The sequence below is a fragment of the Beta vulgaris genome, chromosome 9, assembly GCF_026745355.1.
Source record: "Beta vulgaris subsp. vulgaris cultivar EL10 chromosome 9, EL10.2, whole genome shotgun sequence".
In the NCBI taxonomy this organism is placed as follows: Eukaryota; Viridiplantae; Streptophyta; class Magnoliopsida; order Caryophyllales; family Amaranthaceae; genus Beta; species Beta vulgaris.
In genome coordinates, this window is record NC_079210.1 from 35,549,769 (window position 1) to 35,693,947 (window position 144,179).

Sequence of the window (144,179 nt, forward strand, 5' to 3'; positions counted from 1 at the left end):
GCGGTGTTGGCGGTGGGTGACTTCTTCGTCGTGGCTTGTACTCGTCGTGGCGGTGGGTACAACGACAGAAGTACAAACAGAACGGAGGGTTGTGATGACGGTCGTGGCTCCTTGAGAATTCGCTTGGACGCCATTGTTGAAGAAAGAAACCCTAATTTAGCTAAAAAATGCAAAAAATGAAAGTTTGGAAGAAGAAGAGTTGAATGAGGGTTGAAAAGTATAGGATTTGGTATTTGTTGTTGTGGAGAAGAGAGAGAATATAATGAGGGAGAAGGAAGGGCGTGAGAGAGGAGGGAGAATAGAGGAGAGAGATTATGTTGTTAAATTTGTAAAACGATATACCAAGAGCGCAGCCATATGAGTACATTTCAATTTTTTTTTAAAAAAAAACCATATAGGGTTGCGTTTTTTTTTACAAGCGCAGCCCTTCACTCAGAAGGGCTGCGCTTGTCAAAAACACGCAACCCTTCTTACAGTCAGAAGGGCTGCATTTTTTATACAAGCACAACCCTTCACTCAGTAGGGCTGCGCTTGTAAAAAAAACGCAACCCTTCTGATTTTAAGAAGGGCTACGTTTTTTAGAGAAGCGCAGCTCTTTTTCAAAAGGGCTGCACGTTTCTTCAAAAACGCAGCCCTTCTGTTATATAGGGCTGCGCTTTTTGAAAAAACACAGCCCTACAATAAAGAAGGGCTGCGTTTTGAAGAAAGCGCAACCCTTCTTTTTTTTTCCCCTAGTGGCTACTTTTATTACAAAAGAAAAATACTAATCAATTTACTTTTATGAAGAATTGGATCAACTTAAATGGACATTTCTCACAACACACTCAATGTTTTTGGTAAGATTCAAGTTGGATATGAAAATTTGGCTCAATAGCTTCTCAACGGTTGGTCTGAAGATAATTTCAATGAAAAATAAGTGAGATATGAACCTTTGAAAATGAGCTGCCAGAGTTGAAGTGCGTGCAGCCACATCATGTGGTTGAGCACGTATAATAATTTGTGTATTGTTATTATTATTATTATTATTATTATTATTATTATTATTATTATTGTTTATTATTATATTATTATTATATATTATTATTATTATTATTATTATTATTATTATTATTATTATATTATTATTATTATTATTATTATTATTATTATTATTATTATTATTATTATTATTATTATTATTATTATTATTATTATTAGGGAAATTCTATATGGTGACCTTGTATTATTTTAAATTCTATTTGGTAGCCAAAAATAAACTTCTTTACATATCGTGACCCTGAACTAGTTTGCCTTTTTAACTCGTGACATTACTAAGCCTAAAACGTTATGTTAACGTTAAGTTTTCATAGTTTTCATTGTATAATGCGTTAAGTTAGCTGAGTAACTTATTTCCCTCCAAAAAAATTTGTTAGTTTTCCTCCAAAATGTATTAGCCCCTTCCCCATATAAACAGGTCCTCATAGAATCTAAAGCACCATTTTTTTCTTCCTTTAATTATGTTTCTCTTCAATGGCTTCGTCTTCAAATGCATCTTCTTTCTCAAGCTTGGGTGCTACTAATGAGGGTCCTTTTATGTGGGTTAAATTGAGACGTTGTCTTTGCCGATCTAATGCATATTTTGAGATTAAGATTTCTGGATCTACTGCGAATCCTAATAAGCTATACTATAAGTGTATAGCGCGTGTGGAAAATTTGGCTGGGTTGCAGATGTAGATATGAAGAACGAAGTTGCTGCTGTGGGTGATGCGGTTAGGGAGATGGCAGATGGGATATCTGATGTCAAAGATAAATTAGGTTCATTTGTCAAATTCATGGAGATGGTTGTTAAAATGACATGGTTTATGTATATAGTTATGGTTCTTGTAATGTTGAAATAGTTAATAGGCTGAAGTGATGTATTGTAAGCAGGAGTAATATGTATTTCCAGTTGTACTTTTGCAAATCAAGAAATGAAGTTTAATTTGTTTAAAATAACTCATCTCATTATATCTCTGCCATGGGATGAAGTCAATTTCCACAAATCACATAATGTGCAAAAAAAAGGTTTAAATTCCTAACAACCTTCTGTGAAAACAAAAACATGGTGACTAATTAGAATTAACCCCCCCTAAAACAAGTTTATAAACTAAACAGGTTGTGACATGGTCAGTCTTGCACTTCTTCTCGGTTGGACCTGAAGCATTGGTTGTGAAGATGTGGTTGCTCTCTTGTCTTCTTGCTTCTTTTATTTGGTTGTTGCACCCCCTTACAAGTTAGAGAGTTATTCCCAAACTCTTTACAGTTGCCACACCTAATGGTCTTGGACCTCTTCCCCTTTTGCTGCTCATCCTCCTCCCTTCTCCTATTTCTGCATGGTCTTCCTGCCCCTCTTTTCATCACTAGGGGTGCAATCTCAAGTAGCACAGTCTCAGGCTCTGGCCAGTGTTTAGGGTCAGGTATTGACTTTATATTGGATGAGTAGGCTCTCTTCTACACCTCCACACTATACCAACTGCGTACATACTTGTGAGGATCCTCTTTGGCATGTAAAATGGCCCTTATACCATGTTTACATGGTATTCTTCTTATTTGCCACAAATTACAAGCACAAGTTATGTTAATCAAGCTCACTGGCAGAACTGACCTCCCATCATGTACTTCAAACTCTCCTTGACCAGTGAAATAAGCTTTGCAAGTCCTTGAATCTTGGCATAGGTTTTGTACTCTCTTGACAATATTGGGACTCGGCGGCGCCGCGCCCCACCCCATCCCCGACCCGCCGGCGCCGCGCCCCACCCCATCCCCAACCCGCCGGCGCCGCGCCCCACCCCATCCCGACCCCACACCCCACCCCTCTTGATGCTTCGCCGGGCGCAGCCACCCTCCTGAACCGTCGGCGACGCGACCCAGCCACGACCCCTCCCACAAAGCCACCTTTCCCCCTTTTTCCATTCAGATATTCTTCAAACCCTAACCCTTCTCATTGAATTGGGGTTTCTTCTTGAAGGTGCTTTGAAATTTCAATTGGGACTCTTGGACACATATTTGGAATTCCTCAATCAAGTCTCCTACATCAATCAATCGTGTACTTCACGTGGTACTCGTGTTGAAGTTCTCCTTGCCATCGACACTACTCCTGCAGCCATCCTCGATGGACGAAGCTCCCGTTGCGTGAGCTTTCTTTTTTCCCTTCCCTTACTTTTTGCACAGTGAGACACTGTGCTATATTTAGCTTGGGGGAGGGATATTCTATCCTTTATTGCTTTCTAGTGTAGTTTTTATTGCTTTGTAGTTGTTACACGCTTTTGCCTGTTCATTAGGAATAGGATTTTACGTGTAACCAAAAAAATGTACTGCTTTCTTAGTTGCATCATAGTTGCATTTTGGAGCTCATTTCATTCTAGTTTTCATCTATGGGACTATTGTTGGCACACCTTCGAGAACTTTTGTGGATATCTCTACTACAGCTCTTCAGCTTTGTTGTACAGTGGTTTCATGATTCTTCATAGCATAATTGTGATACGATTGATTGGCCGTGGTAAGACTGTTTGATCTCTCTGGCTGGCTTTAACTTTACTGTGCAGACAAAATTGACCCATGTGAGCTTCTGTGCCTAATAAACTGACGAATCTGTGTCAGTTATGTTCTTTCATGAGTGATTAGTTCCTCAGTTGATGTATTGATCTTGATTTTGACCTGGTACTCCTTGATACTTGATTGTGTACACTATTTGATATGATTGAGGCGTTCATTTCATGATTTTAGCTCCAGAGTTCTACTTGTTTACATATTTCCCGTCTCTAGCCCCGCTGAGCTTTCTTGACCTTGCTTGCTACTTTCACCCATATTACAACCCTTAACCTCATTTGATTATTGTCCCAAGCCTAGCTTGGGGGAGCAAGTGTTAGTTTTGGTCATACTGTATTACATGGATGTAGTTAATGCTGTGTTTGTTGAAGGAAAGTGTTATTAATGAGCTTTATCATCGAATTCGAATGTGGTTCAAAGAGATTTTGGCAATATGAAAAAGAATGAAGAAAAAGAAATGAAAGAACAAAGAAAGTGAACATATTTTGAAAGAAAAGTGAAAAGGTTATATAGGGTTACTATGCATGAAAGATATTGTGGTGATATTTGGTAATGATGGTGTTATATGAAGTTGTGAATGCCTTGTTAGGCCGTTTTACATTGATATTTGCTCCCCTTCTTGGCTTTTCCACCACATTTCCCAAAATATGATCCATACCCTTAACCCTAGCCTCATTACAACCCTTGAAAGTCCTCTTGATCTTTGTGTGTGCATTTTTCGTGTTGAAAGTGAGTCAAAAGGTCAAAGTTAAAGAGTACTGCTTCTTCTGAGTTGATATATATAGGTTGAGATCGTTGAGTGTCATTGATTTTCGCCCTAAACACAAGAGAGTATTAGTTCACATATCTATAGTGAGGTCTGTCAAGTTTTGTTAAGTCCAGCTTGGGGGAAAGGGGTGTGGTAAGATTGTTGAGTTGATTGGTCACATGACGTGCTATGCGGCTTTGATTCGTAGATACTCGATGCTTGGTTCGTATAGTATTGATATCTCTCGTGTTTTGGATTGTGTGCTTGACCCTGTTTTAGTCCCATATTGTAGGTTATCATTTTCTTCCCGTGTCTATTGTTTGATTGCTTGAGGACAAGCAACAGTTTAGCTTGGGGGAGTTTGATGAGTCATATTAATATAGGTTTTCATGATGCATTTAGGTTGCATTTTAGGATCATTTAGTTGCATTCTTAGTCCATAATTGCATATAGTTACTTAAGTTGAGAAGATATCACTCTTGTGTGTGTTTTCGATAGTTTTCAGGTATCGAGAACACAATTGGAGTATTATTGGACAAGATTAAGCATGAGAAGCATCTAGGAAGGAGCTAAGTCAAATGAGAAGTCCAAAGGGCATCTTCGAGTCGATTGCAACTCAAACATAGCGGAAACATATTAAAAGAAGTATGGAAATTGAGTCATGTGCACTCTTTTGATCATAACTCATTATCCAGAGATCGGAATTATAGTGATTCCAGTGGGGTTGGAAACTAGACTTGAAGAGCTTTCCAACGGTATATTACACGCCCGATACGACTTCTAGTTTGCGAGATATGGTCTTTCAAGTTGACGTGTTTTCAGCCCGAAAACCCGCGGCCGCGGGTTATTCCGGTTTCCTAGTCGAATAAGGCTTTATCTTTTGACGAATTAGACTCTATTTTTCTAGTTGTTTTAGGAAATAGAAAGGTATAAAGACTCAAGGGAATATTATTATTTCCTATCTTATTTTCTATTTTGTTTTTTCCATCATTAATTCATTGGAGATTAGAACTCTTTTTCTCTTAATTAGTGAAGAACCCTAGTTTTGCTTTTTTCCCAATTACATTGAATTTTCAATAGAAGCTTTGATTTTTGCAAGATTGGTTCTACGATTGGTATTATTTCATTCCTCTTTTTATTCCTATTCAATCCTTTATTATTAATTCATGTTTGCTTATTTAATTATGAATATGTTTCCCAATTATGATTGAGTAGTCTATTTCTAGGGTTTAGGGGGATCCATGATCAATTAGGAAGGGATGTTTATTAAAGTATTGATTTTTATTGATGCATGTTGATTCCTATTGAATGTTTTTATGTCTATTCAATCCAATTTGGCCAGATTTGATTGTTATAGTGTTGCAATATTAGGTTATGCGCCGAGAGGTATAAACTTGATATTAAGGCTAGTTTCAATAGGTAGAATTTGTATAATAAATTGCGAGAGCCTGTTAATACCTTCTATGGTTGATTTAGACTTGAGAGAGCGAATAACTCTATTTAACTGCATTATTAATTGTTGATTTTGTGTTTCATCCCGAAATATTGATCATTGGTGAACCTATGCCCTAGACTTTTTATTTATGATAATTCTTGATATAGTTATAGTCTAGTTTAGTTTAATTATTCACAAACACTCGTTTCTATATTCTAGATTTGACTGACAATTAGGAAAAGAACATTGTTTCTCTGTTGATTCGACCCTACTTCCCTGACTACTATTTGTTAGAGGACTTTAGGATTAATTTTGATAAGGTGATACGACTTTAGCCTGTCAGCATTTCGTCCTCAGTCTGCCAAGTCACTTCCTCGATTTTGTGATTGGACCAAAGAACTTTCAATATCTTTACATCCTTGTTTCTAGTACTACGAACTTTGCTATCTAGGATCTTAACCGGTCTTTCCTCATAGGTTAAGGTCTCATCTAATTCGATAGATTCAGGCTGCAACATATGAGAAGAATCTGCAATATACTTCCTCAATTGTGACACATGAAAGACATTATATACCTTGCTGAACTCATTAGGTAATTCTAAATGATAAGCCACCTTGCCAACCCTGGTCAAAATTTTATAGGGTCCAATGTACTTTGGGCTTAGCTTACTTTTCTTTCCAAACCTTATTACCCCTTTTGTTGCAGAAACTTTGAGTAAGACGCTTTCTCTAACCTCGTACTCCTCATCCCTCCTCTTCAAATCGGCATAGCTTTTCTGTCGATATTGGGCGGCTCTTATCTTTTTCTGAATTAACCTAACTTGCTTTACGATGTCCTTGATAAATTCTGGCCCAAGTACAATGGTTTCACTTATATCATTCCAACATATCAGGCTTCGACATTTTCGACCATATAAAGCTTCAAACGGTGCCATTCCAATACTTGCATGATGACTGTTCTTGTAGGAGAATTCAATCAAATCCAAGTAATCTTCCCATGATCCTTGATACTCTATTACACAAGATCTTAACATGTCTTCCAATGTCTGAATAATTCTCTCTGTTTTCCCATCAGTAGCTGGGTGAAAAGCGATACTCATCAGTAGCTTGGTCCCCATTGCTTTTTGCACACTTTGCCAAATGTTCGATAAGAACCCAAAATCTTGATCAGAGATGATGTCAAGAAACGATGGAGGTAATAACCTTCGTGGGTTCCCTTTACTTGACCAGCCTGTCTTATCCTTGTATGTGTTGTAAAATCTTTCTTAAGTGAGAAACTCTCTCCTCTCTCTAGACCTCCAATGGAATAGTAACCACCATCATTTTTCCTTGTATCTCAGCATGCTAGAGCTATGGCAAAGGGTCCAAAGTAGAATTGTTGTGGTAAGAAGCATGTGAATGTCAATAAAAATGCGACAAAAAGGATTGGTGTCGAAGAAGCCGCAGTCAAGTGATGCGAGGAAGGAGGAGAGTATCAATGAACAACAGGATGTGTCTGCGTTGAGTTGGATTTGGAGGATGATGCATCAGATTCTTCTATTGATCATTTGATGGCGACTCATGATAGAAATGCAATTGAAGCTGCTAATAGTCAATTGGCGAACTGGATTGCTTCCATTAGCACCCCAGCCAGGCCAAGTGTGTCGGTTCCTATGAATCTATCACTTCATCCGATGCAATAATTGGTAAGTAAACCCAGGACCAAATCCTTCTTGGAGACAATCTCTATTTGATAATATAAGATAAGAAGGCCTTAATCTATCTCAAAATGTGAATGATCAATCTGTGAATAATATGGAATCCATAATTCAGATAACAGTAGATGATATCCAACCGGAAATTGAATATTGGAAATCTGCACTAGTCTGTTATATTCTAGGAGTTATACCTCCATTTTGTATTATTGATGGGTTTATTAGGTTAGTTTAATTTGGAGGAAATTTGGTGTTGAGAAGATTGCAATGCTGGATAATAGCGTCTTCATGGTGAGGTTTAGATCGATGGTGGAGAAGGATTAGGTCATGGAAGCTGGTCCAATTTTTTTTGATAAGAAACTTGTAATCATGAAAAATTCGACCCCTGAGTTGAACTTATCTGCTGAGAGTGTTAAAATAGTGCCAACATAGATTAGGTTTGAAGGTTTGCCACTGAAATATTGGGGGCAATCTTCCTTACACAAGTTGGCTGGGTTGATTGGAACACCAATAAGAACAGATAGAGCTACTGCTTAGAAGGAAATGTTGGCTTATGCTAGAATTCTAGTTGAGGTTTCTATTGATCAAATATTTCTAAATGAGATTCAATTTGTAAATGAGAAGGGTTTGTTAACTCATTAATCTGTACACTATGAATGCCAACCGATGAAATGTACAGATTGTGGTGGAATTGGCCATAATATGAAGGAATGTAGGAGGAAGAGAGTTGAGTTTGCTATGAGGAAGATTCAACCATGGAAACAATGGGTAGGTTCCTAAGATAGGGCCAACAACTCAGGTGGATAAAAAGGATGAAGCAGGTCCATCTAGGCTTACAACTATACCTGAAAATATAACTTAGGAGAATCAGGTGGACTCAGTTCAGGAAGTACCAGGTGGAGAAGTTGGAATTGGGCAAGAAAATGTGAAAGATGTAGAAGGAATAGATGGTAAGGTGGATGGTGGGATTGATATCGATTCACCACATCAAGAGAGCATACAAGCATCAGGTGAAGTGCAGGGGGCAGTGAGGTGTCTATCCCTCATGGATAGCTTGGGATTTTGGAATGTAAGGGGTATTAATAGTCTTCAAAAACATGGTGATATTAGATGGTGAATCACCATGTTTATGGACTACTTGGGCTCCTTGAAACCAGGGTTAAATCTGGAAATTTGGGTAAGGTGTTTCCTATGATCTGTAATAATTGGAGTGTTGTCACCAATTACTCTTGTCATTAAAGTGGTAGAATTTGGGTTGTGTGGCTTCCTAATAGATTTATGGTGGATGTGATGAGTGTCATGCTCTGTTGATCCACTGTAAGGTTAATCATCTTGGCTTTGGCAAGGTCTTCTGGTTTATAGTAGTGTATGGACTCAATACAACTGAGGAAAGGAATAGATTATGGGACACTCTTGACTCTTTAGTAGATACATTAAAGGAGTATGGTTGGTTTGTGGAGATTTCAACAATGTCCTTCACCTGAATGAAATAATAGGATCTAACATCACTTTGGAGGAGGTGGAAAGATTCGGGCAATGTGTGAGATATTGTTATCTATAAGAACATTTCTTTATTGTTGTCTCTAAACCTAAACCCTTTAGGTTTTTTAACATGTGGACCTTATCTAATTAGTTTATGGAGGTGGTGCAAAGAGGGTGGCAGTTGCAAGTGGAGGGGTGTACTATGTTCAAGATTGTTACTAAGCTCAAGAAGTTGAAACAGGAGTTGAAAATGTTGAATAAAGAGCAATGCTCAAATATTGAACTTCAGGCTGATCTGGCAAAAAAGAAGCTTCTAGATATTCAGGAGAGAATTCATGTGGACCCTAGCAATGTTGAACTGCATAATAGTGAGCATGTGGCTAAAGAGCAGTACAATTAGATGAATAAGGCTAGACTAAGTTTTCTTCAACAGAAGGTGAAGAGTGATTGGATTAAGGGAGACAACTTTTTTTCATGCATGTCTGAGGAAAAGGAGGGCTCATAATCATATTTTTAGACTCAAAAACATGAAGGGTGAGTGGATAGAGGATCAGTAGCAAGTGGAGGGTGCCTTCCTTCAATACTATGAAAGGTTAGTGGAGGCAAGAGCAGCTTCTTCCTGCCAAGGTGAGCTAGACAGTGATGAAGGAAGGTATGGTGTTAACTAGTGAGCAGAAGTGGCTAATTGTAAAAATTTCACAGAAGACGATGTTAAAAAATCCCTTTTTGACATTGATGAGACCAAGGCCCCTGGCCCTGATGGCTATACCAATGGCTTTTCAAGAAAGCTTGCAATGTATAGGGGATGATATTACCACTGATGTCTTAGAATTTTTCCACTCTAGTAAAATTCTAAGGTAGGTGAATGCAACTACATTATGTTGGATACCTAAATGTGAGTAACCACTTGATGTGACTCAATTAAGGCATATATCCTGCTGCAATGTACTTTACAAAATCATTTCTAAAATGATTTGTAGCAGATTGACTGATGTCTTAGCAAACATTATCAATCAAGTACAAAGTGTGTTTGTTCAAAATAGAGTGTGATTCTATACAACAACTTCCTATGCCAAGATATTATGAAGCAATATAGACGGAGGAGTGGCTCTGCTAGATTCACAGTGAAAGTAGATTTGAGGAAAGCTTATGAATCATTGAACTAGGACTTCATCAAAAATCTACTAACTAGATTGAATTTTCCTCAGAAATTTATTGAATGGGTGATGGTGTGTGTGACTTTTCTCCTTCTTTCACATTAAGTATAAATGAGAGTCTCTGTTGTTTTTTCAAAGGGAAGAAAGGCATTAGGCAAGGGGATCTTATGTCCCCCTAATAAGAGGTTTTTAGTGTGTCGTTAAGGCACCAAAATCACTTTTCAAACAATATTTATAAAACCTAACAAGTAATTATTAAAAAAGTAGTAAAGGCAAGTCAAGGGTCGATCAACAGGGAAAATGGGACTAATTAAAGTTTAACAAGTCTAAATTACTTAATTGAAGGGTTTTGGGGGGTTTAAAATGAATGGGTGACAACTACTAGCTAATATCATAGGACTATCAAATAAAGTTAGTTAAAATATCAAATAGGAAGACACTAGAGTTAAGGTTACTAGTATGAATAAGAAATAGACAATGATCGTTAAAGCGATTGTGAAGCAAAGGAGACAATTATGCAAGGTTTAGTTTTCCTCTACAATACTCGAGTCTTATCTCAAATGGTCCTCAATAATAATCACTTAATCAATCAACTAAATCCTCTCTCGAATGGTCTTTAGTCAATTGATTAGGAGATTTAATAAATTCGAAAAATTCCTAGTAAAGGATCCCCTTAATTTCTACACAATATCTTGGCCTAGAAATTAATTTGATTCTTGGGGATGATAAAAGAGTTCAAAATTCGATTTAAGCACATTTGAATTCAAAATGCCAAAGTATAAATGTGATCAATATCTATCCTAGGGTCTCAAAACACCAAGATCAATGCATAAACTTCTTTAGAACATCATAATCACATTAACAAAACATTTAAACTCTAATTCATACTTTCACCCTAATCCTAGATAAGAAACTACTCACTAATAATGGATTCTAAGCAATTAAACATAAAATCTATGACTAATCTAGGGTTAAACATGATTAAGTGATAATTAATCTAATAGAAGTAACAATTATGAGACTATGAGAATGGAGAACTAATAATATGGAAGAACAAAAACAACCATGAAAAGATGGAATAAAAACTGAAAATTTGAAATTAAATTGAATAAAAAGTACCTTCAATGTTGCAGGAATCACAAACTGTGATCTAAGAATCTCAAATCTTTGACAAAATTAATGCATTTTTTTTCTTTAGTTTGAACCCTAATAATACTCTCTATAGTCTAGAATAATAAAGCATAATTTAAAACTTAAACTCGTTCTTTTAGATGCCTCAAAATTCGATTTATTTTGCGGATACGAAAGGTGTAGGTGCACCAAAAGAAGAAGGTGCGGGCGTACCAATCATCCTGCCTCAAAACTAAATCAGTCGTAAAATGGTACGAGCGCACCATGCCTTATGATATTTGGGATTCAAAATTTCCAGATGGTGCAGGCGCACCTCAGTAAGTGGTGCGGGCGCACCTCATTACTGGTGCGGGCGCTCCAACTTTTCAACTCTGGTCGGACCGTTCAACTTAAAACACGCATAACTCTTTCCTTTTAGATTTAAAACAAGTTTATGACGAGTCATTGGAAAGTTATCGAAACAAGATTTCAACCCAAGCTGGGATTATCTTCATCCGATTTGTGGTTTGAAAGTTATGTCCATTTGAAGTTCTCTTTTCAAGATTCTATTGTGCACTGTGCTCCTTTGTGCGAGCGGACATGGGGAATGGTGCAAGCGCGCCATTTCTCAATGTGTGCTTTGTTTTCCTTGCTACCTTGGACAACTCTACAAATCATAGCCATCTTAGTAACTTCACCTATATTAAGAACGTGGAAAAATAAGGTGTAAGCAAATGTACTAGAAATTCGGTCAAAAATGATTAAAAATCTAGCAAAATGTCACTATGTCAAGCATGATCAAGTGAATGAAATAGAAGGGGAAAGGGAGAAGAAAGAGGGAAGAAAGGGGAGAAAGAGGATCAAAATGAGCTAAAAAGAGTCCATAAAGTGCGTTTGAAACGCACTTATAAACCTTCCCCAAGCTTAGCATTTTACATGTCCTCAAGTAACCAAGAATGAGAAAGAAGAAAAAGAAGAGGAGAAAATGATGAAAAAGAAAAAAAAACATGCAACACACTAACCTAAATGCTCTATATGCAAAGCTACAAATATGACATGCAAGCTAAATGAGTTCATAACAAGATTTAGGAGACCAACCAAACACAAGAGGAAAGATGACTAGGAAGCACAAGAGTAACTCAAGGGATCCAATCCACCGATTAATCAAGTTTCCTTGAAAAATAGGTTTTCTAAGAGTGATTGCTCACTCCTTTCCATTCCCAAGTCCCGAGCTTGACTCTTCCCTAGGGATGCTCAACCATAATAGCTCGCCTCTACCACATTTTGATGACCCTCATCATGACATGCACAAAATCTCGCCCGCCACTATTAAATCGACCAAGTCCAATTTAGAAGTCAAAAGGGACTTTGTTAAGGTTGTAACGAGGCTAGGTTAAAGGTGTGGATGATAATTTAGGAATGTGGTGCAAAAAGGGTAAGCGGGGTACAAACTAGGGGTAAAAACTCCCCCAAGCTAGTCCTAACACCAATCTCAAATCGATCAAAATCTCAGACATAACCTTGATTTTCACTTTTTGAACTTTTTTCATTTTTCTCTCTCTTTCTGTTCTTTCAATAGAATTCCAAATGAAACAATAAGAGCTTTCTTTCTTTATTTTATTTCTTTTGCCTTTCCTTTCTTGCAATTTTCTTCAACTTTTGTAATCATACATGCACATTAACTCACTTTCAACCAAGCACTAGTAGAATAATTGCTAATTGTTGCGGTGGTATTGCTGCGGTTTTACCCATACGCAGCAATATATCGCGTAAAAAAAAAGGTAAAATATAAAATAAAGATATTGCTGCGGTTTCGGCCTAAAACTGCAGCAATATGAAATTTTGAAAAAAAAAGCTGACTATTAGACAACTCATATTGTTGCGGTTTTTATCAAAAACCGCAGCAATATGTTAAAGAAAATAATATTTTAATATATTGTTGCGGTTCTTAATAAGAACCGCAGCAATATTACTAAAAAGTATTTAAAAAAAAATTAGGGTTTTGCATCAACTCAAGACTTATACGCCTCTCACACCCGTAATACTTTCCTTCTCTTTCCTCAAGCGTGCCTCTCTCTCATTCCTTTCCTTCTCTCTCCTCAGCACGCCTCTCTCTCACACCAGTCATTCTCTCTCCTCCTGTCGTCTCTCATCCTCTCTCGCCTCTCTCACACCAGTCATTCTTTCTCCTCCGGTCTCGCCTATCTCATCTCCTCTCTCCTACATCTTCTTGTCTCTGGCCTCTCTCATACCATCAGAATTGACCTTGTCTCTCGTCCGAACCGACGAAGTGTGTCGCAGCAGAACCACAAGCCTCATCGTTCGACCAGACGAATAATTTCTTGTTCGTCGTTTAACAACATGAACCTATTCGCCATCTGCAATGAAAGGTCGAAGAAATCAAACATCGGGGAAAATCTGACGAGCCCAGCCTCTGACGACGGGGAAGAATTGACGCGGAAGTGCTAAATTCTCATATCTGATTAGAGTTTTCTTTGTTTTCTTCTTTTGTAATTATCATGTACACTGATGTTTGGGTGTTGTATTGGTGTTACAATTTTTTTTCTTTCTTTTTTGTCGAATATGTTAGAATTTTATTTGTTGAATTTTTTCATTTTTTTTAGATGAATTCATTTCTGTTTTTTTAATATATGTTGAATTTTGTTTTTTGGTAGAATAAGCTTCTTTTACATTCGTGTTGTATTATTTTCATCCTATATTTTTATTTTTAAAATTTGAAGGCAAAATGCAAAAAAAAAAAAAAAAATTTTTATCTGTATTGTTATGTATTGCTGCGGTTTCTAGTCAAAACCACAGTAATATGCTGTTTAAATCTAAAATAAAATTAATATATTGCTGCGGTTTAGCCTAAAAACCGCAGCAATATTTGTCGATATTGCTGCGGTTTTAAACCGCAGCAATATAATTAATACCTATTGCTGCACTCTTAATTGCTGCGCGCCCAAAACCGTAGCAATAGGGCACTTTTTAACCGCAGCAAATAGCATTTATTATACTAGTGAAGACTTAGTATCAAAACAACTCAACTCAATACAAACTAGACATGCACTCCACTTTGGGGAAAGTTTGGCCATAACTCATTATGAGGGTTAAGCAAAAATAGGATAACAAGGCTCATATGGGTTAAGAAGCGGATAATTATGCCGGTATTAAAGCTTTTTGGCTTTTGAGTTCCTATTTCTAGCAAAAAGAAACGCCCTAAATCATTCTTCTATAGGTTCGGTCTTATGCAATCTTGGGGAGCTAAAATGCAAGTCATAAGTTACACAATTCATGGTGAGGGTTGCAAATGAGTCTTACGAGGTTCTTGGCCCTCCTTCGGGGTTCATCGCACAAGGGGTAAGGCAATCCAATCAACCAACTCGCCTAATTTCAAAAAGTCTCTACCAAAAGTTATCGTTCTCAAGGATCACTTAAAGTCATAACAAGGCTTCCAAAACCATCAAGTCTAATGTAGGGAATGTCTTCCAATCAAGTTATGAACACTTTTAGGAACATATCATGCCTGCAACAAAACTAATCTAAATGCATAAAAAAATATAAGAAAAGAAAGAGAAAATCTTTTTGTTAGATTTTTTATTCAAACCTAACATGTAAAGACACTAATATGAACCTAATTAACATGCAAATATACTAATATTAACCTAATTACAACGAATAGGAAGAAAATTTTAAGATAGAGAGAACACGTGCTAACTCTCTCAAACTTAATAAAAACTCCGTCCTCGGAGTTGACAAGCAAAGAGAAAGTAGGGGAGGAGGTAAGGGGTTTGAACTCTACCTCGGGAGGAGGCTTAGAACTCTTCTCTTTATCAGTGGATGTATTAGTAAACTCAAATGCTTCTTCATGTACCTCCTCAATGGTAGTGCTATCAGGAAGCATGGAGAATTCATTCACCTCTTCTATGTCCAAGCTCGAGGCATCGGTAATAGAAGCATATAACTTGTCCCCGGTGTGGACCACTTTCTCAAAATCTTTCATCTCACCCTCTACTAGATTGACTCGACAATCTTTCCATGGGTTTCTTAAAAGTATTTGAGAACTCGAACACAACCCTCTTATTGGCTACCTCGACCGTGGTTGTATCATTTTTGCAGTTTATCACAGCACCCAATGTCTTAAGGGCCTCCCTCCCAAGAATGAGGGGAGTATCCTGATCTTCCTCCATATCCATTACTACAAAATCGCATGGCACAAACACATGCCCAACTTGTATTGGTACATCCTCTAACTCACCATGTGGCACTCTCACAGCTCGATCCACCAATTGGATAGTCTTCCGTGTAAGATGAAGAGGAAGATTTAGGTGCTTAGCTATGGATATAGGGATCAAATTCACACTTGCTTCTAAATCGGCCAACGCTCCTTTAGGCTCCAAGTCACCTATCTTGACCGGCAAGGTGAAGCTTCCCGGGTCTCTTTGCTTCTGGGCATGACATATTGCACTAGAGCACTTACTTGGTATGGCAAGTTGATGAGCTCATCTTCTAGTTTCCTTTTGTTGGAGAGGATTTCCTTCAAAAACTTAGCATAATCCGACATTTGAGACATTGCTTCAAGGAAAGGAATGTTGATTTGAAGGCCTTCTATTACATTGAGGAACTTAGAGAATTTATCACTCAATTTCCTCTCTAATCTGTAAGGGTATGGAACCGGTGGCACATAAGTCTTAGTTGGTGAAGATGATGGCAATGAAGCTTCATCACCAACTTGGACTTGTGGCTCTTCTTTTTCCACATTCTCTCCTTTCTCACCCTCCTCAACTTCATCTTCTTTCTCAATAATCTCAACTTCTTCCTTTTCTAACTCCCCATTAGGCATCTGAGGACCCTCATAACTTGTACCCGACCTCAAATGAATGGCTTTGGCTTGATGGAGGTTGGGGATAGGGATGGGTTGGCCCGAAAGTTGATTTATGGGAGTAGAGGGATTTTTCTTGGCTACTTGGGCGATTTGGGTTTCAAGCAATTTGTTATGGGCTTGTAGCTCTTGAAATCTTTGCTCATGGTTTTGGAGAATTTGGTTCATGGATTGGAGTTGTTGGAGAATTTGAAGAGAGGTTAGGTCAGGAGATGGAATAGATTCGGGATTTTGTTTGGGAAATGGAGGATTAGAGGGAGGTTTTTGGGTATTGGCACTTTGATGTGGAGCTTGGTAAATGTTAGATCCTTGCGAGGACAAACCACCTTGATTATAATGTTGGTTATACCCTTGCACATACCCTTGGTGTTGAGCTTGGTTGTACCCTTGTTGAGGTTGATTCCATCCTTGTTGAGGTTGGTTGAAGCCTTGGGTGTAGTTTTATTGAGGTTGTTTCCAACCCCCTTTTGTTGATTGCTTCTATACCCTTGGTTCCCTTGATAACCATCTCCTATAGAGTTTATCGCCGCCACATGCTCCGAATGGGTACCTCCACAATAAGAAGTATTATGGTTAGTACCACCACAAATATCACAAGAAAAAGAATTTACCTGTGAAGGATTAGATGATGCGAGATTGATCTTTGAGAGCTTCCTGTCAAGTTGATCCATCTTAGCTTGAATTTGTTCCATGGGATCTAATTCAAACTTCACCTTATTAGGTTGAGCACCTCTTCGTCGTCCACCCCATGAATAGTTGTTAATCACTTCCTCAATAGCGGACTCAAATTGACCTTACGAGATCTTAGAAAGTTGACCTCCCGCTCCAGCATCAAGGTTGGCCACGTGATATAGGATCAAGGCCATCATAGAAAAACCGCATGACGAGGTTTTTGTTGAGCTCATGGTGAGGGCATGAACGAATCATTTCCTTGAACCGCTCCCAAGCTTCCACAAGTGTCTCATCATTATCTTGCTCAAATGAGAAGATCTTCCTCCTTATGTCTGTTGTCTTCCACTCAGGGAAGTATTTCACAAAGGCCATTGTGCGTGACTTCTTCCCATGTAGTGAAGAATTAGCAGGTAAGCTCTTGAGCCATGATTTTGCTTTTCAAGAGAAGACCGAATTAGATGCATCTTGATGAAGTCTCGAGAGATGTCATTTGTGGTTAACATAGCAAAAATCTCCAGAAACCTGTCAAGATGATCCTCATCCGATCCCCCACAAAATTGTTCTGCTTTCACCATCCGAGTATACTGAGGATGAATGCTGAAATTTGTAGTAGTGGTGGGGAGTCGAATACCACCTTAAAAAACATAGGAACCCGGATTTCCGAAATCCCTAAAGAGTTGTGGATTTGCTTTACCCATTTTTATTCAACTTCACTTGTTGTACTTGAGACTGGTAAAGATGGCTCGGAACCCAAAGACAAATCTTCCAAATGTTTCTGAAGCTTTCGCAAGGTACGATCGATTTCAAGATCGATCTAGAGGTAAAGTGGGTGAACCGTGAGCTCTTCTTCTCATGTAACACACAAAGATAAATAGAATATCAGCAAATAACAACCATAATCAAAAAGAAAATAAAAGAAAAATCAACTAAGCAAAGCTAAACTAAAATAAACTTCAATTAATAGCACAAGTTCCCCGATAACGATGCCATTTTGATAAGATGTATTTAGTGTGTCGTTAAGACACCAAAAATCACTTTTCAAACAATATTTATAAAACCTAACAAGCAATTACTAAGAACGTAGTAAAGGTAAGTCAATGATCGATCCACAGGGAAAATGGGATTAATTAAAGTCTAACAAGTCTAAATTACTTAATTGAAGGGTTTTTTGGGGGGTTTAAAATGAATTGGTGACAAGTACTAGCTAATATCAGAGGACTATCAAATAAAGCGAGTTAAAATATCAAATAGGCAGACACTAGAGTTAAGGTTACTAGTATGAATAAGAATGGACAATGATCGTTAAAGCGATTGTGAAGCAAAGGAGATAATTATGCAAGGTATAGTTTTCCTCTAAAACACTCGAATACTCTCTCCAAATGGTCCTCAAGAATAATCACTTATTCAATAAGCTAAATCCTCTCTCGAATGGTCTTTAGTCAATTGATTAAGAGATTCAATAAATTCGAAAAACCCCTAATAAAGTATCCCCTTAATTTCTACCCAATATCTTAGCCAAGAAATTAAGTTGATTCTTGGGGATGATAAAAGAGTTCAAAATTCAATTTAAGAACATTTGAATTCAAAATACTAAAGTATAAATGTGTAATATTTATTCTAAGGTCTCAAAACACCAAGATCAATGCATAAACTTCTTTAGAACATCACAATCAACTCAACAAAATATTTAAACCCTAATTCATATTTTCACTCTAACCCTAGATAAGAAACTACTCACTAATCGAGGATTCTAAGCAATTAGACATAAAATTTATGACTAATCTAGGGCTAACCATGATTAAGTGATAATTAATCTAATAGAAATAACAATTATGAGACTATAAGAATGAAGAACTAATATTATGGAAGAACAAGAACAACCATGAAAAGATGGAATAAAGCTGAAACCTTGAAATTAAATTGAATAAAAAATACCTTCAATCTTGTAGGAACCACAAACTATGATCTAAGAATCTCAAATCTTTGACAAAATTAATGTGTTTTTTCTCTCTAGTTTGAACCCAAATAATACTCTCTATAGTCTAGAATAATAAAGCATAAGTTAAAACTAAAACAAAAACTCGTTCTTTTAGACGCCTCAAAATTTGATTTCTTTTGTGGATACGAAAGGTACGGGCGCACCAAAAGAAGGTGCGGGAGCACCAATCCTCCTGCATCAAAACTGAGTCAGTCAAATGGTGCAGGCGCACCATTGTCAGAGGTGCGGGAGCACCATGCCTTCTGATATTTGGGCTTAAAAACTTCCAGATGGTGCAGACGCACCTCATTACTGGTGCGGGCGCTACAACTTTTCTACTCTGGTCGGACAGTTCAACTTAAAACACGCATAACTCTATCCTTCGAGATCCAAATCAAGCTTATGACCAGTCGTTAGAAAGTTATCGAAACAAGCTTTCACCTCCAACTAGAATTATCTTCATACAATATGTGGTTTCAAAGTTATGTTCATTTGAAGTTCTTTGTTCAAGATTCTATTGTGCAATGTGCTCCTTTGTGCAACGGGCATGGGAAATGGTGCAACCGCACCATGTCTCAATGTGTGCTTTGTTTTCATTTCTACCTTTACCAACTCTACAAATCGTAGCCATCTTAGTAGTTTCACCTATATTAAGAACATGGAAAAACAAGGTGAAAGCAAATGTACTAGAAATTCGGTCAAAAATGATTGAAATTATAGGAAAATGTCACTATGATCCAGCATGATCAAGTGAATGAAATAGAAGGGAAAAGGGAGAAGAAAGAGCGAAGATAGGGGAGAAAGAGAATCAAAATGAGCTAAAAGGAGTCCATAAAGTGCGTTTAAAACGCACTTATCACCCCTCTGCTGTTTTTCTAATTAAGCAATGGAATACATTTTCAGATTGATGAGTATAATGAGCAAAAAATAACATTTTTCATTCCATTATAGATGTTCTTAGCTGAAAATTAATCATTTTATTTTTGTTGATGATCTTATGCTCTTTTGTAAGGGATATATACAGTCTACAATGTTGATGAAAAGAACTTTGCCTTCTCTTGTTGAGGTTTTAGGCCTTCATGCCAGCCAGGAAAGTCTGCAATATACTTTGGGAATGTGAAGCCGGAAATCCATAGTAGAATCTTGCAGCTCACTGGGTTTCAGAAAGGGGAATTCCCCTTCAAATACCTAGGAATTCCCATCACAGCAAGAAGATTATCAAGAGCTGATTGTGATGTGATTGTTGATAGAATGCTAAAGAGACTTTTGTGTTGGATTTTCAGACATTTGTCTTATGCAGCCAGGGTTACATTAGTCAAGGCAGTGCTTCTCAGTCTACACACTTGTTGGGCGCAGATCTTTATGTTGCCTAAACTAGTGATGATAAAGATCACACAACTGTGTAGAGTTTTGTTATGGGAGGGCAAAGACTATCTCAATAGGCCTCCTCCTATTGCCTGGAGTAAGATGTGAATACCTAGAAAACATGGAGTGTTGGGCTTGAGAGACTGCCTTGTATGGAAGTATGATACAGTTGGTAAGTATGTGCGGCAGATGGCTCAGATAAGTTGATCTATTGTGGATTAAATGGGTCCACATAGTTTATATCAAGGAAATGAATTGGTGGAGTTATGTTCCACCACATTCTGCAGTCAAACCTGACTCGAGTAGTAAGGCCCCTCAGAATGATCAACAGAAGTTAGCTTCCTCCAATGCTGTTGTTAAACCAGGGATGGGGAATCAGTCCAAAGGCAAAGTTTTCGTCATGAACCGTCGTGAGGCTCATAATGTTTTTGAGGTAGTAGTTGGAACCTTTTTCATAAATTCCTTGTCTGTCAAAGTGTTATTTGATTCAGGAGCATCTCATTCATTTATTTCTAACACTTTAGTAGAAAAGCTCCAGTTAAGCAGTCACATGCCTATTTCATTAGTAATTGCATTGCCATCAGGGGAGATGTTTAATTGTACTACTTTACATAGTCAAGTACCTTTAGTGATAATTGGGGTGAACTTTCCATCCGACTTAGTTGAGTTTGACTTGTCAGACCTCGATGTAGTTTTGGGATGGATTGGTTGGGAAGATTCAAGGCTCAATTGATTGTGAGGCCCAGAAGGTGTCCTTAGTCGGTCCTAAGAAAGAAAGGGTGACTTATAGGAAGCTTGGGAAGAAGAAGGGAATGAAGATAGTGTCCGCGATGAGAATTCAATCTTATGTGAAAAAGGGGTGACTGTTATTCTTCTGTGGAGTTCACAGGTTTGAAAAGGAAGATGAGAATAGGAGATCCCAGTCGAATCTGAGTTTCCTAATGTGTTTCCTGAAGAGATACCGGGTGTGCCACCGGTTAGGGATCTTGAGTTCACTGTAGACTTGATGCCAGGAACATGACCTATTTCAAAGGCTCTGTATAGAATGGCTCCAGCTAAGATGAAAGAGTCAAAAGTTCAGTTGGAGGAGTTATTGGAAAAAAGGGTATATAAGACCTAGTTCGTCTCCTTGGGTGCACCTGTATTGTTCGTAAAAAGAAGGATGGTAGTTTGAGGTTGTGCATTGATTATCGGGAGTTAAACAATGTGACGATCAAGAATAAGTATCCGCTTCCGAGAATATGATGATTTATTTGGAAAGGAGCGGGATTTTCTCGAAGATATTTGAGGTCTTATCACATTGAGGATTAGCTGAGGGTGATATTCCGTAAGACGTCATTAGGCGCGTTATGGTCATTATGAGTTCACAGTTATGCTGTTTGGTCTGACCAACGCACCTGCAGTGTTCATGGATTTGATGCATAGGATTTTCAGGCCATACTTGGATAAATATTTGGTTGTGTTTATAGATGATATTTTGATATATTCAAGGATAGGAGCAGTCATGAGCTGCATTTGAGGGAAGTTTTGTCCACCCTAAGAGAGCATAAGTTGTACGCCAAGTCTCTAAGTGTGATTTTGGTTGGATGAGGTTGCATTTTTAGGACATGTTATCCCAAAGGAAGGAGTTTTAGTGGATCCTGCTGAGATTCAAGCGGTGCACGAGTGGCCAATACCAAATACGGTGTTTGATATAAGAAGTTTCCTTGGGTTAGCTGGTTACTATCGAAGATTTGTAAAGGATTTCTCGAAGATCTCGAGAGCAATGACTAGCCTGATGAAGAAAGAATGTAAGTTTGTTAGGAATCCAGAGTGTGAGGAAGTTTTTTTTTTGGTGTTGAAGGAAAGGTTGACTATAACACCTGTTTTGGCTCGACCTGATGAAAGCCAGTAGTATGATGTTTATAGTGATGCTTCGAAATTTGGGTTAGGGTGTGTATTGATAGAACGGAAGGTCATTGCTTATGCTTCTAGGAGTTAAAATCATAGAGGTGAATTATCCAACCATGATCTTGAATTAGCTGAATAGTGTTTGCTTTGAAATATGGCGCACTACTTGTATGGGAAACGTGTAATTGTACACGGATCATAAGAGCTTAAAGTATATTTCACTCAAAGGAGTTGAACATGGGCAGAGGAGGTGGTTGGATTGATCAAAGATTATGATCTGGAGATCCAGTATCATGAAGGGAAAGCTAATGTTGTTGTTGATGCATTGAGTCGAAAGTCGATAATTCAGTTAAGTAATGTGTTGCGCAGTCAGTTATGTGTCGAGTTTTAGAAATGTCATTGGAGGTACTAGAAGAAGGAGGTGTTGAAGAATTATTGGGTTCTTTGTCAGTTCAACCCTCAATCTATGATGAGATTAGGGAAGGTCAATCAAAGGATGAAAAGTTAGAAAAGATTCGAGAGAAGATCCAGGATGGTCAGGTACCGAATTTCCATATAGCTGATGATAGAAGTATTCGATTCAAGGGAGTGGTGTATACCAAGTAATAGAGAAGAGTTATAGAAATTAATGGAAGAAGCTCATAGCTCACCTTATTCAGTACACCCATGTGGTGATAAGTTGTATAAGGACATGAAGAAAACGTTTTGGTGGCCAAACATGAAGCGAGAGGTAGCAGAGTTCGTGGCTAAGTGTCTACATGCAAAAGGTCAAGTTTGAGCAAAGAGGCTGCAAGGGAAGGTTCAACCTCTGATATTCCGAGTTGGAAATGGGATTCTATATAATGGATTTTGTGTCTGCATTACCAAGAACAAGGCTGGAAATGATACAATTTGGGTAGTGGTAGATCGTTTAACTAAATCTGCAACTTTCATACCTATGAAGAATACTTGGTCGATGGATCAATTGGCTAAAGCATATGTGAATGGGTGGTGAAATATCATGGTGTGCCTAAGGACATTGTTTCGATCGTGATTCACGATTCTTGTCCAACTTTTGGCAGAGTTTGCAGAAGGCTTTGGGTACTAATTTGTTAATGAGTAAACTTTTCATCGGCTACAGATGGCAAACAAACGAAACAATTCAGACTTTAGAAGATATTTGCGATCTTGTGTTATGGAGTATCAGGGTTCGTGGGAGGATTTCTTGGATTTGATAGAATTTTCCTACAACACAGTCATCATGCAAGTATTGGTATGGCTCGTTTGAGGCTTTTATGGTCGGAAGTGTAGAAGTTCAGTCAACTGGAATGATATTAGTGAAACTGTGGTGCTTGGACCCGAATTACTCAAAGAGGTGAAAGTGATTCAAGAAAAGATCAAGGTTTGAAGAGTTATGCTGATTTGAAGCGAAGGGATGAAGAGTTTCAGGTGGGGAGAAGGTATTGTTGAAAATATCTCCAATGAAAGGGGTGATGCAATTTGTGAAGAAGGAAAGTTAAGCCAAAGTATATCGGGCCATATGAGGTGTTAAAGAAGTTCGAAAAAGTGGCATATAAGTTGCATTTGCCAAATGTTTTAAGTCGAGTCATGATGTTTTTCATATATCTTAGTTAAGGAAGTATTTTCGTGCATGTGCTGCAACCTGAGGCCATTGAATTAGATGATAGTTTGACTTACGAGGAAAGACCTGTAAGAATCCTTGATAGTAAAGTTAGAAGTACTCAGACTAAGGATGTAAGATTAGTCAAAGTATTATGGTTAACCATCATGATTGAGGAAGCAACATGGGAAGTTAAGCGGATATGCGCAAGAAATATCCGGCGTTGTTTTCCGAGGTTAGTTGTCGAGTTACGGGGTCGTAACTCCTTTTAAGGGGGGTAGAATGCGATAGAGTTTCGCGCTTCTACTATAGTTATGCATTTTAGCATATTTTTGAGTCATTATATGCATTTTAGACATGAGCATTTGAGTCAGAAACTACGATTTTGAATTTTAATCCGTTTTGGAAAGTGTTTATGACTTTTTGTCTTAAGTTTCGAGGTCGAAACTTCTTTTAAGGGGGGTAGACTGTAATACCCCATATTTTTAGTATTTATTTGAATAATAAAATATTTATTTTATATTTACTCAGAAAATGAATATTTTAAGCAAAGGGTATTTTAGTATTTTTAATGTTTTTTAATTATTTTGGCGGGAATATGGCGCCAAAATTGGATTTGTTAAGCTTTTGGTATTAAATCCTAGTCAAAAAATTTCAGAAAACCAAAAAAAAAGAATTTTTTTTTAGGGGCCATATATTCCTACGGGATTTATGGTGATTGGAGGGAGTTTTGTTTTCCTATAACTTCCAAATTTATGATGGAGGTTACAAATCTTGGTTTAATCTCCTAATTTATGGTGAAGGTTACAAACTATTTAATTTTTGAAATTAAGTACTACCTATTCTACTCCTATAAATACCCCATACCTTAAACCATCTTTTCACACAAAAACTTTGAAGAATCCATACTCTCTTACTTCAAAGTTCTTCTTTCTCTTCCTATCTATTCTAGTTTTATATTTCTTATTCAAGTTTCAATTTTCTTTGGTTTAAGAAAAATATTTTCATATTTCTTACTCAAAATATTATGCTCATGAAAGGTCATTCATGTTTAAATTCATGATTAAGTTCATGTGGTAAATTGCTTACTGGTTGGTTATGAGAAAGCTCAAGTATAAGAATAAGTGAAGATACTAGTATACTTTTGTGCAAGATCAAGGTACGTAATGTACCTAGATCTTTTGAAATATGAATTTATGTGATAAAGTTATTTATTGATTTAATGGTTGGATTGGTTTAGAAATTTGGTTTGAAATGGTTACAAAATTTTATTATTCACTCTTGGAAGTGAAAAGAAGGAATGATTTTATCAATCATTTTTTATATAGAAATTTTGCTATCCTTTTTGGAAAATTAAATTATTTTTACAAGGAAAGGTTGATTGGTTTTTATGAACTTTGAATGTTCAAAAAGTTATTTATGAGGAAAGGAGGTTTATTTAAATTATTTTTACAAGGAAAGGTTGATTGGTTTTTATAAACTTTGAATGTTCAAAAAGTTATTTATGAGGAAAGGAGGGTTAATTTATTCATGCCTTACAAGTCATATTATTATTATTTCCGTTTGATTAATATCAAGAGATTCAAAGTCCACTTGTTGGCAATTATATTTACCCCTTGATATAGCTCTGTGATGGGATGACTAGCTTGGGGGGTATGCACACTTAGCAAAATAGAAGGGGAGAAAAGAAGAGGAATTGTTTTCAGGATTATTTTTAATCCAAGTTGTTTGGAAAGAGTTTGTTCTTAAAAGGTTATTCTTGAATTATTATTCAAGTATTTGGAAAGAGTTTGTTTTTAAAAGGTTATTCTTGAATTGTTATTCAAATTTGGAAAGAGTTTGTTCTTAAAATGTTATTCTTGAACTATTATTAAGTGGTTGAAAATAGTTTATTCTTAAAGAGTTATTCTTGAATTATTGGTGATACAGTTTTCGAAATAAAAAAATTGTTATGAACTAATAAATGTGTTACTTATCTAGTACATTTCATACTCAGTTTTATATTGACGCGTATTTTCGTTTTCCTATTTGGCTTTGCTCTGTTTATCTTTTTGGTAAGCAGTTTTGCAGGTGAATTTTGGATGTGCATGGGAGCATACTAGGAAGGGGATCATCACCTAGATTAGGGTTTTTATTTATATTGAGTTTTGAGACAATATTTACTTTTATCAATAAAGAAGTATTATTATTTTTGGTCAAAAGTCTTCCGCTGCAAGTTATTTTGTTAGTTAGTAGTTGGTTGCCGAAAGCGTGTTAGTCACATGGCGGTAATACTCCTAAGTTACTCAAATATTATTTACTAAATTATTTATTTAAAAGTGAGTAATTTGGGGGTGTTACAGAGGGTATGATTCTAGGAATAATTGGCTCAATGACAGCAAAGCTTACACTGCAAAAGGGGGTTACAAGTGGCTAAAAGGGCAGTTTGAGAAGGTGCAATGGCATAACTGGATTTAGGCTGCCTATAATATTCCAAAGCATTTCTTTATAGCATGTATGGTGGCTTTGGGAAGACTCAGAGCTAAGAAAAGATTAATGGCAGCTGGCATTTTCTCTGATGAGGAAAATTTATTGTGTGTAAATGGAAAAGATGCATGTCTTCATCTTTTCTTCAAATGTCAGTTCAGTAGGAATATATGTGTTGAGGTTATAAATTAGCTAATTAAGCATTAAAGTGATCCCAGATGAATGCCTTTATACCGCCTACAGGAAATGGGGGAGGAAATACAGAAGCAAGAGGATGCAACAAACATGTTATGTGCTCTTGCTGCTACTATATAGTATATATTATGTTTGGAGAGCTGGGAATCAAGCTATGTGGCAACAAGTTGTTCCTAGACCTGAAACTCTACTTAAAGAAATTAAAAGTGTAGTGTGCAGCAGAGTTCGTGCCAAAATGAGTGAGAAATGGAGCAGCGCTAAAGTGTCTTGGCTGACTGGTTTAATTGCTAATAGAATTAGCTAGTTTAACTTGATTCTAGTTAGTTTTTGTTAGGTGGTTTCCTTTGGGTGCTGGAGTTTTTTGCTTTTTGTTGTGTTTTGTATGTCTTGGTTGATGTTTGGTAGGGTTGTATGTAGGTTGCTTTATACGCTATTTTTGGTAATATAATTCTTACATTTTACCAAAAAAAAAAGCTTTCTTAAATTTTGTTGTATGTATGGGTTTTTTTTGCCTTAATTAAAAGATCAATTATTGCTTGCTCTATTTATTGCATTTCGCCTGAATTTAATAGGTGTTGTAGTTTAATCATTAATTAAATTGCAACAAAGTATGTTAGCCAGGTTTTATCTAACTAAAACCGGTAACCTCTAGGGACTAAGCCTCCCGTGGCATTTGGTATCAAATTATTGGATGTGTATTGACTTGTTTGCAAGGTCAACAAACTGATTTTGCACCAACATATACCTTAATTCTTAAGTGTGACATTCTCCTCACACTCTCAAATAATAATAATTGGAAAAAATTCATCATGACTTTAATGGATACAAAATTTTCATACATTAGCAAACAATCTATATGATTTGGCATCAAGGATGATTTGCCTCACAGCAGCCACAGACCCAATAATGCTAAATATAGAGAAAACAACAGCAATGCTGAGATTCAACCAAAAAGTGAAAGTACGTTTTGAGGGCTTGAAAGTAAGGTTGAATAACACGACAGGTAGAACAAAATCTAAGGGAAGGAAACCAAAAGCTCCAATAAGTCCATTTATATCTCCAAAAAATGGAATCATTGCTGCTATCGTTGTTGCAATGGCAACTGAGAGTGACCGTGATATAACTCTTGGTATCACATTTCGAAGGGAGAATTGTGCACTCTTTGGATCTGCAAATACTCCTTCTAGCACTTCATTTGTGGGTTGCAAGTATATCTACAAGTTTAAGCTTTAAATATTAGAGATAATAGCGATAATCAACTTTTTAGAAGGTAAAATATTTTTACACTTTTCTGAAATAAATGAAAAAAGTTCTAAAAAAACTCCCATATAAAAGTGAAAAAGGTTTCATTTATGTCAAAACATAGAAAGTATGAGACAATCGATATTTTCTAAAGAACATTCTATTAAGATATGCAGATAATGCATATCTCAAGCACATTTTTTTTGTCTTTTATATAAAAAACAATAAAATGTTCCAAAACACTAGCTGCTACTTTTTATGTGGAAATTTTAAAATACCTATAAAATTTTCAAATATTACAAATAATCTCAATGTAATATCAATTTGCATATGAAAGTATATCTTAGTGATAATTTAAGAAGCTCTCCAATTTTTAGTGTAGATAGTCTAACATAGGAATTGGTTTAAGAGCATAAGATGAAGTTTAAAGTATTAGCAAATTATGCAAGAGATGCATGTCTGATTATTTTATTTTTTTATTTATTGAAACATAAATTCTAGCCTTATTGGACATAAAGAGAGATAATAAAAATCTAAATATTAGACTTTTTTTGACTAAATTTTGTAGGCTAAGCCTTTATCACTTGACCCTCTTTTTTACTTATTTTTTCTTTTATGTTTTTCAAATTAAACTTGATGAATGATAAAAGAATGTTAAGTGGATTTATTTAGGATTTTTTATGTTATATTAGCATAGTCTTTTGTATTGAATAAATCATCTCACTTTGTTAATTATTTGAATTTACTTTTTCATGTAATACTTGATTGTGTTTATGAATTGATTGATAAGATATTTGATTGATGTAATATTCCTTTATACTTTTTCCAGCATAAATGTACAAAATCTTATAGTCAATGTTTTTTTTTTTTTTTGTGGTTCAATTATAACTTGATTGTTTTTAATATTTAAGTTAATTTTTAATGCTATATCTGAGTTTGACTTTGTTTTTCCCTAGTTGATTTACTAAAGGGTATTTGTAAATTTATGTGGGGACACCATAACTCCTCATTTCCTTATATAATAAAGATTAGTTGCTACAACTAGTTTTTCAAAGTTAAAACTCATCCATCAAGATCGTAATTTTTTACCTGAATTTTGTTAGATTTGAATATGCATTTATAGTTAATATATCAAGTTTTATAATTTATATTAACACGTAGTAAAAGATATAAATGATCATGGGTTGCATGTGTCTTGAAAACTATAAAAATTCAAATGTAACAACTAATAAAAGTTAAAATTACCACGCCAACTGCTGCGATTTGAAGGATGACAAAGGCATTGGTCATAAAAATAAACCACTTAGGGAGCAAAGGTGATCCATTTACAACAAAGTTGCTTAATATCTGTCCTTCAGCTAGGTTTCCAAATGCCCAATAACCTGAGATTGCCACACTCAAGAATGTCACTGAAACTACTGCGTAACACACACATAGTCCCTTGAACATCTTTCCCTTCACTGGTGGTGCTATTGTTGCCTACCATTATATATTTAAACATAAGAAAACCATAAATTAGTAAGGTTCTCATTTGATGGAGTACTGACTAATTAAAGGTACGTAACAAGATACTTATATGATTTATGTATCAGCTCTCAAAAGATCACCTGAATTTCAGGAATGATTCCGTTTCCGAAAGTTGTTGCAATGATGGCTACTCCATTAAAAATACCGAAAACAAGATCTTGTGAGTCGCCGTTAATTGAGTAATCTTTCTCTGGGCCTTTCGATGTATGCCCTGCATCAAACAAGGCATTTATCATGTCAGTGATACAATATTATTTTTTTAATTATTAATTTTATATGATTTATGTAAAAATTTTGCCATTAATGAGTAGTAACTCAAGTGTTTCACATAATTCAAGATAGAAGTATCACACATTCTAAAAAAATAAGTATTACACATTTTGCTATGACCCAATTGGTAAATCATAATAATGATTGTTTCTGTCTAGAAATTAAGGTTAATGGTCTGTGCTGAGCAAGTCCTTAAGTCTGAGCAGAGCTGGTTGTCAGTTCGACGGAAACCTGCAAAACACAGAAAAACTACCCCGGGGTTTGTTCCGGGATCGCCCCTCCGACGCTCAAGTCAGTTGATGATTGAGGTAGAGAGAGAGTCTAGAGTAAGAAACTCAAGTTAGTTAGGTGAGAATTGAATACCTTTACATTTATTTATAGTAGTGGGAATTCCTAGAAAGAGGTGTGCTGGATGGGACAGCTCACCTAGGGATTGGTGACACCTTTTCAAGAATGATTCTGGTGGGACCCATGGATCCACAAATGCTTGTTAGCCATGCTGTAGTTTGTTGGGACCCACGGAGCTTAGGTGGCAGTGCCACATGGCATAAGACTCTTGGAGGGATTTAATGGGCCCAAACATTTAGCCCCACGCCAGGAAGGGGCAGAAGATTTCTCCCCATGATTTGGTGACTGACCCCCATAGGGGAAGACTGGAAGGAGACCAGGTCGGGCAGGCGCCGACCAGATCCATGACTTCAGCAGGGCCAACATATAGTAGACCGACCTCCATAGGGGAAGATTGAAAGGAGACCAGGTCGGGCAGGCGCCGACCAGGTCCATGACCAGCAAGGCCAACATACAGTAGACTGACCAGGGACCCACGTTGGTACCGGGTCGGCATAGTGGAGTTCCCTTGATACCTGGTCGGGACACCGTGAAGGGGAACCTGGTCGGACATGGGTTGGCCAGGTGTCCTTAATTCCAAGTAGTTCATATGATGGGGAACCCTTCTCGGATGATGGGCTGAGCCCCCAACTGACCGACCAGGGTCCTTGACGAAGAGACCAGCTCGGCTGAGGGGCTAAGGAGCCTTTTGGTTGACCGACCAGGTCCTTAAAGAGGAGTCCGGCTCGGCTGAGGGGTTAAGAGCCCCTTGATTGACCGACCAGGTCCTTGAAGAGGATACTGACTCGGCTACGGGGCCAAGGAGCCCCTAATTTGACCGACCAGGTCCTTATGTAGGAGACCGGCTCGGCTGGGGGCTAAAAAGTCCTCAGATTGACCGACCAGGTTCCGGATGGACGGGCGCAGCTCGGACAAAGGCTAACGAGCTCTGGAGAGGCCGACCAGATGTTCCCTAGCACTTAGTTGATTTGACTAAGTGAAGGGAGCTTACAGAGACCTGGTCGGACAATGGAAAAGGTAGCTCCATGTGACCGACCGGGTTCTAAATTGACGGGTGCAGCTCGGACAGGGGCTAACAAGCCCTGGAGAGGCCGACAAGGTGTTTCCTAGCACTTAGTTGATTTGGCTAAGTGAAGGGAGCTTACAGAGACCTGGTCGGGCAATGGGCAAGGTAGCCCCATGTGACCGACCGGGTTCTGGATTTGACGGGCGCAGCTTGGACAGGGGGCTAATAAGTCCTGGAGAGGCCGACCAGGTGTTCCCTAGCACTTAGTTGATTTGGCCAAGTGAAGGGAGCTTACAGAGACCTGGTCGGACAATGGGCTAGGTAGCCCCATGTGACCGACCGGGTTCTGGATTAACGGGCGCTGCTCGGACAGGGGCCAACAAGCCCTGGAGAGGCCGACCAGGTATTCCCTAGCACTTGGCGAATTTTGGCCAAGTGAAGGAAACTAGCAGAGACCTGGTCGGACAAAGCGTAAGGGAGCCCCAAGTTGACCGACCAGGTTCTGGATTGACGGGTGCTGCTCGGACAGGGGCTAACATGCCCTGGAGAGGCCGACCAGGTATTCCCTAGCACTTGGCGAATTTTGGCCAAGTGAAGGAAACTAGCAGAGACCTGGTCGGACAAAGGGTAAGGGAGCCCCAAGTTGACCAACCGGGTTCTGGATTGACGGGCGCTGCTCGGACAGGGGCTACCATGCCCTGGAGAGGCCGACAACGGGTTCCCTAGCACTTAGCAAATTTTGGCCAAGTGACGGGAATTTGGACTGTCATCTTGTCCGACCGGCATCTTTGAGGAGACTGCCGTTATGGCCGAGCGGGTGACATTGAGCTGGAAATCAGTGATTGGCCACATGGCACTTCTCAGCTGGGAGCTTTCCCCAAAAAATGCGACGTTTCATCTTCCATGGGCTGCCTTTTCGAAGCTGGAACGATGCCATCTGGAAGTGTCTAATAGGCCCATGAAGGGACGTGTCCCGAGGCGCGCCTACATATATGTACGGAGAGGAGAGATAAATCATTTGTGCATCCTTCACAAAATTTCCAAACTTTCTCTCTCTAAAAGCTCTCCCTTCTCTCTAACTTTTCCAGCGGATCTTCTGGTTTCGATCGTCCGACCAGGTACGCTCTTGTTTCTTTAGCTTTTTCGCTTTTCTTTTAATAACCTCGGCCGACTCCCTTGTGTATACAATAATGGGAGAATCGTCCGAGTCGGTGACACCTCCAACCTCACCCCCCTTCAATCTGTCCGAGGAGGTGAGGTGGAGGGGAATAACGCTGGTGTCAACCTCAATAAGGTACCCCGACCCCTCGGCCGTTCCTGATGCGGTTCTTCTCCCGAACCCCTCCTCGTTTATAGAGGAAGAGGCCGAGGGCGCTGTTCCCTTTCCTTGGGAAGTGTCCCTGGTCTTTCCTTCAAAAGCCAGTTACTTAGACAAGTATCTTGATGATGGTGTAGTTAGGATCACCATGTCGGATGGGGAGGAGGCGTCGACTTCCGGCCGACCATAATTTCCAGATCCGGATCCGATGGGAGGCCCTGGATCCAAGTTTCTTTTACCCTCATTAATGAAGGCCCTGCTTGAGGATCTGAGGGGGCAGGCAGCAAGGTTCCAAATAAGGGACACCTACATGCTGGTCCGACCGGAGGCCTTTCATACGGTCTTGAACCCCCCTCCTGGCTGTACTGCAGTTTACTATAAGTCCATGGAGATGGGGCTTTGGTTTCCTTTGACCCCCTTTGTAAAGGAGCTTCTGAACGCATACAACTTGACAATAAGTCAGATTTCTCCGATTTTGGGGGGGGGGGGAATCATAGCTGTTCAGACCCTCTGCGCCATGCTGAGTGTCCGACCAACCCTCACTTTATGGCAGAACATGTTTAAATTGGTCGAGATGATGGCGGGAGACAATGGTCCGGGATGGTGGTATTTTCAAGCCCGACAGGGGTACAAAGTCGTGCTCGACCTGCCTACTTCCCAGAAAGGGTTTAGGAGGGAGTTCGCGTTTGTATATTTTCGGAGGGGATTGGGGGATCCCCACTGTCCGACCGGATGTCGACCCAAATCATGAACTCAATTTTAGGGTCCCGGAGATGTCCGAGGAAGAAGCGGTTGCGGCCATTTACATGCAAACTAAAGCCCAGATTGTCCAGGGGGGGGGGGGAAGTTTATGTGGCTAGTAATTGGCTACCGAGCTGCCGTCTTTTCAAAAACGAACACCTGCTGTCGGCGGTCGGGCTGAGCCGGACATTCCCAAGGGGTAATCAGCCGAGGGGGTTATTTTACTTGCTTTGCTGTTTCTTTTGGCAGCTTCTAACTTGGTTTTTCTTTGCAGCTTGCTCTCTATCATATCTTTTAGAATCCGACCCTGACATGGCGGAGAAACTGAACTACGCTGCGATGAGGGCGGCTCAGCTCAAGGCTGAATTGAAGGCCAAGAAGATTGGCATTCCTAAAAACCCCAAGGTAGGTTTTGCCTTTGACCGAATACCGTTTCTCTTTGCTTCGACCTGACTTTGATTTTTTTTGCAGGATCCTTCGAAGCCTAAGGTATCGAAGAAGAGAAAGGAAAGAGACCCTGATAAGGTGGCCAGGACTGAAAAGGCACTGGCCAAAGCTCAGGTCGAGAAGACCAAAAAGGCCAAATCTGTGGAGGTAAACAGTCCTCGGACGGACGAACGGGTGGACAGGTCCGAGGGGACTCGTATTTCTGTTCATTCCGAGGATTTTCGACCCGTCAAAAGTCCTCAATACACGCCGTCCACTCCTCGCGGTCCTCATGACGATCCCGAGGAGCTTAGCCTTGCCTTGGCCAAGTCTTTTGCCGAGCTGGATGTTCACGGGCTTGATACCCGTTGGACCAATGCAGTGTAGTGCCTCTACGGCGTCGCCGACCGAGAGCACATTGCGGCGACCAGCGGTCCTGAGGAGACGAATGACCTCTTCCGTAGTTGGGTCGAGGTGAGTTCCACTCTTTCTCTTACTTGATTTTGTTTGTTTATTAAGCATGTTGACCACTTTTCGTTTCAGTTCTCCGCTCGGCTGGTCAATGTGAATAGGAACAAGGTTCACCTGGCTGATAAGGTGTCGACCTTGGAGGCCAAAGGCAAAAAGCATTTTGATGAGCTTCATGCCGCCAAGGAGGGTCAGAGAATAGCCGAGGCCAAGCTGGCCAATGCCGAACGCTGCATTGCGCGTGACCAGGAGGATTTCCAGGCCGAGCGGGACCAATGGGCTCTGGACAAGGCATCGTTGATAAAGGCTAAGGAAGAGGCAGAGTTGGCCAAGCTAGCTGCTGATAAGGAATTGGCCGACTCCCTGAACAAGATTGCTGAGCTGAACACCGCCTTGGCCGAGCTGGAGGCGCGTCCTACCTCTGTAGATGATTGGTTCGCATCCTGGAAAGAGTCCAAGGCTTGCGCGGATTTTGTCAATGAGGTTCGCTCGACCGCCCAAAAAATGGGGGTGGACGACGCCCTCAAGCGGATGAAGGCTGCCTTCGCCCGATCACACCCGTCTCTCCCCTGGTCCGAGGTGATGGCAAGCTATGACACCCTTCTGAAGGAAGAGGATCGGGCCCTCCTCTCCGAATTGCACATCGCCCTTTCTGATGATGACGATGATGATGATGATGATGATGCGGCTGAGGAGATTGCGGAGGAGGCCGCCGAGGATCAGGACCAAGGGGTGGCTCGGTCCGAAGAGCACAATGGGAGTACCAATGACCAGACCAACCCCCCTGTTGTTTAGGCCTTAACGCTGTATTTATCTTGTTCAATTGGCCTTGGTAGTACCAGGCTTTTAGGATGTAAGTTTTTGCAGCTTCAATGGAATATGTTTCCTTCTATTTTGCCCCGAGCACCTTATATGTTTGTCGATTGCAATTCGCTTCTGTTCCAAGTGCTGTTTTCCGAACTGGTTAAGTTTTGCATGATAGTGTTGGTCGGAATTAACTTGGTCGGAATTAACTTTGTTAAAAATAATTCGACTTGGTTAAAAATAATTCAACTTAAGATGAAATTCAACATCGAAACCAACTGGTTAAGTCTGATAAACTTGAAACCGACTGGTTAAGTCTATTTATAACTCCAAAAATGAGTGGTTAAGTCTTTTTATAAGTTCAAAACGACTGGTTAAGTCTTTACATGTATGACCTGAACTGGTCCGAGCGATTACATGTCATACTTGGCCAGTTTACATCATCTATGCCCCAATTGAAATTGACAAACATTATACATAGTACTTCTTGAGGTTGTCCACATTCCATGGCCGAGCAAGTGGGATGCCTTCAGGGTTCTCGAGTTGGAATGTGCCAGGTTTGATTACCTTGGTGACTTTGTGAGGACCATCCCAGTTAGCCCCCAACTTGCCTTTAAGGTATGAGAGCCCTGTTGCTTCAACCTTCCTGACCACCCAATCTCCGAGCTGGATTGGCCTGGTTTTAACTCGACGATTGAATTGCCGAGTCACCCTCTGCTTGTAGCGGATCGACCTTAACAATGCATTGCCCATTGTTTCTGGTAGTAGGTCGAGGTTGACAGGCTTCTCTTCTTCATTTTGCTCGAAGTCATAGAAGGTGATTCGGGGTGATGGGATGCCAACTTCTACTGGCAGAACCGCTTCACTGCCATATACCAAACCAAACGGGGAGTGCCCAGTTGCTTCCTTAGTGTTTGTCCGAGCAGACCAAAGAACTCCGGGTAGGTCGTCTACCCAAGCCCCTTTTGCTGCGTCGAGGGACTTTTTGATTCCCTTGAGCATTATCTTGTTGGCTGCTTCAGCTTGACCGTTGGTTTGTGGTCGGGACACAGCTGAGAACCTGGTCTGTATTCCAAAACGAGCACAATACTCCCGAGTTGGTCCGATGTTGAATTGCCGACCATTGTCTGAGACCAGGGCCCGAGGTACTCCAAACCTTGTGATTATGTTTCTCCAGATAAAGGCTTGGACTTGCTTGTCAGTGATGGAGGCGAGGGGCTCGGCCTATGTCCACTTAGTGAAGTAATCTATGGCCACTATTAGAAACTTGCGCTGACCTGATGCTGGGGGAAAGGGGCCGAGTAGATCCATGCCCCATTTGTCAAATGGCAGAACTGCTTGAATGGAAGTGAGGGGGGTGGCTGGGGCTCTGGGAATATCCGAATGGATCTGGCAGGATGGGCATCTCTTCACCAGTTCTTGTGCATCTGCCTTGAGAGTAGGCCAGTAGTATCCAGCCCTTAGAGCTTTTCCAGCTATAGTTCTCCCCCCTTGGTGGCTGCTACACGCCCCTTGGTGTATTTCCCTTAGGATGTAGTTTCCTTCTTCGGGAGTTATACACTTCAGAAGTGGGTGCGTGTATGATTTCTTGTAGAGCTGCTCATCATGCCATAGGAACCAACCTGCTCGGTGCTTGATCCTTTCGGCTTCCTTGACCTCTGCTGGGAGGATTCCATCCCTTAAATATCTGACCACTTCATCCATCCAAGTAGATGTTCGGTCTAGAATCAACTGTTCTTTGGCATTTATGCTTGGCTGGCGAAGTACCTCCCCATAGACGGCGCCAAACTGTTTCTGTGTAGAAATTAAGGTTAATGGTTTATGCTGAGCAAGTCCTTAAGTTTGAGCAGAGCTGGTTGTCAGTTCGCCGGAAACCTGCAAAACACAGAAAAACTACCCTGGGGGTTGTTCCGGGATCGCCCCTCCGACGCTCAAGTCAGTTGATGATTGAGGTAGAGAGAGAGTCTAGAGTGAGAAACTCAAGTTAGTTAGGTGAGGATTGAATACCTTTGCATTGATGTGACAAGAAGTATTTATAGTAGTGGGAATTCCTAGAAAGAGGTGTGCTGGATGGGACAGCTCACCTAGGGATTGGTGACACCTTTTCAAGAATGATTCTGGTGGGACCCATGGATCCCCAAATGTTTGTTAGCCATGCTGTAGTTTGGTGGGACCCACAGAGCTTAGGTGGCGGTGCCACGTGGCATAAGACTCTTGGAGGGATTCAATGGGCCCAAACAATGATTAATTTAGATGTAAATTTGTAGAGAAAGTTTTGTACACTTATTCGTAGTAACGAAACTGCGTCTTCAAATATGTAATTTTTTTTTAGTTTCTCATTGTTTAGTTGTTAACACAAAAATAGCCGAATATGTGGAACACAGATAAAGAGAACGCAATATTTTATTTTCGACAGGTAGATAATGGCTCTGTTTGGCATTATTAGTTGAAAATAAACTGAAACTTATAAGTTAGTTGAATTTGGTAACAAAAAGCTGAAACTGATAAGGTGTTGGAACTGATAAGATAACTGATTAGTTTAACTGTCTGGCAAAATTAGTTGATTAAGTTGATAAATTATTTTGAGAAAATTAATTGTTGTCAAAATTTTGAAAAGATTTTCCAAAATCTCAGTCACCTGATTTTGAAAAGGTAAAATCTTTAATTTTCTATCATTTGAGTCATTTTAGGCACCTAAAGCTTTTTTTAGGGGCTCCCCAAACAATCATTTTAGCTCCTAAAATAGGTTAACACTTTATCATTTAAGATAACTAAAATGCTTCTCTAAACAACACTCAATCAAACCTAATTTATCATATTTTAGCTAGACTAATATTTAAAGATCAGAAAAGAAAAGATTAAAGGCAAGGTTTTACCTATATAAATGGAGCCAGCCGTAGCAGCGGCACTATAGCCCAGGCACAGGAGTAGAGAAATCATATTAATATGGCGAAGAGAGTGAAATGATGGCATCTGAGCTAGGATTAGCATTAACCCTCCGAACATGATGATGAATTCATACAGCTTTATCGGTCCATTTGGATCAAACAGGAGGTAAATAGCCTGACCAATCGCATTATCACTGAGTTAGCACCACAATATAATCTAATGTTACATTTTCAGTTTAATATATTCAACGTGCCTACTGCCTATTAACCACTAATTAAAAGATTAATATTTGAAAAATCATAGAATAGGATAATTTATTGCAATTAGACACTTATATGCAGCCTGTTGATAATTAACAAGTGCTGATTTACATACCGAAATTTTTAACTTGTAATCAACTTTAGAACAATTTTCTAACAAATCATTTGTGATTTGACATAAGGTTTTAGAAGATGCATGTAAAGAATGTTCAGGATCGGATTTTCATCAATAGATGACATAGGCAAAAAGATAAATGACTAAAAAAAATAGAATATGTTGAAATAATATAGAAACTACATGTAATAAATTTAAACTAGTTATTAGGTCTAAGCTATGTCCCAGGTAACAAAAAATTTCATTTATTAATATAATACTTTATGATAATAATACTATATACAACTTAGTCTAGTGGTTAAGACTTTAGTATATGTATTTGAGGTCTCGAGATCAAACCATATATACTATGCAATTTCTTAAAAAAAATATTGTACATGAATTATATGAACTAATACTTCCCAAGGAGAGCGCCACGTGGCACAGTTTATTGTTTATGCACGCATTTCAATATATTTACTAGTTTTTTTTCCCGGGCGATGCCTCAGGTCAATTACAATAAACAAATATGTTATTATTTTTAAATTTCATAATTTATTTTGCTACTTTTCTTATTTTTTTGTCCATTAATAAATTGAAAAATTCACGTCATGACGTGATAATTAAAAAAAATAATTAAAGGTTTGCGTTTGAAAACAATACCTTAAAAGGAATTGTGGTAAGAGAATATGACATCGATATTCTATTGTAAGTTACGTAATAAGAGTGTTAGATATATATATATATATATATATATATATATATATATATATATATATATATATATATATATATATATATATATATATATATATATACTTGTTCAAGTCTTTTTAGTTAATTATAATTATTACAAGACTTCATCATATTTTATTTGAAACATTAGACAACAAAGTCATAGTGTATTGATGGTTAAACTCTTACTTTTCATTCAAAGGTCGTCATGTGTTCGATACCTTGCACTTATAACTTTTTTTTTAAGTGAGGAGTACACATAAACATAAAACATTTGCATTAGAAAATTGAGGGGACTGTCATGTGACGTGGCACATAGGTTATCTTTCACACGACTTTTAATATATTTGTATTGACTAGTATTTGGGCCCGGGCTTTGCCGCGGGTCGGTATTGTGTTTTCGAACTTGATATGCATTTTTTTCCATTCACATCAAAATACATTAAGGAAAACTCAGCATTCAAAAGGTATAAAGATAATAATATGGACACTTAAAGCATGATTAAAAGTTGGTTGAGATGGTAATTGTGTCATGTATGATAGCAAGAAGTCACAGGTTCAAATCCAGCAACCCGGGCTATGCCCCAGGTAAGAAAAAATTTCATTTATTAATATAATACTTTATGATAATAAAACTAAATGCAACTTAGTCTAGTGGTTAAGACATTAGTATATGTACTCGAGATCTCGAGATCAAACCATATACTACACAATTTCTAATTTGTATTAATTGTACATGGATTACATGAATTAAAACTCCCTAAGGAGAGCGTCACGTGGCACAGTGTCTTGTTTATACACGCCTTTTAATATATTTACTAGTATGTGGGTCCAGAGGTTGCCCCGGGTTGGTATTGTGTTCCCAACTTGATATGTATCTTTTTTTTTTCTATTCCCACTAAAATATATTAAGGAAAACTCAATATTTAAAATGGTACAAATATAATAATGTGGACACTTAAAGCATAATTAAAAGTTGGTTGAGATGATAATTGTGTCATGTATAATAGCAAGAGGTCACAGCCCGTCACAGGTTCAAATCTTGTTGCAAGCTAATTTTACTTTTGTTAATTGACATGACTTATGTACACATTGGCCGATTCTAGTGGAGTAACAAAGGAGACACGTGTCGTGTATACATTCTTACACACGCCTTTTAATATATTTGTATAGACTAGTATTTAGGCCCAGGCGATGCCCCGGGGTTTTTTCGTGCTACAATTTAGTAGTAGTTAAATAAGTCATCTCATACTCATTTGAAAAACTCATGTCATTCATTGATTTTTGATTAAATAAGTAATAATAGTATAGTGGAGTGATGGTTAGATCTATTTCTTTCATACTTGAGGTTGTGGGTTCGAATGTTCACATATGCTTCTTTTTTATTTTTACTATATGAAAAAAGACGTGGATAGAATGTTACTCAATGAGGGATGGTGACACGTGGCACGTATACGTTCTTAGGAGCACTTTTCAATATATTAGACGTGGATGCGGCCTAGGCCCATATTTAATACAGACTTATGATCAAATTTCGTTTATAGAATTACTGTAAATATAAGGGTAGTACTGTAGTGGTAAGCACTACTCTTCAAATGGTATCATGCAAACATAATTAATTTTAATGAACATGTGAATTTAGATGCAAGGGACATGTTTAATAACATTAACTGATTACAACATACATCTGTAATTTTGTGAAAACATAGATCATTAAGAGACATTAGATCAGATGGTGATTCTTTGGAAATCCTTACATAAGGTGAAGGGTTCGAGCCTAGGTTTCAACATATTTATTTTTTAAATAATGACCACTTGACTTTATTGGTTAACAAACACGTGACAAAATCACATTGTTAAGCACACCTTTTAATATATTTGTACAGACTACAGATATAAATAATATGAAATGTATATTTATGATAGATGTAGAAATTAATTAGAATCATAAAAAAAAATATGGGAAAGTAACATAAATGGAAAAAAAAAAAAAAAGCCACTCACCTTGATACACTGGCCACCCAAAAGACAAGCGCCAACAACTGCGCCATAGCAGACCGCAAATTGAACTGGCCCTATTACATATTTTCCCCATCTTGGTCCTACCATAATTCACATTTGATTAGAAATTAGCACTATTTGGCGAGTAGCCAAAACTAAAATATTAATAAAGAGTTGGTATTTTATACTATAGAACCTTATGTTTAGAAATGTATATAATTTTTAGAACTGATAATTGAGTTTGGGCGTTGTGAACTATAAAAAATATCACCCATGACATCATGCTATTAATAGCATGACGTCACGAATTCAAATCTTATTGTAAACCAATCTATACTAGTACTTGTTAGTTGACATGACACAGTATACATTGGACAATTCTAATGGAATAAGAGAGATGACACGTGGCTTATACTCGTCGTTGTCAGAGACGCCTATTAATATATTAGTACTAGCAAATTATGTATGTGCATGATTTTTGTAATTTTCTCAAAGATAAATTCTAGTTTTTTGTGCATAAATAGGGTGTAAAATTCTGAACATTAGACATTTTTTCGACTAATTTTTATAGGTTAAGCCTCTATCACTTATGCTATGTTCAGCTCAACTTATTTTACCTTATTTCAGAAAAAAAAAGATAAGATAATATCAAATCAAATCAGATAAGATCTAATAACACAAGTTCAAATAAGAACATATAAGACAATGGTTCAACTTATCTTCACTCATTTCAGAATAAGTGCGATAAGAAAAGAAAAGAAAAGATAAGATAAGATAAGATAAGATATAAGGCAAAATAAGTTGAATCAAACGTACCCTTAACCCTTCTATTATTGATATTTTAACTTATTCTTGCTACTTTTAGGTTTATAAATTATACTAATGAACGATAAAATAATGTTAAGTGAATTTTTTTAGGTTTTTTTTAATATTGTATGAACATAGTCTTTTGTGTTAAATAAATCATTTCACTTTTACTTTGTTAATTGATCGAATTTTCCATTTTGAAATAATACTGGATTGTGTTTGTGAACTGATTAATAAGATATTTGATTGATGTGATGTTCCTTTTTACTTTTCTCAGCATAAATGTACTAAATCTTACAGCCATTGTTTCTTTTTTTGGTGTTTCAATTATAACTTGATTGTGTTCAACATTTAAGTTAATTTTTTCAATACTATATCTGGGTTTTAGCTTTGATTTTTCATTTTTTGTAGTAGTTGATTTATTAAAGGGCAGTTAAGTAAATTTATAGGGGGACATCGTAGCTCCCCCCCTTCTCTTATATAACAGAGATATATGTGAATCAAAAGTGAAAATATTATGTAATAACTAATCAATTAATAACATCTCAAGAGATTCAATTATTAAAATCAATTGACTTGTTATAGATTACTAAACTGATATTTGATTTAATGGTTATTGTTAACCTTAAGGGCTGAAGATATCAAAACCTTTGTTTTTCTCCTAGAAGATTTAATTGAAATCAATCAAATAATCAAGGGCCCGACCCCTTCGATATCATTGTCAGTTTGCAGTTTTTGGTTTAATAAATGTAAAAGTCGTGTAATAAGGGATATAATAAACATAATATTAGTCATACTAATACTAAACATTTTAATTTTAAAAATTGACAAAAGAAAACTGGAAACTACTTTTTCAAATTTTTCATATTTTTGCTTTTGTTAAAATAAAAAAAATAAAAACACATAAAACGATAGAGTTTGTCTTGTAAGTGACCGCCAACTTTTAAATTAATATTGGGCAATGGTAAGCCCAATATTAAAAAGAAAATTAGCTCAATTATGATTAGGTTAATTTCATTCGATGATTAGTTTAATTCATTAAGATACTATGTCTACTTTTATATTAAAATTAGAGGGTATCTTTTAATAATTCTAAAAAAACGATAACAGAGCCCTAACGTATTGTACTTTTTTCTCAATCTCTTTGATGACTAATCCTCATATAATATTCGTATCAATCCAAAGGGCTGAAATTGAGTTGAAAAAGGAATTCAAGTTAATTAGGTCTCCAAAAGAGTAGATAAGTTCACCTTGTAGAATCACGAGGTTTTTTAAAAAAAAAGCTAAATGGGGAATTCTATCTCAATTAAATATAAAATAGCCAAATAGAAATTAGGGTCCGTTTGATTCAATTTTTTCTTTTATCTTATCTTATCTTATTTTATTTTATCTTATCTTATCTTAACTTATCTTATCTTATCTTATATTTTTCTGAAATAAGTGAAGATAAGTTAAACTGGACATGTTATCTTATCTTATGTTATTTCTATCTAAAATTACTTTTGAAAAGTCCCCTTCTCTCTCTGAGTTAGGGCAAAAAACCCCAGCGAGTCTGGCCATTGTTGTCGTCTAGGTGCGGCCGGTTATGGTGGTGGTGATGGCGGATGAGATTGTAGAAAAGTGTGTGCGACTTAATATTATGGATGATGAGAATGAAATTGTCGATCTTGGTACGGTAGGTTCGAATAATCTGAGTGCGAAAACTTCCCTGATGCTCGTGGGGAAGGTGATAACGGAGAGGGCGGTTAACCTTGATGCTCTAAAAAGAACTATGACCCAGATTTGGGCGCTCAATCGTACCCTTGTGTATAGGGCTATTGATGCAAACACCTTTGTTTTCCAATTCTTTCATTGGAAAGACAAGGAAAAAATTCTCGAGGAAAGGCCTTGGAGTTTTGACCAAAAGTTGCTGGTGTTGAAGGAGATTGTGGGTGACGAACAACCATCACATGTGGTCCTGGATTCGTCGCCGTTTTGGGTTCGTATTTATAACCTTCCGTTCAACTGTAGAACGGAAGCGGATGTTAAAGCCATTACGTCATGTATTGGTCCGGTAATGGAGATTGATTTGGATGATTTTGGACTGGACAGGTTTTGCAGGGTTAAAATCATGTTGAACATTTTTAAACCTTTACGGAGGATGCAACAGATTAGACGCAAGGATGGAGTGATGATTACGATTGAATACAAGTATGAAAGGCTCCCGCATTTCTGCTTCCGGTGTGGGGTGTTGGACCATAGTGATAAGGATTGTAGTGTGGAGATGCCGGAGGAATGTGAGAACGAGTTGGGTGGGGGGGGGGGGTTGGTTGAAGGCTTCTCCTCTTAAGGGAAGAAGCAAATTAAAAACAAAGAGGAGGCTATGGCAATTAAAGCTAGGAAGAAGGTTATGTTTGTTGTTAAGGAGGAGGGTGGTTTGAAGGCGCTAAAAATTGGGGAGCAGGTGAAGGCTTTGGTGCAGGAGGCAGTAGAGGGGAATGGGGATAATGTGCTAATGATGGATGGTAGGATGGGACACTTAAGGGAGATGGATGGTGGTAACGTGGGGAATGAGGAGTTGCAGGTCATGACTGGCCCACAGGGGGGAGTTGACCTAGGTGTAGGGGATTTTAATAATGATGGTGGGTATGATAGGGAGAAGAGTGATGGTGTTGGATGTAGGGGGAGCCCACAAAATTTATTGTCCAGTGATGTGGCACATAGGGAACATGGGAGCACCATCATGGCTGTTAATGAGCAGCTTGTCGACACTTTGTCTCTGAATGTTCCCCTTATCAATCCAGGAACTTGTGCTCGCCTCCCAAAAAAATTGAAAAGCAAGAAAAAAGTTGCTACCACAAAAAGGTAACTCTGCTCAGGTTTCTTCTCCTATAGATGTTGTTAATTTTTCTGTTGATAATTGTCACACTGATTTTGATATTCCTGATGCGAATAATAAACGAAAATGTGCTGAGAATTTTTTGGTTGAAAAAATACTGGCTGATGGTGCTGCTAAAAAAAAAATTGAGGTCTGAAATTTGTCGGGGTTAGACGGTGACTCAAGTAGCGGAGGATGGATATGTCCAACCCCGCGAAGAGCAATGAAAATTCTGAGCTGGAACTGTCAGGGTCTGGCCAACCCTTGGACAGTTATTGCCCTTCACTCCCTGTGTTGGCGGGAGCGGCCGAATATTGTTTTCGTCATGGAAACAATGGTAGAAAAAAAAAGTGTTGGAGAAGGTACATAATAGATGTGGGTTTTCGAATGGATTGTGTTTGAGTAGTACTGGTCATTATGGTGGTGTTGGGTTATGGTGGAATGAGTTAGATATCTCTGTGCTTTCTTTTTCTCCCTATCATATTCATGCAGTGGTGCTTGATGGAAATAAAAATCCGAGTTGGCATGCTGTTGGTATTTACGGGTGGCCTGAAACGGCGAATAAACATCAGACTTGGCAGCTTTTGAGACAGGTGCGACAACAATACCCTCTACCTTTGTTGCTGTTTGGGAATTTTAATGAGATTGTGTGTATGGAAGAGAAGGGGGGGGGGCTTCCGCGGAGTGAGAGAGTAATGGATGCTTTTAGAATGGCGGTGGATGATTGTGGGGTGAAGGATATGGGTTACAAGGGTAGTAAATTCACATGGCAGCGGAGCAACTCCCCTAGTACTCTTATTAGGGAGCGGCTCGATCGGATGTTACCTGATGATGATTGGTGTGATTTGTTCCCTTCGTGGGAGGTTATTCATCTTCCGAGGTACAGATCTGACCATGCTCCTTTGCTGTTGAAAACCGGGACAAATGATAATTTCAGACGGGGAAACAAAATGTTTAAATTTGAGGCCAGGTGGCTCGCGAGAGATGATTGTGGTAAAGTGGTCGAGGATGCGTGGGGTGCTTCGGGAGGGGAGAGTATTGTTGCTCGGTTGGAGTTAGTGTCACAGAATTTATCTTCATGGGCGGCGCAGGTGTTTGGAAATTTGAAACGAAAAAAGAAACGTGCTTTGGCTCGTCTTAATGATCTGCAACAAAAGCCGCCAGACGCTAATATTTTGGAGTTGTGTAATGCCGAGGCTGCGGCCCTGGATGAGATTCACCGTCTGGAGGAATCATATTGGCATGCCAGAGGCCGTGCAAATGAAATCCGTGATGGTGATAAGAATACGAAGTATTTCCATCACAAGGCAAGTCAAAGAAAACGTCGTAATTCCATACATGGCATGCTGGATGAGAATGGGGTGTGGAAAAATGGACGAGAGGAAATTGGTAACATTGTACATGATTATTTTGCTGAATTGTTTGCATCGGGAAATCTCGTAGATATGGGGGTGGCGGTGGAAGGGATTTCGACATGTGTTTCAGTGGAGATGAATACTAATCTTGTTGCTCCTCCATCCGGGGAAGAGGTTTGTGACGCTCTCTTTGCCATGCATCCAAATAAAGCTCCAGGGTATTGATGGCCTTCATGCATTATTCTTTCAGAAGTTTTGGCATATTGTTGGGGCGGATATCATTTTGTTTGTGCAGGATTGGTGGAATGGGGGGGGGGGGGTTGGATTTGAGTAGTCTGAACAGAACGTGTATTGTGTTAATCCCCAAGTGTGAAAATCCAAAATCTATGAAAGATTTCCGGCCTATCAGTCTGTGTACGGTCCTGTATAAGATTCTCTCCAGAACTCTGGTGAATAGACTCAAAGTTCTTCTCCATGTTATTATTTCCCCTAATCAGAGTGTTTTTATTCCCTGCCGGTTGATCACTGACAATGCTCTTGTGGCTTTTGAGATTTTTCATGCGATAAAGATGACAAAGGGACAGGGGGAGGGGGTGTGTGCGCTGAAACTTGATATGAGTAAGGCGTATGACAGGATTGAGTGGTGTTTCTTGGAAAAGGTGATGGAGAAGATGGGATTTTGTGTGGAATGGATTTCTAAGGTGATGGCTTGTATCTCTAACGTCTCCTTCACTTTTAAAGTGAATGGGGGTGGTGGATGGCTCGCTTACCCCCTCCCGGGGCCTTCGTCAAGGTGATCATATTTCCCCCTATTTATTTCTGCTGTGTGCTGATTCTTTCTCTACTCTTATCTCCAAAGCAGCATTAGAGAAAAAAATCCATGGTGCTAGAATCTGTCGAGGAGCCCCGCGGGTGTCTCATCTTTTCTTTGCAGATGATAGTATTTTGTTTACAAAAGCTTCCGTGCAAGAATACTCTATGGTGGCTGATATTATCAGTAAATACGAGAGAGCATCGGGACAGAATGTCAATTTAAGCAAAACGGAGGTTGTGTTTAGCAGAGATGTGGATGTAGATTGTCGTAATCCTGTTGTGGGTGTTCTGGGAGTGGAGGAGGTTGATAAACAGGAGAAGTATTTAGGTTTACCCACTGTCATTGGCCGCTCAAAGAAGGTGACTTTTGCTTGTATCAAGGAGAGAATTTGGAAAAAATTGCAAGGGTGGAAAGAGAAACTCTTATCTAGACCAGGTAAAGAGATTCTTATAAAATCTGTTGCCCAGGCTATCCCTACATATATGATGAGTGTATTTTGTCTTCCGAGTGGGTTGATTGATGAAGTTCATTCCCTGTTAGCCCGGTTTTGGTGGGGATCTAATGGGGTAGAGCGAAAGATGCATTGGCATAGTTGAGATGTTCTGTGTCTTCCCAAGTCTATGGGGGGCCTTGGTTTTCGGGATTTGCACTGTTTTAACCAAGCTCTTTTGGCTAAGCAAAACTGGCGGTTATGTCAAGATGAAGCTTCCTTTCTTTATCGGATTCTCAAAGCCCGATATTGTAAGGGTATGGGGGTCCTTGAGGCGAGAAGAGGTTATAATCCAAGTTTTACATAGAGGAGTATTTGGGGGTCGAAGTCTTTGTTGCTTGAGGGGTTAAAGTGCGTGGCGGGTAGGAACGGGTGACAATATTAACGTGTGGGAGGAGGCATGGATTATGGGGGAGGGGTCTCATTTTGTGCTAACACCAAAGGTGGATAGCGATATGACTTTGAGGGTATGTGATTTGCTTGAGCCTGATCGGGGTGGTTGGAATGTTGATTTGGTAAAGCAGGTATTTCATGAAAATGAATGGGATTCGATTCTTAATATTCCCTTATCTCGATTCCGGGTGCCGGATAGGCGGTTTTGGTGGCCTTCCCGTGATGGTATTTTTTCGGTGAAGTCGTGCTACTGGCTTGGGAAACTGGGGCATTTACGAACGTGGAGACTGTAGTATGGGGAGGGGGAGGAGAAGTTGTGGCGGGATGTGTGGAAGGTTCAAGGTCCTCCAAAATTCTTCATTTTTTGTGTAGGGCGTGCAAGGGCAGTCTAGGGGTGAAAAAAAGGTTGTGTTGGCGGCATGTGAGTGAGACTTCCTCTTGCTCGATTTGTGGCGAGCCTAGCAAATCTATTCTACATGCTCTATTTTCATGTAAGTATGCCAAAGCTATTTGGCAGATGAGTTCTTTCAATACTCTTATAGCCAATCTGCCATCCTCCTCATTTAGTGAGGCTTTCTCATGGTTGATGAATACTTGTACAAAGGATGAGATGCGTACTATATGTGCTCTCATGTGGGCGGCATGGTTTTGCCGAAATAAGCACATCTTTGAGAATGAAGCTTTAGACGCCCCAATGGTGGCTACCGGTTTTGTGAGATTAGTTGATGCGTATGGGCTCAATGCGGACCGGGTGTTTCGGTGGTAGGGTGGGTTACCTTCGTCGAGTATGTCATGGTGCAAGCCCCCTGCTGGGGTGTTGAAGGCAAATTTCGACGCATACCTTAGTCCTAATGGCGAGGTGGGTAGTCTAGGTGCGGTCTTTCGGGACTCGTTGGGACAGGTGGCGGCGATGGGGGTGAAGCGTGTGGAAGCGAAATGGGATGCTACCACAGCGGAAGCAATGGCGGCGTTGTATGTCGTGGATCTGGGCCAATGTTTTGGCTATGAGCGGGTGATGTGCGAAGGTGATGCCTTGCTTGTGGTGAATGCTGTCAATAACAAATGTGTGGGTGGGGCTCCTTTATTTCATATTTTTGGTGATATTAATAGATTATGCTTAAACTTTGTGTCGTTTTCTTTTTCTCATGTCAAACGAGGGGGCAATGTTGTAGCCCATCTGTTAGCTCGTTGGGATTGCTCTAGACAATCTGAGGTTGTATGGTTTGGTTCTTTTCCCCAAAGTATTTCTACTTTGGTTGCTCTTGATTTAATATAAGTGCTGTTTTCCCCCAAAAAAAAAATGTTATTTCCATCTGATCTTATCTTATAAGATATTAAATAAGTTAAAATAAATTGAATAGAACAGCTAAGTATATAATCCATATCAAATGAATTTACTAAAATATCTATTAATTCCCCTCAAAAAAAAAAAATCTATTAATTATGCTCGGTCGTAAACATTTTTCCAAATAACATCACCCATTCAGATAGGACCTATAATTGATAGTAGGTAAGATATGGTCATTGGTCAATGCGTGCGTAGGATCCGAATCTGAAAGCATATTGTTATAGTATGACCTTAGAGATCAAGTTACAACTATTTGGGGCTGGACACCTTTTAAATTAAGTTGGTGATAGACTTTTCTTATTGGATGTATGAATACTTCTATATGATAGTGCTACCAGATTAGAGAAGGAACGTGGTCAAGTCATGCCCACACAAAATATAATAATTGTCTCGTTCTAATTAACAATGATAACTTTAGAACTCCATTTAATTGTTGCAATTAATACTCTGATTTTGTATAATTCACATGATAGCTTTGTACCTATATTCTGTTACTGTTTTGTTATATGTGATATACCTTTTGTTTTTAAAATGTGACATGATATTCAATTTGTTTCAATTTTTTTTTTTTGAGGGGATGTTTCAATTTATTTCCTGTATTATTAATCGATGGTTCATTTTGACTTGTACACTGTTAGATGCATGAGTTTGATCATCTTCTTTTTATTTTTTCATTATTACTCCATTCGTTCCAAAATATAGTTTCTATTTTCATTTTGTATGTCCCAAAATATTGTTTTCATTTTCATATTTAGCTCCACATTTTCCGTAATTTGTCTAGAAACATCGTGTCCCATCATTTATTTGCTTCTTGAATTTTGTTTTTCCTTTGTTTATTCGACTAAAATCTTATAATTAATGCTTTTTTACCAATTTTTCTCCATTCTCTCTCCTAAAAGCATCTTTTCCCATACAACATATATTTAAATAAATAATTTTTTTACTATCTCTCTTAGATTCCACTTGCATAAATTACCGTAAAAAAGGGAAATAGGAACTATATTTGGAACCGAAGGAGTACAAAATTATAGAACTTAATATTTTAAAAATATACGTCGAAATAAATTCAATAACATATATATGCGAATATTAGCTTTTATACATAAAACATCTATTTAAAAATAAAGACAAGACACCTTTAAAAATATCATCAATTTCAAATACGTGTTTTATATTTTAAATGTTTTGATGGAAGCCTACTTTGTAATCAATTTGATAATTATGTTAGATTTTTCTTATTGCATACTCCTATAGTCCTAGTTGTTAGTGCCAGCTATCAAAATAAATTGATGATTGTATTGAATTTTCTTATTGCATTTTTGTTAGTGGTAGCTGTGTCATTAGAGTTGAAGAAGAAAAGTCATCGAGCATGCCAACACAATAATAATTGGAACCTTCTTAACATTAATAAGTATAACCTTTGCAGGATATCACTAATTAAACAAATTAATGTTCTAATTTTTTTTTTTTTGGATACAACATTTAGGCTATGTTTAGTTCACCTGAAATTTTCTGATTTGAACTTATCTGATCTTATCTGAACTTATTTTTTCTGATCTGATATGATCTGAACTTATTTTTTCTGATTACAAAATCTTATCTTTTAGATTTTTCTCAATATATAAGAAAAAATATAGTCATGTGGGGTCTTGTTTGATTCGTCTCAATGAGTACTTTATTAATATTCAATTATTATAATTTTACTAATATATAATGAAAGATATAATGATTTTTAAATATAAGCATAGCATGATCTGAACTGATCTGATCTGAACTTATTTTTTCTGATCTGATCTGATCTGATCTGATTAGATCTGAAATAAGCAAAAATAAGGTGAACTGAACATAGCCTAAGTTTAGCAAAACTTATCTTACCATTTTTTTAATAAAATAGAATATTTATTCGTTCTAATATTGTATGTTCTAAGAATAATTTTTTTATAATTTTATTTTTTTCAAAATTTAAAATCATTATTGATCTAATTTATATGTTGAAAAACGTAAAAATCTAAGTATTGTAGCTATTTAAAAGTGATAAATTATAACACGATTTATGTTTTATCGCGACTGAATTTGAAAGTGACTTGAGGGTGCATCATTTTCTTTTTCCTACATTATGTAGGTCCCGCCTTAGTGGTTACTTATCTCATGATTTAAGGGGTATCTTTGGGGGAGGGGAGGTCAGAACATGGTTGGAGTGTGAAAAAAGGTGAAAGCCTTGCCCACCTCTACCCGTTCCCGATACATCATGTGTAAAGATTAGATACAATGTCATAATCATATGTTAAACGGATGTAATAAAGTAACAAATAATTAAAGAATTATCGATATAACTTTTTTAATGTGGTTCATTAACAATGCGTAAGGTCTACAGACAAAGGAGAAACGTTTTATTATTTTTTAGGAGAGAGAGTACAGAATATAAAATGTAGAGGCATAAGTTAATTATAAGGTATATATAGTACCAATCTAATTAACCTAAACAGATGAGTTTAAACTCGAAACTAAAACAGATTAGTTGATCCTATCTCTATAATTTAAGGCATATTTCAACATTATATACTATTAATGTATATGTAAAATAAAGTATAATTTATAATAATCATAACCAATAACAAATACATTGCAGAAATGCAATAAAAGTCAAGGAGAGGGTGTTTTTGAAGGGGATACATACCTAATACATCTTGAGACACATCTCGAAAACGAAGATGGCGACGACCTAATTGGGCATGGTGTTCGAGGACCAATGATAATAAATTGTAAGAGTAAAATGTGACCAATGCTCCTGTAATTAGGCACATAATACCTCCAGCCCATCCAAGAAATTTAAACGCGTATGGTAAACTCAGTAGCGCTGGTGCAACTATTGATGTTGTTAAGTGGTACCCACAGTGCACCCATGATCCTGTTTCAATAATCATCAATTTTAAGTTAATAAACGAAAGCTGAAATGGTGTATGCAAGACTGTTTCAATCATCAGTTTTAAGTTAATAAACGAAAGCTGGAATGGTGTATGCAAGACTATTAAATCAAAATATTTCCCTTCACACAACTTCTACTCGAAATTTTAGTTACTTAATGTTATATGTCGTATTGATGTATGAGATGGATAATTTGACAAAATTATGTACCAGCATATGGTTAGGATTTTAGTGCTAAGCATAAACAAGGTTAGAATAAGAATAGGGTTAATGCATTAATAGAATTATAGATAAAGCTTTTACAGAGATCAATGATGATGTCTTATCTGAATAGCTAACAAATTTCCATTTCATTTTAGCATGGAACATATCGCACACAAAGCTATATGTGCTCTAATTGTTTTCCAACGACTTTTATTAACATGATTGCTCATCCTATACTTAAAAGATAGTTTGACTTATACTTAGTGCTTGGTAGTACATTATTGGATGTCTAGAAAAGTTTCTTTCTCCCTCCTTTATACTCCCCAGCCAGGCAGCCAGTGACTTTTTTCTAAAATTTTCAATATATATCACGTGTTAGATTTAGTGATTGAAAACAGTAAATTTGACCCTAGAGAAGGGATGGATAAAGTGATGGATCATGATAATTGTTTCTGAAGACGAAAATTTGACCCAACTACTAATTTTAAGGAGATCTTTTTATAAACCTATATTAAAATTTACAAGCATAATTCGTTAGGGAGAACAAAAATGTAATTACACTGATTTTGACGAGCACTACATCTTTGTCTTAAGCACTATACTTTGTTAATTGAATTCATTTTGAAATAAAAACAATGTGTGAGGCTGTAAGCTAGGTACTAGATAGTGGTAGTAGTTTGTCTCTATGTTTCTATTTTATGGAATTTATTAGAGGATTCAGATTGGCCTAATGATTGTGAGGCTCTTTTTCCATCCCTATAAAGAAGGTTCAATTCTCATTACTTCTAAGAAGGTGTTGGAAGTTCAACAATTTCTATAAAAGAAAAACCTCAGAGTAAGGAGTGGAAAAAAAAGTAAAAGGCGATTGTTCCACATTGGAAAAATAACTATGCTTCACCTTGTTTATTAATAGGAGTTCTCTATCACTATTTGTTTGATAGAGTACTAGAAGTATGGATATACCACCAAGTCAAGCCCGCGGCAGGCGTGATCCATTGTCCGTTTTAGATCTCCTTCTTTTATTTTTGTCGCAATTGCAAGTATCTTAACTTGCCTTTACTAGAATATTCTGTAACTGTTGCTAGCAAGATTTTCGGAGCCTAATTGATTTCTCATTCCTTATAATCTGCCTTTTCGCTTTTCTAATTCACGCCTATCTAAGCGCCGCTTTCTTTTAGTAAAAAAGACACATAAATTACTCTCCTCGAAACTTCTCTACAAAAATACTCTCTGTATTTGGGCAATATTTTGGTCTCCATCCGAGGTGTGTGAGTGCACACATATCTCGGAGTCGTGCTAATCCTAGAAGATGATCACTTGTTTTCTACTGCACTGGGGTAGTGCAAAATCGTCTTTTAGGATGTATTCCACATCACGGCAAACTGTTCTCTACTCACGCTTCAACAAATAAGTTTTTATTTTATTGTTATAATTGCAACAATCTAAAAGTTGATTATGGCTTCCAAACTTATGATTCCTGATATGTCTAAGATGGAACCTCTTGATGGGAAAAACTATAAACGTTATGTTAGGATGCGTTTTTATATGGAACAAATTGATGTTGCATATGATCTTGATGATGTTGTTAAACTTGTTGATGAATCCAATTTGGATACTCTTGAGTCAACGTTTGCTAAGGCTGATAGAACTTGTAAGGGTATGTTGCTGCACCATATATCGAATGCTTTGCTGGATATTTATATGTTGTTCGATCATGCTAAGAGCAATGGGATGCATTAGAAAATAAATATGGAACTGATGACGATGCTGGAATTAAACGTTATTGTGTTAATACGTGGTTAGGCTTTCAATTTGATGATGATGATGAAAAACCTATAATTGATCAAATCCATGCATATGAGAATATATGTCTTGTTATGGCTGCCAAGGAGCTGTGCATTTGTGATATTACCCTTGCTATTGTGCTGATTGAAAAATTGCCTCCTTCTTGGAAAAACTTACGTAGCCAGCTAATGCATAATAAGACAGACCTAGCCTTAGAGGAACTGATAGGTTACCTTAAGATTGAGGTAGAGAACCGAATTAAGGAAAAAGGTCGGTCTGTTGTTCGTGATCAATCTGTTTTTCCTGTTTCCTCTAAGGCAATTCTGGTAGAACTCAATAATTCTAGGAAAAATAAGTGCTCTAACGATTTTCATAGACCTCACGGAGAAGTTCAAAAGTATAGATTTAAGGAAAATTGTAACAATTGTTTGTTGGAAACCTGCTCATAAGGCTAAGTTCTGTAAAAGCAAGAAGCAGAATTAAGCCAACCTTGTTGAAGCTACTAATAACATTTTTGTTGTCGTGTTAGAAGCAAATTTAATTGATAATGTTGCTGAGTTTGGGGCAACTAGACACATCTGCACCAACAAAGTCATGTTCACAAGCTATGGTAAGATTGATGGTGAAAATATCTTCATGGGTAACTCAGCATCTGCCACTATTCAAGGCAAAGACAAGACTGTTCTAACTCTTGCTTCTGAAAAATTACTTACTCTTACTAAAGTTTTGCATGTTCCAGAAATCCGTAGGAACATAATTTTTGGAAGCCTACTCATGAAAGCTGGACTCAAACTCTCTTTTGATTCTGATAGACTTATTCTTACTCGTAACGGGAAGTTTGTAGGGAAAGAGGTTTTGTAATAGGGGGATATTTACTCTTGATGCAAAAGTTGAAATTATGACTAAAAGTGCTAGTACTTCTTCCGCTTATATTGCTAAGTCTTTTCAGTTACGACATACTAGATTGGGTCATGTTAACATTGCTTCAATCAAAAGACTTAAACATTTGAATTTGATTCCAAGTTTTTCTAAAACTGGATTTTCAAAATGCGAAGTGTGTGTTGAAGCCAAGTTTGCAGAGAAACCATTTAAATCAATAGCTAGGCAAACAAAAGTACTAGAACTTGTTCATAGTAATTTGGGAGATTTTAAAAATCATGAGAGCAGAGGTAGGAAAAGATATTACATTACTTTTGTTGATGATTGTTCTCGTTTCACTATGGTTTATCTTCTCAGATCAAAAGATGAAGCAGAATAGATATTTCTCAAATATAAAATAGAGGCAGAAAATCAATTGGACAAGAAGATCAAGAGACTTAGGAGTGATAGTGGTGGTGAGTATGACCCTAACACTCTTAAAGCTTTCTGTGAGAAAAATGGAATAGTACATGAAGTAACTGACCCTTACACTCCTGAACAAAACAGTATTGCTGAAAGGAAGAATATAACTCAAAAATATGATGAACTCTATGCTTATTAGCTCTGGACTTCCTAATAAATTATTGGGGGGGGGGGCTATTCTTTCTTCTTGACATGTTTTAAATAGAATACCTCATAAGAAACTTGATAAGACCCCTTATGAACCGTGGAAAGGTCGAACACCAAACCTGAAACACATGAAAGTGTGGGGGTTCTTAGCAAAAGTTGGAATACCCAGTTTTAAGATAGATAAGATAGACTTTAAGACTGTTGATTATGTCTTTATAGGTTATGCCTATATATTAAAGTGCGGATTATCAATTTCTACTTAAAGGTGTTAACAATTCTATGCAGGTGGCACTATTGTTGAATCAAGGGATGCTGAATTCTTTGAAAATTTATTTCCCTTGAATTCATCTTGTTGTAGTAGTGATTTACCATCCTATAGGACTACACCTGTTTTGTCTGTTGCTTCTTCTTTAACTAACGATGATTCTATTTGGAACCAAGGAGAAGCAAAAGGGAGCGAAAGGAAAACAGTTTTGGATCTGATTTCATTACTTCTTTCTTGTCTGAACCACTCTTGATTGACGATAATTTTGTAAGTGTGTTCATTTTGGAACATGATCCCAAAACGTATCATGAGGTCAATTGATGCAATTTTCTGGAAAGAGGCAATCAAAAGTGAACTGGAATCAACATTCAACAACAATACTTGGGAATTAGTTGATTTACCTAGAGGTTGCAATCCCATTACATGTAAATGGATCTTTAAGAAGAAATCAAAAACTAATGGATCCATTGACAGGTATAAGGCCAGAATAGTAGTGAAGGAATTTTACTCAAAAATTGGGAATTGACTATTTTGATACTTACTCCCCCATTACTAAAATTGCAACTTTTAGAACTTTAATTTCTCTTGCTTGCCTCCATGATCTCATTGTACATCAAATGGACGTAAAAACTACTTTTCTGAATGGGGATTTGGAATAAGAGATTTATATGGTTCAACCGGAAGGTTGTGCAATTCCGGATCAAGAAAACAAAAGTTTGTAAACTAGTCAAGTCATTGTATGGACTCAAGCAAGCTCCAAAATAATGGCATGACAAGTTTGACAAGACTATGACAGGAAATGGGTTCCATGTTGATGAAAGAGACTTCTGTGTTTATTTTAAGCATGATTCAAATGGTTGTGTGATTATTTTTCTTTATGTGGATGATATGCTTATTTTTGGTACTAGTCTTGATCAAATAAATGAGACAAAGAAATTTCTAAGTTTCAAAGTTGAAATGACAAGATATGGGCGAGGCAGATGTGATTATTTTAAGCATGATTCAAATGGTTGTGTGATTATTTGTCTTTATGTGGATGATATGATTTTTTTTGGTACTAGTCTTGATCAAGTAAATGAGACAAAGAAATTTCTAAGTTCCAAATTTGAAATGAAAAGATATGGGTGAGGAAGATGTGATTTTAGGAGTCAAAATTATAAGAAATCAAAATGGCATGTGTTTTAGCTAGTCTCATTATATTGAAAAACTCTTGAAAAGGTTTGACTCATTTAACGTCGATCCAATTAGAACCCCTTATGATCCAAGTATCAACTTAAAGAAAAATAAAGGTGATCCAGTTTGTCAATCTGAATATGCTAAAATCATTGGTAGTGTGTTTCTTATGAATCACAATAGACTTGACATTGCTTATTATGTAAGCAGACTAAGCAGGTACATTGATAACCTAAACAAAGATCATTGAGATGCTCTAAGGCGATTGCTTATGTATCTAAAATGTACTATGAATGGGAGCTTGCATTACTCCAAATCTCCAGGAGTACTAGAAGGTTTTTGTGATGCCAACTAGGAATCTGACAAAGATGAAGTAAACTCTACCAATGGCTATGTTTTCACTTTAGGGGGTGGAGCTGTATCTTGGAAATCTTGCAAACAATCTTGTATTGCTATGTCTACTATGGAATCTGAATCCATTGTTCTTGAATTGGCAAGTCATGAAGCTGAATGGTTGAGAAATCTGCTTGCGGATATTCCTATGTTGGGGAAGGCAGCTCCTTTTGTTGCTCTCCACTGTGATTCACAAGCTGCCATAACTGTTGCAAACAAACACATCTATAATGGGAAAAAGAGACACATCCGTTTGAGGCATAAGGCTGTCAAAGATTTGTTGTCAAATGGAGTGATATCACTGGAATCTGGATTATGTTAAATGTGAAAATAAGATCGTGGATTCGCTTACCAAAGGCGTGTTTTGAAAACTAGTTCTGGAAACATCGGAAGAGATGGGATCAAGGCTCATTGGATGAATTGTAACTAATGAACTCCTACTCACTATGAGTTCAAGGGAGAACATTATAAATAATTCAAAACCACAAACTTTTTACTTTCCATCCCTAGATGTTTATGATATAATGTGCTTGCTACAAATTGAAGTTTAGGGTGAGCCAAGGCTCTTAATGAACCTATATCCATATGTTTGGAGGTGTGATGTAGCTCACACTTGATGGGATTTACCTACTTAGGTGTGGAAGTGTAGCCACTTCCTATGAGAATTGCATGGGCTACTTCTCCAGAGCACCTATGAGCATCCAGGTCTGGACGTACGACCAGTATAAGGCCTCACTATTATCCGGAGAATCAGAATATTTTACATGTTCAATTGCGTGCTTTAAGTGATGTGTCTTTTCCTCCTTATTAAGTTCAAGACTCAAGTCACTTGATTGGAAAAAAGATCCTAGCTTAAAAGTACCAAGTGTATGTTAATTCAAGTCGCAAGACATTGACACTAATACAGTTGTTTTGTTTTGCCCAAAGCGAATTTCATTCCCTTTGTTTCTTATATGTTGAACCTGTGGGGTCTGTTATTGGAAGTTCAACAATTTCTATATATAAAATAAAAACCTCAAAGTGAGGAGTGAAAAAACAAAGTAAAAGGCTCTTGTCTCACATTGGAAAAATAGCTATGCTTCACCTTTTATTAATAGGAGTTCCCTAACACTCTTTCTGTGATAGTGCTAGAAGTATGGATATACCACACAGGCGCGTGCCGACCGGGCGGGCTCGTGGTGAGCGCGGCGCGGGTGTGGTATGTGGTCCGTTTTAGATCTCCTTCTTTTATTTTTGATGCAAATTGCAAGTATCTTGAAATGCCTTTATTGGCGTATTCTGTAACCGTTGCTAGCAAGATTTTCGGAGCCTAATTGATTTCTCATTCCTTATGATCAACCTTTCCTTTTTTCTAATTCAAGCCTATTTAAGGGTTGCTTCCCTTCAGTAAAAAAGTCATACATAAATTACTCTCCTCGAAACTTCTCCACAAAAATACTCTACGTTTTTGGGCAATATTCTGGTCTCTATCGCGATGTGTGTGAGTGAACACATATCTTGGAGTCGTGTTAATCTCGGAGGACGATCACTTGTTTTCTATTGCACTGGGGTAGAGCGAAACCATCTTTTAAGACTATGGTATTCCACATCACGACAAAGTGTTCTGCTCACGCTTCAACGTGTTAGTTTTTATTTTAATTTATTGTTATAATTGCAACAGAAGGATCCCCAATTCCTTCACCTTCTTGCAAGGAAATTCTCTTTACCCAAAACAAAATTAGGAATATTGAGTAATAAAGATATTAGTTAGCTAGCTAAAATTTCATATATTGTTAGATGTGAATCTGTATATAAGTGAGGATTTCTTTCTTTTATTATCTACCAAACTACTATGGATATCTAGATTAGTATATAGTTATGGTGTAAAATAATTATCTGATATATTCGTATATAGATTAAGAAAATTTGTTAGTTTTCATAGGTCAAAATTAATAGAATGTGTGTTATTATTTACAAATCTTATTAGCAGGTAAAGTCATTAATTATTATTTACTATTTTGCAATTTAGCCTACTCATGGTTTAAGTTATATCTTGTCCATTTTCTTACCTGTCAAGGTTCAAATGATAAAAGAAAGGAGAATAAGAGAATTTTAAGGCTTATAAAGACAGAAAACAATGAAAAACATTTATGAAAATGAAAAAAAATATAAAATAAATTTTATTTATTTGATTCCTTCCACAACAAAAGGACAAAGAAAAAATGAAAAAGTATGGTAAGGGATAGAACTGTAGAAGGAAGAAAAAGAGAAGGAAAAAGATGAAAATGCAGGAGAGAACAATAGAGGATATAAAGAACAAACAGAAGAGGTAAATCATAAATTAAAATGCTATATTATATCTATAAAATAAGAAAAGATTTTCTGCTATAATTAAAAGAACTATTTTTGGAGGTTGAAAAAAAAACTTTTCCTGTCGTATATCAACCAAATAAACAAAAATAAAAAATTAAACTTCTTATTTTTTTTTAAATGTTTCACTCTACTAGGTTCCTAAAGAAAAAAAAAATTCCAACTAGGTACACCAGGAGTATAGTAGAATTTGTTGCCAAATCTAAAAGTTGCTATTACACATATATAACTTATGGCTATACTAGAGCAAATCTAACAAGGGCCTTGAGTCCGATAGTACGACTTCTTATCTCCTAAATGGAAATTCAATGTTCAAATTTTAGTAAAAGCAAAAATTTCAATATTGTTGTAGACAGAAAAGGGGATTTGGAGCTTATTGACCCACTGGATAAGTGATCATATGTGAGGACAGCCCACAAGAAATTTATCTTACCACCACCGAAAGGGAAAAAAAAATAAAAAATACAGAGCAAATCTCAATACTCAATTCTCCATCGGATCATGTAAATTTTCTATATTTCTATTTATGGTTCGCACCCTAATTAGTTTTGTTTGGAGAAAATAAAATAAAGGTACATACCTTTAGATTGAAGAACAAAAAGAGCACCAGCATCAAGCTCTTTTCCATCATGGGAAGACTGTCGCTGGAGTACGTTGTCGTCTTGATCTTCAGGAACTACTACGGCTGGCGTTTGGTAATATGTTCCCATTTTTATTTCTCTCTATCCCTCTCCAATCTTTATATTTTGCTATAATATAAGATATGAAGAATTATATGCTTAGTCGTTCGGCCTGCTAATTTGGACTCCTCACAAGGGAAAAAAAACAAATAGATACGTGAGTTTATATTATACGTACTCTATGGAAAATGCCACCAAATTTGCGGGAGTAAAAAGGTAGATGAGATGAGACTTATGGAGTCAACATGAATATCCATTAATGACGCTCTTCCATAAGATTTTTCTGGCTTTATTATATAATATTATAATAATAATAATAATAATAATAATAAAATAATAATAATAATAATAATAATAATAATAATAATAATATATTTCCATGAGTTTGGAGTTTGGACATGTACACCTCGCCTACCATCTAACCCCACTTTCCAAGATGATGCCATATTGCCATCATGTAGTACCTTTATTGGTTATTTATTATATTATTTTTTTATAAATTAAACTCTAGTCCGTTTTGCTAAAATATAGTCTTCCCAAACAATACAGGTAAGTGTCTCATATTAGTAAAAGATGAGAGAGTTTATCACTCTATAAGAATAAGAGACTACTTCCCTTATTGCTATATGATTTAAATCTCTCAGATCTTGTAAAATGAACTCTATTTCCTTATAATAAATGCGACCCATATTCATATTTAGAAGTTTTAATTCAAATGCAACTCAGATCAAATAAATTTTCTCTGCCACAAACTTTTACTTGGATCCCACCACTAATAATATGGTGTGTTTTTGTTAGCTAGGCTGAAGATTTATGTTATGCCATTGTTTACATGAAATCACATAAAATACATTGGATTAGTTCAAAGACACCTTTTATTTTTCTTTCAAAGAAAGTAAATTAGATTTTAAGTGGGAATGCACAAAACCAACTCCTTCCCTGCGTTCGAGTTAATTAATTTGGTAAACAGAAGCTAATCAGATTAGGATAGACACATAGAATTTGGTGTCAGTTTTTTAGAGGATGACTAAATTAATTCGTAATGAAATATGTAATGTTAAGGTCCTTATTCTTTTGGACTGGGAGAAATTAATTGAACACAAATAATAATAATAATAATAATAATAATAATAATAATAATAATAACAACAACAACAACAATAATAATAATAATAATAATAATCATCATAGTAGTAGACTAGTAGTAATAATAATAATAATTATAGTTGCTAATCTTTCCGTTTTCGAAAGTTGTTCTTACTTTGACCAATTTACTCTCCCAAAAAGATTTCAAATAGGAACAACAAAAGAAAACGGAGGGAGTACTAATTATTATTATTATTATTACTATTATTATTATTATTATTATTATTATTATTATTATTATTATTATTATTATTATTATTATTATTATTATTATTATTATTATTATTATATACTCCTTCCGTTTCCTAAAGATCTTCCCTCTTTCCGTTTAAGTGCGTTTCCAAAAGATCTTCCCTCTTTTACTTTATTCCTTATTTGGATTTTTTTTCCCTTTTTACCTCTCATGTCCCTATCATATGGTCCACCATTACATTATTAATTCAATTTTACTCCCTTTCTCTCTCCTACTTTAATTTTTTTATTTGTTTATTTATCTTAACCTCTTTCTCTCTCCTACTTTACCCATCAATCCCACACCCCACACAAGTAGATTCTCCTTGATATCTGTAGGAACGGTAACAAGGAAGATCTTTAGGAAACGGAGGGAGTATAATACTAATAATTAATATAGACTTTTCACCAGATACCCTTGAGTTTTTACCAAATTGATGAGGTATCCTCCCGATTTCAAAACTTGAGTAGTATCCTTTGAGTTTGCATATTATGTATCAAACACCCTCAAAAACTTATTAGTGTTGATTCTAATAACTTAAATGACCTGAAATCACTTAAATCCCATCCTAAATCCCCTAATATTTCTCATTATACCTAACAAATTCTTCAAAACCACACAAAATTCTCTAAGAGGCACTTAGGCAACTAATAAAACTATTTTGACCGCATAAAAAGACAATTTATATCACTATAAAAGGACATTTTTAGCATAATTTTGGTTAATATACGAATTAGGTTGGAGATTAAGCAATTTTAGGTCATTTAAATTAATAGAATCAACACTGGGAAGTTATTGAGTGTGTTTGGTACTTTATATGCAACCTTAAGGGGTACCACATGAATTTTAGAACTCGCTGGGGGTATCTCATAACTTTCGTAAAGACTCAATGGTACTTGGTAAAAGTTCGTTAATAATAGTAATAATAATAATAATAATAATAATAATAATAATAATAATAATAATAATAATAATAATAATAATAATAATAATGATGATGATGATATATAATAATAATAATAATAATAATAATAATAATAATAATAATAATAATAATAATAATAATAATAATAATAATAATAATAATAATAATAATAATAATAATAATAATAATAATAATAATAATAATGGTTTTTTCACCAAATACCCCTGACAAATCAAGAAATTCACAGTATACCCTCAATGTTTCAACAAGTCACCATATACACCTGACAATTCATTTTTGCGCACCAGTTACCCTTTCCGTTAACGGCCGTTAACTGGAGTTAAGTTTGAAACTTAGTGCACCATATACCCTTACAGTAAACTTATTGCACTAAATACTCCTTTTTTGCACAACGGCTAGTTTTCCAGTTTTAAAAAACTAGCCGTTGGGTTTTATCTTATATATATAGTTGGTTTTTTGTCTGTTTAGCATCCTCATTTGTTAGCAATGAGTTCATATACTAAAAGCTCCTCCTCTTCTCATGAATATCCATATGTTAAGGTCCGTAATTGTTACTGTAGTTGTAGAAGAAGATTTAGCATTCGAAGTTCAGAGAGCTCAACAAATCCAAGCAGGCTATACTATAAGTGTGATAATTGCAACAACTTCAAATGGTGCAAAGGGACATTTGAGCAGAATGAAGAATATATGAGCAGGGGAAGCAGATTTGTGTCTGGACAAAATAGAGGAAGCGTATATGAAGAAGATGAAGACAGTGCAGCAAGTAGACAGTTGAGAGAAGAAGTGAAGCAACTTAGGAAGAAACTTAAACAACAACAAAAATTAATGCAAGCAACAATTAAAATAGGTCTATTCATGTTTGTTGTATTGATATTTGTAATCTTCAAGTGAAGCACATAGATGTAGTTCAAAAATATTGCTTTACAAAAGTAGTTTGGGCTCTTGGCCTCTAGCACTGTAATCCAATTTGCAAGTTAATGCACAAAAATTTTCTAATCCCAAATGTTTGCATATGTAATAAGTGCTATACAAAAAGTTATAATGTCAATTTCCAACCCCAAAAAACTGTGCAAAAGAGTAAGTTATCACTTCTTATGCCTCTCTTAGGTGCTGCTTGAGTGGTTGAAGCTCCATCTGCCTTGGAAGTCTTCTTGGCTCTTTTAGGTGTTGCTTGACTGGTGGAAGCTCCAGCTGCATCTGCCTTTCTCTTGGACCCTTTCTCTTGATCTTTGTTAGGGAAGATAAGCCAAGGCTGCAATTTGATTGATCAATGGTGCTTCCCTCCAAATTTTCCCATTTTCATACAACTTATCTGTTGGTGCATTCCCATCAAGGTGATCCTCAAACTCTTTGTCACCTATCTCATCCTCAGCATCAACTATTATTTCATCCTCTATGAAGTCAGTGTCAAATATCTCATCCCCACTGCTGTCATCATCATCCAACAACTCAAAATCTTCATCACTCTCATCCTCACTACTTTGCTCACTCACCTCAGGTTGGCTCCCAGTTACCTTCCCCTTGGACCTAGTATTCCTAACATCAGCTTTCATCTTAGGTCTTGGAATCCCAAACTTAACAGCAGTGCTTTTAGATATCCTAAACCCAGAAGGCCTTGTCCTAGAAGGACCTTTCTTGGATGACTGCCCTTCTTTGCTTGGAGAAGGTTCTGTTGAGGGGGGTTGTGAAGGTGGAATTTGTGTTGAGTGTTGTTCAGTTGAGGGTGGTGGTGTTGAGTGTTGTGGAGGTGAGTGAAGTGGTGGTGATTCAGTATGAGGGCTAGGTGGTGGAGGTGGAGGTGAGGGGGGTTGTGAAGGTCTGGCAGTTGGAGGTGAAGGAGGTGGTGTTGAGATTTTAGGTGGACTGACAGGTGGAGGTGAGGGAGGTGAGGGGGGTTGTGAAGGTCTGGCAGTTGGAGGTGAAGGAGGTAGTGTTGAGTGGTTAGGTGGACTGACATGTGAAGGTGAGGGAGGTTCTTGTGGTTGTGAAGGTGTGGTAGTTGGAGGTGAGTTGTAAGGTGGAGATGCAGGTGGTGGTGAAGGTTGGTTCTGTGATGGTGTGGGTTGTGAATCCCTAGGAAATACCTCAACATGCTCTTGTGATGAGTAAACCCTCACATACATACACACAACCTCAGGTGCATCAGCATCCCTAACTGGGACCTCCATAGCCACTAGGAGCCTCCTTAACTCCTCTTCTTCCCTTTCTTCCTCCTCCTGTTTTTTCAATCTTTCCTCCTCTTCAGCCTGTTTTTTCAGTTCCTCCTCCCTCTCCTTCCTCAACCTCTCCTCATAAAGTTTCCTTTGTTCCATTACCTCCCTCTCAGCTTGTTCCTTTAAGGCTAAGTATGACTTAACACTACACCAGGTTTGTCTGTTTCCTTAACCCAAAGTTCTATGGTGTCACTGGCCCAATACATATCCCACAACTTTGTCAACTCAAGGTCAGATGCAAGCTCTGTTTTCCTATTTGTTCTAGGCCCTCTGAATAATAGCCTAAATGCTTTGGGTAAGTATACATTTTGCTTCTCAGACTCAATCACTATATCCTCATACAACCCAATCAAATGACACAAGTCAGTGTCACTAACCCTAACATTAAAGTCATTAGAACCATAATGCAACAACAACCACACAGCTACCATCCTAACACATGCACAAAAAAGCGAAAAACAAAAAAATTCAAAATTTAATCAAAATTCGCAGTCAACTGTATACCAAACAAACACATAAACTCAAGAATTAACCCTAAACAAATTGCGAACAAAGTTTAACTTACCTGAGTTCGAATTTTGTTCAAAATTTTGAAAATTTTGAATTTTCACCACCGCGAACTTCCCAAAGTGCTTCTCTCAGTTGCTCTTCAAAACAAATGTGTCCTCGAGTTCAGTTGTCGAAGAAATTCACTAGCGAAAATCGCTTACTTGGCAAAATTCTAGGGTTTTTCCTTGATTTGTGATGAACAAAGTTTAGGGAGAGAAGAAGATGAAGGGGCCCTAATTTTTTTGGTTGCATAAAAGAGAAGAAGATTACGTGTCCAACAACTGACAAACTGCCGCCAAAACACTTAATACTATGTAAGGGTAATCTTGTAAATAAAGGCTAACGGAGAAATAACGGATGTTAAAAAAAGGGTATTTGGTGCGCAAAAATGAATTGTCAAGGGTATATGGTGAATTGTTGAAACATTGAGGGTATACTGTGAATTTCTTGATTTGTCAGGGGTATTTCGTGAAAAAACCGTAATAATAATGATAATGATAAGATAACGATAACGATAACGATAACGATAACGATAACAATAACGATAACAGTAACAGTAACGGTAACGGTAACGATAACGGCGGTAACGGTAACGGTAACGATAACGATAACGATAACGACAATGACAACGATAATAATAATAATAATAATAATAATAATAATAATAATAATAATAATAATAATAATAATAATAATAATAATAATAATAATAATAATAATAATAATAATAATAATAGTAATTAATTAATAATAATAATAATAATAATAATAATAATAATAATAATAATAATAATAAACACAACATCAACTAATAAGTCAACAACAATAACAAATAAACAACAAGCAACAACAGCAGCAACAACAAAACAACAACAACACAACAACAACAAACAACAACAACACAACAGCAACAACAACAACAACAACAACAGCAGCAGCAGCAGTAGCAGCAACAACAACAACAACAACAACAACAACAACAACAACAACAACAACAACAATAACGAGAACAACAACAACAACAACAATAACAACAACACCAAGAATAACAACAATAGCAGCAACAACAACAACAACAACAACAATAACAACAACAACAACACCAACTGCATCACCAACAACAGCAACAACAATAGAAACAAAAACAACAGCAACAGCAATAACAACAACAACATCATCATCAACAACAACAACAAAAACAAAAACAACAACAACAACAACGGTAACAACTGGAAAATTGTCCCTATTTTGTTTAGCTTGAGTACAAGTAATACAAGCTTTATTCAACTTTTTCATAATAGTAATAGAACGAATAGAAGGAGCTAACTTGACAACACAATTAGAAGGATGACCTAATCTACGATGCCATAACTCAACCCAGTCAATCCCGAAATAATCACAACATGCACGGTCGGAATACTCGAAAATAATAAAATCCATCACAGCGTTCACCGACTCTAATCAGGTTCTCTGAACGTTGGTCCTGAATAGCGCACAAAGAGTCAGTGAATTTCACAATACAATGAGAGTCATCAATCAACTATGAGATGGAGATTAGATTGCAAGTCAATTGCGGTACATAAACCACATGGTGTAAAAGAACACCCGCGAGAAGAGTTACACGACCTGATGCAAGAGTAGCAATAGCATGAGAGGCATTAGGGAGGCCCACGGGACAATCGGTGACAGTATGATATAAACAAGAAATATCGCTCATGACATGATGCGAGGCCTCGATATCAATTATCCAATGCAAAGAAGAAGACTTACCCGCCATACATTCACTAGAAGACTTGTTAGTGTTAAGCATATTCAAGAGTAGATGAATCTGTTCTTGGCTAACGGAAGTCGTGGCCGAAGCATCAACAGGCGTCACAGGAACCGACAACTCAGTGATGACATGATGATGTTATGATTTTATATAGAGTTTCCCCCCTACTTATATACTAAAAGGAATACTTATGGTGCTCTTAGGATTCATTTTGTACTAACTTACTCTATCTAGTTGTGGTTTGTTATTTTGTGTCGAATTATAGGTTCTAGGGAATTATTCCCTATTTTGTTTCTGTTATATGATCGCTACACTGGATTAGATAGGTTTGATGCTGAGTCCCGAGGTCCCGAGGACACTTTCCAGGACCATGAGCAAAAGAAGAGCTGAAGACTTGGCATTTGGAGCCAAAATGAGGAAAAGAGGCCATGTCCGATCCAATCGGGCGATCTAGCCTAATCGGGTGCCCAAGAGACACAAGCAACTTTGTTGCGGTTCCGATCGGGCGCTTACGCCCTGCCGTAAGTCGTTGTTGAAGCCATATCGGGTGATACGACCCGATTTCATCGGTCCCCCATGGAGATGTTGATGCGCACATTGCTAGAGTAACAGGCCGCCCAATGACTCAGGCGGGTCGGCCTGATTGCATTGGGCGCTTTTGATTTTTGGGCTACTACAAGTTTAATGAGCCCAATTTTGTCGGGCATACTTGGTCCGATCGGGCGGTGCCCCGACACGCGCGTTTAATGAATTCCGGGCTACTTTTTAAGACTTTTTCATATTTGTTTTAGGGCTAGTATAAATAGCCAAATTATTAGAATTTCTATTTTTCATCTTGTTTTTGAACATTAGTTATCATAGTTTTCTCTAGAGAGTGATTTAAGAACCTTAGTTTATTGCGTTTTGCTTTGAATTCAAGATCAAACCTTTGGATTATTCACAAGTTCAATACAATTCTTCAATTTGTTAATCTTTCTTTATTACTTTCTCTACTGTTGATTAGGTTACTTTCTTAGTTATTTGAATGTCTCATAGTATGAGTTTTTATATTGATTTTGTTATTGTTTTCATAATTATGAGTGAGTAGTTCTATTTCTAGGATTGTGGGGATCTATGTATGCAATGAGAGATTGATAGTTTAGTCTAATTGCCTTCTATTTCAATTATTTCATGTGGTTGAATCGTTCATGCTAGATTTATAAGTTAGGCCTGATTTATATTTCTAATATCACAATACTGAATCTGATTCGAGAGGAGAGATACCATATAGGCTTTCAATCATTAGGCAAAGTGACCCCTGACCATGCGAGAGCGACTGAGTGATCTTTGAGGGAGGTAATGTTCGAGAGAAATTACACGTGCCCTAGATAAATTGACTTATTATGTGGTTGTTATTCGTCCCTTATTTCCCGAATTGTATGTATAATGATCCATAATCCTAATACTTTATTAATTGATTTATATCTTCGTGTTTAATTCTATTATTTGCTTAGTTTAGTAACATAACCATCTTTATCTAATTTTTTTTAGTATAATATTAGAGTTCATATAGAATAATATAACTTTCTCCTTGTCGATTCAATCCTGACATCCCTGACTACTAGTTAGTGGACCTTAGGTTATTTTTGATTAGGTGATACGACTTTAGCCTATCAAATTTTAGCGCCGTTATCGGGGAGACGATTTATTTTTATTCTGTCAGAATTATAGTATTACACTAACCTCTACTCCGAAGAACTCCTAATCTTTGGAGTATCTCACGTTTGTTTTAGTGTTTTTGGTGTATGAGCAGGAAATTGAAATCCCAAATCTCATTCCATTTGATCCGAAGATTGAAAATACCGCTCTCAGAAAGAAAACTAAGCAAGCAAAGTTGTCTGCAGGGACACCCTCCCAAAAGACACCTTCTCCACCATCTTCATCACAACAAGAATTCCCCGTCTCACGTATTACTCTCAAAATGGGTGAGAATGTTACACAAACCTTCAGGGACTATTTACAACCATCTCTTAATAATGTACCGACTGGGATACGGATGCCCACTATCGCTGTTACAAATTTTGAGATCAAGTCTCATGTTCTGAATGTGGTTCAGAATAATCAGTTTGCTTAAATATCATCTGAAGACCCAAACCAGCACTTGCAACAGTTTTTACAATGTTGTGCTACTCGGAAACAAGCTGGTGTTACTGCTGATGAGATGAAACTCATCTTATTTGGCTTCTCTCTGCGCGACAAAGCTCTATTTTGGTATAATAAGCTACCTTCCACCATTACCACCTGGGCAGAACTATCAAATATTTTTCTCATTAAGTGGTACCCTTACCAAAAGAATGTAGATATGCGACATGCCATAGTCACTTTCACCCAAGATCCTGGTGAGTCCTTGTATGAAGCTTTCGAGAGGCTCAAGGATCTCCAACGTCTTTTTCCTCATCATGGTTTGGACCAGTGGTATTTGTGTCAGATTTTCTTCATTAGAGTTGATGCAGATATAAGATGGATAATTGATGGAGCATCCGGTGGGTTCTTCATGGATAAGGTCATTGATGAAGGGTATGGACTTCTGGAGAAACTAACATCTATTCGTTCCTCTATGAAAAAGGGAGGTAAACATGATGTTGAGGCCATTTCCTTACTGTTTGGGCAACTAGCTGCTCTAACACATAAGATCGATTCTTTGAAGCTAGGTAACGACTCCTCCCACATGAGTGTCAACGCGATGGCTAGTGCTTCTAATTACAATGTTCTCACTTGTGATGCTTGTGGATACATGGGCACAACTCTCAAGAGTGTCCTACGCTCCTATCTTCTCATGTAGGGGGCAACTGTGAGGCAATTAATGCTTTTTAGTCACAACCCAGGAATCAGCTCAACCCATATTCTAAGACTTACATTCCAGGGTTGAGAAATCATCAAAACCTTTCATGTAGGAGCAATAATGTGTTAAATCCTCAACCTCAACAACCATATGTACCTCAAAATCATGTTCAACAATATCAACCTCAACAACAAGCTCCTCTTGGCTTCCAGAGAAATCAAGCTCCTCAACAACCTGCTCCTACTATCGACCCTGCCATGACAGACACAGTTGAAGAACATGATGTTTCAGATGCAGAAAGGTTTCAATGCTTTTCAAGCCGACACAAAAGCTCAGCTGGAAAATTTGGGTACACATAACAAAATGTGGGAGACTCAACTAGCTCAATTGGCTAGTTCTTCTGCTAGTAGGCCACCTGGAGTTACCTTCACAACCAATGTAACCAAGAGATACTACCAATGCCATCACTCTTAGGAGTGCAACACGATATGATGGTCTAACGATGCCTAAGGACGATCCGGTTGAGCTAGAAAAGTATGTAGATGTCACTGAAAATTCCACAACTCCTAAGGATACCATCAATGCAAATGCAGAGAAGTAGATAGTACCTAAAAAAGTTCCATCTACCACTCCTATGATCAAGGTACCGTTCCCTAATCGCCTATTGAAAAATAAGGTTGATCACCATCTCGGTAAGTTTTTGGGTATGCATAACAAAATGTTGGAGACTCAACTAGCTCAGTTGGCTAGTTCTTCTTCTAGTAGGCCGCCTGGGACATTACCTTCACAACCAATGCAACCAAGAGATATTGCCAATCACTACTACAAAAAAGGCCTAGGAAACCGGTTGAAAATGGCCTAGGAAACCGGATTATAACACATCTCCATCTCACAGGTGTCCTAGGCTAAGAGACCGGTTATAATGCCTAGTTTCCTTGTTTATTTAGGAGACCAGTTGACAGGTAAAACCAGTCTCTTAGATAAGTATATATATAATATATAAAGAGGTTAGGAGACCATTTAACATTAAAAACCGGTCTCCTTGCCTTACCCTTTGAAACCATATATTGACCACAACCGGTTTCTTAGGTTTAGTAAAATGTTACAATACATACATTATCCTGTATTTGCGGCTCTTCGTATATACGCTTTTTTTCTTCTAATAAAACAATTTATTTTTTATTTTATTCTTGTCACGGGTTTGTATAACAATTTATAAATAGCCACAACAATATTATTAAATATAAATTCTTGCTCACTTTATTCATCATGTCAAAAAAATATTTGCTACATTTAATTTATATACAAAATCAATTTTATTCAAAACATCAATTTCTTCTAATAATGTCTTAAAATAAAATTTCTATAATCTAATGCTAGCTACTAAAACTAAAATTCTAAAATAATTAAATAATATGTACAATTCAAACTTGACCGTCGTCTTCAATCTCCATCGTCTTGTGTTTGATTGTTTAAATAATCCACCCACATATCTCTTAACTCGTCAATCATCTCTTGGGAATAAGTGTTAAAAATCCCTGGAAAGTACAACAAAATAATTTCAGATAATTATAGTTAGAGTTAGTATAAATATGTATTTTATTAGTATGAGCAACAATAACATTCTCCTCGTTCCTCACAAATATTTTCAACAAATAGACTAAATTAAATTAAGCTCATTACAACTATTGCAATGCAAATAGCAAAATTTTACCATAAAACTCAAAGGGCCTATTATTTTAGAACTTGCGAATATATCACACAAAGTTAACACATGATGCAACCTTTGTTTCAATAATCATAAAGTTCTCAATTCTAACACTAAAGATCTCATCTGAGCGCTTTCAACTTGTACATTGTCCCTAATAGCTGAAATTCTTGAATCTAATTTCACGGCAACGGCATAAAAAATCATTTCAAAAGTCCAAAAACAATAGAAGTTCATCTCTCATCCTTTCAATTTTCTTTCCCAAATGTTATAAGCAATCCAATGGCTATTATCCCATAGTCTACAGAAAAGTAGCATATCCCATAATTCATGAAATTTAAGAATTACAACCATATGTCATCCTTCAATTATGATTTCAAACTGCACAATTAATTCAAATTCAGAGAGTAATTTAATTAAGCAAAGGTACATCAAAACTATAAGAATTGCAAATGGCAAGTTTTTTTTAATTTATTGTAGGAGTTGATGAAATTGGATAGAGCAGATGAGTACCAATTCCTGAAGGTTGATTTCAACTCCATATTTCCTACACCAAGCTTTCCATCGGCGACCGCTTTTCGCCACAAGCTATCAGCAGAGTTGCAGCAGATAAATCCCACGTGTTGGGGTCCTCTTCACTCGCACTTTATTATATTGATCCACAAAATTTTATGAATGTGAAATTCTGCATAGAATGGATAGGAGTAGAGAAAGAGGGGATAGGAGGAAGAGGTAGGTGGGAAAACTGTCGATATTTTATGGAACTGCTATGGAGGTTTAGAGTTGGTTTAGTTTTGAATGGAGTGCAGTTATTCTTTGTGCGTGATTTTCTCTCGTGTTCTTTTTTTTCTTAACTAAAATTTGTTATAATTTAGTCTAATAGCTGTACTTTGCTTAATTAAGTGAGGGTATAATACGAGTTTTATATTTTGGTGCCCTACCGCTCTTCACATATAGAATAGAGATAATACTAGGAGTGATAGTTTTTTTTTATTGTATTTGTTACATCAAAAAGGAAATTTTTTTAAAAAGTAAATAGATTTATATATATATAACTTATACTGCATAAATTTTAATTGAAAATATATTAAATTTTAGAATTATTATTTTTTAGGAAACTGGTTCAAGTTAGAAATAGTCTCTTATATCTTCACAAGAAGAATATATACGTGTAATAGTGTATTATGTTGAAAAAAATTAAATTAAAAAAATAAAATATTTTAAGGAAACCGGTTGTACTAGGAAGCAGTCTCTTATTTCACAACAACTTTTTTTATTTGTCAAATAGTTAAACTTAAGAGATTGGTTTTAGATAATCAATGGTTCCCTACATTTAAGAAATGGGTTAGTAACCTCAACCGGTCTCCTATAGGTAGTCTCTTTGGCCATTTTTGTAGTAGTGAATGCCATCACTCTTAGGAGTGGAACATGGTATGATGGTCTAACGATGCCTAAGGATGATCCGATTGAGCTAGAAAAGAATGCAGATGTCACTGAAAATTCCATAGGTCCTAAGGATGCCACCAATGCTAATGTAGAGAAGTCAAACTATCATCTAATTTAATGGTCTCAGGTTGCAGCACATGAGACACATCCGAAATATACTTCCTTAACTAAGATATATGGAAAACATCATGGACTACTTGTGTTGGATAATTCAATCTTGAATTCATTAAATACTAAAAATACAAAAAATTATGTTGATATCATTTAGAACACTTTGAGGGAGAATGAATATTTACCCCCAATAAACATGGATGCTCATTAGAACACTATTTACCAATTCGCTATGAGCAGCAAAGGGCAAGTTCCTAGAACTCCAAGCACGAATTCTCCCCACCATTTTACTAACCAGCTCATGGCATTCTCTATGCTTCATTTTAAGGGAGGAAATTGTGACCCCCAGGTTTTTGAAAGGTAGCACACCAATAGAAAACCCACTAACATCCGTGACCCTTTGTATTTCAGTTTCATGCACCCCAACATAATAAACTTCATACTTGCTTTTGTTAACCTCTAAACCAGAGGCATTAGAGAACATCTGGACACCCTGCAGGAGGGTATAGATTGACCTAAAATCACCATGATAGAATAACAATAGGTCATCAGCAAAGCTTAAATGGGTCAGCTTCAGTTCTTTGCACATACTATGGAATTTGAACCCCTCTTGCTCACTAACAAAACAAAGGATTCTATCCAAGTAATCCATACACAGAGCAAAGATGAGTGGAGACATAGGGTCTCCTTTTCTCAACCCCCTCTAAGCCTTAAAAAAACCACACAGGGATCCATTCATCATGATGGAAAACATGGGAGTTGTAATGCACATCATGATTTTATCAACAAATTCACTAGGAAACCCCACTCTAGTTAGCATTTGTTTGACAAAATCCTAATAATTGTATAATATGCCTTCTTTAGGTCCAATTTCATCATGCAGCTGGCCCTAGTAGACTTCCTTTTATAGAGCTTGACTTGGTCTTCGCATATGAGTACATTATGGATAATGCTTCTCCCTGCAACAAAGGCTCCCTGGCTAACTGAGACCACCTCAGGTAGGATCGTATTGAGTCTTTCACTAATCAACTTAGTGATATATTTGTATAAGATTGTGCAACAAGCTATAGGCTAGAATTCTGATACATTCTTAGGGTATTTAACCTTTGGGATCATGGTTAAAATCGTCACATTTATGGCCTTAAGAAGTTGGCCTGTTCTAAAGAAGTCTAGGATTGCTTCTGTAGTGTCATTACCAACAACCTCCCAGTAGTGCTTAAAAAACACACTGTTAAAGCCATCTGCTCCTGGAGCCTTCTCATTAGGGATGCTAAAAATGACCCTTCTTACATCCTCTCTTGTAAATTCACGGTTAAGAATCTGTAAATGTTCTTCAGTAAGCTTTTTCCCTTTTTCTAGGAGTGTGGGGAGAATACTTTGGCTTTGATCCTTGCAAGTAAACAAGTTCTTATAAAAGTCCAGAAACGCCATCTCAAAATCCTCCTTGTTATTCTCCCATGTACCATCCATTATGTGGATCGCATGTACTTTATTATGGGATCTTCTATGCTTGATAGAAGACCTTTGAATTTTCATCACCACAATGCAGCCAGGTAATTTAATGAACTTATTGCTCAAGTTCCTACATATGTGAAATTTTTAAAGAAATTCTGACTAGGAAGGATGCCTTTAATGCAGTCGAAATTGTTTCCTTTACTGAAGAATGTAGTGTTCTTTTGCGAAATCACCCCCCCCCCCCTGAAATTGAAAGACCCAGGGAGTTTATCTACCCCTTGTAACATTGGCACCAATTTTATTAATAAAGTCTTATGTGATTTAGGTGCTAGTGTTAGTGTCATGCCCCTTACTGCTTGCAAAAGGCTTGACATGGAAGATTTAAAATGTACCAACATTACTCTTCAAATGGACGACCATTCTATTAAATACCCCCTAGGTATCTTAGAGGACGTCCCTGTGAAGGTAGGTAAATTCTTTAATCCTGTGGATTTTGTTGTGCTTGACATAGAAGAGGATACTCAAATCCCAATCATTTTGGGGAGACCATTCCTTCATACTACTGGAGCTGTCATAGATGTTAAGAATGGAAAATTGACTTTGATTGTGGGAGATGATAAGATGACTTTTAATTTGACCTATGTTTTGAAAATTCCCATGCTAGAGAAAGCCTGCTATAGAATAAATGTCATTGATGTGTTGGTTAATTATGACATTCCTCAATCCCTTATGCGGGATCTTTTGTTTTACATCTTCCACGGGTGATGGTAGTCCCTTAAGTACTAAAGTGGATGACTGGGAAGCAGCTCTTACATGTATAAAGCTTCATAGTATTACTACTCACGAGGAGGAACGGTTAGTATGTGCTACTCAACCGGTAGAGGTAAAGAAACCTGAAATGAAACCCCTTCCTCCTTATCTGAGATATGCTTTTCTAGATGAATTTGAAAATTATCCAGTGATTGTTAGTGCTTAACTGAATGATGGTCATTTCGTCTGTTTTGAGAAAACATAAAAGACCATTGGATATAATATTGATGATTTGAAAGGTATAAGCTCTAACTTTTGCATGCATAAAATTCATCTAGAGGATGATCATCGTCTTATTAGTATACAAGGCCAGTGTTGTTTGAACCCCAATATGGAGGAAGTAGTCAATAAAGAGGTCAAGAAATTGCTTGATGTTGGGATCATCTACCCCATTTCTGACTCTAAGTGGGTGAGTCTAGTTAAAGTGGTTCCTGAAAAGGGAGGTACTATTGTAGTTAAAAATGACAAAAATGAATTAATTGCTACAAGAGTAGTCACTTGTTAGCATATGGGTATTGACTATAGGAAGTTAAATATTGCTACCAAGAAATATCACTTTCCCCTCCCCTTCATTGATCAGATGTCGGAAAGGCTAGCTTGTCACTCTTATTTTTGTTATCTAGATGGCTATTTCGTTTTCTTTCAAATACCTGTCCATCCAGAAGACCAGGAGAAGACCACCTTTACATCCCCTTATGGCCCCTTTGCTTATCGAAAGGATGTCATATGGACTATGCCATGCCCCCGCCACTTTCCAACGTTGTACGATGGCCATATTTTATGAGTTCATTGAGTCCATTATGGAAGTGTTTATGGATGACTTTAGCTAGTGTGTATGGAATTGATTTTGATGCCTATCTGATTAATTTGGCTAAAGTTTTGAAAAGATGTGAACATGTTAACCTTGTACTGAACTAGGAGAAGTGCCACTTAATAGTTATTGAAGGAGTGGTACTTGGTCATATTATCTCTGAACGATGCATCCAGGTGGATAAAGCAAAAAATTCAAGTGATTGAGAAATTACCCCCTCATGTGAATGTCAAAGGAGTTCGAGGCTTTCTTGGTCATGTGGGGTTTTATCGCTGCTTTATCAAGGAATACTCTAAAATTGCTACACCACTTACTCAGTTGCTCCTAGAGGATGCCCCATTCATGTTTACTAATGAATGTCTTATGTCTTTTAACAGGATCAAGCAAGCTTTGATTACTGCTCCTATAATTCAATCTTCATATTGGACCCTTCCATTAGAGATTAATTATGTGTGATGCTGGCGACTATGTTGTGGGAGCTGTACTTGGTCAGAGGAAGGACAATGTCCTCCATGCAATATACACTAGTATAAAAAACAGCTTTTGCTACTTATGAAATGCTTTGGTTGATTAATCAACCCGAGCATTTGTGATACATAGTGCATGTTTACTAATGAATGTCTTATAGTGCATGTTTTGGCTCGGCTACTTTGGGCATTCTTCTGCTACAGGTTAATACTCATATGTCCAGGTTACTTTTCCATAAGTTACTTATAAAGTGAGAATCTCTTTTAAGAAGACATAGTGCATGTTTAAGTTACTGAGAACTCTTCTTCGTTTAAATTTGTTATGTTAATTGTTACCTTTATTATTGTTGCTGAAGGTACTTCCGTGTTTTTGAGTCACTTACAGGTTAATATCTTGTCTTGACCTGTCCAGTTACAGTGAGAATCTCTTTCAGGTCACTAAATTTAAACAGAGTCACTAAAAAAAATGGTGATCAGGTCAAGACAATTCTTGGTTGCAATCTGAATTGGCTCTGAAGCATGTTTGCGCAACAAATCAACCTCGCCCACCAACACTGTTGACCTATCATAGACAATTACCTGAAGAATTGTATCATCCAAGCAAGATACTGTCCCAAACCATTTAGTATTAGCAGCAGCACCTCCTAGAGGAGTATGGGCAGTAACACAGATCCCGTACTTATGACAGAATTTCACTAGTGAATCACGTTGGAAATAAGGATGTGTTTCAATCTGGTTCACAGCAGGCTTGATTTTGGAATATGCTAAGCAATCTCTTGTCAGAAAGACATCATAGTTGCTGCACGTAATTCGTTTAGTAATTAGTTTAATGTTAATCAGGGAAGTGCTAGTGTCTACATCCTAGTGTCCCACCATCAACCAACAAAAAATTCACATCTTTGGGATTGTAATTTCTAGGTAGTGAATAGAAGAAAGTTATCCAGAAAATTGCGTAGTAACTTAGTAGTATTGGGAGAGATCTTGGCCTCTCGAAAGCCTAGAAACTATCTTGTATTTCCTTTTGATTCAATCAAACTCACCTCATATCTCTGTGAATCTTGTTGAGCTTTTCTCTGTGCGAGTAAGAATCCTACCAGTTTGTTACAGTTTGATAGTCAACTATAAATTAGTGAAGAAACCACTGTATGCATTATGAGGAGCTGCATATGTTTGAATATGACCTCATTACCAGCGATTCCAGACAAAGATTACATAGTAACGTTCTAAATGTTCAAAATTATTTGTAATGTTTGATCTCCGTAGGTGCATGCAGACAATATAATCCCTCCAATTTGTGCTACCTCTACATGCAACATGAAAGAAACAAGCCTACAGTCACAGTTGCACAAAGGCAGTCAACAGATTAAGTCGCAGCACACATGAGCACACATGAGGCCTCCCCCTCCCTCACACACCCACCTACTTGTATTTTTAATAGTCTATTGTTGTATGTAGTATACTAGAACCATAACTCTCTGTCCTTTTTTTTTTAAACTGAATGTCTATGACCTCTTTGTGCAGAAGCTAATCTCACATTAGACATTCAAGATGACAGATTATGAGAAATATAGAGAAAAGAGGATAGCGGAAAATAAATTGAAAATGCAAGAAATGGGGATTTGTTCTGCCGCATATGAAACTCAATCAAAAAAGGGCACAAAACGCAAATGCAGGAGTAAGGAGGATGATATTGAGAATGCTGAAATGGAGCGTGATGATGATGCTGAGTATGATCCAGAGATGGAGGATAAAGGTGAGATGGAAGAGGATAAAGGTGAGATGGAAGAGGATAAAGGTGAGGAGGAGACCGATACTACAACCCGTACCGCAAGTGAAATTGTGAGTCACAATCCAAAAAAGAAAAGAGGGCGAGGTCCCACAAAAGGACTTAAAAACAAGGAACCCATGCACCTTGAATACGATAAATTTGGTCAACCATGTGGTAAGTGGCGTCATATGTATGGGCAACAAGTTGGCCTTTGCATGTGCAAACTTTCCATTTTAACAACATGGAAAGAGGTGACGGAGGGTATGAAGAAGGCATTGTGGGAAGATACAGTGGTAAGTTTATAAGAGTTCACAATTATTTGGCTGCATTTTATAACATATTTTTATGCAACTTTTTTGTTTTTCTTTTTGTAGAATTTATTTCATATTGAACCTGATGAAGCCAAGAAGGAAGTATTTTTATCAGCTGTTGCAGAGAGATTTAGAGACTTCAAGACAAAGCTAGTGAGTGGATGGATCACTTTAAGAAGAAAAAGAACCAAGTCTAAGAAGTTGACAGAAGGAAAGGAAAAGGAGAATGAGGAAGGAGAGGAAAAGGAAAAGGAGAATGAGGAGGGGGGGGGAAAATGAAAAGGCATTGGAAAAGAAGAAGGGACCGGTGGAGTTGCCTTATGAGATATGGTATCACATCACAAAAGAGGATTGGGAAGCATTTGTTGCCCAAAAAACTACTCCGAAAGCAGTTGTAAGTTTTTATCTCATATTTTCCTCTAAATCAGCTGCATACCTTCCTCCTAGTTTATGATGTTATTGTTGCTACTCAAAACCATTAAAATAAATCACAATTAATATTTGGCAGCTCTCTATTTATTTATATGTTATATGCAACTTTTTGGTTGTGTGGTGGGTGGCTCCATACTTACAGGGTGTATATCTTCATCCATGATTATTGTTAGCAATTCTCCTTTTCCTAGTGTGAAATAAAGTAATCGAGTTATCTGGCTTTGGGTGCGTTATCTTCAGCCAAACATATCAGAACCGAACTTTTTAGATCTGATCAACTTTGATATAATCTTATGTTTACACCTAATTGGACCTGATGTACCTCATTAGTTTTTGAAACTTATTCTCTTGAAACTTCTTCACCTGAGTTTTTTTGTATGTTCATCAAGTCCAACTGTAATGTAGACACAAAATATTAAATTATCTCTTTGTTGCCTTTGCATAAAAATCTTAGCTCATTATTGATAAAAGTAGTTGGTCATGTGATAGAAGCAATGTGGGCTATTAGTGATTTTTTGTTGTATGCAAAACCAAAACCAAAACAGTGGATGCTGAATACTGTGGCAAGAAAAGAATTCAGATACTAAAAAAACTAGTTATTTTTTAGTTGATTTAATTTTTTTGGGAGGAAGAGATTGCACTTCTAATATCTGGGAATTTTTCTGGCTTATTAACTAGATATTTTTTTTTTTCTTTCTGATGTTTAATTAAACACCAATCTGGTTTCAGGGACGAATCACTACTTTGCCAAGGACTGGTTATGTTTGATTCTGATATGTATAGAGCATGTTCAGATTATTTTATGGTTTCATCCATGATTATTGTTAGCAATTCTCCAGCCACCCTCCGTCTACCCCCCTGCCACCCCCCGTGCCACCCCTGCCAGCCCCCCTTCCACCACACTGCCACCCTCCTGCAACCCTCCTGCCAGCCCACTGCCACCCTCCTGCCACCCTCCTGCCAGCCCCCCTGCCACCCCCTGCTAACCACCCTTCCACCCTCCTTTTACCCCCCTTCCACCCCCCTTCCACCCCCATGTACATTTATGAAAATTGTGTTTTGTCATGAGCCAACTAGTCAATTTTTTTTATATTAATATGTCTTTATTGACTATAGTTACCTTTAATTTATATATTTTATATTGATTCTACAGGAAAAGCGCGCTAAAGCTTATATAAGTTCAGGAAAGAAGAAGTTTTATCATCATATGGGTCCTAAAACTTATGAGCAGAGTAGAAAGGAGTGGCTTGAAGTAGATGGTTTTTACCCAAGCATTAGCTCATCGTCGGGGGGAACTTCTAGCTCTACAATTACGACAAAGAAGATTGATCGAGTTGCCGATTGGTATTGTTCACTTCATAGTCGAGATGCAAGTGGGAGAAGAACCATTTCTGATCCGGGAACGAAGAAGATAACCGATGCTGTGGTTAGTATTTAGTGTCACTTCATTTGAGTTTAGTTTTTCAGTTTCCAACTAACCGTTTTCTTATGTGTTCCTTCTTTCACTAGCTTGGATGGAAGCAGAAAGAGGTTACATGCAAGTTCGTTCCCAAAGCGAACAAGGATGCCTTGTATATGGTACTAGGTAAGGATCATGATGGACGCGTGAAAGGGAAAGGAGGGGTACGACTAGGCTTAAAAAAAGTTTACGGTGAAGAGTACTCCGCAACAAGATCAAGCTCAATTTCTAATGCATCACAAGATATGGAGCGCAAAATGAAATCTGCAATAGAGGAGCTTGAGAAGAAGATGAAGAATCAATTCAGTGCCATCTTGGAACACATGGGATTACCTAGCTTTGACGAGCTCAATATCACTCCTAGGGACAAATTAAGCCAGCAAGATCCTCAGACACTTAAAGAGACACTCAGAGAAGTACCTGGTTCGATACCAAATCCTCCACTACTTGATCCCCCGATACCTGATTTAGAGGTAAAAAAATAATTACTTTTTCAGTTTCTTTTCTAACAAAATTTATTATATCATGTTGTCAAAGTTTGATGTAGCCAATTATGTTTTAAATAGAAGGAGACACATTGTGATCTTTTACTTCCCAAATCAAAAGATGGGGAGTTGGTTGTGGTAGCTTATGGTCGGGCACAACCATCGAGAGTGGGCCAAACGTCGCATTTGCTGTCGGTAGCAAATTTTTATTTTAATGTGTCTGTAGACACCATTATATGTGGATTTGAAGATTTCTCACTGCCGGTCCCTAGGGCGGATTGGAGCCTCTTTGTTCTTAATGACGCAGAGGGTAGTTTTGTGTTATGGCCTCGTGCTTGGGTGCGATTTACAGATGAGGTAAAATATATGTGACTAAGCATGATGATAGTGATATAAAAGTTTTGCCCAACTCAAAAATATATGCACATTATGAAGTTGATTTGTAGTTTTTTCCTTTATCTGTTCAATTTGTTGTTTATAATCACCATACGCTTTATAGATATTTTATTTCCTCTCCTTTTCATAAAACTGGCATGAAAACATACCAAATGATCTTTTCAATTATGTTTTTTTGTGTCTTTTTGTTTCTAAATAGGCTTTGAAGACAAAAAAGGCAAAAAATGTGAGAAATTTGGATGTGAACAAAGAGGTTTCGCAAGGAAACCGTTCAAAATCGAATGAGGTGGACTCAAAAGCTAACAGTAACAAGGCGAAATCACAACCTATTCTTGCAATTGAAGGAAAGATTTCATCCAAGGGCTCATCTCCTGATGCAACACCAAAAGGAACGCCACTTGTGTGTGATGAGCAAGTGATCCGATCTCTTAGCAAGTCATGTCTTTGGCTACATGCTCGGGTTAGCAACTTGCCCGATTCTTCCCCAATAAAGGTTGATTTGGAGAAGTCTCAATTCCATTACCTAGGTGAAGATTCGGCTACTTGGGTATATAAAGTGGATATTCGGGAATTCCTCTGTAGAGCGATGTTAAATATATCCATATTACAAGTCTTCATGAGGTTATATATAATTAAAGTAACTACTTCAATATTTTGTTAGTTGTTGACGGTTTTCATTCTAACTTTACTTGATTATTCTTTTAGTGCACTTTACGAAGATTTACTTGGATGTGATTCTGTTTCGAAAGTTGGGTGGTTATGTCCACAAGAGATTCGTGATGCCAATTGCTTGCACAACCATGCAGAAGCAAATGAGTACATTGAACGGAGTATTAGACAATGTGTTCGATCGGGAGATAAGTATATTATCGCTCCATACATTGAAGAGTATGTTTTAGTACCTAATTGATAATGTCTTTTCATAATGCTATTTTGGATAAATATTATTGGTACAAATATGTATATATATATATAATATATATATATATATATATATATATAATATATATATATATATTTATATATATTATATTATATATATGATTGTTGAATTTAAATTTTTATTATTAGTCTTCATTGGATGCTTTTGGTGATATCTCCTTCAAATCATACAATATACCATTTTGATTCTGTGCGTCAAGAACCACCCCGAGGCTTACTAGTCAAAAGCATATTGAATAGGTATTGTTATATTTTCATTTTCTTTTAAGTCTTCATTAACATGCATGACATTGTTGTCACTATAATCAAATGTGGTGTTGTAATGTGATGAAGAAACTGCGTGGTTCTGGTCCCAGAAGAGCCACACTTCCTCAATGGAAATCAGTGAAGGTAAGTAAATGATTTCGGTTGTCATCTATCTTTAAGTTATTAGTCTCCCTAGATTTATTGATCAGAATTTTGAGAATTATTTTTTTATTATGTTTTTGAATTTAGTGTGCACAACAACATGACGGGGTTGCTTGCGGCTATTATGTGATGAGGTTTATGTACGATATAATTTCTTCTTGCACGGAATTTGATGATCTAGAGAAGGTTTGTAACATTTCATCCCTCTTACAAACTATGACTTGAAATCATCGTAGTAATCCTAAAACAACATGTTAGAGTAGATTATAAGCAAAAATTACATGTTATGGTATATAAATGGATAAATTGGATCCAAAATGATCTAAAACGAACTTGATATGACCTTTACTTGCACAAAATTGATTAGAACGATCAACTTTTACTTTTGATCATCCTAGTAATCCTAAAACAACATATTAGAGTAGATTCTAAACTAAAATTACATGATGTGGTATGAAATGGATGCATTGGACCCGAACGGGCTAAATTGACCTTCTAAAGGGATTTACTTACTCAAAATTGACTTGAACGATCAACTTTAACTTGTAATTATCCTAATAATCCCAAAACAACTTATTAGAATAGATTGTAAGCTAAAAATACATGATATGGAATGAAAAGGATATAATTAATGGCAAAATGACCTAATAACGGATAAATTTTGACATATATATTATTGTCTTTGTTCTTATTAGATTTACAACACGTCAAAGGAGGAGTCATTCACTATTGAGGAAATCAATGAAGTTCGAGACAAGTTTGCTTCCTTCCTTACCGATAGTTGTCTTTGATTTTGATATGTATGTAGTCACTTATGATGTAAACACATGCATACTTTGAATTTAGAGTAGTATTTTGTAATTCAATTCTACACTTCATATAATATAATTTTAATTTGAAAGCTAATTTGTTGGATTATTGAATTTCTGTATGCAATTTGTTGGATATACTTTGGATGAATATTGTATAGCAATGAGGAGGGCACGAGATGGAGAATTGTAACTGCGTGCGCAATATATTTGTAACAGCTGTAGAAATCATATTTGGAAACGGTGCTAATTTTATAAAAAAAAATTAAAAGAACAAATGCTCCGGTTGTTAGCAAAAAACGGAGCACTTGATGGGACAAATGCTCCGGTTATTAGCTAAAAACCGGAGCATTTGACAAATTTTGAAGGCAAAAAATGTACAAATGCTCCGGTTTTTAAGACAACCGGAGCATTTGTCTCATCAAATGCTCCGGTTGAGAACCGGAGCATTTGTTATTTGTCCAATTGCTCGTATGACGTCTGCTACGCGTTAAAAACGGAGCATTTGAAGGATTTTTAACCGGAGCATTTGATGTTATTTGTACTAGTGATACTATGCTAGTAAGACACTAGATCAAGCTCAAGTTAACTATGCCACCTCGGAGAAAGAGCTTCTAGCCGTGGTCTATGCACGGGACAAGTTCATGTAATATTTGCTAGGGTCTAAGGTCATTATTTATACCGATCATGCTGCATTTAAGTACCTCCTAGCCAAAAGGAGGCAAAGCCTAGACTCATTCGGTGGATTTTACTGCTCCAAGAATCCGACTTAAAGATCAGAGATAAAAAAGGAGCAGAAAATGTTATGGCTGATCACTTGTCCAGATATGGAAGAGGATTTAACCATTGATGACTCCTTTCTGATGATAAGCTCCTGGCAGTCACTTCAGTCACCCCGTGGTATGTGGACTTCGCCAACTTATGTGTCATCGGACAGACTCCCCTAAAGCCGATTTACCAGCAAAAGAAGAAATTCCTCCGTGAGGCTAAAAAATACTTTTGGGACGATCCTGTCCTTTATAAGTTTTGTGCTGACACCATCTACCAGCAATGTATCCCAGAATGGGAGGTGCATGAAAATCTGAAGCACTCCCACTCCCTTCCACGTGGAGGCCATGATGGGCCGGCCAAAATAGTTGCTAATTGAATGGACTAGGAGAGCTCAACTTTGTGCCATGTTGTGTGAGCCTGTAGGTTTCAATTGACTTGTAGCTATCTCTGATTGTCCACTATAATTAGAGCATCTTTGGATTCTATTTATTTATTTTTTGAACCTATAAGTTCGGTTAGTTTGTACTGGATGCAATTCAGATGTTTGTCTTTTTAGAAGGGAGTTTGATTATTTGAAGCATGATAGTGAATCAGCAGGTTGGGTCAGTAATGGTTTGATTGCTAGGCCTTTGCCTCACAATATTTTTAACAACACAAATTTCTGATGCACATAGTAGCTAATGTTAACGTAAGATATGTACAGCTGTTGTATATGTAAAGCTTGAAGACCTGTTACTCATGCTGCTGGCCAGCAGGGGTAGCAGGTCTGAATTTTTTTTTTTATAAGAAAAGCACAAATGCTCCGGTTGTTAAGGAAAAACCGGAGCATTTGTTATAACAAATGCTCCGGTTTTTCCATAAAAACCGGAGCATTTAAAACAAAATGCTCCGGTTGTAACCGGAGCATTTGTAAAATGCTCAAATGCTCGTATGACGTCTGCTACGCGTTAAATACGGAGCATTTGGGGCCTAAACAACCGGAGCATTTGAGGTTTTTTCTACTAGTGTAAGGTACTTCAGTCTCGTTTTTACGAGTATGATAAGTCATATTTATATATAGTTTTTAGGTACATTTAGGTTGCATTTTAGAGAATTTAGTTTCATATTTAGGTTCATTATTGCATGATATTCTTAAGTTATGCTTTTCTACTCCTATTTGGTATGTTTTCTTGTTTTTGATGAATTTCAGGCATTGAGGACGTATTTGGAGTATGATTAGCTAAACTTGTGGATTAGGAGCACTTGGAAAGAAGCAACAATGAATAAGGATCGTATGGATATGTCATAGTACGAGTTTGAGCGAAAACGAAGCAGAAAATCATTAGAGGAAATGTGAAAAAGAGTCACGTATACTCTTCTGATCATAACTTTTGATGTGCTTATTAAAATCGAGTAATTCTAGCATATTTGAAAACTAGACTTAAAGAGCTTTCCAACGATAGGTGGCACACCCCGAGGAGTCTTCTAGTCAAGTAGTTATGCCTTTCGGAAGATTGCACTGTTTCTGTTGGAACTGCCACGCATACGCGCGGATCACTGATCCGCCACTTAATGATTTATTTAATACTTTTCTTATCTTTTAAATTACTTTCCTAGGCATATTAGGTTATTAAATACTATTTAGATTAGTTTTTATTTTTTTCTCTCTCCTCTCCCTTTCTCACGTTATTTTGAATTTTAGGTTTTAGTTTTCTCCCTTTTCCTCTCTAGTTTCTTTAGAAAAACCCTAGTTTTTATTCTTCTTCATTAATGCATGAGTTTCGTTAGTTTTTTTCCTTGATTTCTTTGATTATGCTTTTCTTGATAGATTTAGATTTCATTATTTATTTCATGATAGAGTAGTTTTTATTTCTAGCTAGGGTTTTGGGAATCCAAGTTTATATGTTATGATTTGATTGATATTTATTCATGGTTTGATTAGTTATTGATTTCTCTAATTGATTAGTGTTTTATTGTTAATCTTGCAATCTGATCAATTGTCTGATTAAATATTACTAATATCGAGTCATAGATCGAGAGATAGTACTTTTTAGAGGCTTACCTACAATTAGAAAATCTGATTATGTTGAGCGACCGTACTAGCATATGTTGATTTGAGAGCGTTAATGCCCGACCGTAGGATTAACCTGTGCTCTAGATATCTGATTAATTGAACTATTGATGATATTTGAATAGATTATAGCTATAAACATGGTGAACCATTACCCTAGATCCTTTTTTGTTTGATTTTCGTAGTTTGATTAGTTTAGAACTTTAATTCAAATATTTGTGATCTTATTTAGTTTCTCCATACCTTAGAAACTATATTAAAACGACCATCTCTCTTTGGATTCGACCCTACATACCCTACTACATTGTTAGAGGAATTATTTTTGACAGGTGTACGACAACCTATCATGGTACCTTTGTTAAGTCTTGTGATGCATGCCAGCGAACGGGAAATACTTCCCGTAGACATGAGATGCCCCAAACCCCTATTTAGGAATTTTAATTATTTGATGTATGGGGTATTGATTTTATGGGCCATTTTCCCTCTTTGCAATAATTTCATACTTGTTGCTGTTGACTATGTGTCTAAGTGGGTAGAAGACATATCATCACCAACTAATGACTCTAAAGTTGTTATGAAAATGTTCAAAAAGATTATCTTTCCAAGGTTTGGGGTACCAAGGATTGTCATTAGTGATGGTGGATCTCATTTTCACAAAAGAATTTTTAAGGCCCTACTTAAGAAATATGGTGTCTACCATAGGACTAGTCTAGCATATCATCCTCAGACAACTGGGCAGGTAAAAGTGTCTAATCATGAAATAACCACTATCTTAGAGAAGGTGGTAGCTAAATCTAGGAAGGACTGGAGTTATAAGTTAGACGACACCTTATGGGCTTACAGAATTACTTTTAAGACCCCTATTTGCACCACCCCTAACAGGGTTTATGGGAAAGCATGTCACCTACCTGTCGAGCTAGAGTATACGGCTTTTTGAGCTGTTAAGGAGCTAAACCTTGATGCTAAATTAGTAGGAGAAAAACGCCTATTGCAGATTAATGAGCTTAATGAACTCCGATTAAATGCCTATGATAGTTCACGTCTCTACAAAGAGCGTACTAAGAGATGGCATGATCAGATAGTGTTGAGTAGGGAGTTCTCTATTAGTGACAAGGTTTTATTGTATAAATCTAGACTAGAACTTTTTCCTGATAAGTTGAAGTCTAGGTGATCTGGTCCATTTTCTGTCACTAATACTAACAAGTTCGTTCCATTGAGGTGATGAATGCAACAGGGGGAAATTTCAAAGTTAATGGTCAGCGCTTAAAGTTGTACCATACAGGAATACCTACAACCCCATCCTTTATAAACCAGCGCTGATCGGGAGGCAACCCGATTTCCCTTCTTGTTTTTCTTTTCTTCTTTTCATTTTTTTAGTTTGCTATTTTTTTCGAGTTTGGTGAGAAAGTGAGAGGGTACTAATCATCACTTTAAAAGCTCTATGTGTGCAGAATTATTGTCTAATTGAAAAAACGCACAAAAATCGAGGCAATCACATAATTGGGAGGTCCGACCGATCGTGTCGGGCAACCTCACCCGATCGGGTCTGCAACAAGCAGCTAGGCTGAAGGAAAAATTAGAACGCCCGACGCCATCGGGCCATATCGCCCGATCGGGTGAACTTCCGTCACAAATTTGGAACGACAAAAAGCCAAAAAGCAGGTTTGCCCAATCGTGTCGGGCAAACAAGAAAAAAAATTACGCCCGATAAGATCGGGCGGTGGGCACTCGATCAAGACCGAGAGCAAAACTGGCTGAGTTGATTGCATCGGGACACCGACGCCCGATCAGGCTCGAGTTAGCGAGGGCGTTTTTTAAACTGGTTTTTCTCACTTTCTCACTAACTTTCTCTCACAATCTCTCTCTCCTGCAAACCCTAACCCCCAAATTATCTTATCTTTTTCACCACAATTCACCCTCCACCATTAAAACTCGCCATTCAAGCTTCTTCAATCTTCCCCAAATTCCTTTCCTCATCGTCTCCTACCAATTTCTTACTCCATCCTCTTCACTTTCTTTCACTCAATCTCTCACCTCCATCTTCTTCCTCCTCCCTTCCACCATTAAAGTGAGTGAGCAAAAGCTTTCTTCCCTCCTCTACCATTAGACTGAGTGAGAAATTTCTCACATTTTCGGCAACCAAGCAGAATGTTTTTGAGGCGGCGAAAACCTGGCACCGGGTCACAACCACCACCACCGGCCATCCCCCAGGACGATACTTTCCCGGATGTTATCTTCACCACGAAAGAGCAGCGGGAATGGTTTCAGCGCCTAAAAGGGCGCGAGGTGAGTCCTACCCCTTTTGCTTGATATTAAATTCTTAAGCAAATTGGGTATTTCCTATAAATTCAAAGATTTCATAAAAATAATCGGGATGGAATCATTTTTTACTGTGCATGTTAACACATATCCCGTACTTGTCTATGAATTATATAGTAGTCTAACGGTCATTAAACCTCGAACCGAACCCATATCATATGTGTCATATAGACTGCTCACTAGTAAAAAAAAGGACGATTTGCATCCCCCCAAGTGTGTCGCACTACAACGGAAACGACACAAAAACATAATTTGCGTCGCATGGGAGCCATAGTGCGACGCAAAACAACTACTCACAAGCACCAGATACGAGCCACATGTGTCGGATCCAGATGAAGTGCGACGCATATCGCTCATGTGCGTCGGACCCTGAGGCCCATCCAACGCACATGGTTGACAAATTTTGAGACTATCGAGGCCCTATTTGCGTCGCACGTCGTTAAGGTGTGTTGCAAATTTTTTATTTGCGTCGTCGGACCCCAAGCCCATTCGACGCACATCAGCTGGGCCGTCCTTATTTTCGAGCCCTAACAAATATCCATCTCACCCTCTCCCTCTTAACCTAAAACTCCAACTCCCCATCTCCCTCTTAACCTAAAACTCCCTCTCTGAATGACACTTCTTCACTTGTCAAAATTCATCAATCTGTTCGTTCCCTCTTTCTCTATGCAAGTGAAAATAACCTAATCACACTCCTCAATTTCACTCTTTCAAAAAAACCCTTACTTTGTGAGAGAAAAGAACCCTAAAAAAGGGAGGATTTGGTGATTTGGAGATCTGACGAAAAAAGCGTGGTGAAGCAGTAATTTTTCAAAAGGCATCGTAGGGCCGCAAATTTTCAAAAGGAGATTGAAGATTTGAAGGAAAAAGCAAGATAAAGGTTTTAGCAAGGTTAATACAAATCCTTCGACCCTCTCATCTCCCACTGTCTCTGTTCTTTTTCCGGACCCTCTCGATCCTTCAACCGTCTCATCCTTCGACCACGGCGAAGCAACACGCTCTATCTTCGTTCAACGAGAAATGCGCTGACATCCATGGCGAAGCAAAATACGAATGGTTAGGGTTCTGATTTCAATTTTTCTCGATTTTCGTAAGAATAATAAGTCTTCTACTAATTCCGTTTTGTCGTTATCATAGTCAATGAATTACATCAGTTTAGTGCTCATCTTGAATTAGGATTTTGATTATTTTTTTTTCATCTTTTCTCATTTCAACAATTTTTGTATTAAGCTCGAGTATGAGTCACGAGCAGCAATTGATAGCCAAATAGGAAGACATCAGTTTTTTAATTTTAGCAATTTTCGTATTGTCTGTAATTATTTTTTTGATTTTCTGTAATTTTCTCTTTTTAATTTTCTGTAAATCATGTATTTTTTTAGTTTTTTTGTAAACGGATGTATGGATTCATTTGCAATACAACTTTTGTTTGGACACAATGCAAATTCATTTTTGCAATAGTGTAAATTTAAGTTTTTCCTTCTGTTTGAGATCCTGATGTTTGAAGGATGCAGATTGTTTTTTTAATAAAAAAGGCATGATTTGGGTCGCACATAGTAAAGGATGCGACGCAAATTCATTTTTTTTAACAAAAAATACCTGATTTGCGTCGCACAAAGTGATTCATGTGATGCAAATCACTGAAAAATGGCTAGGGGTTCACGGGTCATGTGCATCGGACATCGCTTAAGTCCGATGCAAATTGCTCTTCATCTGCGTCGATTCCTCATCCGATGCAGATCATGTCCCTCGATTTGCGTCGAGACTTGTGCCGTCGGACCAATGTGCGACGCAAATGATGGTTCCAGGTCCGACGCAAATCGATGATTCTGTACTCGTGGCTTAACCAAGACTTTCGCCTAAACCTCCTGGAGGTTACTAGAATACTCTACGTCCTATGTCGGGGGGAGATTGGGCATCCCCCTAATTTTTACCACCGCAATACCTACTACGCCATCACAGGGGAAGAAAATTACTTCACCCTCCAACATTTTAATGCAAAATTTATCCACCAACCCATCTTTAAAATTTGGGTAAGGTTCATGTCTAAAACATTGTTTGGGCGGGTAGAAGGCCAGTTGATCCGGGGGGACGAATTATACTTGATAAGAAGCTATATGTTTCGAGGCACCCCTTGCCGATTTCACTACAAAATCCCTCATCATATTGCAATCCAAATGCAACATATCGCCACCACCTTCCTTAAACGGCGAGCCGATGACATATTGACCTCTCGTGCCATAGTGAACGGGGGGGGGGGGGGGCTAGTCACTCTCTTTGCTAGGGAAATCCCGCGTTTCGATGAGACCCGCTACTAGCCAGCCCTAAGACCCACACTCATGGACTATTCTTACCTAGCTCACTTCCACTGGTTTGAGCGGACTGGGGACACATACCAGGGGCGCATTATCAGGATACACTCCATTGAATTGCCCAATCCTTTAGCGAAAATCAGACCTGGATAACCTCATCACCACATTCCCATTACCGGTACTGATTTTCCTAACCCTATCCCAGTGATACCCGAGTGCATCTTTCATCGCCGCCCACCCCATATCGAGGTTATCCCCTCTACTTCTGATGCTCCCCTTCCCCCATATCCTTCTGCTCCTCCTTCTTTTGATTTTCAGGATATGATGAGCATGCTCCAGCGGAAGAAGTCCGACATTAATGCCAACACTGCGGCCATCCAGGGCATTAGCCAGCAGGTTGATGCCAATTCTGCAGCTCTCTTAAGCATTAGTCAGCGTGTTGATACATTGGCCAATGATCAGGATCTGGCTATGTATCCCATGTACGACGAGTATTGTCGCCTTTATCGGATTGCTGAACAAGATATGCACCCATCTTGGTACACTTGGAACTCGAGTTACAGCCAGTCGGGATCTAGTAGTAGGGGTGGCGGAGGTGAGGATGATGATGATGGTAATGACACCTACATGGATGACTGATATACATATCACTCCTTTCCCTTGTTGCAATGCAGTCATTGCCAAGTTCAGCTTGGGGGAGAATTTCTGTAAGTACTACTATCTCTTTTATTGCTTTTTAGGTTAGTTAGGTTAGTTTAATTGCTTTGAAAAAAAATGAAAAACCACAAAAAAATGAAATATTGCTATAAAAAAAACACCAAAAATACGAGTTTGAATATGAATAGATTGATTGTTTCCCTGCGCCCCGAACTTTGCTTTGAAAAATGATTTAACTCATTATACTGGATAGTTGGGCATTTGTGATTGGGATGTTGTAATGTGATCTCTGGTTGTCTTAATCTTGGGTAGATTTTGATAAAGCGCTTACTTTAATTGCATGCTTGAATTGGTTACATTGTAAGGATTCATTCTAGCCTTCTGATGTATATCTATGTCCATCTATTCTTGTGTGTTAGTTCCTCGTAGCATTCTTATCTAGATTTTGGCATTGTACTCGTTGATGTCTGATGACTTTGGACATGTGCTATGATAGAGGGGTTAATTTATTTGATTTTTAAGCCTCAGAGTTGTTAAATGAATCATTTTTCCTTCCATGCCCCGCTGAGCCTAATGACTTTTTGGTTCTATATTAAGCCACATTACACACCTTGAGCCTTTTCAATGATTAATGTCCCAAGCCTAGCTTGTGGGAGCATTTGTTAGGTTGATACAATGTTGTGTGGTTCATTCCATGGCCGGATTGGTTGGAAAATAGTGTTTTATTGATACAAAGTAAAGTGAAAAGAAAAAAATAATACATGAAAAGTCTCCATGATTTTCATTCATTAAGTTTCAAGAAATTTTGAGTCATGAAAAATTATTGAAAACTATATTGAAGTACTGAAAGAGATAATTATTGGTTGGTTCGTAAAATTCAAAGTTGGTTATTATCTTTGTCATGTTGTTGAGGCCATATGGAAGTTATTTTGACCACATCTAGTTCTATTAGTGTTTTTTTGCTCTCTTTTCTTGGATTTTCCACCACATTTCTTAAATAATTTCCGTACCTTTACCCAAACCCCATTACAACCCTAAGAAAGACCTTTTGAGCACGTGTTTAATTGTTTATTGGAATAATACAGAGTTAACATGCCAAAGTTGAAGATTAAAGTTTGTTATTTGAGTCGACTTGATTAGGGTGATCGATATTATACCTTTCTAAACACATGAGAGTGTGAGTGGGAAGGGATATTATGGTTGGGTTGATGAGCGATCGGACACACTATATGCTCACCAAAAATTTGATAGGAGTGACACCTCGGTGAGCACCTTTTCAAGATTTTCATGTTATGTAGGGAATCTACATATGACAGTTTGCTTAGATGACTGGTGGTTAGGGTGATCTAAGCAATTGAGCTTGAATTTTGCTTGCTTGAAGGATTTTGAGTTGAAAATGTTTTTAGATCAAATTTTTTATTTGAGGGATGAAGCAATTTTATTCATATTCATGTTGTACTTTTCTTAGAGACAAACAAAGGTTTAGCTTGGGGGAGTTTGATGTTATAATTTTATATAGAGTTTTTCCCCCTACTTAATTATATGCTAAAAGAGATGCTTATGGTGCTCTTAGGAGCCATTTTGTACTAACTTTCTCCATCTAGTTGTGGTTTGATATTTTGTTTCGGATTGCAGGTTTTAGGGAATTATTCTTTATTTTTTATCTGTTATATGACCGCTACACTGGATTGGCGAGGTTTGATGCTGAGTCCCGAGGTCCTTAGGACACTTTCCGGGACCTTGAGCAAAAGAAGAGCCGAAGACTTGGCACTTGGAGCCAAGAAATGAGGAAAAGAGGCCATGCCCGATCCAATCGGGAGGTCTAGCCCGATGAGGTGCCCAAGAGACACAAGCAACTTTGTAGCGGGTCCGATCGGGTGCTTACGCCCTATCGTAAGTTGTTGTTGCAGCCCGATCGGGAGGTACGACCGGATTTCATCAGGCACCCATGGAGATGCTGATGCACATATTGTCGGAGTAACAGGCGACCCGATTGCATCGAGCGCTTTTGATTTTTGGGCTGCTACAAGTTTAATGAGCCTTATTTTCTCGGGCATACTTGGCCCGATCAAGCGGTTCCCTGAAATGCACTTTTAATGAATTCCAAGCTACCTTTTAAGACTTTTTCCTATTTGTTTTAGGGCTAGTATAAATAGCCAAATTAGAATTTCTATTTTTCATCTTGGTTTTGAACATTAATTTTCATAGTTTTCTCTAGAGAGTGACTTAAGAACCCTAGTTCATTGCTTTTTGGTTTGAATTCAAGATCAAACCTTTGGATTATTCACAAGTTCAATACAATTCTTCAATTTGGTAATCTTTCTTTATTAATTTCTCTATTGTTGATTAGATTACTTTCTTAGTTATTTGCAATGTCTCAAAGTATGAGTTTTTTTATTGATTTTGTTATTACTTTCAGAATTATGAGTGAGTAGTTATATTTCTAGTATTGTGGGGATTTATGTATGAAATGAGGGATTGATAGATTAGTCTAATTACCTTGTATTTTAATTGTTTCATGTGGTTGAATTGTTCATGCTAGATTTATAAGTTAGGCCTGATTTATATTTCTAATATTGCAATACTGAATCTGCGTCGAGAGGAGAGATACTGTATAGGCTTTCAATCATTAGGCAAAGTGACCCTTGACCATGCGAGAGCGGCTAGGTGATCTTTGAGAGAGGTAATGTTCGAGAGAAATTGCATATGTCCTAGATAAATTGACTTATTTGGTGGTTGTTATTCGTCCCTGATTTCCCGAATTATATGCATAGTGATCCATAATCCTAGTATTTTATTAATTGATTTATACCTTCGTGTTTAATTCTATTATTTGCTTAGTTTAGTAACACAACCATCTTCATCTGATTTTGTTAGTATAATATTAGAGTTTAGATATAATAATATAACTTTCTCCCTGTGGATTCAATCCTGACTTCCTTGACTACTAGTTAGTGGACCTTATTAGGTTATTTTTTGATTAGGTGATACGACTTTAGCCTATCACATGACAGTGCACAGATGGTGCGGTAGCAAGGGGCACTAGTAGAATAAATGCTTATTGTTGCAGTCATAAAGTGCCCTATTGCGGCGGTTTTGGCCGCGCATCAATTAAGGGGGGCAACAATAGGTAATTAATATATTGCTGCGGTTTTAAACCGCAACAATATTTGAACATATTGCCGCGGTTTATGGGCAAAACCGCAGCAATATGCTGTATTTAATAATAAAAAAAATAGGAATAGCGATGTGTATTTTTTAATATAAAAAATACAGGTATATTGCTGCGGTTTCTTCCCAAAATCGCAGCAATATATGCATGGCAGGTAAAAAAAAAAATTATTACTTAAGGCTTAAATTTGTGATAGTTATAATACACTTATAATATAAAAAATTTTAAATCTAAAGAGACTATTGCAGAACAATATATACCAACACAAAAGTAGTTAAATCAAACTGCTATATATTCAATAAAAATAATATTTTACAAACCCTAATTACAAAGTATAAAAAAATGAAAACAGACTAACAAGAAAAAAATTTTAAAAAATGAAAAAGAAAAACATACTCGAACGCTCGCATTATCTAGATCTTGAAACTTGAACGAGAACTTAGCGGCGAACGATATCTGGACATAAGCTGCATTTCACTCTCAACCCCAAATCCCCACTTTTCACATATGCACAGCACCAAAGAACATGTTGCAAGATTCTAGACAAACACCGGTCCCAAAGTTCAGATTTTAGATTATTTAAAAAATCTTTCTTGTGTGAAAGTGAGATTATCTCAATTGGGAGAGGAAGTGGAAAAATTCTTTATGACCCTATATTTGACATTCTCAAGCTATTGAATACTAGTTGAATATCTCATTCATACCTCCATTACATCATTGCTTTGACTCCCAAACCTCTATGACTCATTACTTATATATAGAGTCCGAAAAGGGCCGATGAAGAGATGCGAACGAACAGTAAAAATCCCACGACGGAGTAGAGGAGCTAGTGACTTGCGGTCGAGAATGGACGAGAATTGAGCGACGAACGGAGCAGCGAAACGCCGACGAACAAGCATCACAGCCGACGAACAGGGACTCAGATCAAGCGACGGAGGAGGAGTTTTTATTTGGAGGAGGGTTGGCCGATGGAGGTTTTTGTTTGTTTGGGGAAGATGAGAAGTTAGGATGAGAGAGGAAGAGGAGAGTGAGGGAGAGGAACGGTCTATTGCTAAAAACGACTGGGTGTTCAAAAAGATTAAATAAAACCCTAATTTTGGTCGCGCCTCTTCTTTTATAAATAAAAAAGAGTCTATTGTTGCGGATTTTTAAACGAACCGCATCAATAGTCTTATGAAATTAATAAGGATATTAAAATATTATTTTTTAATATTATTTTAATATATTGCTGTGGTTTTTACCAGAAATCGCAGCAATATATTTGGTCAAAAAGTCAAAAAAAATTTTAAAATTTTCGTTGAAACTATATTGCTACAGTTTTTGGCCGAAACCGCAGCAATATCTTTATTTTATATTTTACCTTTTTTTTACGTAATATATTGCTGCGTATAGGTAAATTCGCAGCAATACCACCGCAGCAATAATCGATTATTCTACTAGTGGGGTTTGGGACGAGCAGTAGTGCTGGAGTCTCTGGCAACAACAGGTGAGGGGCTCCGAGATCGATGACACGTGCTTCTGAATCCACCAAGCCGGTGTGGACCAATAAGCTTGAAACAAATATGCGATCATGACCACGACGTTAGCAATAGGAGCAAACCAGATCACGTTTATCGGAACGGGAAGATTTACGAGGGTCAGTTTGAGTTGCAAAGACATGTGTGTCGTCCTTGATGGCTTTTCCGCGAGCAATGGCACGAGAGCGCTCCTCTTGGAGGAGGGCTTACTTGATAGGCCCGAGTAATATTAATCGCAGGGGAGGACGAGAGAAAATTTGACCGAATAGGAACATAGAGATCGTCATCGAGGCCGATTAAAAATTGATGAAGGATTTCTTCCTCCCGATCCGCACCAACTTTCGCAGCAACATCACAGTCATACGTTCCACAAGAGCATTGATGCAAAGGTTTCAAACGATGAAGTTCCTCATAAAGTTCGGTCAGGGTATTGAAGTAGTCCTCTATAGTCATGGTGTTGGACTATTTACAGTCCACAATCATGGCCCGGAGCTGCTGTAGCCGAGGGCCATTAGGAACACAGAATCAGTGTTCAAGATAAGCCCATAAATCCTTAGCATCATCGCAAAAGGTTATAAAAGAGGCAAGTTTGGAATCCAAACTTCGTAATATCCATGAAACAATCATGGAGTTCACTGTTTCCCAGTCAAAATGTTTCTTGGAAGCCATGGGTTTTTGAATCGCACCGTCTACGAAATCGAATTTATGTCGATCCTTAAGGGACAAGGTTATGGCCCTAGTCCAAGCCACGTAATTTTCCCCCTTGAGGATCACGCATAGGTGACAAGGTTGTCAGGTTGGTCGCCGGAATCTAAGTAAAATGGAGAGTGAACGTCGATCATAGCCTCTTACGTCATGGTGGCAACAAGGACACACGCGAGTGGTCGGCTGGGAAAGGACGACAGAGGAGAGAGAAAAAAAATTTAGGTTGTTTGTGGTTGAGACTCCAATACTATGTCAAAATAGGTTATGTGTTTCCTTAATCTTCACAAGATATCAATGTGCAACTTATATACAAGGTATTATAAGGGTGTTGGCCTATAATACAATATTTTACCATAGGTATGTAAAATCTTAGTTAAAAGGGATTTACCGTTTACAATATTTCATTATGAAATTGGATAAATTACCTATTTCAAAGAACAATATCTTATTATTTCAAAGATGATACTTAATATATCATAATAGATTATTACAAATAATATATTTCACAAGACTTTTGTTGTTAGTTAACATTTACTACATAGCTTAGTTGTGAAAAGGACAAAGTGCGGACGAAATTAAGGAATTAAGAAAGTAATTCATTCATTGTTTTGCTTTTAAAAATTTTGAAAAAATAACACTCATTTTGTCACACAAAATATCTATGTGATTATCTTTTAAAAAAAAAAAAGAATTTCGGTTATTTTACCGACTTCAAAAATTATTTGTATAAAAAAACATGTTTCATACTTGAACCATAAAATATGCTTATGGGTAGATTAAATTCCTCTCTATCATTTCTCTTTCATCCATATCTTAAGACTAGGATATTTGATTTAATAATAAATTAGAGTATCAAAATATCTAGCATATTTTTCCTTTCATGCTATCGCAACCGTTGATAATACTCTTAGAAAATACTCCATTCGATCTTTATTAATTTATCCGTTTCTTTTGCACAAAGTTTTAAAAGAAACAATATTGTAAGACATAGAAGGAAAGATAAACTATTATTTTATGTTAAAGTTGAATATATGTGTGATGAAAAATTAGTGATCCCATTGCAAAAAGAAAAAAGTAAACTAACAAGTGACATCCAAAAAAGAAATACGGTAAATAATAAAGACCGGAGTAGTAGAGGTGGGCATGGGTCGGGCCTGGCCGGGCCTGTTCACGGGCTCGGCCCGCGGGCTTAAGTAAATGGCGGGTCAGGCCGGGCCCAGGCCCATGAGTGGCGGGCCGTGCCTGTCCGGGCTTGAAATGTTAAAAATTTGTCCACGGCCCGGCCCAGGCCCATAGGGCCCGCGGGCCGGGCTCGTGCTTCCTGTGGGTCGGCCCATGTTTTATGTTGTATTTTTGACAGTTTTAGGATAAAAAACAAATAAAATGAGCGTTCGGCCCGCGGGCCAGTCCACGTGAGCTCGTGTCGGTGCGGACCGAAAGTAAAATTTCTTGACCGTGACAGACCCGCGGCCCACGTAGCGGACAACAAGCCGGGCCTTGAGCGAACTCGTGCCGGGAGCGGGCCGGCCCGGCCCATGCCCACCTCTACGGAGTAGGAGACCATACTAATCAAAAGTGTAGAAACAACGAGTAAGCTGGAGTAAAATATAGTAGAAAAAGATTAAAAAAAACGGGAAAAACCCGTTTCGTAAAGGCAATCCCCCAAACTCATCGACTCTCAAGTCTCAAATCCTGATTTCTCTCTCCATTATTATCCGTCTTTTCAATATTCGAGGTTTCAAGTTTCAGGTTTCTTTTTCATCTAAAATCGAAACGCAAAAGTTTCGATCTTTCTTCAAATAATTAATCCCCTTTTCTTCCTACACTCTCAGGTAATATAATCAATCCTCCACTCAATCTTATCTTTCTTTTACCTCTTTTTTATCCATGTGTTTGGGAACTTCATCTCACTCTTCATTTACAGATTTTATTCAACTATATACTATACTCTTATTTGTATATTAATACTTTAGCATATGATCATGTTAGAAATTATTTAAATCCAAGATGATAAGTTTATGATTAAGATTTGGTGATTTGGGTGATTTTGACTTTGCGTTTTTGGAAGTGTACAAATGTTTGAATTAGATTTCTGTGGGGGTTATGGGTTGTGAAGATTATAGTAGGTTGAAGAACTTTTTATGCACTTTGAAGGATTTGAATTGTTGCAACTTGAATGATGAAATATCATGGATATATAAGTATTACCATTACAACAAATATGGGAAATAGTTTCTCTACTAGTCTAGTTGTGGTTGTTGACTTGTTTTTGTTGTTACATATGGCTGCCTAGTTGATCCCCTAGATTTACCAAGGAAAACGTATCTGAAATCAGCGAGGGTATATTAAATAAATACGACTGTATATTAAGTACCTAGTGTTGTATATGTATATGTGATTATCTTTATAGTGAAGATAAGAGAATTCCTTATTTATAGGCTTGATATCCTATCCTAAATGCCACTTGATTTGCAAATTTCGTTTATCCCTGATATTAACGGGGATTTTCTCGAATGAGAGCTCTTTTATCCTATGCAAAAAGAAGAGGAATCAATGCAAGGGTTTGGTTCATATGATTCTGGTAAAGTATGAGTTTAGAATGAGCAAAACTCATACCTAGTGTTTGTTTAATAAATTATATAGATTTAAAACCCATACCTCAAACTCATAAGGTATAGGATTTAGAAACTCAATGGGGAGGTGGGTATGACTTATACCAATACCGAAAAAAATTTCATTTTGAAATAAAACCAAACACATGGTATTAGGTATCAACTTCCAAACTTATACCCCTTGGTTTCATTCCTAATTCTAAACTCATACCACTATATGAACTAAACGCTAGTGTGTTACATATTTAAGTAAAGCAATTAGTAAGTGGAATGGGAAAAGGAATGTTTGAATCTGCACATTGCAAGTAATAGGAATAGTAACCCGCTGGAAGTTCTTGCCTGGATTGATGTAGCTATTGTCCTAATATCAACACGGCTCAATAAGGAACTTGACTGATTTGGGTTAAATGGTAAACTGCTTGTTGCCAGACATGTGAGGATATCATGTACTCTAAAGCCCAAAGCAGTCATTCTGATGTTTGGGTCTGTAAAGTATGCTTTAACATATGGCTGGTGATGTAAGAGCTATGAGGGCAGGCAACATATGCAAGGAAATACCACTGAAGCCTTAGAAAAATCTTCAAAACTTGATGCTAATGAAGCCTTATTCTAGGGTTTTAAGAGATGTGTAAGGGAAGTTGAGACAGGAAATTGTTGTTCAGGATTCTGTTACTGACCCAAGGCATTCTAATTGCTAAATTACTGATTCATAAAAATTGCAGCTGTGTAGGATCTGTTGTTGAAAACAGTCGTGATAATTTCTATCTTGCGTATTTTCTGTCAAGTGCCAGTTTTGTCTTCTAAGTTTCTGCTAGAATCTGAAAACGTGTACTTGCTTAACTAGGAATTTAAAGCAGGATATGGGGTTTAAGTTGTGTCTTAACAGTGGGTTACGAACAACATATGATTATTTGTTTTTCATGCTTTATCTGACAGATTATGCCTGTTATTGCAAGAACATATACGATGTTCCCCAGGACGTTTCCTAGAATTCACCAGTTCAGTTTGTATTACTTTGTAGTGCAGTCTTGCCTTGTGATGCAAGCTGCTGTGGGTGCTGATGGTGAAGCAGATAGTTATTAAAAGATATCTCTTGATCTCTTTAATTAACTTATGTAAGTGTTCAACACAAATTGCATTAGTAATCCATGCCATTCAGGATCTCTAAATTTTATACTCATAGCTGACTAATTTTCTCCATGTTTCCAAATAAAATCATCAAAATTTGGACCTGACAACTTAACAGTAAAACCTTTTTAGTTAAAATGCTTTATTTGATGGTAATGGTTGTCATTCCATTTCCATTCCATGGTTTGAACCAAACACCTAATAAACTTAACCATTTTTGTTACCATTCCTCATCTCTATTTGTTTCCATTCCCTTTCCGTTCAATACTTTGAACCAAACGACCCCTAAAAGTTAAATCAGCTATGCTTTACAAATGAAAATTAGATAAGAAAGATGTTTAAACAAGCTCAATGAAAATATAAGAAAACTGTACAGCTTCAGGGTTAGGGACTTAGTGGTCATAACTTTAGTGATGGTATAGATAACCTGACAAAAAAATACCACATATGTTAGAAAGTTAATCTCAATTTCATAGTGCTCAAAGTCGATAATGTTTTCCCCCTCTTCATTATGGAGTGCATTGCGTATGTGGAAGTCATGTAGTTTATTTGAAATATATTACTTTCACTCTAAGAATTGAAGCATTGAACTTGCCTAATTGTAGATTTATATGGAATTTTCATAGCATGAATAAGTGAAGTTTATTGAAGTTTTGATTTGGTAAGATTGTTGGAGTAAATCTATTGGTAATATTCCTGTTAAATAACTGTCACTACATCATGTATTAGTAGCTGTTGTTTCAATATAACTGTGTATGTCTTCTGTGCAAAAGTTACCTTGCGTGATGTATCTATTGACAATTGAGAGAATGGTCCTTTTATTGAACAATATAATTTATAGTAGCCCGTTTGATGAATCAGTTTGCAGTATTGTAAATTGGCTGATCTTCAAAAGTATTATCTTCAAAATAGCTTGACCACATAATGAAGGTCTTTTGTTCATATGCGTACTAGACTATAATAATTAACGCTACATTCTTCCAACATCTTACCGAACTTAACTTATTTTTGTTGAACTTATTTTATTTTTGTTGAACTTAACTTCTTTTCGTTGAACTTAGCTTATCTTTGTTGGACTTTAACTTTATTTGTCACCCAAAAAAAATGAAGTTTTCTTTGTTGAACTTCAGTTATATTTGGTTAAACTTATCTTGGTTGAACTTAATCCATATTTTTTGCTATATTACAACTTATATTTGCTTAATCAAACTTATATTTGCTAAACCAAACTTTTGTTGAACTTAACTTATTTTTGCGGAAACTTTTTTCAGTAAGCTGAGAAGAACAGCGCAAGTGTATCAGATGTCGCCTAAACTGCTGTTCTTTGTAAACTTTCCAAACTCTATGTTCTATCTGTATAAGTATCTTGGTAAACATGTATGACTTATGGAGTCTTCTCAGGTGTCTATGTATGTCCAGCGTTTCCCACTTGCCTGAAATTATATCTATGAGTAAACATGCCTTCTGAATCTGATAAATGGGGTTGGAAACATGTTAGTGTGTTTGGTGGATTTGATAAAGGTAGTGGTACAAAAAGGTGGAAATGCAACCATTGTAGCCTAAGATACAACGGGTCCTACTCACGTGTGAGGGCCCATCTTCTTGGATTCACTGGTGTTGGTGTGAAAAGTTGCCCAGCAATAGACAAGTCTGTTAGAGAAGAATTTCGGTTATTAGAAGAGGAACGCCTTCAGAGGAAGAAGAAAAAGAATCCTCCTTGTGCAAAGATTGGTAAGCGCATGAAGAATTGCCAATTGAATTTCGCTAGCCCTATTAGAACTCTTGCTAAAGAAGATGTAGATGAGATGGTAGCCAGATTCTTTTATGCCGATGGATTGAACATGAACGTAGTGAACTCCCCATACTTCCGAGAAATGATCAGAGCACTAGCGGCTTTTGGCCCTGGATATGAACCCCCCTCAAAAAACATGTTGTCTGATACTTTTCTTAGCAAAGAAAAAGCAAAGCTGGAAAAAGCCATCACCTTAGTTAGGGAGTCCTGGCCACACACGGGATGCACAATAATATGTGTCAATCGTCTAGATGGATCACTTGGATGCTTTTGTATTAACTTCTTCATTTCAAGCCCCAGGGGAGTTATGTTTCTGAAATCAATTGATATAAATGAAGGGGATGAAGCTGATGATATGTTTATCAATGTTCTTAGTGATGCGATACTAGAAATCGGACCCAGAAATGTTATTCAAATCATAACTCATCTCGGCCAGGCAAGCAGTGCTTTTGAATCTGTTATATTATCAAAGTTCCCTCATGTATTTTGGTCCCATTGCACTTCACATTCTATCCATCTGCTGATGGAAGAGATTGCTGAACTCGACTGGATGAAATCCGTGGTGTTGTGTGCTAGAGGGATTGAACAAGTCATTTCATCTTACCAGCGATATTCTTCCTGTGTTGTATACAATTCGATGGAGATTTCGGATACGCTTTCAATGAAGTTTGCACCTTCGTTTTGTTTAGTCGAAAGAATTTTTCAGATGAAGCAAGAATTACAAGAAATAGTTGTAAGCAATGAGTGGAAGCAATGGATGCTCACTGCTACTTGTGATGTCATCAACACAGAAGCCACTGTGTTAGGAGATGAGTTCTGGTCTCGGGCCCAGTTGATGTTGCAGCTCTGTGAACCTTTTGTTCGACTACTTGCTACGTTCAACATCGACAAATCTGTCATGGGCGATGTTTACAACTGGCGGGTTCAGTCACTTGAAGCTGTGAGGAGCAGGGGCATTGATGACATTGCTCTTAGTCAAATGGAGTTGCTGATAGAGAGTAGATGGGATATGCTATTTTCCCCTCTTCATGCAGCCGGGTATTTGCTGAACCCTAGATATTTTGGGAGAGGTCAGAGCAAGGACAAAACTGTTATGCGAGGATGGAAAGCCACTCTAGAAAGATATGAGCATGAGAGTACTGCAAGACGTTTACTTAGAGAACAGCTCAGTATGTACTGGAGATTGGAGGGATCATTTGGAGAGGAAGATGCTGTGGAATGTAGAGATAAGATGGATGGAGTTGCATGGTGGGAAAATTTTGGGTTTGAGACACCACACTTGCAGACTTTAGCTATAAAGGTGCTGAGCCAGGTTTCTAGTGTCTCGTTGTGCAGAGAAAGCGGACAGTGTGATAGTCTTCCATGTCGAGAAACTGTGAAAAAGATGGGGGTCGAAAGAGTAGAGGATCTTGCATTTGTGAGAAACAATCTTGGCCTTCTGAGCCTAAAAAATGGGAGTATAAACTATATATCTATTCCTCGAAGTGGGAACTCGTGCTGTATGACTGGATGTTCATAGCATTAGCAGCGATCTGTTTCTTGAATTGAAGCCGAATATTGCATGACTTGGACATGGATATCAATCTATAGAACACTTTAGAGGTCTATAATGTGCAGCTAACTATAGAGCTCCCCTCACAGAAGGGCTGTGCTTCTTGCAGGTCGGGGAAACAGATGGCTATAACTTACCATTGCCATCTCCTTTGTATTCTTTTTACCGCTTGTTTGGTAGGTTCTATCTAATGATGGCAATGGAAATGAATTATATGTATATGCAAGCAAAATCCCTTCAAAAAAGTCCATTGTCAATACCTTATTTAACGTGGTAATGGATGGAATGAAATTTTTTGAAGAAAAATACGTGTTTTAGGATGGAGTTTCATTACCATAAATATTGGTATTGACTAAACTACACTAAAGATACATTACTATTACCGCCGAGACTGCTAGCAAACAGGCCATTAGTCTACTAAGTAAACTGTATGACTTGTAAGATGTCACTGGATATATCATGAAGGCATGTGATAACATGTTTGATACTTTTTTTTTTTAGGAAAGACGGCATGTTTAATACTTTAAGGCCTTGTTTGGTTGACATCCAATTGCCTAAGAATTGTAAGTTCCTAGGAAGTGCAAGTATAAGAAGATGTTTGTTTAACTAGAGCATAGAAAGTGGAACTTCCTAGGAAGTTCTACTTCCCACACAATGGGGGAAGTTGCTTACCTAGTTCCCCCTAGGTAAGTGCCACTTCCCATGGGAATTCTATCTTCCCAGAGCCTACCAAACAATTTTGCTTACTTCCTAGGAAGTGAAATTTCATGGGAAGTGAAAAATCAAGGGAAGATCAAATTCCCAAGTGCAACCAAACGATATTGTTGTATTTGCTGCTGATGGGCTGCTTATGTTGTTCAGCTTTTCTTTTTATCAGTACATTTATTTTGTGGGGGCAGCGCTTTGTCCTACAGCAACATTTGAGGTGCTTTCTTCAAACAAGGGTTATGATCGCTGAACTTGTCTGAAATCTGGAAGAAGTTTGAGATGTCGTGCATGCCTGATGAGCCATAGACTCATTTCATGCAATAACACACACTGATTTTAAAAGCTGTGAGGCTCAGCTAGACATTGAACTTACGTAAAAAAAAAAATTGTTCAAGGGTAATTTTATGTGCTGGAGAACTAAAATGGTAACAACTTGTTCAAGGACAATTTTGTAATTTTGTATGCTAAAAAGCTAAAATGGTATCAAGTTAGAGTTAAATTACTACAAGTTAACCTTCACTTTTTGCCAACAGGCAATTTTCACCTAATATATTACTACTATTTTATAAGAATTTTATAAAGAGTTGCTATTATGAAAATAGATGTTTAAATGAATCAAACATCTTATAAGCTATTCTCTTTTATAATTTAGTCTAAATTTACTGGCCAATGGTATCACAAATAGTGCAAAAAATCTGACTGTAGCGATAAAAAAAAAAGGATCAAGCATCATACTAGTTGTCAAGTCATACTTGCTCTACTTGTACTTTTTATTACAATGTTGGCACTTGATTTGCAAAACTAATCATGGTGATTAAGTGCTTTCTCCTTATGTAACCTTTTAGTTGAGTAAAAGCTTTTGTGGGAAGTCATTATACTGATACATATATTTGGTGTATGTGGGCTACACATATATTGAATATATTACTATTAAAATGTATATCTTTTATATGTGTTGATACTAAAATGTATATTGTTACTAAAAAATAATTATAAACTAAAAATGTTTCGACATATAATTTTGTTTTAATGAATTATTCTTTATCTTTGTTTAAAAAACATGTTTTGCAATATTTTTAGTAACAATACATATTAGTAGTAATTTAGTAATACATACACCCAGTGTATGTGTGGCCCATATATAATCAGTGTCTGTGTAGCCTTTACGCATTGTACTCATAAACATACAATCAATCAGAGTGAGGATAACCTAGTAGTTAGAGCTTTTCTATCGATTCTAAGAGGTGTTGGAATCGATTCTCACCATATACAAATCGGGATCCCCCTTATTTCCCCCAACTTGTCAAGGTTTCTCCTTATCAAAAACAAATTAAAAATTAAACATCCAATTAATATCTATCATTTCCCGTGAATTTGATGGAGGTATATCTAATTCCATCATATTATGTCTAAACTGTTTCTTTTATTATATTTAGAGTTTCAAAACATTGAACCTTGTATTTTAAATTGATGATTTGAAACAATCGAATTTATAATTGTGTCAAATATATTATCCACCGTTGTAGTTTAATTTATATATGAGACACAAAATTCTTAAATCAAATGGTTGCACAATCTTAAATAAGTTGCTTATATAGTATTAACCCAATTAAGGTACAGAATCACCCATTACCTGAAAGTAACTCATTTTGATTAAAAAAATTGGCTCATTTTAACTTAAATAATAACCAATTTTGACTTAAAATGAAGTGGTTTCACTATAAATTTAATGAGCACTCGATGCACATAGTACTAATTGTATACTTACGCTATTTTTTAATACGTACAACATGTTGAATTTCACACATGCCAATACACTATTTTGACTGTTAATATCTTTGACTTTCAATCAATAAAACTTAAAAAAAGTGATATTCTGAAAATTCATTATGAGACTAATCCAACAACATATTATATGATAATATTTTTAGTTATATTATTGTATATTAGGATTGAAATGCAGCCAAAGTTAGAATTTGAATAATGGGAGTTTCCAATAGTTAAAGTCTTGTGTGTGGACTTGTCCACACTACTGTAGCTCAAAAGGTCATGTGTGTCAAAAAATGTACGTGAGATACATAATGAGCCCTATTTTGACATAACGATCTTTTTTATAACATATATTCAAGCGGTATATGCATGTGCCTGGTTCACAAATCACAATCTTTTAAAAAATGGTCACTATATTTTAAACAAGGGTCAATATGGTAACAATAAGGATTACTTATGGGTAGGTATATAACAGTGACTTTATTTTGTGAAAAGTAAATATAACAAGGAATAATTATATGTTAACAAAGTCACAAAGGTGACTATGTCTTAATAGATACTTTAATTATGAGCTTAGACTTTATAGTATACTCCTTACATTTCTTTTCAATTTACACACTTTTTTTTTAATTTCTGTTTTTTTAATCTACACAACGTCATCTTTTTCTATTCTTGATAACATGTCTCATCTACTTTCTCCTCTTTTTCACCCATTCCATCCACTTTTTAAAATTTTGATCCACTTTTTAGTTAATTGATCTCATTTTTCGCAAATTAGCATCCTACACCTTGCCCATGTGGTTGGCTTTTGGCAGTATTTTTGAAAGTGAACCAGCTTTTTCTCTCTATCACCTGAAACAATTTTTTTAATGTACAAATGCATATGGTTTGGTGTACAATAATATACGAGTGTACATTTGCGGATTTTCAGTGATCAAAGTAATGACCATCAATGTACATTGTGATTTATTGAATTTCGATATGAGACTGTAATTGTACATATTCAATTTCATTAGTGAACAAACATGAACACACCAGTGTACAAAGATTGGAAATTACTCACTTGACATATTTCGGTATGGGACTGTAATTGTACATATTGAATTTCATTAGTGAACAAACATCAACACATCTAGTGTACAAAGATTGCAAATTACTCACTTGACATCAGCTTCAGGAATTGGGTTACTTTCAGCTGGGGGGCTGTCATTGTACATTTTGATTTTGTTAATGAACAACCACGAAGCCAAGAATGTACAAGGAGGTTGAGTGTGGAAAAGAGAGAAGTGGTGAACAGTATATGGTGGGAAATGATGGCGGTTGATATCAAATCAGTTATTAAATGGTGAACAGTAACTATCAAATCAGTTACTTTTTGAATTTTCGACATGTACACTAAATGTAATGGGAATGTACATTGGCTGTCAAATCAATTACTTTTTGCATGTTGGAGCTGGTGTGTCATTATTCTTGCCTTGCGTTTTGGAGCTGGTGTAGGATGCTCATCCTACACCTCATACCACCATCTACTAATTGTTCATTTTTTAGTTTTTTCTCCACCCTTTCAGTTTCTCTCTAATACTTTTTTACTTCCTACTCGGTTCTCCCCCAAAGTAAACTAAAAAGAAAGGGTGTATGTTAGAAAAGGTCGATATGTTAAAAAAAAATGGTGACTATAATTTAAATAGGGATGATTATATGTTTCATATGCAATTTTTAACACGCGTAATTTTCTGATCTATAATAATAATACCGTGGATGAGGTCCACACAAATCTTTTTCTTTCCAATATTACTACTTTATTAGGAACCGTGATGGTATAAAATGTTACATTTTTTCAGTTGGGTTATTTACATAGTTCTGAAGAGTTACAGAGTTGTTGTCTTGCTGAGTATAAATTGTTAAGTCCTACAGTCATACCTCCATCTAAATTCATTAGATGGAGATCATATGTTTAAATAGCACGTGCCTTGAGATTGGAGTTATATTGTTTGACTTCTCATATAACAACTCTTTTTCTTATCTGAGTATTACCTATCCTTGAAATTAGAGAAATGATTTATACTTTTATCACAAATTATTTTAGTAGATGATCTAGTTTTAACATCAAATCAGACAAAATCTAAGCTTACATTCTCCTAACACGTTTATTTCATCTCATCAAAAGAAAAACTAGGTTTTTATAATTGTGGAAGCCAGATGATTATTACTTTTTAAATAATTAAATAGAGGAAACAAAAAAAAAAAAAGACAATGAGTAGAATTTTTGTTACCCGAGAGGACATGACCTTCTAACTACTCAAACTTTTTAACAAGTCGTTAACTTGTCCACCAAGTCAATAGTCTCTTTTATGTTTATAAAGGCCTCGTCTAATATACAAATAAAATATTTGCATGGGTCTAACTAAAAAATTATGAGTTGTGGCGGTGGACTGCAAAAGGCCAGACCCCTAGCAGCCCCCATGTGGCGTTCCCCATGCATCTCACTAACTCACTTTTACCCACCATAATTCTTAGACATCTCGCACCAACCTTGTCATCCCTTCTCTTCTTCTTCCTTTGTTTTTGTTTTAATCTCGAACTACAACAAACAAATCTAAAGATAGTACGGATTACAGAATAGATTAAACTAGTCACTAATAGATTGAAGAATGTGATTATTGAATGCATCGAGTTGGTCACTAAATAGATTAAACTAGTCATATTATATTCACAAAGATGGTCCATTTTCTTCTTAATATTAAGTTTGGACTATTGGTTAATTCTAACTAAAAAGTAGAGGTTTCTTACAAGACCAACTATACTTCTATATTATCAACAACTTCATCTTATATGATTAGTGCGAGTCTTGTACATAATGAGTAAGGTATTTTTCATGATTCAAATTTGTTGTTTTAAACATTTACCTCTTAGTGGTAAAGAAAACTTGTGAAAATCATATTACATTATAACTTGGAAGAAATGGGACAATTAATATTAAAAAATAATCCAAAATCAAATGATCTTTGATAGTTTGGTTGGATAAGGGGCTCTGGATATTGAAGCGAAATGAAAGTGTCATTTATCTTTCCATTGAAGAAATTATGTCTTCGACTTTATTGCAATTAGTAAATATAATATGAACCATATTATGGAGACAATAGTTTATTTTGTTGGGTTGTCTTTACATCTTGCTAGAAAATGCTAGAGATCTTTGGGTTGGTAAATAATAAACCCAAAGCTCACTTATATGGATCCTATAAGGTCACACATTAAATTGGAATCAATAAAAGAAAAACCTAGAGCCCATAAAGAACCTTAGGGTTGCTGGCCAAGAGGGAGAAAAGGGTAAGATTGCTTAACCTAATTATTCCTATAATTAGTCAAGTAATCAGAAAATAAAAGATATAGTATCTCTAAATATTTTCTATTTCCTCTCTCTCTCTCTCAAAGTCACGTAATATTTACTATAAGGAAAGAAAAGTTCTTCTTCCTTCCAACTGCATTAGTGGAGTGTTGATCCGTATTGGTGGACCAAGTAGAGGAATCACATATGAGATTCTTTATCCGAGATCTTGACGAGCATTTGTGGAATTCATGTATCAATCAAAGGTTATTTCTAATATATTATGTGATCCTTAATTGTATATGCATGAGATCCTGTTTTAAATGCTTATAAATTAGTATCATAAAAATTTCCAGTACTTATAATCCTATAATGGTATCATAGTAGCCCCTTGCATATAGTTTTCTGGTCATTATAATATGATCTATTTTGATGTGTTTCATGGCTAATTTTAATATGATTAAGGGGAGGAATTGAATCATGGTTTGAATTATTTAATTGGAATGAATTAAATAGATATTTAATTTGCTTAATTTCTCAATCAATGGCCAAAAATTTTGAAAATTTGAACCCTAATTTTCGAAATTCAAAATTTGAATTTTAGATCTCTAATTTAGAATATTTCAAAAATTGTTTCCTATAATGAATCTGATTTTTCATATTTAAAATTATTTATGTATGAAAATTAATTCATGTGAAAAGAGTATATGAATCAGAAATTAATTTATGTGAATAACCCTAAAATTAACTAAAATGGAGATTTTAAAATAATTTTGAAAATTATATTCATATAATTAATTTTATTTTTCATGTTTAAAAGTTTTTTTATGTATGACAAATTAATTCATATGAAAAGAGTTTTGAATGAATTTGAGATTAATTTATGTGAATAGCCCTAAAATTAATTAAAATGGAGATTTAAATTAATTTTCTGAATTAGGCATAAAGGAGTTTACGTTTAATTTAATTAGATTACTAAATTATTTTTGCAAGAAGTTGTAAATTTAATTTCATCCCCACAAAAACAAAAAAAAAGTTAAGAAGGGAGGAAGGAGAGCAACCACGTTGAGTGGCAGAACCACCGGCAGGTGGGCCACACAGGCTAATCCGGTGACCTACTGGGCGGGGCTGGCGGCCAGGGTTGTGTGCATCAGCAGCAGCATGGCTGGGCAACCACAGTTTTGTTGCTGCTAAACCACGATTTTTTTACATTTTTTTTTTTTTTTGGAAATTTTGTAAAATAGATTTTGAGAATGTTAAGCAAATTTCCAGTTAAGTTATTTTTGACTAGTTCGAAAATAATTCCATAATGTGATTCTTTAATTTTATTAAAATTAGTTGGCTAGATTTACTAGGATAAAATCTTTTAGGTATTTAGGTTTACTAGCTAGCTTAAATATTTTACGCTCTTGCTTTAATTAAGAAAATTTAATATTTTGATTATTGGCAAGTATAATATGTGATATTATTATGTGAAAAATTTGTATTTGATATATATAATTACTATAAATGACTAGTATGGCCCACAATTTAAATTAGAAAATATGATCTGCGAATCGGGATATATTTTTGTAATTTAAATACGATATGCATATCGTTACGTATTGTTGTAATATATTTCAATTTAGAGATTATTTAAATTATTTTGATACTTATGTAATCCCAAAGACGAGCCCAAGAAGAGAAAGGCCCGTGACTAAGATGGATGGAGATCCATTAAGAGTTCAAGGAGGTGCCCAATCAAGAATCTTATTTCCTAGGATTAGGGGCCATACTAGCTCATATTTAATTCTTTGTATTTTGTTATTATTATTTAAAATGCTTATAAGTTTATTGTATGTTGGTTATCAATGCGCTAGAGTTCAATAATTCATAACAACATAATAAACTTAAGTCTTGCAAATATTGAGGTTAGCTTTTCGAAATATAAAGTGCTTGTTAACCCTTAATTAATAGTAATATGTCATGCCTCCGCAAGGTTTTATCATTAATTTTGGGAGGTAAGGTGAAATTGCGAATTTTGCTACTTAGTTTGGTTATCCTTAACAAAATCATCAAAAGCGTTTTGAATTTTGAAGCAAGAGATAGTTGAGCATGCAATGTTTTAGAACTATAAGAAGTTATAATTAGTAAAAGAGTTTACTTACCTTGAGAATGTAACTATAAGATAATAAGACCTCTTGTATTCACTTATTCAAATTGGGACATTAAAATTGAATAGAGTTGCCAAGCTAGATTCCTTTGCATGTTTTTAGGTGCTTTTATAAACATAAAATTGAAATTTGCTTTGGTTTTTTTGTCTGTAGATATTATGACTAATAAGAACAAGTCTGTTTTCAACATCCGTTCTTTCCTTGAGAAGGATAGGCTGAATGGAGAAAACATCATTAATTAGGAAATAACCCTAAGACTCGTTCTAAGGTCTAAGGTAGAGAGGATGTCTTAAAAACCCCAATTCTAGTGATAAATGATGAATCAGCTGAAGCACAAAAACGTCGTGCTAAGCAAGCTAATGATAGGACTATACCAATCACTTGTCTAATGGTGGCATTCATGGAACTAGACCTCCAAAAGAGGTTCGAAACCAAGGATGCTTACAGCATCATGCAAGAGCCCAGGGTCATATTTCAGAAACATGCCTCAATTGAGAGGTATGAGATTAATAAGAGATTTTGGAATGTCACATGAAGCCACGTCAATCTATTGGCCCACATGTTTTCAAAATGATGGGTCATATTGAGAGTATGAAACAACTTGGGTTCCCTTGTAGGGAAGAGTTGGCTACTGATATCATTCTCCATTGCATGATAACTTCAATCAGTTTGGGATGACTTTCAACATGAATGAGTATGAAAAGACTTTGCAAGAGCTGCATGGGTTTCTAGTCAATGCTAAGAGAAACATTCCCCAAGAACCAAAAAATAATGTTTTGATGGTTCAAAAAGGAAAGGGTTTCAAGAAGAAACGGGTAGGAAAGAAGGACAAAGGCCAGAAAGTTGTCATTGCTTCTGAAAAACCTAAGCAACCGCTAAGCCAAAAGCAGCCATGGAAAGCAAGTGCTTCCATTGTCACAAGATAGGACACTGGAAGAGGAACTGCCCCCAATACTTGGAGGAAAACAAGTTGGGTGCTTCCACTTCAAGTATATCTGTTATAGATATCAATTTGACTTCTACTTCTTTATGGGTATTGGATACTGGTTGTTCTCACATAATTAATGATGTGTAGGGACTAAGAAGAAGTAGAAGACTAGTAAAGGGCGAGGTAGTGCTTCGCATTGGAAGTGGAGCAAGAGTTGTCGTGCTTGCCATAGGAAGTTACAGTATACATTTGCCGTTTGGATTAATCATAGAAATTCCACCAATTACTAAGAACATTATTTCAGTTTCAGCTTTGGATTATGAAGGTTATTGTTTTGAAATAAAATACAAGCGTTGTTACATTTCCTACAATTACATTACCTATGCTAGTGTGAAATTGATTAATGGCTTATATGTGCTAGATAAGTCAATACAGGTCTATAAAATATATAGAAAGAAACAAAAATCGAATGATTCAAACCTAGCATATATTTAGCATTGTCGAATAGGTCATATAAACCAAAAGCGCATCCAAAAGTTACAGCAGGATGAAAATCTTTTGATGTATGTGATCATGCTTGATGGGGAAAAATGATAAAATCACCATTTACTGGAAAGGGTGAAAAGGCCAGTGACCTCTTGGGCCTCATATATATACAGATGTTTGTGGACTTATGAGCACAAAGCCAAGAGGTGTATTTAGTTACTGCATACCCTTCACTGCTGATTTAAGTAGATATGGGTATGTTTACCTAATAAAAGCATTGCGATCGGATCGTAGTAGTGAATATTTGAGCCAAGAATTCGATGATCGTCTAAAGGATTTTTGAATACTTTCATAATTGAGTCCACCAGGAACTCCACAATTGAATAGTGTGTCTGAAAGAAGGATTCGAACCTTATTAAATATGGTTCGATCAATAATGAGTCTTGCTGATCTTTCGATTTCTTTTTGAGGATATTCTCTCGAAATGGCTGCACATACACTAAATAAGAGCTCGTCAAAGGCTGTAGAAAACACTAGTAGAATAACATATTGTGGCGGTAATTAAGTGGCTTATTGTTGCGGTTTTAGTCGGGCCACGTAAGGGCCCAATTACCTATCGATGCGTTTTTTACCCGCAGCAATAGAGCAACCTATTGATGTTTCGTACCCAAAACCGCATCAACAAGTTTTTTTATTAATGAAATAATGAACCCTATTGCTGCGATTTTGGGCCAAAGCCGCAACAATAGGTACACGTAAAAATTTTTAAAAAAAAAATTTTGTTTTTTTTTTCTGGTGAATTTAAGTGATCTGAAATCAATACAAAGAATGAAAATAAGGATCGTGGCTAAGACTACGTAAGTAATGAAACAAGCTGATAATTGCGCAACATTTCTCAGTATAGAATTAGTAATACTTGCGGAAAAAAAACATGAATTAGATCTAAAAATATTGCCATGAACAAAAATTGTATAAAACGCATACAAAATAATTTCCAAGAACATTGTTGGTCGATTGACAAAAAGGAGATATATGAATTTACATAATATATTAATAAAATTCTGAAATGGAAAATCGAGATGTAAATCTACAGTGGTGCGACAAATGGTGAACCTTCCCGTTTAAATTTCTCTGGAAAGTCAACTCAATAAGGTGTATAATTTGCTTTAGGAAAAAATATCAAAATGAAACCTAGATTTAATCCAAGTATATAGAAAGAGGAAACAATCAGAAAAAGAAAGAAAGAATCGAAAACAAAAACTTCATGAACAATCAGTTTGAGCGACGCAAATCAAAACGAAACCTAGATCTATATTAGAGAGAGAAACTCCTACTGCTCTCTAGGAACCTAAAATTTTCAATGTTCAATTGATTGTGTCCTCAGAGAGATCTGAAGCTATGGCAAAAGGGCATAACAAAGGGAATGGTGGACAGAAGGCTAAAATTTCGATTTATGTTTTGAAGAAACCTCAAACAATTGATGCAAAAAAATAAAAAAAATGTGAATGAAATCCAAGATGTTGCTGCATTGAGTTGGACTTCGGAGGAGGAGGAACTGGATGAAGTTTCTATTGCATCAGTTGATCTCAATGCGTCGAATATGGATCATGCTCATTTTGAAGCGGCGAGAAGTCAAGTTGTGAACTAGATTGAATCAATTAGAATTCCATTGAGGAAATCCATGGTGAATAAGACGAATCCATCCCCCCATCCGATGCAACGGTTAGCGAGCAATGCAGGTAATCCCCAATCCTGGCGACATAATTTATTAGAAAGTATTCGGGAGGAAGGTCTTGGTATTTCTGATGCTGTTAATGGTATTAATAGTAGTGATAAGGATAATGTTGTGACCATTACATCTGATGATATTAAGGAAGAAGTAGAATATTGGGAATCGGCTATGGTATTCTATGTTCTAGGTATTAAACCACCTTTCAGGGTTATAAATGGATTTATTAGACGTATGTGGTGGAAATATGGCATAGATATAATTGCAATGGGTGACAAGGGCATTTTTGTGATTCGATTTAGAACTAAGGAGGGAAAGCCAAAGGCCATGGATGCTGGACCTTTTATGTTTGATAGAAAACTTGTGATTATGAAGAGTTGGGCATCTGATCTTGATCTATATACTGAAGAGGTAAAAGTTGTTCCTACCTAGGTGAAGCTACCTTGCTTGCATTTGAAGTATTTGGGGAAAGGCACACTGAACAAGATTGTGGTTTAATTGGCAAACCACTAAGGACTGACAGAGCTACTGCTCAGAAGGATATCATTGAGTATGCTCCTGTCTTAGTTGAGGTTTCTATTGACCAAAATTTTCTTGAGGAAATCTCATTTGTGAATGAGAAGGGTGTTCTTATCAAGCAACAAGGGATTTTTGAGTGCAAGCCTATTATATGTGGAGACTGTGCAGGGATAGGGCCTACACAAGAAGAATGTACGAAGAAGAAGTATGAGGTGGCACTTAGGAAGATAAGGCCTAAACAGGTGTGGGTTGCCAAGGAAGCCGTGAAACAAGTTGATCCAGTTCCACTACCTACTGTTGCAGAGAGTACTAGGACTGGTTAGGAGACAGAGGTGGTAGCTGTTCAATGCTCTCATTAGCTTAAGAGGAGTGCAGTAGTAGCAGGGTTGGAAAAAGACCACTCTCAGGGTACCATGAAAGATCCAACTCTACTTTTCAATGAGCATGGAGATGGAAAGGAGGTCATTCCTCCGAATGGATAAGTTTGGATTCTGGAATATTAGGGGTCTGAATAGTCCTTTAAAACATAGAGACACAAAATGGTTTTTAAATCATTATAAGTTTGTACTGTTTGGACTCTTAGAGACAAGGGTTAAACCTTTGAACTTTCAAAAGGTTTTCCCTGAAATCTGTAATGGGTGATTTGTTGTAACTAACTATCCTCATCATCAAGGGGGTAGGATTTGGCTTGTCTGGTTAGCTAATGTTTTCTCTGTAAAAATTTGGGGATCTTCTATGCAACACATACATTGTATTGTGGAACACAGACCTACCGGGAAAAGATTTGCTCTTACAGTGGTTTATGGTTCAAATGATGCAGAAGAAAGGAAGCTCCTATGGAAGGATCTTGTGGATATTAGTTACAGTAACTCAGGTGCCTGGGTGCTATTAGGAGACTTTAACAATGTACTTAACATTGGGGAAATTAAAGAATAGCTTCAGCTATTACATTGGAGTAGGTGACAGATTTTAGGCAATGCTTGAGAGATAGCTGCCTGCAGGAGATGGGGACATGTGGACCTAGATTTACTTGGTCAAAAAAACAGGAGGGGGAAATAGGGTTTTCTCTAAGATTAATAGGGTATTCTGCAATGAGTTATGGATGGAAATGATGCTAGAGTGTTGTGCTTCTTTCTTGCTAGAAGGAGTTTCTGACCATTGTCCTTGTGTTAATCAAGGTTGATCAAAATGAGGTGAGACAGAACCAACCATTCAAATTATGCAATATGTGGATTCTTTCTGAGGATTTTGATATGATTGTGCAGCAAGCCTGACAGGGTAATGTAGAAAGAGTCGCTATGTTTAGAGTAATTAAGAGATTGAAGGCGTTAAAAGGGGAACTAAGGAAATTTAAAAAGCAATTTTTAGATATTGAGAATGAAGCTAGTTTAGCTTTAACTAGACTAGTGTGTGGCTATACAGTAGCAGATTTCTTTGAATCCTATGGATGTAGAGCTGCATAGTCAAGAATCTAATGCGAGAGAAGAGTATTCTAAGCTAAACAAGGCTAGAATGTCCTTTCTACAACAAAAAGTTAAAACAAGACTGGATAAAAGGAGGGGATGAAAATTCATCATATTTCCATGCTTGTTTAAAGAAGAGGGGGGCTCAGAATCATGTAACAGAATTAAAGTTCTTGCTGGTGTTTGGTAAGACAATACTCAGAGGTATTGAGACTGCATTCATGGATTTTTATATAGATCTCCCGGGTCTGAGTATCATTCATTAGCTCATGTTAGTAATAGGGTGGTTGTTGAAGGTCCTATGGTGTCTGAAAATCAACAAACGGAGTTATGTGTGATGTCCACAAGGGAAGATGTAAAAGTTGCTTTGTATGATATAGATGATAACAAGTCAGCTGGGCCAGATGGTTGCTCTAGTTCATTTTTCAAAAAAGCCTGGGGTTAATTGGAGGTGATATCACTGATGCAGTATTGAATTTTTTCAGACAGGGAAGCTTTTAAAACTTATTAATGCTACTACCCTGTGTCTAGTGACTAAAGTAGATCAGCCTGAAAGTTTCACACTATTCAGGCCCATTACTTGCTGCAATGTGATATATAAAATAATCTCAAAGATGCTCTGCTCAAGATTGAAGATGGTTCTTCTAAGTATCATCAATCCGGTCCAAATTTCCTTTGTTTCAAACAGGCAGATCATGCACAATATCCTTATGTGTCAAGATCTTTTGAAGTATTATAAAAGGAAGAGTTCCTCCTAGATGTACAATGAAAATTAACTTAAGGAATGCTCATGATTCCTTAAGTTGGAATTTCATCAAGGAACTTATGGGGGCTTTGAAGTTCCCTACACAGTTCATTAAATGGGTCATGGTGTGCATATCTAACCCCTCTTATACTTTAAGCTTCAATGGAGGTTTGTCTGGGTTTTTCCAGAGGAAGAAAGCAGGGTGACCCCATCTCCCCTCTGCTGCTTGTGATAACTATGGAATAGTTCTCAAGGATTTTGTCAATTATGAGCAAGAGAGAAGATTTTAACTATCATTATAGATGTAATCACCTAAAGCTTAATTATCTAATATTTGTAGATGATCTTATGCTTTTCTATAAAGGTGAAGTGAATTCTATTGTTCTCATGGTCGGAGTTCAAAAGCTTTTTCAGATGCTTCTGGGCTGTCTGCAAAAAAAGAGAAAAATGCCATTTATTTTGGCAATGTTAAAGATGAGATTAAACAAAGGATTGTGTAAGTGACCGGTTTCTCTGCTAGTGAATTCCCTTTCAGATATCTAGGGGTGCCCATCACCTCTAAAAAAATATCTATTTCAGATTGTGATATGCTAGTGGATAAAATCAGTAGAAGAATCCTTTTCTGGACATCTAGGCATCTGTCATATGCTGCAAGGGTTGTCTTGGTAAATGCAGTCTTGATAGGGATACCGATACACTCCTATTGGTCTCAAGTTTTTCTAATGCCTACGTGTGTGCTCATGAAGATAGTGCAGATTTGTAGGGCCTTCTTATGGGAAGGAAAGTCTTTTCTACACAAAACTCCCCCAGTTGCTTGGGAATGGGTGTGTAAGCAGAAGAAGCTTGGTGGATTGGGAGTGAGAGACATCTTTTAGTGAAAAGTTGTTACATTTGGGAAGTATGTCTGGCATATATCTAAAAAAGAAGACATCATGTGGATTAGATGGGTTCATATTGTTTACATCAAGGAGGAAGACTGGTGGGTTTATGAGCATGCAAAAGATGCAAGTAGTGTGTGGAAAGCCATCTGCCATGTAAGAGACAAGTTGAAAGTAGCCTATCAGAACCATCAATGGCTAGGTGGAAGTAAAAAGTACATCATTAAGGAGGGTTATAAATGGCTCAATAGACATGGTCAGAAAGTATATTGGCATCATTGGGTGTGGAATAATGCAAATTTGCCAAAGCATGCTTTCATAGCATGGCTGACTGCTCTTGGTAAACTTTGAACTAGAGAAAGGATGGGGAAGGCAAGGATATGTACTGACTTGTCATGTGTGTTATGTGGTCAAGAGCGGGAAACTTGTAATCACCTTTTCTTCAGATGTGCTTACAACCAGCTGATATGTCAAAGCATCATGTAATGGCTGAATATAAGTTACAGAGGGCCTGAAAATCTCTGTGTTAACTGGAAGAAATGGGGCAGAAGATACAGGAGAAAGAAATGTCAACAAACCTGTTATGCTAGTTTGGCTGCTTTGATTTATTACATTTGGAAGATAATAAGGACAAGGCATACTGGGAACAAGCTGTTACTTGTCCTGATATTGTTATCAAATGTATAAAAATTGATGTTTGTCTTATAATTTGAAGTAGGGTGCTTGATACTTGGAATCAGGTAGATAGAGACTGGTTTAATGTTCTTATGACCAGCTAGGTGTTGATTGGGAAGCTGTTTTTGGTTTGTGGTAGTTGTTGGTGTTTTGTAGGCTATTCTATTAGGAAGCTGCTTAAAGCCAATTAGTAATAATACTTCTTACATTTTTACAAAAAAAAGATCTATTCCAACCCAACAAATTAAACATAAAAAATTGTATAAAAAAATATTCAAAATTGACCAAAATTGTACTCATCATTGTGCGAAGGAGGAGCGCACTTGAGATTTGAATATATCGCCATGGATTTAGTTGTAGTGAAGAGTTCGCCATGGATTTGAAAAGATCGCACTTGAGATTAATTTCAGTGATTAGTTCGCCATGGCCTTGTCAAAATCAAGATGCTATTGGTTGAAGTAGAGGATGATAGAGGCGAAAATGGTGAAGTCGAGGATGAAAGAGTCGAATATGGAAGAGAGAGAAGAATGAAGATGGAGAAAATTGTCATTGAATGCAGATGAGTGAGGGATGAGAGAAGAGCGAGAAGAGAAGATGAGTGAGGGATGAGAAAAGAGAGAGAAGAGAAAGAAGAGATGTGTGGTAGCGGTTGTGATCCCTAGTAATGTTGCCTCTGCCCTCTAATATCACGACCTAGTGTGTGTTTTTTTTAAACCTTAGACGTATTGTTGTGGTTCCAACCAAGAACCGCAACAATGTTAAAAAATTATTAAAAAAAAATAATATTTTAATCTATTGTTGCGGTTTTGGGTGGAAACTGCAACAATATCTCTGGTCGAACCAGTCAAACATTTCTGAAAAATTTCCGTCGAGATCTATTGCTGCAGTTTCCACCCAGAATCGCAGCAATAGGTTAATTTTCGATTTTTCCTTTTCTTTTCACGTGGTTTATTGTTGCTTATGGTAAACCGCAGCAATTCAGCGGCAACAATAAGCAATTATTCTACTAGTGAAAGACTCCATATGAGATGTGGAATGTAAAGATTCCAAACTTATTTATTTTTTCTTAAAATCTAGGGATGTGAGGTCTTTGTAAAGTGTTTACTATCATACAAACTTGCACCCCAGATTTGATAAATGTCTCTTTGTGGGATACCCAAAAGAAACAATAGGTTATTACTTCTCTAATTGTCAAGAGAACAAGGTATTTTTTGCTCTTGATAGTGTCTTTCTTATTGAAAAGAAATTTGTTTCCAGAAAGACAAGTGGGAGTAAAATAGTTCTCGAAGAAATTCGAGATGAGCAACAACTAGACGTGGTTCATACCATGTGAAAGGCGGCTCGACGAGACGAAAGTCAAGTTCAGGAGATGACGTATTTAACACGTGAACCTCCTACAGTCCCACTTGAATCTAATTCAAGCGAAAATCTTAAAGATGTTGAAGAGAACATTTCTATTGATGCTCAGGCCCCGCGTTGGTCAAGTAGACCAAGGATTCCAAACAAGAAGTTGGTTAATTTCCTGTTAACTGAAAACTCTGAAATTATGATTTTGGAAAATTCAGAACCTACTACCTATAGACAAGCTTTGACGAGCCCAAACTTTGAGAAATGGCTTTAGGCCATGAAATCCAAATTAGACTACATGTGTGAGAATAAAGTTTATACCTTGTTAGATTCAAGTGGGTATACAAATTGAAAACAGACAATGATGAAAACGTCTATGTCTACAAAGCAAGACTGGCTGCAAAAGGATTCAAGGAAATTCATGGTATAGACTATGATGAGACCTTTTCTCCAGTAGCAATGCTTTAATTGATTTGGATACTTCTCGTGATTGCTGCATATTACGATTACGAAATTTAGCAAATGGATGTCAAAATCGCATTCTTGAATGGGTTCATGAATGAGGGTGTACATGTGATACAACCTGAGGGTTTTGAGGATCTAGAAAATCCTAAAAGGGTTTGCAAGATTCATAGATCCATTTATCAATTGATGCTAGCTCTCGGAGCTGGAATGTTCGGTTTGATGAGGCAATAAAACAATATGTTTTTCTAAAAAGTGAAGAAGAATCTTGTGTTTACAAGAATTTTAGTGGGATTAGCTTAGTGTTCTTGGTTTTGTGTGTAGATGATATACTACTCATGGAAGATGGCATACTAATGCATGAGTCAGTCAAAGAATGGTTGAAAAGTTATTTCTCTATGAAGGCCCTTGGAGAGGCTGAGTACATATTGGGAATCAAATTTCATTGAGACAAGTCTCGAAAGATGCATGATTGGAGTAAGTCATTCTCATATTTCTTGCAAGGTTCAAAATGGATAATTCGAAGAGAGGATTCATTCTCATATGACATGCACTAGTGGAAAAATGAAGAAGGGCTGCGCTTTTTGACAGCAGCCCTTTCAATAGCAGCGCTTCACTTTTTAAGTAGGGCTGCACTAGACAAGCGCAACCCTTCACAAGGAAGGGCTGCACTTTTACCTAAAAAGCGCAACCCTTACTTACAAAAAAAAAAAAAAAATTCGACATTTTTTTACTATTAATCTCACATTTTCTGAATTTTAACATTTGCATTAAACTTTAAAGTAAACCATCCAAATCCAGAAGAGAAGAAATTACAGAAGAGAAGAAATTATAGATCTACAATGCAACTAAACCCAAATATACAGAAGAGAAGAAATTATAGATCTACCATGCAACTAAACCCAAAACAAAAAAAAAAAGAACGAAACGAAAAGGGACAAAAACTAATATACAGAAGAGAAGAAACTATAGATCTGAAAATACAAGAACATTAATCATAACAAAGATTAAGATATTATAGATCTGAAAATACAAGAACATTAATCAAAACAAAGATTAAGATATTATAGATCTGAAAATACAAGAATTACTACCTCCAAACATTAACCTAATAATGTTTAAATCCATAAAACAAAACCCTAATACATAATTAAGGAAAAAAAAAATTCGGAAAAACTTAAAATGCCTATTTGGAGGCTTAAACGAACTCGGATGGCTTAAAAAGCCTAAACCTCACAGCATAGCGGTGAGTTTGACTCGTTGGCCCGTTGCGCTTCCGAAAAGGTATCACAATAGGCAGTCGGACTCCGTCGGCATGATTAGTGCAAATCATTTCAGTGTTTTTGTCGCAACGTTTCTGGGAGTTTTTGAGAGAAAAGAGAGTATGAGAGAGAAGGAGGAAAGGGATGAGGGAAGTGAGAGAAGGAGGAAAAGGGAGGAGGGACGTGAGGGAGGAGAGATAATGAAGGATAATATATTAGACGAAGCCCGCTTAATATTTGAATCCCGCGAATTTTTTATTTCAAATTTTTTTAAGAAGGGCTGCGCTTTTCTTCAAAAGCACAGCTCTACATAGCAGAAGGGCTGCGCTTTTTCTTCAAAAGCGCATCCCTTCTGCTATGTAGGGCTTTTAGGAAAAGCGTTGCCCTTCCTGCGCAGTCGTTTCTTTTTTTCCCCTGGTGATGGCATGTCACTTAGCAAGAGTCGGTGCCCGATTGAGTCTGATGAGTTTAAGCGGATGAGTAACATACCTTATGCTTCGACTATAGAATCTATCATGTATGCCATGATAAGTACTCGACCAGATGTTGCATATTCTTTGAGCATGTGTAGCAAGTTCCAAGCAAATCCAGGAGAAGCAGATTGGACAACAGCTAAGAACATCCTTAAGTACTTGAGAAGAACTAAAGGCATGTTCTTAGTCTATGAAGGAGAAAGTGAGTTGGTTGTTAAAGGTTATACTGATGCGAGCTTCCAAACTGCCATAGATGATTACCGCTCTCAGTGAGGGTACATCTTTCGTCTAATGGAAGAGAAATGAGCTGGAAAAGTTTGAAGCAAAGCATTGTAGCAGACTCTACGGCAGAATCTGAATATTTAGCAACGGGTTGAAGCAGCTAAGGAAGTAGTTTGGATAAAGATTTCATTAGTTAGATGTCATACCTAGTGCTCTGGAGGGGATTGAGTTGTGTTGTGATAATAATGGTGCTATTGCACAAGAAAAAGAACCGAAAGCACATGACAAATCCAAGCATGTAATGAGGAAATATCACCTTATTCACGAGATAGTTGACAAGAAGGATTTCAAAATTTGCAAAGTTCACACAAATGAGAATGTGGCTGATCCACTTACTAAACCTCTACCTCAACATAAGCATGAAAGTCACGCTAGGGCTATGGCTTGAAGCAAATGTAAGAAAGGCTTTAGATTGTATTATGTTTGGAGAAAATTGTTACAATATAGAGACATGGTTTTGCTGTTTTATGTTTATGAGAAATGAAATTTTATCTTATTTAATTTTGGTTTAGTATTAAATAAAATGTCCAAAGTATTTTGAATTAGGATTTTGTCAGATATATATGATTTGATAAATGAAACACCATAAGCGAACAGAATTAACCAAATATTCGAGTTCCTAAATGATTAAATTGGACATAAATGACTTATTAAAGGATCAACATATAAGATTGATTGATAGAGCCGTTTCATAGGTTATGGGAACATGGAGATGTTTAGTCAATCATATGGACATGTATAGTTGATACATAATCAAACAAACCTACTTAGAAGTTTTTATAACTTCGTAATTATACTAGTGGATTCCTAAGACATGAGTGGAATGCTACTTCGCTTATGATTGGTATAACTATGATGTTGTCAAATGTCGTGCCGTAAAAGGAGAATATAGAGGCAGCATTCGGGTTGTGCTAAAAGTTGAGTGGGAGTTTTGTTTGCCACAAGATTGAAAAGTTTTCCTATATGAGATAGGATGCATGGCTGTCTTGGCCTCTTGTAGAGTGAAAATTGAAAAATGCATGGCCATGCTCAAACGGATTATATGATGATCATTTGTTTGCCAATTCGAACTCGGATTTCAAGGAATAATTTGAAGACTAGTATGAATGACATAGATATGTGGTCATACTATCAAATTACACACTAAGAGACTTAAGGAGTTTGATTATTGCACACTCGTGTCAGACAAGTGGGAGATTGAAGAAATTGTGTTATCGACTCTATTGCAATTACTAAATATAATATGGATCATATTATGGAGATAGTATTTCATTTAGCCGGGTCATCCTTACGTCGTGCTAGAGAATGTTGGAGACCTTTGGGTTGGTAAGTAATAAACCCAAAGCTCACTTAAATGGGTCCTACAAGGTTACACATTAAATTTGGATCAACAAAAGAAAACCTAGAGCCTATAAAGGACCCTAGGATGGCCGGCCAAGAGGGAGAAAAGGGTGGTATTGCTTAACCTAATTATTCCTAAAATTAGTCAAGTAATCAGAAAATAAAAAATACAATATCTATCAATATTTTTTCTCTCCTCTATCTCTGTCAAAAAGTCAAGTAATATTTACTCCAAGAAAAGAAGAGTTCTTCTTCCTTCCAACTAGCATTGGTGGAGTGTTGATCCGGATTGGTGGACCAAGTAGAAGAATCACATTTGAGGTTCATTCTCTAAAATCTTGACGAGCATTTATGGAATTAACGCATCAAGGTTATTTCTAAACTATTATGTGATCCTTAATTACATATGCATGAGATCATGTTTTGCTTATTAATTAGATTCATGAAATTAAGCTTACATTACCTATAATCCTACATCCATGAATACAACATGGGGATGAGTATAAAAATGAAGTAGGCATTTCTATATTCCTTCCCTCTTACTAAAACAAACCAAATCCTTTCTAACATTGAGAAGCTATGGAAGTAAAATATAAGCTCACTCTTTGTTCCCATACCTTTCTCTCATACAACATTGCTGTCCAATTAAATATTATGAACAAAAGGAGTACAAACAAAGGAAGTATGTATAGGCATATTTTTTTTTAATGATAAACAAATATTCAGATAAATTATGATGGCCTTTATATGTGTTGCATATACCTATTTCTCTCCTTTACCTTGTAGTGGACGAAAATTTAGCTAACTAAAATTTGACCTAATAGCCAAACTCTTCCTAACATTATAATCTCATAACCGTAATCAGGGCCATCAAGCCCTCCTGTTTCCCCATGCGATGGTCTAAATTTTCAACTCTATTTTTTTGGTTGCCGACACAAAGTAAATTAGTTTCATGCTACTAAATTTTCGTCCACTTGGCTTATATATCTACTGTTTATGACAACTGGCAAATGGGTTTCCATGTTGGATTAGGAGATGCTATACCACTTTCTATGCTGCTGTTTTGACTTTTTTGGAAAATGTAATGAATTAAGATAGGGATCCCTCTGAGTGTGTTGCCGTTGGTCAATGATTAAGAATTTGTTTATGCTAATTCATTCATCATTTTACTTCTTTTTGCAATGTGAAAAGTGAAAAAAAAAATCATGAAAACTAATGCTAACGTATCTGTTTTCTTTAGCTTGTTTATTTGAAGATCAATAGTTTTAAAGAAACCACATTTCTGACTTCATGAGGTTACAATTATGGAATATAGGTACTTCAATTTGGCAGCCATATGCGCACTGGTGCAAGATAGATAACGGTGTTCTATAAGTATTGTGTATTTTACTCTTTATCTTTTGTTTATTATAAACATGAAACGACCCCTCTCTCTCCAGGAAAACTCATAATGCGACTCAATCTTTTACTTATTATAAGTGACATATATATCACGTATTCAATTCATATCCATACATGTTTCCATAGTTGAATTTGTGTAATCTAGGTAAATAAGGATACCTTACATCTCGCCGGTTAAATAAAGCAATGTCCATGCATGTTGTATGTTTGTGGATTAGCTTATTAGAGTATCATATATATATATATATATATATACATATACATATATATATATACATATACATACATATATATATATACATATATACATATATATACATATATACATATATATATATATATACATATATATATATATACATATATATATATATATATACATATATATATATATATACATATATATATATATATATATAAAATTGTGCATTGGATCTCATCTATTTCATTGATTGATGGCCAAACGACATCTACAATAAGTATTAAAAAAAAAACATAATCGGACAAGATCAAATCGAATTCGTCTTCGAATAAAATACAATGAATCTGATCAAGCAATACAGCGCAACCCCCTTGTAGTTGCTGGATCACGCAGCTATTGATGGGGAAGTCTATCATTTTGACATAGTTTGAGGAAGAAAATTCTAGATTTAACCATGTTGACCACATCCGAATATCAAATAATTCGATGTTGATGGTCCTGAACTTCAACCAATAGGAGCAATTTCTCATACCAATTTTTAAACTTCAACGTGGGAAGAGAATAAAACCAAACTCCAAACTCCAACAAAAAAAGAGAAAGAATCCAAAAATTGGGTAGAAAACTCTCAAAAAGAGAGAGAATGAAAGATTATTAATAACAAAAACAATGAAAATTAGAAGAAAAGAGAAGAATTAAGGACTTACCACCATCGAAAGGATGATGGCAGTCCCAAACTAGAAGAAAATGATTTGGATTTTTTTAGGAGAGAGGGGAGAGGAGTAGGTTAAATTAAGAACTGCCTTAACATTATAAGTTATAATAAGCTATATATTGTAAAATTGTTTCATATGAGACTTTCTTTGCTATAAATCTGAAAAATGATATTTCATCTTCTTTATTAGCTATCCTTCAAAACATTTGCCTGATATTCTAAGATATGCTTCATCTGCTTCCCCCCAACAATCGATATATAATAGATAGATTTGTGATATCCTAATCCTATAACAAATAAAGAAAAGGAGTATAGTTAGAGTGAAGAATTAGGGGGAATAACCAAAATTTGATAAAAGAGTAGGTAGTGTGTTTAATAGAGGGTCCAATAGATAGGGTTTTCGATTGTCCTTGAGGTTGATTGTTTTAATAGTTGGACAATTATAATGGGGCAACGGAAGCATATTTAATAAAACTATGGGTCTTAGTTATAATCAAGTAGATTCTTTAAGAATTGAAAGGGCTATGGAACATAACAATTAACTATAAGCATTATGTGTAGGAGTTAGAAAATCAGTGTCAACCGACACAAACGTTCACTAAAAGTTGCAAATTTACCCTGAATGCCCTCCTTATGTGTGACCATGTCAAAAGGATCCCAACATCGGGGCCCATGCATATATCAAGGTCCCACCATGAAAGATTGCACTTGATCGGATTACAAAATTGAGTCCTACCCACCATGAGCGAGCTACCATTTTTTATTAATAAGTTTGGTAATCGATAATAAATTGTACTCCCTCCGTCCCATAATATAAGTCCTGATTCTGTTTTTACGCGGGAATTAAGGTTAAATGGAATCTTGTTTTATTTGAATAAAAAAATTTATTTTTATTGATAAACACTTACATTGCTTTTTTCTTTTTAACAAAAAATAAAAACTGTCATTTAATGTTGCATGGTTTAATGTGTAGAGGAGTTTAATGAGGTAAAAGATTCCATTTTGTCATTAATAAGGTGAATTGGAAGCTGAAATTATGATGACATTTTGGGAATTAAACTATTTTCATGAGGGTATTTTGGGTATAATTATTGATTGAAAATAGAAATAAGACTTATATTTTGGGACACCTTATAAGGACACAGGACTTATATTATGGGACGGAGGGAATAATATAGTAAGAAGTGTTTTGTAAAATATATATATATATATATATATATATATATATATATATAGGAATAGGATCTTGTGAAAACACTCATTAATGTGAAAACTGAAACAGAAGATCTGGGCCATCAAATAAAATTACAAAGATGATCTAAGGCTGGAATTCTTTGTCCAAATCCAAAATAAACTCCCCCTCTCTCGATCCTCTCCCCCCAGAAAAAAAACCCCAAATTCTCTCTCCTCTCACCATTTGATTTCTAGGAACTTAAGCAAATTCATGGTAGGTATGCATAATTCAAGGGCAAAATTTGCCATTTCGGATGAATTAATGTATTCTAATGCTTGAATTCTTCGCAAAATTAAATTTTTTTCTTCAGTGCAAATTAAATTCGTCTGATTTTTCTCTGCAGAATTATGGCTGATGTTTGATAATGTACTGTGAAATGACGATTTTTTTCTCTCTTTAATTCTAATGTCTGACTTCACTTCTTGTTGAAGATATTGAAGCAAACATAGAGTCTAGCAAACATGGCGTCTTTCACTTTTTTTTTCTTTGACCTCGATCGCTTTTCTTCTTTTTCCACTCAAATTTATCTTTACCTACATTAAAATCTTTGACAAATTTATTTCTATTTCAGGTAATTAATTTTGCTACTGGTGAGGGTAAGCCGCAAGCAACGAGTGAGAATTTGAAGTTAAAGATCTATTCTATTTGTTGAATAAAATGCATGTTCAATCTTAGCATTAATTTGGAAAACTCCATTTGTTTTTTTCCCTCAATCTGAAGCCATAATTTAGTTAGTTTGTTTTTGTGTTTGTGCGTGTGAAGATTTGAGAATGTTCCAGAAATGGGGTTGTTTTGGAATTGTCCAGATTTTTTATTATGATAGTTGAGAAAGAAAGAGAAGGTTGAAGAAGATGAAAGTTGAAGAAGAAGGTGAGGAAAATATTAAGACTTAGAAGTTATAGTAATACTATTAGTTAAAAGTTATCCTTATAATACTCAAAGTTACCCTAAACGTACTAAAAGTTACCCTTATCATATATAAAGTTGCCCTTGAAATATATAAAGTTATCCTTAATATAATGAAGTTACCCTAAAACAGGCAAAAGTTACCCCTAAAGTATATAAAGTTATCCTAAAAGTGGTAAAAGTTACCCTTGTTTTCAGTTTTCAGATTAAGAGCTGTTTTCAGCGGATCCTACCCCTATATATATATATATATATATATATATATATATATATATATATATATATATATATATATATATATATATATATATATATATATATACTAGAATTTTTTGCACGCGATGCGTGCTTGAATTTTTTCCGAAACAGAAACTCGATTTTCTTCGGCATAAGAGTCAAAATTTGAACATTAGACATACAAAGTATAATTGTTTTTAGTTGTAAAATTTGATTGGTTTAGTTTCTGTCACTTAAGTCTCTCAACATTCTTTTTGTTTTGTTTTTTTTTTTTTTACTTTTCAAAGTTAATAACTATGAACAAAATAGAAATTTTATTGAATTTATTTATGATTTCTAATAATATAATTTTTTAGTTGATTTTTGAATTAAGTACAGTACTTCATAAATTGTAAAGAAAGTGGACACTTTGATTTCAAGTCAATTTTTTCATAGGTTGTAGTTTGTAAGTGAATTTTTAAGGTTTTATACTGTTTCCTCATTTTGGTGATTTGCATAACGTAAATTATGCAATTTTATGATTTTAGTTGACTTGTGAGTGATTGTTATAATTATATTTTTGGTATTTTTGTTTGAAACCCCTTTAATTTGTTAGTAAATTTCTAATTTAGAATGGGAAGGGGGGCAAAATAGGCATTTCAAAAGAGGACACCATTGCTCTCCCCTTCCCTTATATATATACTAGAATTTTTTGCACGCGATGCGTGTTTGAATTTTTTTTCGAAACAGAAACTCAATTTTTTTCGGCATAAGAGTCAAAATTTGAACATTTTAGAAAAAAAAATTATATATCATTGAAAATTTCAGAAAATGTCATTGCGAACATAATAATATTCTGGAAATGCGCGAATATTGTTAATCTAATCATGACCTATTAAGTTATTAGCGTTTTAAATTTATTTTAGTTTTTTCCCTCTTTTGTTTGGAGCTTCTCTTCTGAGTTATAAAAAATTTATTAGATCATAGCATTGTGTAGTTATAAGCCCATAATCGAATCCGTGCAACTTGTATGATATATGGCACGAAATATTTTTTTCTTGACTGTGGCTATGGGAACTGGATAAGGTAATATCTTTTTGAGGAAAAAAAGAGGAGGAATACAGTTTGCCAAATATAGGCAGCTCTTAAATTTAGCAAAGTCAAAAGTATACACACCATTTTATAATTTAGAAAGAGAAGGGGGGCAAAATTGGCATTTCAAAAGAGGACACCATTGATCCCCCCTTCCCTTATATAATAGATATATATATATATATATATATATATATATATGTATATATATTATATATATATATATATAATATATATATGTATATATATATATATATATGTATATATATATATATATATATGTATATATATATATATATGTATATATATGTATATATATGTATATATATGTATATATATATGTATATATATGTATATATATGTATATATATGTATATATATATATATATATATATGTATATATATATATATATATATATATTATATGTATATATATATATATATATATATACATATAATATATAATACATATATATATATATATACATATATATATATATATCATATATATATATATACATATATATAATATATACATATATATATATATATATATATATATATATAGGGGCAAGATCACATGAGAATGCTCCTTACATGAGAAATGAGAATGAATCTCAAACACACGATTGGTTTAGAGTTACAACACTTATTCATTAGAGTTATATCCCTCTAAAAAAAATTGAATTCAAAAAAAAGAAAATTGTTTTGTTTTGAATTTTTTTTTTCAAATATTTTGTTTTTGGAGTTACATCACTTTTTCATTAGAGTTACATCACTTATTCTTAAGAGTTATGGCGTGTAAAATTCATTCTCATTTCTCATATAAGTATGCATTCTCATATGAACTCACTTCTATATATATATATATATATATATATATATATATATATATATATATATATATATATATATATATATATATATATATATATATATATAAGATCTTGTGAAAACCACAATTAATCTGAAAACTGAAAACAAGCCATCTGAGCCGTCGATTTTAGAAGGCAATATTAGATGGCCACGATTTAGCCACGTCGCGTGCCTAAAAAATCAATTCCTCCCACCTGATTTTCTCTCTCTTTTTCCTTAGGTTCAAACGTGATTTCTCTCTCCTAAAAGGCTGATTCTTACGCTCTCAAGTCTCACTTTCAATCAATGATTCAAAATTCTGGTAAGAATTTGTTTAATCTTTTTATTTTTTACATTTGCAAATCGAATTTCACTCAATTTTTCTGTAGTTGAGTTTTTCCCCAATTTTTCTAGGGTTTTACGTTCAATTGCGATTTTCTTTCATGTTCATCTGCAATTTTGCGATAGTTTTCGTCGGAGAAGGTGAATGTGGTTTTCAAGTGTCAAGTTTAGATATATATCTCAAGTCTCAATTTCACACAATTTTTGCGATATTTTTGTAATTGCCATTGATGAACGGCGAGCAGCTTATAGAAGGCGATAGTGAGCGGTCGGAAGTAGTGATAGTTAGAGAAGGTGAGAAGAGAGAGAAAAGGTGTGGCCGCCATTTTTATCTGTTCTGCTCTTTTATTTAGGTGCACTTTTATTTTAGAGTATTTTTGTGTGTGTGTGTGTGTGTGTTCGTTTGTTTAATTAGAGGGCGAAGGACTTGGAAGAACTCAACAAGGGATGAGAGAAGCTTTAATTGGCATTTGAAAAAAAGGTACTGCTGGATTGGGATGGAAATCGAGGTGAAGAGGACGCTAGAACTCACTTTGACAGAATTCAAGCAACATGACATTACACTAGGATGCAGAGTTAGCATAGTTATTATGTGTTGCACTTGAAATTGTATCGTGGAGTTATAGTGCATTAAAGCTTAGCTAATCCGTATGCGAGACTCTAGGAAGTAGACAAACAAAAACCTAATAGTATTAATCAATTATGTGTTGGTTTGTTTGTTCATGTGTTCGCAATTTTGGTGGAAATGTAAATGATTTTGTGTTTTGTTGTTCCTTTGTTTATGGATGTAAGAACATGGAGATGGAGTTCGGAAAGCAACCGGACAATGAAATTGGAAAACAATATACTAAACATATGCAACATCAAGTGTCAAGTTTTTGTAATTGGAAAACAATATGGCACTAAAACTTTCGAGTAATAGTTGGAAGAAAAGTGTTGTTTTACGAAAATTAACCCTTGAAATATATATATTTACCTTAGATGTGGAAGAAGTTACTCTTATAGCATATAAAATTACCCTAAAAGTGCTAAAAGTTACCCTTGAAATATATATAAAATTACCTTAAAATTGCTAAAAGTTACCCTAAAAATGGTAAAAGTTACCCTAAAAGTGGTAATAGTTACTCTTATAATAAATAAAGTTATCCTTGAGATATATAGAACTAAAAGTGTTAAAAGTTACCCTAAAAGTGGTAAAAATTACCCTTGTTTTCAGTTTTCAGACTAAGAATGAGTAATATAGGGGTAGGATCTGCTGAAAACAGCTCTTAGTCTGAAAACTGAAAACAAGGGTAACTTTTACCACTTTTAGGGTAACTTTATATACTTTAAGGGTAATTTTTGCCTGTTTTAGGGTAACTTCTTTATATTAAGGATAACTTTATATATTTCCAGGGCAACTTTATATATTATAAGGGTAACTTTTAGTACGTTTAGGATAACTTTATTATATCATAATTAATTTTCATCTTTCTAGGGTAACTTTGAGTATTATAAGGATAACTTTGAGTATTATAAGGATAACTTTGAGTATTATAAGGGTAACTTTTAAGTCTTCAACAAATCTACACCAAAATCCACCAAAAATTCACAAGTCAAAAAATCAAATCACCGACAACTTTTAATTTTCCCCCACCTTCTTCTTCAACTTTCATCTTCTTTAGCCTTCTCTTTCTTTCTCAACTCTCATAATCAAAAATCTGCTGAAAGAATAATATCAATTGAGCTGAAAATAGCGAATTCAAGAAATTCAATCTTAAAATGCGAAAACACAAACAATTTGTCAAACAACTAAAGCAAAATTGAGCAAAAATAAGCTAAAAGTAGAAAATCGCAAGTTTAAAGAATGAGTAATATGAAGGAAGAAAAGAAAAAACTAATCGAAATCTTACAATTTGAACATTTGCTCAGCCACCAGAGATCAAACCAACCACTGCATCATACACAAGAAGATGCATACAGAGAAGACTTGATCAGGCAAATTAGTACCCATGCACAAATTAACGTCACCTTCATATGTTCCAGAGCATGGTTTTCACTTCAGGAAGGTGAGCAAATGAATAAAAAAGATATATACACCCTCTCGCCGGCGATTTTCTTTCTCCTACATTCTCTAAAACACGATTATCTCCTTTTTATGATTCGAAAATTAGAAGATCTTCTAACTGATGTTGTTGTTATTGATTTGATTAATTATCGCAATTTACGGATGAATGAAGAGAGCTCTAATGAAAGGTGAACAATTGAATAATGGATTTGGTTCTAGGTTTTCTTTAGGGAAGATGAATAGTGAGAGCAAGAGAGGTTAGAAGAACAGAAGAGAGAGAAACAGATAGGTGAGTAAGAGTTCAGAAGAACAGAAGAGAGAGAAACAGATAGGTGAGTAAGAGTTCAGAAGAACAGAAGAGAGAGAAACAGATAGGTGAGTTGTGTGAGAGGAAATAAAGCGAGATGCGTGTGTGAGTGTTAGATTTTATGTGTTGAAGTGTGCAATCGTCGATCTTACAATCAACGGCTCAAATCTTTAGTTTTCAGTTTCCAGCTTTATGGGTGTTTTCACAAGATCCCATTCCTATATATATATATATATTATATATATATATATATATATATATATATATATATATGAATTTATGTCTTTTATCGTACAAGCTTAACATTCATGTTAATGCAATATTATTAATCCGTAACTAGGAAGTTTAATTATATACTACGTTTTCTTTTACGATAGATATTATGATCACTTACCATTTGTAAATGAAGTTTTGAGTAATAAGGAGAAATCCTAAGAAACTATGTATATCGATTGTAAAAGCACCGCCATAAATATTACTGCGAAACATGTCCTACTTACATAAAATTTATAAACGTTATCCTACAAGTAGTGAACTACTCACTTGATATTAGGGATGGCAATTGGGCGGGGCGGGTGCGGAGGATGGTACCCCCACACCCGCACCCGCATTAAATTCTCATCCCCATTCCCGCCCCACCACCCATTGCGGGGGGAAATTTTAGACCCACCCCCTCCCCACCCCTGCACCCGCGTCGTACCCGCGTCGTACCCGCATCATACCCATTTCATCCCCGCAAAAAATCCACCAAAAAATCTGCCATGAGCCCATTATAGTTGTCTACTTCACAAAATCACAATATAATATAGTAAAAGAAAAGTTAAAATACATTAACAAAGGCAAATGTTTTATTACATTACAAAAGTGTCTTCAAATACGTTAGTAATATATGTATATAAATAGAATTTTAATAATAAATATGCGGGGTGGGGTGAGGCGGGCGGGGGCGGGGCGGGCGGGGATGGGGCGGGTATAACATAAAATCCACACCCGCTCCACCACCCATTGCGGGGACAATTTTAATCCACATTCCCGCCAAACCTAGACCCATCCCCGCCCCAATTGGGCGGGGATGGGGCGGGGATCCTACTTGACCCGCCCCACTGCCATCCCTACTTGATATATCGCAAAGTTTATTGGTTCGAAGTTCAATATTGTAGTAGCTAGTCTTTGCTTCACATATCATGACTCATGAGACTATGAACTGTCTCCAAATTATGTTGTCTAAAATACCTAACAATGAAAAATCACAAGTTTACTTAATTAATAATGCCACAAACTGAAGAATTTTATGCCTGACTAGCTACCTAGGGGATTTGTAGTACGAATGTTAATGATGCGAGTCGAGTTAGGGTTTACTAGCAGGGTTTACTAGCTCGACCCAACTAGCTGGCAGTTTGAGTCAAACTCTAATTAAGTTGATGTCACTTTCGAGTACAGCTTGTACTAATATATAAATCGACTCGACTCAACTAGTTTTTTTCCCTTAAATCTCCAAAATTGTGTGGTCACTTAACTAGTCAAAATTAAATTGTCAGGGACTCAACGTGATAATCAAATTTGAGTTGCAAAGCTTATAGCTTACAGGAAAAGAGATAAGAGAATGGTAGCCTACAAATAATTGAAATTATGGATATGTCGTTAATTCCTATAGAGGTGCTAATCGAGTTGAGCTCGTCTCATCAAACTCGGCTTGAGGTGGACTTACTCGGCTCGAAACTTTAACAAGCACGAGTCGAGTATGAACCTACTCGACTAAACTCGCAAGCAGCTCAATAATTTTCTTATGTATATTTTTCTACAAACTTATTTTATATAATATCGGAAATCATATTCGCTAAATATTACAAGTAGAAAAATAAAATCCTTCTATACCTATAATGTCAAAAATCTGAATCAAATCACTCTCCTTTTTATCCAAATTAGGATGAAATGAAATGACTCATTAGCAAACTAGAAGAAAAAAAGAAAAGAAAAAATGAGAGGAAGAAAGCGCTAAAACAGTGGGAAAGGTGCAAAGTAAGGGGAGCATTACATTGATATATTATCATGAGATGGGAGCTATCGAAGTCTATAAAAATATTGCTCCTATCCAAGAAATTATTTCAAAATGTCCTTATATGATCCTAGTATATTTCTATAGTATATGGGCTTTACTAAGGTCAGGCCCGTTCCCGACGTTTTAGAGGCCATGAGACAAACTAAGAAAAATGGGCCCTCCCTAATATCAGCTGTTATACTTGACGTATATTGATTTAATCATATTAATGGTTAAAGTTCGGTTGAACATGAGTTTCGTATAACTCATGAAATTATGCTTCATTTTAGCTTACATTTTTTTTAAAAGGTACCCACTTGATTAATAGTTAATTGGTTGCATTTTTTATGACATGTCTTCCTAAATTAAGTCATATATTGCTTCTTAAATTTATCACGTCATCCTCTACATTGAGTTGTCAGTTGGAGCATGAGTTTTGGATTACGAAATTGGTAAGCTTTTATTACTTCTTTAATATTTTTCAGGGTTTGAATTGTGAATAATAGAACTCCTCACTTTTTAACAACTCCACTTTTGACATTTGTGTTTTTATTAACATCTAATATATTTGACTATCCTACTTTATTAATTTGTACAATTTTTGTAAAATAGAACATTTTGAATGTAAATATGTAATTTAGAATGAGATAAATTTAATAACATTTCATATTAACATTTGTACTTATATATTAGTAACTCCATAGCCGAAGTAGAGCAAAAGAACAATGTAAACATAAAAATTAAATAATTATATAAAATTGAAAGGGGTGTGAAATAGTAGCAGTTACTCTATATGAGAAGGCAAAAAAAAACCACACACTAAAGAATAAGTAGCTATTTAAAACCATTTTTGGAAATAAAAGAAAACCAAAATTTTTTTAAAAAAGCAACCGAAGCTTACAAAAGAAAAAATAGAAAGCTAAAAGACACAAAGAAGAAGTAGAAAAAAGAAAAGTAAAAAAGAAAAGTAAAAAGAAAAAATAAAAAATAAAAAGTGAGACAAAAACTTTATGTGTGAGGGTTGGAACCCGAGACGTACAAAATGCAACAAAAACAATCAACGACAACAAATCAATGAGCTACCACTAGTAGTAGATAAATGTAATGCAACGCCAAGTTATTTATCCAATAATATCATATTGCAAAAACAGTAATTTGGGCCTTTTCTCCTTGGGTCCTGGGCGGGCGCCCCTCCTTCCCAAGCTCAGGGGCGAGCCTGACTAAGGTATGAAGTTAAATAATGACATTGGTTTTCATCCTTGACTAACTTTGCCATTTGCTTTGTTGGGTTCGAATACTTGAGTTTATTGAGCTCGAGTCGAGCTATTCGAGCAAACCAAGCAACGAGTAGAGATTTAGCGAGTTTAACAAGCAACGATCACAAGCCGAGTAGGGATTTGACTTGTTTAATTAGCAACAAACACAAATCGAGCAAGCCTCTAATCGCGCTCAATTAGCACCCCTAACTTGAGGGGATAAAAACAAGTTAATTGATTTTGCTAGATAGTCATACTCTAAACCGAAAGAGTCAATACAAACATGTGACACGACGTAAAGTCGCTGTTCAATCATGTATTTCATGGTAAATTAAGATGACGAAAGACCAATAATAAAGGTTTGAAAAGCTGACTCACAATTTACGACCAATAAGGCATTGCCATCAACATAGTAAGATCTAGGGTCGGACCAGGATCTAACATGCTCTTTAAACGTAAAAACAATTGTTTCTATCAATAAATAAATAACATGTTGTTGCAAGAGCAATAGAAGCTCATCGATCCAATTGTCAAATTTGTGGACATTAATTTTTTTTTTTTTAATGAGCCATTTCGTTTTTCATATTGATGAGACGTTTCATTAAACATCGATATTAATTTATAATTGCGTATAAGTAAATGTATACATGGAATTCTTACACTAAGACGAATTTGATAGAACCCCACTTGACTATGTTTTTCCTTGTACAATAATGTAAGATAGCTTATCAAAGTTGATTTATAAATAGTGACAAAAACGAAATGGTGAAATTAAAAAAGAAATAGAGAAAGAAAATTTACACTCCTCTTTTTTACAGCTATAATATTTTAATTTTTTCTAAAGAAAACTTGTAAAGAACACACAATTAATTAGAATCTCTATAAATTACGCCCTCTATTTTATTTTAATCTCACACTTTGTTGCACTATTCACATAATTAATTTGTCCTATCTACATAGGAAAAAAATTGACATATGAGGTATTGTTATCTTCGTCTCAACTATGGTTGTTAATGAGCCAAGCCTGCTCGTGAACTATTCGAGCTCGGCTCAGTCAAAGCTCAGCGCGAGTGAGCTCAAGTCGAGTTCAAGTTCGGGTCGATATGCTAACGAGCCAAGAACGACCTAGCCTTGGCTCGGCTGGAAAGCTCGTACATTATTTAAATGAGGATTTTTATGTAAAATATTAAGTGTCCCACATTGATTTATAATGTAAACTATGGTTCTTTTCTCCATAAAATGTTACTATCCTAATTGTACTTATGGTTTGATCTGTCCCACATTGGTTGAGAATCGAAACAAAAGATAAAGCCTACGTGCTTTACAAAAGGAACAAAAAGTAAACCTTTGTTTATTTACTGTAAAAGACATTTATAAAGTCTCACATTAGTGGGAGAATAAATTATAAAGTTTTTCTTCACTATAAAATACTACTCCAAATACCTAACTCAAGGTATATATATGGAATGGCTCGAGCTCAGTCTAGTCGTGCTTGTATTCGGCAGTCTTGAGCCGAAGCCATATATAATACTTTATTGCCTTTTCTATTATATCCCTAGTGATCATAAAATAAAAGAAAAAGTATGAGTCACCTCAAACCTATTTTTTGTCACTAGGGGAAAAAATCGAAAGGGCTGCGCAAGTAGGGCTGCGCATTTTAAAAAAGCGCAGCCCTATTGATGAAGGGCTGCGCTTTTTAAAAAAAGCGCAGCCCTTTTGTATGAATGGCTGCGCTTTTTTTAAAAAGCGCAGCCCTACCTACAGAAGGGCTGCGCTTTTTAGAAAAGCGCAGCCCTTCTGTAGGTGAAGGGCTGCGCTTTTAGGAGGCGCAGCCCTTCACATGCAGAAGGGCTGCGCTTTTCTAAAAGGCGCAGCCCTTCTATGTGTAGGGCTGCGCTTTTTTGAAACTAGCGCAGCCCTTCATTCAAATTTTTTTTTTCGATACATGCAATGTAGCGCGCCTTACTTCATTTTCCCACTTTCATTCTCTCTCTTCCCTTCTTACTACCCCAAGTGCGATTTTCCTTCATTCTCTCTCTTCACTTCTTCGAGTTGCACCACCACCACCACCACCACATTGGTGCCCTAATTCGCGCACCACCACCCCTTCACGCACCACCACCCCTTCGCGCACCACCACCCCCTTGCGCACCACATTTCGCGCACCACCACCCCCAATTCGCACACCACATTTCGCGCACCACCACCCCTTTGCGCACCACCCCCTTGCGCACCACCCCTTTGCGCACCACCCTCTTCTCTTCTCTTTTATTTTCTTCTCTTCTCCACCATTTGAGTGGTTAATTAGGTATGGATTAATTTTGTTTTTAAGTTACTTTTGTTTGTTAAATTGAATTAAATGGTTAATGTGCAATGTGGGTTTTGTCAATTGTAGGAAGAAGAGGCTAAGGAAGGCAAGTAAAGTTCCAAGTATCTCTTTTCTCTTCATTGCTCGTCGTTGGTGTTAAGAGGTAACTACTTTAACATGTAGACAAAGTTGATAATTTATTGAATGTATATGTATTTTTTATAATGTATATATAATATATTATTTGTTGATATGAGATTGTATGAAAACGCAATGTGATTTAGCTATATATATGAAAATATATAAGTAGTTGTTTGAATCATCATCATATATGCCTAGATACCCGTTCAAGACTTACTCATTAGGGGTAAGTCTTGAATAGTCCCCGGTTTGGGACTGTTCTTGGACGTTTGATCTCACTTAGGTGGTGAATGTGTGTCTTCTTTTCAATTCTGAGGAAAATCTTGGCTTATCGTTTCGCTACATTGTTCTCTGGGTACATATGTAGATAAGCAATTATCTACATTGTGTACTTGGAGAACTGTAGGGAAATGCTGCCGGATTTTCCTTAGAATTGAAAGTTGGCATATATTCACTAGTGAGATTAGACGTCCAAGGATGGGTTAGGTTGGAGTGATAAGGACCTTTGACTGCATGCATACAATTGAACATGTGACTATCTTAGCTTGTTGTATACGTGTGTGATTTGAATATGTGAGTGTATTGTACTTTAATAATGATTGATGCATTATAATGAATGTTGTGTTTAATTATTAGAGGTGGTCTTCTTGAATGAGATGGATCGTACTTGGATGTATGGTAGTCGTGAATCGATTGAGTTTGTGAATGGGGTCTCGGAATTCTGTAGAAGTGCATTAGAATATCAAACATCCTCTGGAGCAGTCGACTTTTATTGTCCTTGTTTGGATTGTAGAAATGTGAGCAAGGTTAGTAGTATACATGTGGTTAGGGAGCATGTATTTCGCCGTGGGTTTAGGCCTCAATACCATGTATGGATTTGGCATGGTGAGCAGGGGAGGTATATGGGAAGCTCTGGATTAAAGAATGATGTATGTGAAGAAAAAAAGAAGGATGATGATGAGTTAGGGGATGAGAATTTGGATGATGAATTTGGAGATGATGATAGGGATCGGGTAGACGAGATGATACACGAGGTTGAAGATCAGTCGTGTAGACGACCTCGTATTTTTGAGTCTATGTCTAAGGCTGCTGAAAAGCCGTTGTATCCAGGTTGTACAAAGTACACCAAACTTTCTGGTGGTAACACTGTTCAACATTAAGTCGAACGCTGGTTGGACGGACTCTAGTTTCACATCGTTGTTGGAAGTTTTAGCTGAGATGCTCCCTGAAGGAAATGAACTGCCAAAGTCGTACTATTATGCGAAGAAGTTGATGTGTCCTTTGGGTTTAGAGTACGAGCGGATACATGCTTGTCCTAACGATTGTGTGCTTTATCGTAATGAGTATGAGCATTTACATGAGTGTCCACGTTGTGGATTGTCGAGGTACAAGCGTGAAGGAGCTGGAGGTAGTGAAGGACCACCAGCCAAGGTGTTGTGGTATCTACCCATAATACCTAGATTTAAGCGCATGTTCTCAATGAAAGGAGATGCGAAGAATTTGAGGTGGCATGCAGATCGTAGGAAGAAAGACGGTCTGCTCAAGCATCCGGCTGATTCGCCTGAGTGGAAAACTATCGACAGGGTGCATAAGTCATTTGGTAATGAGGATAGGAATCTGAGGCTTGGATTATGTACGGATGGCATGAACCCTTTTGGCAATCTCAGCTCGCAGCATAGCACATGGCCAGTAGTTTTAGTGGTTTATAACTTGCCTCCTTGGTTGTGCATGAAACGAAGTACATGATGTTGTCGCTTCTTATATCGGGGCCCAAACAACCTGGAAATGACATAGATGTATACCTTCAGCCGCTTGTTGAAGATTTACAGAAGATGTGGAACGAAGGAGTGTTAGTATTTGATGCGTATGCTAATGAGATGTTCACTCTGCGTGCCATGCTTTTTTGTACTATGAACGATTATCCAGCTTATGGGAACTTATCTGGGTATAAGACTAAAGGAAAACAACCTTGCCCGATTTGTTTAGATGACATGAAATCTACACACCTTAAGGGCTGCAAACATGTGTATATGCGCACACGAAGGCTCCTCAGCCGCGACCATCCCTATCGGTTTAAGAAGAAGGCATTCGATGGGACGGTTGAAGAAGAAGTTGCTCATAGACCATTAACTGGTACTGAAGTTTATAATCAGGTGAAGGGCATTGAAACAGTCTTTGGTAAACCTGCTAGTGAGGTTGATAGACCTACAGGATTATGGAAAAAACAGTCCATTTTTTGGAAACTCCCATATTGGAAAGATCTAAAGGTCAGACATTGTTTGGATGTCATGCACATAGAGAAGAATGTTTGTGAAGCTATTATCGCGACACTTATGAATATTCCGGGTAAGACAAAAGATGTTAAGGCGTCACGACTTTACTTGGAACAAGAGGGGATTCGACCAGAGTTGTGGGCTCAGAAAAGGGACGGAAGAAAGAAGAAAAGAGGGGAGGAAAGGGTTGATGATGATGAAACACATAAAAGTAAAAAGGTGGAGGATTCTGAGAGGAATTATTTGCCACCAACTTGCTACACGATGTCGCGTGCAGAGAAACGGATTGCTAACAATAGTATGACTCTCTAATAAGCTCTTTGATTTATTATTATCTTTAATTCCTCTTTTTTAAAAATATTTTCAATGACATGTGTCATCATACTATTCCAAGAGCATGCTCTCTCAATACTCTTAGGTCATGCTCTTGGGCCGGGGGAGAGCATTTCTCCAAGTTATCTCCACAAAAAGCGAATGTAGAGCCATTGGAGATCTCCGGCTAATACTGGGATTGTTGGCGCGAAATTAGTTGGTTGACTTTGCAAAAAAGTCAATGCACACCCAATAGTTAGATACTAAGCACCACGGGAGACTTAGTCACTGGGGGTTGTCGATTTTAATCAGTTAAAACCTTGCTAACATACTTTGTTGTAATCTAAGTTAATTAACTATAACACCTAATAAATTCACGCGATAAGTATCGAATAGAACGAAAACGCAATAATTAATTTATTAATTAGAGCTGAATATTCTCATTGATATCACAAACTTCTAGAAATATTCTTTTATAACACACATGAAGATAAACCGGGCTGGACAACTAAAGGAAAAACATGAAGATGAACACCTCCATGAGTTCCGGCTAAAACTGGAGATGAACAAACTTGTCACTTTAGTACATGCTCTAGGTCTAGACTAGAAACTAAACTATATCCAGAAGGGGGTTGGCTGATTCTAGGTTAAAGCTACACTAGAAAGGAAGTAAATTGCACTTTGTTGTGTGTTGTGTTTGTTGTCTTCTAATTGATCCTTCTTCTTATATTTATACTTCATAACTACGCATAACTTCATTGTCTCTTTAGAGGAAAATGATTTGAATCATTTATGATAGAAGGTGGTTTAGCTGCCAAAACTGCTTTTGCGTTATTCTGATCAATTCTCATTCCATTTTTATGGAGGAGAAATCCTAAAAAGTTACTGGCTTTAACCCCAAATGCACATTTCAATGGAAATATCTTTAGATGATATTCTCGCCTTCTTATAAATGACTGAACCAAATTTTCTTTGTCTTAAAAAAATCATTTGATTTCACAAGTATGTCATCCACATAAACTTTCATTATCTTACCAATCATATCTTTAAAGATTGCATCCATGGCTCGTTGGTCTGTAGCACCAACACTTTTTTGAAACCAAATAACATAGCTACATATTCAAATAAACCTAATGACTTTGGACATCTAAAAGCTATCTTATGACAATCTTCAATCCTTAATTGGTGATAACCTGCGTACCCATCCATAGAAGATATATATTCTAATCTTGATGCTGCATCTATTAGAAGATCAGCTACAGGCATAGGATATTGATGTTTAGGTGTTGTTTTATTTAAGTGCCTAAAGCCAATACAAATTCTTATCTTGCCATTTTTCTTATCCAATGGGACTATACTAGAAATCCAATTAGCGTATTGGCAAGACCTTATGAACTTTGCCTTAAGGAGTTTGTTTATCTCCTCTTGTATAGGTTATGTTAGTTCTGGTGCCAGTCTCCTAGGACTTTGAGCCACAGGCTTATATCCTTCCTTGATAGGTAATTTGTGTTCTATTATTGTTCTATCAATACCAGGCATTTCATGGTGCTCCCAAGCAAAACAATCTTTAAATTCTTTTAGAATTTCAATTCTTTCATGTTTTTTTCTTGATTAGTGAGAAGTTTACTTATGTAGGTAAAACACGAATTTTCATCATCTCCTAGATTTACTTCTTCTAATGGATCATGAACTTCTTGTTTAATATCCTCACTTTTAGCCCATACTTTCTCATCTTCCTCTTCTAGAGGTTCGGAGACATATAAGGTGGAGCAATATGTACTAGAATTTTCAAGAAAATATTCCATATATCTTTTAAAAACTAAATCTTTCATAACTTGATATACGATAGGGGTAAACCCATTACAATATTTTTCAAGGTTTATAGACATGATAAACTTTTAGAAAAACGTAATCTAACTCTATAAACTAACTAGAGCTAGTGATTGATCATAGCTTGACGCCTACTTAATAAATTCATATTTTGATTGAATATCTTCAACTTCTGAGACGTCTTCAGTTTCTTGAATGAGAATTGCACTTGAGTCTTCTATCTCTTGGTGAGTTTAACCTCAATCCTGATGTTGGGAACTGATTTTAAAGAGTCCCTGATAAACACGGAATCAGGAGATGTAATTAGGCAAATTCCTCAGCTGCTTGTACCACTTTTCAAAGGTATCACCATTCCACAGTATTAAGACCTGATGAAGTGATGATGG

General features: G+C 36.4%; 5 protein-coding genes, 1 long non-coding RNA gene and 1 other non-coding gene across 11 annotated transcripts; 4 read left to right on the forward strand and 3 right to left on the reverse strand.

The window, feature by feature from the left end:
- Positions 1-15,196: 15,196 nt before the first annotated feature.
- LOC125493624 (uncharacterized) lies at positions 15,197-16,035 on the reverse strand. Its single transcript, XM_048637097.1, has 2 exons — positions 15,673-16,035; positions 15,197-15,640 (listed from the first exon to the last, which is right to left on the reverse strand). The coding sequence occupies exons 1-2, from the start codon at positions 16,033-16,035 to the stop codon at positions 15,197-15,199; spliced, it is 807 nt and encodes a 268-aa protein (XP_048493054.1).
- Positions 16,036-16,972: 937 nt separating this feature from the next.
- LOC125493876 (small nucleolar RNA R71) lies at positions 16,973-17,079 on the forward strand. Its single transcript, XR_007270203.1, has one exon. It is a non-coding gene; the product is annotated as a small nucleolar RNA R71 (small nucleolar RNA).
- Positions 17,080-27,024: 9,945 nt separating this feature from the next.
- On the reverse strand, positions 27,025-59,911 carry LOC104903619 (GABA transporter 1). 2 transcript variants are annotated; one of them, XM_010691684.4, is made up of 7 exons: positions 59,596-59,911; positions 51,111-51,341; positions 40,373-40,470; positions 37,267-37,453; positions 29,090-29,220; positions 28,728-28,961; positions 27,025-27,454 (listed from the first exon to the last, which is right to left on the reverse strand). In XM_010691684.4, exons 1-7 carry the CDS (start codon positions 59,723-59,725, stop codon positions 27,074-27,076), a joined length of 1,392 nt encoding a protein of 463 aa, XP_010689986.2. In that variant the 5' UTR covers positions 59,726-59,911; the 3' UTR covers positions 27,025-27,073. The 2 variants fall into 2 exon arrangements, with proteins under 2 accessions (XP_010689986.2, XP_048492362.1); XM_048636405.2 differs by lacking the exon at positions 59,596-59,911 and adding an exon at positions 53,837-53,858.
- Positions 59,912-63,251: 3,340 nt separating this feature from the next.
- On the reverse strand, positions 63,252-64,331 carry LOC104903635 (vegetative cell wall protein gp1-like). Its single transcript, XM_010691704.2, has one exon. The coding sequence runs from the start codon at positions 64,329-64,331 to the stop codon at positions 63,252-63,254; it is 1,080 nt and encodes a 359-aa protein (XP_010690006.2).
- A 13,461-nt stretch (positions 64,332-77,792) lies between these two features.
- On the forward strand, positions 77,793-78,539 carry LOC125493625 (uncharacterized). The gene is made up of 2 exons (XM_048637098.1): positions 77,793-78,242; positions 78,324-78,539. Exons 1-2 carry the CDS (start codon positions 77,793-77,795, stop codon positions 78,537-78,539), a joined length of 666 nt encoding a protein of 221 aa, XP_048493055.1.
- Positions 78,540-98,307: 19,768 nt separating this feature from the next.
- On the forward strand, positions 98,308-103,994 carry LOC104903620 (hypothetical protein). 3 transcript variants are annotated; one of them, XM_010691688.4, is made up of 3 exons: positions 98,308-98,523; positions 101,703-101,757; positions 101,833-103,994. In XM_010691688.4, exon 3 carries the CDS (start codon positions 101,889-101,891, stop codon positions 103,740-103,742), a length of 1,854 nt encoding a protein of 617 aa, XP_010689990.2. In that variant the 5' UTR covers positions 98,308-98,523; positions 101,703-101,757; positions 101,833-101,888; the 3' UTR covers positions 103,743-103,994. The 3 variants fall into 3 exon arrangements, with proteins under 3 accessions (XP_010689990.2, XP_057247717.1, XP_048491838.1); XM_048635881.2 differs by lacking the exon at positions 98,308-98,523 and adding an exon at positions 100,404-100,418; XM_057391734.1 differs by lacking the exon at positions 101,703-101,757.
- Positions 103,995-127,917: 23,923 nt separating this feature from the next.
- On the forward strand, positions 127,918-132,046 carry LOC125493495 (uncharacterized). 2 transcript variants are annotated; one of them, XR_008967790.1, is made up of 4 exons: positions 127,918-128,083; positions 128,442-128,740; positions 131,181-131,261; positions 131,354-132,046. It is a non-coding gene; the product is annotated as an uncharacterized LOC125493495 (long non-coding RNA). The 2 variants fall into 2 exon arrangements; XR_007270103.2 differs by having other exon boundaries at positions 131,181-132,046.
- Positions 132,047-144,179: the final 12,133 nt, after the last annotated feature.

Excerpts from the sequence above, each read along its gene's own strand:
- LOC125493624 (XM_048637097.1), bottom strand. The coding sequence starts at position 16,035 with ATGCCTAATGGGGAGTTAGAAAAGGAAGAAGTTGAGATTATTGAGAAA. Across the intron at positions 15,641-15,672 it reads TCATCAACTTGCCATACCAA|AAGCAAAGAGACCCGGGAAG; the intron begins GTAAGTGCTCTA and ends TGTCATGCCCAG.
- LOC104903619 (XM_010691684.4), bottom strand. The coding sequence starts at position 59,725 with ATGGGAACATATTACCAAACGCCAGCCGTAGTAGTTCCTGAAGATCAA. Across the intron at positions 40,471-51,110 it reads TGTGTCTCAAGATGTATTAG|GACCAAGATGGGGAAAATAT; the intron begins GTATGTATCCCC and ends GAATTATGGTAG. Across the intron at positions 29,221-37,266 it reads GGCTGGCTCCATTTATATAG|GGCATACATCGAAAGGCCCA; the intron begins GTAAAACCTTGC and ends TGTTTGATGCAG.
- LOC104903635 (XM_010691704.2), bottom strand. The coding sequence starts at position 64,331 with ATGGAACAAAGGAAACTTTATGAGGAGAGGTTGAGGAAGGAGAGGGAG.
- LOC125493625 (XM_048637098.1), top strand. The coding sequence starts at position 77,793 with ATGGGGATTTGTTCTGCCGCATATGAAACTCAATCAAAAAAGGGCACA. Across the intron at positions 78,243-78,323 it reads CATTGTGGGAAGATACAGTG|AATTTATTTCATATTGAACC; the intron begins GTAAGTTTATAA and ends TTCTTTTTGTAG.
- LOC104903620 (XM_010691688.4), top strand. The coding sequence starts at position 101,889 with ATGCCTTCTGAATCTGATAAATGGGGTTGGAAACATGTTAGTGTGTTT.